The following is a 137,424-nucleotide window of genomic DNA, read 5'->3' as shown; positions in this document are numbered from 1 at the left end:
GATTGCAAACAAAGCTAAATAACATTGACACATTTTCAATGGTCAAACCAACAGGACATTGTGGAAGACGTTTGTTGCTGCCCTACATGCCAAGAGGCATAAAGGGAAATGATGATGAAACCAACAGGAAAGTCTAGAGCGGATTTTTCTTCTGTGTTTTGCCCGTTTCCACTTTGTAAGATGTCACCACCTCAATTAAAATGTCTGAACTCTGCACAGTAGCTGTTCATCGTCCGTGGCAGCAGTCAGACAGCTCAGTACCGATGGTGGGATGCAGAGCAGCATGCAGCTCACACGCGGAACGATTGACTACAGCAGCCTTGGGTGAGAATGTAGGGCGGGGGTGGCTAATCAACTTGCATGTTGTGTACGTCTGCATATGTGCTGTACATGTAGCTCCACTGTTCCAGGGCTGTCCTGGATGATTCATCCTCTAGGCTGCTGAGTTGCACTGAGGTTGCAGCTGCCCAATGTAGCATTCATCGCTCAGGATGCACCCCCAGCAACTCTCTCTCTCTCTCTCACACACACACACACACACACACACACACACACACACACACACACACACACACACACACACACTGCTCTCAACACAGATCTGACACACATTTGTGAGTTTGCACCACGGCCTTTTACAACGAGCTGACTTTAGATTGATTTACATGTTGTACATGTGTGATAATCAGCTTGCACTAAATGTTTAGTCACCTTTAGTTTTTTTTTCGTGTTGTATTCCCTGTTGGGTGCAGTTTCCAACCGGAGCTGTTTTTCCATTTATTCAATGTTGCATTCAAACACTTACAGCTGAGACGTAAGAAGCTACGTGTTGCACTTTGAGATGCTGTCAGAAAATTTTACCTTAAAACCCAAATGTAACTAAACCTGGACACTGTAAAATAATAGGTTTGCTATTGTATTTAAAAGCTTGCCGCTTTAATGCTGAAGTCGATTGTGGTGAACCTGAGACATGCAAATGCCTCAACAAGAAAATGTTACCACAATTTTCCAACACATGTCACGTGTCTCTCGCCTATCAGCCATCCTTTATTTCATTTCCTTTCTTTCCTGTCCTCTGTCTGATGCCCCATTAACTGTCCTTGAGCTCCCCTGGCACCCATTCTCCTTAAGAGCGATTTAACCAGCATCGTCCTTTTCTCTGGTCCTCATTCCATCTAATTAAGAGATACAGCTTCATCACTGCATCCTGTCTCGTATCTGAGAGCAAATAGCAGAAGCAATATGATGGCAGGCAACGGTAACTGTCTTACTCCGCCGAGTGGCAAAGAAAAAACAACTTTATGCATCAGATGTTTCCAGGTGGGCTTAATGCAACATGACGTCGTTCTTATATGATCTGAAGTTGAGCACTGGCCGTAAGAACTCTCTGATATGCCCGTGCACAGTCAGTCTTTTAGAAAGAGCATGTGCATGCATGTTTAAGCAAATGTGTTCTTTGTATTTTAGATGAACCAACCAGTCATCTTTGCGGTGAATGTTTTTTATGTGTTCCTGAACAATGCAATTCATTGTTTTTTCTCAAGCATATTATGACAAAAAGGTGGCGTAGCTTCTGTACCTTTTGCTGAGGATGCTTCAATAATAGATCTTTGAGGCTTTTGTTTGGGGATATTGCCTGACATTAAAATCACATTTTTCTTCTAAAGTTCATCCTCTTCATCTTTTCATAAAGCTACCCTTGTTATTGCAGCTCTAACAGTGGATCTAATATTGAGGAGCTTTTGTGTCTTCCTATTAAAGTCAGTGGGCAATATATCCTCATCTCATTTTCATATATCGCGCCGGTCCCATAAGATAAGACAGCGATACCAAATTTGGACATGTGTTATGAGGGAAGGAGATAGAGAAGTGTTGTCAGCGAGAAAGAGAGAGAGAGAGAGTTAGAGGGACTGACAGGCAGACAGACAGTACTTGTTTAGCATTGGAAATGAGTGGCAAAGCAGGCAGCAAATGTATGGAGGGTCAGGGGTGCCTGTTTAGCAGTAATGGGCAGTGAGAGTGCTCTAACCAGTCCCCTGTCTCACCCAAGCATGCACACACAGAGACCAGCAGGACGTGGCAGACGTGCTGGAACTCCCAGGCCCAACATTATCACAGAAACGTGGTCGCAGTACTTGCTGTGTCAGACACAGCTCTCTGTGTGTCTGCATGCGTCAGTGCTGATAAATACTCACTGTGGCCGGATCACACTCTGCGTAGTGGCACAGGCCGGTTACTCCAGGTCATGAAACAGACTCATCTTCCTCACATATTCACTACAGTTCCCTAATTGAACAATACTTCTTCCTTAAAGCCGTTCTGTCTCTGTCTGTCTCTCTGTCACTTTCAATTCCATCTTCAATTAAAGGTGGACTGTGTCGATTTTACACACCAAAGTCTGTTTACAAGCATCGTTGCCATAGGTCTTGTGAGTCGAAAAGGAGATGCACAGAATCGGATAAATGTCCTCGAGTGACATCACTTAGGCTCGTGGCTAAATGTCTGCCATGACAGGTGAACTCTATCTGCCCTGGATCAGTGCTCTTATAACTAGGAAGAGGAAACCTTGCCCTGTTTGCACTGCCACGAACCAGACCTGAGTTATTCTTTAAGGTTCATCAGTTTGATGGTGTCATGTGTTTGTTTAGTTCCATTTATATTTAATTCCACTGTTTAATGCTAAATCTGTGTATTCTGCTTTATTGATATGGCAGATAAAAACATATGTTGGGTTCAGTGTTAACCCTCTGAATTGTGATATTTCATCAAAATCATTATATAAAATGTATCATTTAAAATCTCGCCCTGAATAAAAGAAAAAGAAATTCAACGACAGCATTTCTTTTCTTTTTTATGATTTATGTCATACTGAACAAAAGACATTTTTGAATTTTCTCTGCTTCTAGCTTCATGGCTGTACTGTTTGCATAGAGGTGCAGGATTTATATATTGCAGTGAAAATCAAAGCCACAGAGAGAAAAATGTGACGGGAGCAAAAAATGCCAAAAGAGAAATCAAAATTCAAATGAACTTTTGGTGTGAAACTGAAGGCGGAGCCAAAGTTCATTGAGGGAGACCACTTCTTGGCTCCCATCCTTTAATCTATTTTAAATTCTTCAAGTAAACTCACATGAAGCCAACCTAACACTGTACTATTGCTTGCCAATCACTAATCGGCATGTTCTTCACCAACCCAATTAACTGCATGTCGAGTGCACTGCATGCTGTTTCTGCTGCTGATGCCATCTGACCATCCCATGAATCTCATGCATTAGCCACTTTCTAAGCATTTCAATCCCATTATCACCTCTCTTCCCCCCCCCCCCCCCTTTTCTCTAAATCAAATCCGCTGTCCACCCAAGACACCATCAGCAAGCCCACCCTAATTGCAGGCAGCAGATTCTTTATGAGAATGGCGATTCTGCTGAGAGGAGGAAAAACTATGGAAGCAAATGCTGTTTCTATTGATCAGCTACTCTCCCTCCAGCCGGCTGTGTTTACTGTTCCCGTTCAGAGGTCTAATATGTCATAAGATTTAGTGGCCTGGGTGCCCATAGTAGCCTCTACGGGAAGATATTTCAGTGCACGAGCAGAGATAATGGTGGCTGTAAATGCAAGCTCCTCTTCTTAACAGACGCACACGGCTTTGTCCGGAGGAGCTTCAAACATGGCCGTTAACTTCTGGCCCACAAGACAACCTCTGAGGAAAATACCACAGTATATCACATAGGAGAGAATTAAAGTGCGTAGTGACAAAGGACAGACAAACAAGTGGAATGGAAGAGGTATTTTGGCCAGAGTTCACAAGAAACAATAAAATGGCTCATTTCCAGTGAGTATACCATGACTAATGCATGTTTCCCCTTCGACCCATTCTTTTTCATGGGCCCTGTGGGACGACACTGTGTCAGATCGCCTCACCTCCAGTGAAAGCTGATCAATAGGAGTGAATCAGACTGGGGCTGCAGAAATGAATGTTAGCTTGTCAGAGGTTTGCATTTGCATTGTAGAAAGACTGCTGATCACTAAAAATAGAGGATATTCTGACTGATATCCAGCACACAGAGCCTTTGACCCAGCAGTGAAGGCAGATGGTATATAGTCTATACACAGTATATACGCCTTCTTTCCCTCTCTGCCTCTGAGTGCGTGTCCGCACACTACGGTTGGTTTTTCTCTCTCCTTCAGCATGACGGGCAGATGAGGTTGCGAATAAAGAGTTCCTTCGTCTCATCAACAGTCATCAAGGTCAGGGCCAGAGAGACAGACAGGTAGGGTGATTTATTACTCGAGGCAGAAGGTGGAGCGTGAATGAGGGAAAGTGGGCAAAGGTGAGGCCATACAAGGAGAAATGAAAAGTCTGAAGAGGAACAACGCGACAGATGCAAGGACAAAAAAAACCAGAGACACCTACACATGACGCAGTGCACTGGGAAGTGTTGAGAGCAGAAAGTCCCTCCATGCAATCCACTTCAGCTGTAAGTCAGATGGGTAGAGAGAGGTCACTTGTTGGTGATTTTGAGTCCACTAATCAAGTATGTTCAACATGTCCTCCCTTATCAGCAATCCCTACCCAACGAGTTCCTCATTGAGGATTAGTGATGTTCGATAATGTGAGGATTTGGGACTGCGATGCCCTGCGATACATCGCGGTTCAGCGCTGCTAATTAGCCCAAAGGTCTGTGTCTGTTCTAAAATGTATTGGTTGAAGATTTACTGTATGGAAACTTGCAACATAAGTCACATTGATATACTGTAACTTGTGTGTTCCTCAGCTGGCAGTGTTTCCTTGCAATCCCCTGTCAAATTTCACAAGTGCCAGGGTGAGATAGTTAATCCACCACACCGTTCTCAAGAGAGTCCTCCACGTGGCTTTTAAATGACTGCAATTATTCTTTGAAGCATCAAAGAATAATTGCAGTCATTTAAAAGCCACGCGTGAATGGCATTTGATAATATGAGCTCTTCTTCCCCACAGACTGCTATTTCCCTGTGACCCTCCACACCCTACTTCCTGCCAGTAACAAGGACTCTGCTCTGGAGTCTGCCGGTCTGATGATGAATTATGCTGCGATCCACTGTACTCAGAAAAAAGGGGAAAAAACGACCTCCGACAGGAAAAGGGGCAATGGGTCTTTCGAGTCAGAATTCGCCGACATAAACAAACCGGACGTGACAGCAACATGACGGTGAATCTCAAGCAGAATGAGCTTTTCCTCCATTCTTATTTGATGTCGTGTTTGTGTTGGGAAATGTGCTCTAGCGATGTTGAAGCTGCTGCTTTCTTAAAAACTCATCTCTAACCCATATTGTATTTGATTGCCGTCGATAGTGGCCCTATGGTGATGTAGCTCCTCTGTAGAGGCTTGTGAAGCTCAGAGGCTTGCCATATACCATAATACCAACTCAGAATTGTGCTCGCAATGGAATGTAGTACTTCTGTCCCCCTCTTGCTGTAAATAACTTGAAGGTAAAGCTAAATACCACTGGGTGCCAACCAACCGCAACAGGTACAGATGAGTCAGATACACACACGGAGGCGAACACAGTTCTTGGGAAGTTCTTTCAAACTCCAAGTATGAAACGGTCTGAAATACAGTGGAATGAATACATATAATTTGTAAAATAAGATTATTAATTCATCAGTTCTATGAAAGAACCATGAATGAATGGAATTGGCAATTCCATAATTACCATAGGACAAAAAATGATGAATGAATTATTTTGTCATTATTCATCTTATTCATTCCACTATTGCTTCATTTTTGAAAACGATCATAATTACATGTAAAATTACAATTTTCATTAGTTCGCTGTCATCACAAGCTCGGTCCAGTAATTGCTTTTTCCCTGCGCTGATGTGATGTCAGCTGCATTGAGCGAGTGGACTTGCCTCATGCAGGCTGGATGCAGAGCAGCAGTGGCGGTGATGCGATGCTGACCTGCAGATGTAATTTCCTGGCTGGTCGCTCTCTGTGTGGCTGTGGGAAACTGTACTCCACTCAGTGTCAGTGGGCAGCCATCGATCCATTGACAGAAAGGCTCAATGGGTCAATCACTCAGCACAGCTCAAAACCTGATATCTTCATTCGTAGAGGAGCAACTCTGCGTGGCATTTTTCCTTCACAGTGTCACATGGATCAGAGGAGATTGATCCTTGGCCTTTAATCCCAGGTAGAGGGATCGTATTGACTTATTGGCTTTCAAGTAGGGTTAAACAGGCCACATCGACTGCTGAGCACTGAGTGAGTGAGAGAAAGTAGTCAGTGTTGAAAAGAGGTGTGTGTGTGTGTGTGTGTGTGTGTAATACGGTGGACCAGCATATCTTGTTTAACAAAAAATGCAAATGACAAATTTGAAAGTGATGCATTGCAGCAGGAGGGCTGGTTGCCTCTCTGGCAAGGCTGATCCCTCATTCGTTATTAATATATTTACCATTTGTTTCATTCATTTATAGGGATGATCAATCACTTCAAATGTAGCCCGAATTAATCCTCTGGCGATGCTAAGCGTGTGGAGAAAATTTGAAACGGTGCATCATCAGTCAACTGGCTCCATCAGACTCTGTTATCGGAACTAAGAGTCCTCTCATCTTAATTTAATTCAGTCTCCCCTCCTCACGACCCCTCCCTTTCTCTCACTTGCTCTCTCTCTTGCTCCCCGAGAAGGAAGATGACACCGTGAGTAGCAGTACAAAATGATTTTGGCAGCCTGGTCCAACAAAACCCTTCAATCTCTGTTCACGTCGTCAGCGTGTTCAGACCTTTACAGCTTTACACTTCATTTCCAAAGCTGATATCAAATGGTCATCAGTCATTTTGCTTTCGGTTTTGAAGTAATAAATGTCCCCATGGCCCAGAATCACACCGAGCAGATACAAAGTATTTCTCCTCAAGGGTTGTTTACTACAGTTTGACATCCATTCATAATGAAAGCTGTTATGAATAACTAAGACCATGCATTTAATCACATCACACACCTTCTGGGGAGAGACAATAAATCCTCAGAATGCTCTCACCAAGGTCAGGGGTTGAGCTCACGTCTCATTAAAAACTAAGCTGAGCTGATGGACAGCCTCGAGGTACTGATCTGCTGTTACACACAAGGGGAACTGCACCCATAGTATACACGAAGCCTTTGTAGCACTACTGGGAACTGCGAAGGAACGGATACATCGCCTCAAGGGGTGTCCCTTGGGACTGGAGACAAAAGTTTGAAAATGAAAACAATCTGGAGGTGTGGAGTTTGAAAGGAATTATGGTTTACCTGACGTCTGTAGCCCGCCCCTCATCTCTGCTTTAGGATAGTGGCTCAAGGCAACAACAGCTGCCATTTGTGCCATTTGAGGAACTTCCACGATGGCTTCATCTCTCTACATTGGAGGTTGCCGTTTGAGTGCTGTGCTAAATCTGTGGAGTACTCTTTTAAAAACAATGGAAAACTATTTTTCACTCTTTGTTCTATATGTGTATAACTAAAATGGACTTCATCTGAAGATCTGTATATGCGGTGTGTATTGTCTGAAAGACATCTGTAAATGTCTGATTAATGCCGACTGTCATTAACAAATAAATGAAAAAACAATGGAAAAATATGGCCATTAGTGGACTTTACACACAATGTATTAAATGACACCTTCAATAACTACAATCAAACTGTTGTCAAACGGTCACGCACACACACACACACACACACACACACACACACACAAGCACGTGTACTAACGCACCACAGGGGAAGTGACATGGCTCTGAAGGTCACTGGCTACAAAACCGCTCTGATTCCCAGAGGTTCATGACTTTCAGACACCCTGTTGACTTTTCCACTTTCACTTTGTCATCAGAGCTGAACGGTTTGCTCAATTAATCTCTACAGATGATGTCATGCCTATTTGAGCTTCTACTGTAAATATAAGCGTTATTAAATTGTGTAAGCTTTATTTTGGTGAGATAGTGAGTCAGAAAGCTTGAATTATTGTGGGATATTTTCAGAAACTAATTTCCACTGCTGATAAAATGCCGCATATTGCTTTGAGCGCGGTCTGTCAGCGTGACAGAAATCACTTCATGTGATAGCTTTAACAGATACTGAATTAGAGAGGACCGTATGCTCCAAATGGAGCAATAAGTAAACGATGCTGCTGAAATCTCATCACAGACTTCTTCACCGTGACACTTTATAAGTGGAGGAAATTAAACCTTCAACCTTATGAAAAACCTCCAAACTGCTGCTGAAACACAACCAGGCAGATTAACTTGTTTTTAGACCTTTTGAGAAATTACAAGTATTTCTTCCAAAGAGAGAAAAAAGCTGTATTTGCTTACAACAACCGAACATGCAATGGCGTCTGTTCGGCTTTGTGTTGCCTCAAAAGGTTAATGAGGTGCGTGTTTGTTCAGAGGAGACAACGATGCTCTTTACGGAAGAGGAGGCGTTGAACGCCTGAGTGGCCACCAATGACACCCCTCAGATCTCATTATCAGGCTTATTGATTCGTCATGGCCATCTGCGCTTCCACTCACCCACACAAAAGCAGAAAAGATTCATTTTTCACTTACAGGAGTATTATGCACAGACACAATCATGCACATATGCCTTTCAGGTTATTAAGCCGGCGGATTTTAGTCAACATGTCAGTTGTGGGATCTGTAGCTCCACTCACAGCCTCCTACACACACACACACACACACACACACACACACACACACACACACACACACACACACACACACACACACACACACACACACACACATAGGTTTGAAACACACGCCTGGGAAAGTGACACACTCACTTTCATTACATCCATAATGTACTTGCCCACACCCACACACTCACTCCGCAGGGGATGAACACACACACACACACACACACACACACACACATACGTTTGAAAAACACGCCTGGGAAAGTGACACACTCACTTTCATTACATCCATAATGTACTTGCCCACACCCACACACTCACTCCGCAGGGGATGAACACACACACACACACACACACACACACACACACACTTATACACACTTGCATACACACATTTCCAGCCCCTAATGTGAAGCTGCCATTTTGTTCCAAGAGAAAATGGCTTTAACTAGACAGTGATAATAGAAGTGCGTCCAACCGTGTTCGCCCACACACTCTCGCCATTGTGAGATGAACCTGCGGGGAATATCTGACATTGTTCAGGAACATAACCTGCACTTTGTTGGCCTCCGCTCAGAGTTTTGGGAGATTACTGTAAACAGAGGAAATGTATATTGGAGGATTGAAAAAGTCATCAGACCTCAGCTTGGGTTGGTTTGCTTCTTCGCATCGTTTCCAACTGGACACATTACACAATGTCAGATTCTACCATTCTGCCAGATGTTGATGAACCTCAGTGGGAAAATCACATCAGTCATACAGTAGGTGCAGGGGTTTAGTAAGTGTTATTTCCACATGGAGCATCATCTCTTACTTCTTGGCAAAAATTTAAAATGTTCCAGGAAGCAGTTTAGCATCATTCCTTTATCAATTACATATCAACTGTGGAGGTGAGTCTGTGAGGACCAAAAGAATTACAGCAATTAAGGCCTCTCTCCACGTACGATCCTTCTGCCACTCTCTCTCTCTCTCTCTCTCTCTCTCTCTCTCTCTCTCTCTCTCTCTCTCTCTCTCTCTCTCTCTCCCGTTTACCACCTGCTCCAACACTCGAGGTCTGACCTGCTCTGCTCGAAACAAGGGTGAGGCGACTGGCAGCAGTAGCACCTGTGATGGAGGGATGGCAGCAGGTGGCAACAGATTGCACGGATGCCACTGTTGCCCCACATGAACTGCAAGAGCAGGAAGAGGACGGAGCATTGCAGGTGGATTGGGCAGTTTAAGAAATGGAGGGAGGAAGGAATGAGGTGTCGAGTTGGGAAAGAATGATCTGAGGAGAGAAACGAAGGGTCATTTGTGTGAAGTCACATTAACTGTGAGATGCACGGTGTTGGGCCATTCCTGCATTTCAAGCTTTGTATAACAGGATCATAAGGGTTTAATATGTATATTAATCTCACAGAGGCACCGGTACATGGCTGGGATATATAACAGACAGACATTTAATTGTCAGTTAATGGTACCCCAGGAGTACAAGTTTATATATCAGCATATGCACAGACAGTAATATTCCTCAGGGACGTTTGATTCTTTGGTTCCTTATTTGTCCATATAATAAAATAAAACAAAAAATAAGAGATATACAATAACACAAGACAATGCACAGGTGGGTTGAAAAAATATCAGAGGGCTTGCAAAAAAGAACCCACCTAACATTGAAATTAAAGACTTTATGTGCTTTCCCCCAATTGACTAAATACATTTTATAAAGAAAATAGAGAATACATGTAGTTTCCAAACAAGAACTGCTAGTTAGTTAATTGTGCAGTGACAAATCCTGCAAAATGTAGCAGAGGTACTTCCGTATTTGTTTCCCCACCAGAACATGTATTTTGTGTGTGATTTATTTCTGCATTCTTGTGATTGGCTGCGCGCTCTGGGGGCGGTGGAGTGGGTGGGGGAGCGTTAAGAGACTCGGGCTGCTTCCCGTCGCGTCTCCTCGCAAAGCAACGCTCAGCAGCAGCAGCAGCAGGAGGAAGAGCAAGAGGAAGAGGAGGAGGAGGAGAGACGAGCGCATCACAAAGTTTGAAGCTGTTCGGACACCGCGGTAACACGCCTGGTCAGGTTTGTGTAATATTCCAGCCTCTGTTTGCAATATGCAATGTTTATAACTGTATCTGAAAAAAACAACAAAAAAAAACAGCGCAGTTAAAGCAAGATCAGTCACTATCGGACATGGATCTGAGAGACTGAGATGCGAAACACCGTAGAAAATGACTTGCATGTGTTTTGAATTTTAGCTTTGCTGTGTCTTGTGCGTCGATTCCGCTATTATTTGTGTCAAAATAATAATTTGTGTCTTTTGAAGTTTTTGCATTTCTGCAATTCTCCTGCAGTCCGGTCTACTGTGTCTGTTTTTAACTTAAAACATGCTGTTTGCTGACACAATGTACCCGTGAAGGTTATATCATGGGGATATGTGTCCAGCCAGAAATACACAACATTACCTGACAGCTACTGGGAATCATCCAAACCTGCTGACTTCGCTTTATTTGAAATCACCGGGTTGCCACATCACAGACCAATGTGCCATGAAATTACTACAATGCTTGTAGTGGCAAGACAGGATTCCTTCTCCCCCTTTTAGCTCCAAGCAAGGTGCACCTTCATGGAATGTGGATTGAATTACCCTATACTGATTGAATTACCCTACACACCCTATACTGAGATAGGGTGTGTATCAACTCCCCGTAGGTCATTAGGAGAGCACAGTTGCAAACATCCAACAGATAGCACACACCAATATATATAATATATTCAATTTAAAACTGTCACTTAAAACTGTAAAAATCGAATTTCCCCACATAATGTGTATTTGAATTTCAGGTTTGCTATTGATGGTGGAGATGAAAAAACCCCTCTGTAAGCACTGCGTTGGCACTCTGATCGACTGCATTCGGTTATTGTCTAATGTGATCCACATACTGGCCATGGAGGTGTTGACTTTGGCCCACATACACCTCATCATTTACCCACCAGCACTGTGAAATCTGTGCTGGGCGTTGGATGCACCACGGCCTGCCTGGCTTCTTCCATCCACATCGTCTCGTGCAACAGTGACCGCTGCTGAATAATTAAGCACGTCTTTTTAACAGTAATGAGTAATCTGAGTTTTTGTTATCTATCGTCTGGACTGAGGTTGTTGAGCAGCGGGCAGCGTTCTGGTGTTCTTAGACTAGTTTGAGTTTCAGATTAAAATGTAAGCACATGACCCCTGGTGGAAAGCTGGTCAACTCTCTCTGTTTAATCAATACGTTATAGGAATGCTCAGCCATGGACAGTATGGTGCTGAAGGCTACATTTCAATAAGATAAGCTAATACATAATGTGAAAACAAAAAGGGGAACATTGTACATTAAGGGGTTGATAAATAATCTTCAAAATGAAATCATGCAAGTGGCGTCTGTGGCTACTTTACTTTATTGACCACTCTCCGTTTACCACTTGTGACAAATGGACAGCACGGTACGCTGACACTGATCGGCAGGAAGCTCATCATCAGTGTCATCGTGTAATGGCCTGTAATGAGAGGAGAGATGGAGCGGACAGAGAAAACCCTGGAGGGTTTACCCACAAAGCCCTCCGAACACCCCTGTCAGCATATACAGTATTATGGAGCACATTAGAGAATCAGGTTCTCCACCACACGGATGTCTCACTCGGTCTCTCGCTCTATTAGGTTCCATATCTTATATCATTTATTCTCTGTTGCTCACCAACGTGGTTGTTTTATCAAATTGTTCAGGCCTCATTTGAAAGCAGCTGAGAGACAAAGTGAAGTCACTCGAGTGTCTTTGCTGCGATGTTCCGAGTGCCATTATTTCAACTCCAATGCGGTCGCACGGTTCAGTTCTTAAATTACTTTTTCACGCTGAAGCACATGAACAAGAAATCACCCGCACACTGTGTGGCACTTCCAATGTGTTCACCCTGAAATAATAGCAATGTCACACTGAGCGTGATTCAATTTGGCTGTATGGAACGTGGCAACGTGGCACACGGGTTCATAATGCTCCTATTTGACTTCCTCCACTTCAGCGAGGTGATATATCTGTGTCTTTGTGTTGACTTTTCTTCGCGTGTTTAATCTGTGCTCAGGAGTCCAACTGGTGGCTTCAGTTGTCAGTGGGGATGAGAGCAGTCAGCAGCGCCCTGCTGAGCAAAGTTCTTTCAGCTTCACCGTTTGAATCAGCACTTTGCCACTGTGGAGTATTTAAAGCTCCGATTCTTTTCAAAAGGTGGACAGGATTTACTGGGCATTTCGCCCTGATATTGTATTTTCACATTCATGGGTGTGGTACAAGTGGTTTTTTTTCATCCCTGAGACTGAAAAGCATTGTTTTACATCCTGTGTGGACAGTGTTGTGTGGGCAGGGCATCTTCATTGTAGGCCGGCTGCTCAGTCCCACTGGACTTGACAGAGTGGCTGCTTGATGGAAGGAAAGGTCTTCTGACTTTTAGAGTGCTGACATTTCTATGGTTCCCCCTCTTCCTCTTACCTCCAGATGTATCTGATTGATGCCATATTCCCTGTGCTCCCCGGTTAGCTGCAGACCTCTGCTCTGTCTGAATGCAGATGTGAATCATAGGGATTACCATCCTGCTCTCCACCTTTCCTCCCTGCACTTATCCTTTCTCTCACTCTGTCTCCGCTTCCCTTCTGCCCGTTCACTGTATCTCACCTCATCTTTCATCTGACGTCCCTCTCACCTCACCGGCAGGTCTTTCCCGTTTGGTGTGTTGCGCTGTTAGCCATCGTGACAGCAGCAGGGGGTCTTTCAAGGTGAATTAGGGTTGGATGGGTCGTGTTAGCTGCTCTGATGCTCACTCACACCCTCCCTCTGTTCTCTCTATTGCCTTTTCTCCCTGAATTCATACAGAATAATCCTTGACATAAAACTTTTTCTTCTCTTTTTTAATACTTTCTGACTCATCGATCTCACATCCACACATTCAACCACACACTCCACCTGCCACCACTTCATCCTCATCATTGTATGTGAATATTTCATGCGTGTGATTTGTGAGTAGAATGTAGTTGGATATGATTGGGCTGACATTTGTTCACTCTGACTGGTGGTGGGACAGAGGGGATTCTTTTTAGAAAGGAGGGTGGGGAGACTATTTCAAAACAGGAATCCAGGGACGAGAGGCGGGCGAGTGTTAGGGATTGATGGAAATGATGGTCAGATATGACAGAGTTGATTATGGTGGTGGTGGTGGAGGTGAAGGAGAGGAAGGTGGTTTATTTTGCTGCCTGTCAGCATGCCAGCTTCAGTGAGTTAGATGGCTGGAAGCGACAAATGTGTTTCAGGACAGTCTTTCCCTCTGAGTCAGCCCCCGAGGTGCTTCACAACAGGAAGAAATAAAAATAAATAATTTAGAGCTTAGAGAGTTTGGTGAAATAAAATTCACAAATAGGTTCGCTCTGTGAGTGTATGCTTTTAGTCTTTTTTTATTAAATTTTTCTTGACAAGCCCGCTTTATTGCACAGGATGCACCAGCAGCTAGACCCAGCTAGATGTGATATTCTTAGTTCTCAAATAAAGCTCTGTTGAGCTCGTGAAAGGATGACCTGAAATCGTTTCTGTGGTTTTTATGCCATTTTTTTGTGAGCCTGTGAATCATGGACACATTCTGGGAAGGTGTATTTAGAATTAGACCACAAGTTATTTCAGCATTGAAGATAGCACAAAATAAATTAAGGAATCTATCTATCTGCACATATATATATATATATATATATACACACTAGAGACTAAATAGATGGGAGGTCACGGGCCACTTTTTCTCTTTAAAAAAACACCCCGCAGTGAGATCCATACTTCAAATCTGACGAGGAATGAGCAGTGACAAAGTGCATGTTTCTATGACAATGGACAGGTCCTTGAAGAATATATCAATATAAAGTGTATTGCCCTCTGTGTTCTGTTGCTGTACCCTTTGTTGTTTTGTTTTAAAAGGTCAGCAGTCCTGAGTGTTTTCCACACCCACAGTTTTTCATTTGCATGTACTCCGTGAAGGAACAAGTGTCTCTCTCTCTCTCTCTCTCTCTCTCTCTCTCTCTCTCGCTCGCTCGCTCGCTCGCTCGCTCGCTCGCTCGCTCGCAATGTGTCTTTACATCCGTCTCTCACACACAAATACACATACATAAGCAAGTGTGTACTCGGAGCCAAATGCCCGGCTGTGTCGAAACAGCAGAATATTTAATTGCCCAACTTTATCACCATTACTGAGCCTAATTATGACTATCTGAGGAGCTGCTAAAGAGAAACGACTCCGCAGACACTTTGTCTCTCTCAGGTGCTACAAAAACCTTAAAGACAGGGATGTTTTGGTTTGTGAATTTGTGTGTGTGCGAATCCCTTCTTTTAGAAGATGCTTTAACAACCTTAGCTTAAGTCAGATAAAGTCGGTTTGTTGTTGCTCCCTGAGGTGACGCATGAACCCTATTTTAAAATCAAGTACATTTCTCTGGCATTTATAGTTTTCTACTGTACCGAACCGTGGCTCCACTGTATCGTACCGAACCGTGGATTTTGTGAACCGTTACATCCCTAATGAACCCAGACACCCACAAATCACAGCAGAAATCAAACTTGTCTATCAGGCTTAATGATGGATGGTATCGATTCACTCTCACTAAGTCCACCCTTTTGTCAATATGTGTGCTGTCTATGTTTCTGTATGCCAGTTTTGTGAACAGCATGGCTTTGACGTGAAGGGGGATACCCACCTGAGCTTATGGACCTCATGCAGCTCTCTTTTGCCTTTTCTTCAGGCCCACTTTATCTTCGTAAGCAGCAAATTGGAACGGGTTAATTCCATTCCCAGCAGGCTGTGGCTGAGACTCGGAACATTTACCGTCTCTCTCACTTCTTATCTTGCTCTTTCCGCTTGTTCTCTCGGTTCTCTCTGTTCTCCCTTTCTCTTTGTTACTGAGGTCTAATTGCTTTCAGAGAGTGGCTTTACCCGGGCTATAAATAATGACAAATCAAGGCCGTCTCTGCACTGACCCCAGTGGTGGCTGGCTTGTTTTGGCTTTCTGTGTGCTTGAAGAGGAAGAATAGTGGTGGTCTGTGGTTTCCTCTCTGAAAAGAACATACTTTGTTTTAATGTGAAATGTGTGAGTCTGGCAGAATGTCTGTGTGGGTGCATGAGAGATCGGGGAGAGAGAGAGAGCCGACATCCAAAAAGAGCTCAACAGCTTTCAAAACAAGCAATGAGGCAAATACAATGTCCGTCTGATTTTTGTTGAAATGTCCCTGTTTTTTACCTTCTTGGCATTGCAACAGAAAACAAAACTTCCATCCCACTGAAGTGTCATGAAACCTCGCAGATTTGCCCTTTTCACCCAAATGCAGCTCAGATGTCAAATATGACCAGTACTCGAAAATATCTATGAGTCTAAATGGATGAACTTCACTTCAATCTCTCCATAGGAGAAGTTAGAATTGTTGACAAATATTGTTCATCAGTAAATGCTTAAAATATCTCAATTGGACTTGATTGTAAAGCACTAAAACTGTGCGTGTGCGTGAGTCAGTGGGAGGTGGATAGATGAGGGAAAAGGTGACACCGTGGTGTCACCTGAGAGGTAACACCATTATTTCCAGCTTCTCTTCATTGTGTGTGTGTGTGTGTGTGTGTGAGAATCTCGGTCCTCAACGTATGCAAGTTAGCAACTTTTAAGTGTGTGCTTTCATTCCATTGTGTGTTTTTGAATCCAAATGAGTTCCCTCTGGTGCACTTGTGTGTGTGTGTGTGTGTGTGTGTGTGTGTGTGTGTGTGTGTGTTATGCATGTGTGAGAGACGTGTCCATTTAAGGGCTTTTTGATGAAGACTGACGAGTGTTTGCTTCGCTTCTCTTCAACTCGGGGGTCTCGACGGTGCGTTGAAGAAGTGTCCTGGAGGAGAAATGGAGTGGGCGAAAGCTAATGCAAGACGATGGCTGATGGACGTGTGTGTGTGTGTGTGTGTGACTGATGGTGGGAGCGAGACTTCATGAGGTGGAACAAATGCTTTCACTCACAACCTTAACCCTCTTCCCTCCTTTTCTTCAGTCCATTTATCATCTACTCTCTCTCAGTGATGAGTTGGTGAGAGACAATGGAAAATGCTGCCACTAAATAATTACAGGGTGGCTAGGATCAGATGAGGAGGTTGTGTGTGTACCTTTTTTAGCCGCTACTCCCACATTCAAAATGGAAATGATCTGTTTGTGGGGTTTCGTCAGCAATGTTCTTTTTTGCCCACTTGTATTTCAAGAGTGTGTGTATTAATGCGTGTGTGTGTGTGAGTGGGTAGTTGATCGTCTCACGGCTGGATTAGACTGGTCTGTCTGCATCACTGCAGTGTTTACATGAGTTGTTCCTGTGCAGTGAGCATTCGTCCTGGGCAAGGTTTGGTATTTGATCATGTGGTGGTTTAAGGTCTTTAATTGCTTTTTTATACATGCAAAGGCTGCTTGTATGCGTAGCTACATGCTCTGAGAGGTGAAAGGAATAGAATACAAAAAAACTAAAAGAAGGGTGTGAAGAGTGACTGCCGAACAATATTTTACCTAATAAGCTAAACATGTTGTACAAGCCATAAGTGTGGTTTCAAAGCGAACAATAAAAAGAGTCTCACAGCAGATGATAACAGCTGGAGGGCCTTTCTGATCTGGAGCTGCAGATGTGTGACGGTGTCAGCCGTAACAATGTCCTTGACAACAGTTTCAAGGTTTCCTGGCCTATATTTGGACTCATGCAACTCGCATCAGCCACAGGCAGCGCTGAGCTGGAACACACACACACACACACACACACACACACACACACACACACACACACAGAAGTGCACACTCATTCACAGTGCAAGTGCCACCTCCCCGGTGTGTCATCCTGCTGCCAGCTTGAGTCTGTTGCACCAACCACCCTGGCCGATGAAGTAGACATACAACCTTTGAGAGGGAGAACATGACAATGCATTTGACCGTGGTCATGCAGAGGAGAGTGAGTCCGGGTTGTGCCAGCAAACCTCTTCTCTCTGTACTGCTGCCCATTCACCAAAGGAGCTTCTGCTCTATTCCTCCATCTTTACCTCCTCCTATCCATCTACATCAGCGGTTCCCAAACTTTTTAGGCCGCGCACCCCCTTCTACATCCCGACCGGGTTCGCGCACCCCCCCCCCCCCCCTTAATAAAAAAAAAAAAAAAAAGAAGCAACAGAGCCTTTTAAGCCTTCATAGCCGCATAAGAATCGGACCAATGAGAGAACAGTTTGCTCGCGCGTGGCATTTGTTTACAAGATTTAGTCCGCTGTTAAATGTTGCAGTGTGAACACGAACCGAACAAAGGAGCAACTGCAACAAAGCAAACGAACTGAAGGTGTGAAAACGCCCTGAAACACTGCAACAAAGTTTCAATAACTTTCAGTGACACAAGGCGTCACTTTTAAAGAGCAATACGGATGCGAGGACACACGCACAGGCTCAGAGGCAGATTATCACATTTAATTTACAATTAATGAGCGACTAATGTAGCCAGGATGTCTTCGGACAAAGCATCGATGCGGCGACACAGTGTTGTTGGACACCGGGATCATGTCCAACTTTTTTGCTTCTTTCTCCCCAATCATACATTCCACCATCTCTCTGGCAGCTGGCAAGCACACGCCTTCGGCGATTGTGTGCGGTAGCCCCTTTCTCGCTATTCTGTAACCAGATATTAAGCCCGTAGTGCGTCATTTATAGACCCAACACATGAATGAGACTCCAGTTGTTTTTGGCTGTTTTGTAACTCCGCCAATTTCGATATAAACAATGTAAGGGGCTTTTGACTTGCACTGGCATGCTTGGTGTTCAGGTGGCGACGTAAATAAGAGCTTCAGACTGTTAGCCAGAACCTCACTGCACACCACGCACTGTGGCTTTGGGGAATCTGCATTGCCAATCCAAGTGAAGCCCAGACACAGATACTTTTCATCATATTTCCTCTTTTTTTCCCAGTCTGCGCCGTCTCATCTTCCTCTGACTCTGGCTCGATTTCTTCTCCCCCCAACGCACCTCTCCGTTCCCCTCGCCTCCGATTCCTCTCTCTCTCTCTCTGTCCCTCTCCTCTTTTACGACTGATAGCTTCAGATGTCCCACCTGACAGTTTTTAAATTAAAATTACATTTTTTTTTATATTTAATATTATTACACCATCAGACCGCCATTACACTTTTCCTCTCGCGCACCCCCTAGAGGCAGCTCGCGCACCCCCAGGGGTGCGCGCACCCCACTTTGGGAATCCCTGATCTACATAATTAGCTTTTCATCTTCCTCTGTTTTCTTTCCATCCTACATTCCTATTTTTATCTCAATACATTGAGTCACTCCACTGTTTATTTATTAATCTCGCATTGTTCTATAATGCTCTCTCCATACAATAATGTGTTATGAATTCAAATCGAACCAAATCTCTGCACCTCAGTTCGTTTCCTCTGAAGTCCCTTCTCTCTTCCTGTTTCCAACTATCTCTCTGCCTCCTCTCACCTTCGTCTCTCCCAAACATCTCCCCCCCCCCCCCACACACACACACTCAGTGCTCTGCATATCTATTGCTATCACGTTTGTCAACGCAAACAGCCCAGTCACCACTCCATTCAGAGGTTTGAGCAGGTACAAAATGGTTTGCGTATTGCGTTTCCTTTTAATGATTTGAAATGTGATTTTTAGATTATTAATGAGGCTCCACAACACGTTGTCTTCCCCTCCATCACGTGAGAGAATGCATGAAGGGGGTCAACAATTGAACAAAAGGCCCAGTGTAACAGTGCACTGACAAATGAGGGTGATGTAATGTGGCATCACTGTTTCTTATCATGTATTCATTACTGCTAATGTGGCTGTAATGACCCCATAATCAGCTCACTAATTGATTGTCATTACAGAGGATGCTGGTGCTGTGTTCTCCCCTCAGATGGCTGATGTCACTGTTACTTATTGAGTAAAGGGTGACAATGATCACGTCATATGATGTAATGAGGAAGGAATTACTTAATCTTCGCCTTATGCTCCGCATTAGAAACAATCGGTCCCAAAGGAAAAGTTGTGCAGTGTTGTTTTGAAGGGATTTTACTGTGTAATGATGTTATATTGTGAAAATGAATCCTCATCAGAGCTTTATTAGTGTCAATTAATCGAAATGTTTTTCTAACCAGATGTCTCTTCTTCTCTCGTGCAGTCACTCCCTGGTTGCTCGGCTTAACGAGGAACATCTGGTGAGGCTACGTCCTGTTCACGACGCTCTGTCATGTCTGCCGAAGAGCCCCATAAACGGAATCTGCATTCAGCAGACTGAAGATCAAACTGGATGAAGCCACTTTTCATTTACGACTGACAATTAACAACCTTCTCAGAAGCTTCATTTTCTACCTCTTTTTGCTGCTCGACTTGTCGAGAGAGGCAGTTTCTGAGGACCTGTTTTAACACTTGCCAGCTGTGAACCGCTACAACAAGCCGGGCATAAAGGGACAACTTTGCATTTATCAGGCAACACCAGCACAGGTGATGCACTGTTTTATAGTCGGGGCCATTGATCCACTGACTTCTTGATTGAATTAGACACACACACACACACACACACACACACCTGGTGTTGCTGGCAGATGCTTGAAATAGCCTTGTGTCTGGCTCAGGTTCAGTGACACAACACCCAGACACACACTTACACAGTTATACCCAATTGGGTGTTCGAAGTCCATCTGAACACTATTAACTCCCATTGAGACCTTGACTGTGATCAGACACGTGTTGGTGTGTTTGCATTAGCAGTGTCAAGTCCTGCCGCCTCCGATTGAGAGTGAGAATGAGAGCTGATGTGGCAGAGTGGCCCTGATAAACACTCTAAAAACATTACCGCCTTAAGGTCGGTCACTCGAATAAGAAAGGAGCTTCATTACACTGTTTAGTCAGTTCCTCAAAATGTGTGACACTGAAAAGTAATTAATACTAATTGTGTGTGTGTGTGTGTGTGTGTGTGTGTGCCTGTCACACTGTCAGAGCACAGTAGGGCCTTTCTGGGTCACGTCACTTTAACTCTCCTTGATTTGACTCGACACACTGGCCAGCAGAGGAAGATGTGTGTGCAAGTCCGGCCGTGATCAGAATACACACATCTTATACACCTTCACTGTCTGACTCTGGAAAAAAGCTCTGCAGTCTCCTTACTTGTAAACTACCTGCTGACGACTACACTACTACTACATGCTCTTCACCCAACAAACAGGGAATACAATATACAACTTGTTAAGTTATTAAGCATTGTAATCAAACTCCAATCTCCAGTTTGGCCTTTCCTTCTGCGCCACCCCTCATGAACAACTTCTCACCCTTCGCCGCACCTCCTCCCAACACACCAACCATCCAGTCCGTCGCTGTGTGTGAGCCCTGCCTGCGGGCCTCTTGGAGGATGAACAATGTGCCCACACTCGACTACGAGTTGCTGCTGTCCCCGGCCAGCTCCTCTCTCCCCGGCAGTCCTGGCGGTGGCAGCAGCAGCCCCCCTCTGTCCTTGGTTGGCGCGGACAATGAGCAGCGCACCGCCTTGGCCTTCGTAGGCCTCCTCATGCTCTTCCTGGTCTTCCTGCTGGTCCGGTGCTTCCGGATCCTGCTGGACCCCTATAGCCGCATGCCTGCATCATCCTGGACTGACCACAAGGAGGGGCTGGAGAGGGGCCAGTTTGATTATGCACTGGTGTAGGTTGATGTGGAAAGGGGAATGTTTCATTGCACATAGACGGGATATTTAAAACCGATTTTAGATGTGGAAATGGTCTGTACCAATTCATAATATTGTGAATGCACTCTTTACAGGAGGGTGTGCCCAATGCTGGTGTATGCCTGGTTTTTATCACTGTATTGCAGCTTGTCTACTGATGTAAATATGAGGCTGTAGGAAGCTACGTAAGCATAACAAGTCTAGTTCAGTAACCGACACACGGACCACCGGAATCCCTGCAAACACCCGAATGTTGAACGATGAAGGACAGAACTAATGAGCTGCACAGCTGCCTTAACCTGACCGACTGTACCCATTGAACATGTCACGTCACGCTACAACATCACCTTAGGGCTAGGTTTTCCAAACTCCAGAGCTTGCCAGTATTAAAACACAATATGGTTTTGGGAAGATCACCTTTGCTCAACACATGGTTTGATTTCTGATGAGAACACTCGACATACAGAACACGAGCAGAACTTAAATGAAGGAGTTTACACTGAAGCAGATGCCCCTTTAACGAACCTAAAACCTTATTAAAGTGTTAAGTGCTGATCTAGGAGCACAAATCCACACTTTTCTTTTCTTTTTTTACTGTGGACACTGATCCTGGAGCAGAACTACAGTTTCAGATGCTTTTTAAGAAGCAGGTAGTTTGAGTCTCCATAAAACGTTATCCGTGTGTGTTGCTGTGTCTATAACTGAAAAGCCATATTGAAACTATAATCTTTACAGCAAGTAGAGTTTATGTTCACTGGTTGTGTATTTTGCTTTAGTCCGCCTGCCAAGTGTGGTGATGGAGCAAACGGCAACCTTTAGGCAAAAGAAAGCTTTATTTTTCTATTCTTGACTCAATTTTGGGAGTCTCCTTTTTGCCATCTTCCTACTTCCTGTATCGATCTTCAGACTGTGGATTTTCGAGGTAGTCTTGCAGCCACAGTATAGAGAGAGGCAAAGCAGGTTAGCTTTGCTATTCTTGTGTTTTGTAATTAAATATTTTTCTGACTATCTGCTTTGTTTTTTTTATACACAATTAAATCAAAGAAAATTTAAAAAAAAGGATGTTCTTTTTCCTAATTTCCACTGAGAGGTGGACTGTGTGGAAAGTCCATATTGTTCATGTTGTACATTAAATAAAATGAATACTACTTATGTGTCACTTTTGTTAGCCGTCGACATTTACACACAAGTCCAGGAGAAAAGAATTGAGGACACAAGACTTAAAAATATACCCCACAATACTTTATTGCCGTTAATGTCACTGGACAAAAGTTTACAATATTATGTGATTCACTCTAATTTTACAGACCATTTGGTGGTACAAATCTTTGGTTTTTGACTTTGCACAAAAATGATGATCATTCAGCATATTAAAAGATGTTCCATGATGGCTGATTGATTTATTGATCGTCAGCTGGTAGATATGGTGCGACTGGATGATTGTCATTTCAGCTTTCAGCTGGACTCTGGTATCAACAAGTGTCAGGCTTATGGTGGACATTTGAACTAAAACAGGCTCCTTATTTCTAAAGTGTAAAGCAGACATTTCAATGCAAGCAGACGACGACATTGTCGTTTCAAGTTTGACACTGACGCTGAGCACACGCAAAACACTGCCTTTTTTAAACACTGGCAAATAAAAGAAAAATGACAAACTGACAATAAAGATACAAAGTATACAAAGGTTCCCAGGTTAGAGAAATGGTTATGTATTATAAACATTGCTTAGGCTGTGGGGCAGTGCAGCAACCTTGACTGTTAAGAGAGAAGGATCATTGTTCAGCACCATAGATCCGAGCTGGAGATGGTCATTGATCCTCATGGCATTGTACAGACAGTGTAAGCTTGTATGAGATAATAGATGATGGGAATGGTAATTATCTTCAAGTCTGATGTGTTCTTATTTAATTAGCTGACAACTGATTTGAATGGTGACAGTGGTTTCAAACAATACAAACAAATACAATGTTGCGTTTACTTTTGCTTCTTTTTTCTTCTCAACAAAACAAAGTCAGCAGCACATAAAGGTCTTCAATATTGGGTTTTACTGTAAGCATTTGTTTCGGCAGCCTTGGCATTTAAAAAAAAAAAAAAATCTACATTTCACTTAAAAAATATACAATTTAATTTTCAAGAAGCAAGTTTGATAATATTGTTTTTTTTTTCAGCACAGACAATACAAAAGACAGACGTACACAATCAAAATAAATCCTAGCAAAAAAGAAAGCACATTCTGCAATCCCGATTCAAGACTGCACTTTCTTTGTACAGCGTATGAGATGGTATTATCTAGCACCGTATTTCTCTTTGAGAGAAAGAAAAATGACCTGATGGACATTTGTTCTTTTTTGTGAGGTTTCGTGTTCACCTGTGCGTGCCTACACTGTAAAGCACCGCCTTTAGGTACAGCTTCGGCTAACATCTCTTGTACCCTTTGAGACCGTTACTCAATTCAGCTGTGTGTCTCTTTGTGTTGTAAACGAGGCTCGGACCTCAGACATCAAGCTCAAGTCAAAGAAGTCAGATAAAGTCAGCTTATAGTCAAGTTCAGCCTCCCAACACGGGCTGTCAGCTACAGCTCTGTTACCCTGAAAGCATTTATGTCCAGAAATCTGTTTGAAAAATGCAAAACGCAGGAGAAGCAACAAGCCTCTGACAGCCAACAAGCGGAAAAAACTTTGGACTTAAGGAAAAAGCTGTCTCTCAGGTCGAGAATCAGTGCACCTGAAGTCTTAATCCCTACAAGGATAAATACAACGTGACCTGATCTATCTTCTTTTACGTCTAAAAGCTACTAGCAGGTGTATTTCCCTGCTCATGATGCATGCTGAGCGACACTAGCCCTCTCTTTTCTTTTAAAGTCAGCATCACAGCATGGTGTCCACTCTGTGAGAAGTACTGAGATAACCAAACATGACAGCACACACACGCAAACACGCTAATCCCTGCTTGCCGCTGCCCCGCAGGCAGGACAGACGTCAGTTACATCAGCGTAGAACCCAGCTTGCTGTTCTCTCGTCTAAAAATGAGTTGTCATCCAGCTATAAAACAGGCCGCTATGGACCAAAGAACCTGAAATGCTGTGTAAATGTTGCAGTCCTTCGTGTTAACATTTTTCAAACAGCACAAATACATTAAATGACACACTACAATACTGAGAGGGGCAGACGTGAGAAACGTTGTCCCCAGTGTTGTGATTTTTTACCAAGATCACAGAGAGGTGAGAAAGTCCTTGGACCACCACGATGGCATCTAACCCCTTATTTGAAGGCGTAATATCACGAAATAGAAAGACATCACTGACTATCCGGCATGTGATTTTAAAAACGACAACACAAGTTGCATCAAGACAGTTTTGGCCACTCTCAGCACTTCATTTCTGTTTCTGTGTAATTCCTGGTTTTGCATGTCTACAAAAGTGCTTCATGGACTTGTGAACCACCTGTCTGCCATTTTGTCTTTATTAGAGGACTGTGGTCCAAGCACTAGGGCACCTCTCGGCCATCTCCTCCGCTGGCTCTCTCAATGGAGAATGAGTGCTGGGTCGGACACAAGTGGAGGGGGAGTGTAAGGGGGTAAAAAAAAAAAAAAAAAAACATGAACATATAATAACATGAACAGTAACAAAGTGGTGGTAGAGTTGGGCCGATTGACTCAGTCTTTCATAGCCCTTGATTACCCCTGTTGGTGAGGATGGTCCTGCAGGGGAGGAGTTATTGGATAAAAGGGAAGGTTAAAACTCAAAGGCTTTAGGAATCAGTCCAGAACAGGATTGTGAGCGTGCCCTGAGCTCAGTGCAGGTGGATGAGGAGCTTGATGCGCAGGACGTCTCCCATTTCCCCTTGTAGGTAGTCACTGTCGTGCTGCTCCTCCAGCTGGTGTAGTCTCCGGGGCCCAAACAGCCGCAGGCTGGTGATCTCTAGCCGGTAGGATCCCGCTGGAGGCGGCCTCTTGCCAAGCCGCAGCACACTCTTTCCGTCGCGTCGTTCCAGCAGGCGGAAGTGTTCGTTCGTGTTGCCGTGAGTGATGACATAGCGTACATGGTGCTCCAGGGGCTGCAGGGCCGGCAGAAGCTCTAGCAGAGGCTCCTTGTTGTGCAGCGAGGACAGAGAAAGGTTCATGGGGATGGAGGCCCTGGTGTCTATGCTGGCCATGCTCACTGCTGGTTCCTATAGCGAGGAAAGGGACAGAAGGGATGAGATGAAACACGAGGTAGCAGAAGATACAGACCTCAACAACTGCGTTTCTATAAATCCGAGCACACTTATTGTGAATCGTCGTACCCAATGCGACAAGCACCGAGAAGCAGTTTGTCAACACAGTTACCTGGTTGAGCTCATTTTCGTCAGCATTGCGTTTGTGTCGTCCGTTCTTTCCTCCTCCGTTGATCTTACACTCATAGCAGGCCTCAGGAGACAGACTATCATCTTCATCGCCCTCCTCGAACAGGCCCGGGAAGCCTGAGCCTGTCATACAGTGACTGGATGGAAACGACAAGAGAGTTCAGCATGTTGATGAAGAGGGATGGAAGTTTCGTTGTTTGCAATGATCTGTTTGATCCCTGTTCCCTCACCCCTGTCCGGCTCTGTAGAAACCTCCAGGACAGCCACACAGGTAGCCTCCGTCGGTGTTGGAGCAGCCGTAGATACAGGGGTTGGCGCTCTTGCCACATTCATTCACATCTTGGCAGCCACCAGCGGCCCGCTCAAAGTCAAAGCCAGAGGGACACACACACTTGAAGCTGCCCAGCGTGTTGTAGCAGGAGGCAGAGCCACACACTGTTGATGCCTGACACTCGTTTTCATCTGTGGAGGAAAAGACAAAACAAAAGCGCAGAGAGCGTGTTAGGAGACGATGCAGTACATATCTGGTGACGCTTCTTTTGGATGCTGATGATGATAATTCAGCTTTACATGCCTGTATCGTCATGAGATGATCATCTTTAGAACATTCTTACTTCAAAATGTGAACAGAAACATGCTTTCAAATGACTTCTGAAACAAATGCTTTCGTATAATTCTGTCCGGTTTCATGTTGTTCTGCACAGTACGTCAGAGGATTCATTGATACAAATGATTGCAAATAGTATTATAGTAACAAGAAATGACCAGGAACGAATATAGAAATCTATAAAACAGTAGACATGTATGGATATTTTATTGTCAAAATGAAATCAATCAAGAAAGTATATGTATTATTGTATTTTCTTATATGTATTAAGAAAATACATGTATTATACTATAAATATTTTGATCTATAGCACAATAAATTACACTACAGATTAACAAATTGTTGCAGCCTTGAGATACTTCAAGCGTAATAAATCCCCCAGGTCCTCTTCACGACTGTGTGTTGGTGCCTTTGTTGTTCATTACTGTCAACATGACAAACTGGCAGACTGAGTGGATAACTCACCCACACACTGGTTCCACTGGTAGTGCTGCACGTAGCCCTGAGGACAGCCGCAACGGAAACCTCCCATCATGTTCTGACAGCCGTGCTGACAGCGATGGTTGCTGCCGCACTCGTCCACATCTGCGGGACACGAAAAATGATGAGTTTTAATTGCAAATTGCTTTCAAATCGGTGCAAGCACTATTTGCTGCCACCTTTGATCGCAAACGCGTCAGCAGAACTTCTTCCGTGTTCCCGTGAGTTTGGGATTGAAAAGGCCCCTGTGTGTGAGAGACCTTCTTCTCACTAAATGTAAAGGTTTCTTGTGTCTGCTCACCCTCACACTCCGCTCCTGTGTTGTCCAAGGAGAAACCTTTGGTGCATTCACAGTTGAAGCTACCAGGCGTGTTGACACAAGAGGCCCGGGAACCACACGCACTGTTCTGACCGGAGCACTCATTGTTGTCTACAAAGAGAGGAGAAATGGATTTGATTTGAATTAAAGATGCATTTTTTGTTTGTTTTTCTTGCTCTTCCTCGATAAAAAGTGTTTTGTCTGCGCGGGGTAGCACTGATGTCCTCCTGTCTTGTACTCACCGATGCAGGCAGTCTGGTGCTGTGTGAAGCCGGGGGGACACTTGCAGGTGAAGCCTCCAATGGTGTTGACACAGAGGAACTGGCAGTTATGCTGCTTGGACGAACATTCATCCAGATCTAAGAGGGAAAGAAGAAAACACTTAACGTCCACCAGATTACACAGAGGGATGGACACTCAAAGACATAAAGCTTGTTCATGTATAATTATATGAGAACAATATTTTATTTGTAACATAAATGAATTAAGAGTCCACCTACCTTTGCAAGTCTTTCCATCTGGCTGGAGGCTGTATCCTCTGGGGCAGGAGCAGAGGTAGCTGCCCTCTGTGTTTTTACACAGGAAGTTGCACGGCTTCGGAGACAGAGCGCACTCATCCATATCTGGAGTATGCAGAGAGGAAAATACCAGACAGCTGCTCAGCATAGATACAACTCAATGCCTTTCAAACCAAACTGTCTGGTAACAAGAGAGAGTATTAGCAGGTCAGAGATCAGCCATACCGACACAGGAGGTTCCGGTGAAGTCGGTTTTGTAGCCCACATTACAGTGACAGCGGAAGGATCCGATGGTGTTGATGCACTGACCGTTCCGACACAGATCTGGCATCACCTGGCACTCGTTGATGTCTGGAAGTAAGGAGGCATTTCAGAAAGTCATCTGGATGAGTCAGGTACTCTTGCTGCCAAACAAATAATTCAACAAAGTCAGCACAAGCCAGTCTCATGAAGTTTCTTCATGACAGTGTGACAGCATTGAACTTGATGTACCTCAACCTGCTTGGTTTCCTTCCCAGAATTTATATTTCGATGCTGTTTATTTTTTTTAACTTTAAAAGATGGTGGTAATTAAATTGAATCTAAATTCAGCGCGCTACTCACCTCTACCGTCTGTGGTGTAGCCAGGTCCAAGCGGGCACATCTTCTTGTACTGTACGGTGCCAGGCAGCGGGCAGAGCTCACACTGTGACCCCCAGCCTCGGCCCATGTTGCAGCAGCACTCAGACTTGGTCACACTGTTCCTGTTGGTGGATGACTGCTGGCACATAGTCTGCAGAACCTCTGTGTAACAGTAGCCCTGACGGTTGTCTGAAGGAAAGGATAACAGGACACGCGGAGTGTTGGCGGTTAGGGGTGGAAGAAAAAAAAAGGTATGTATCGGTTGCTAAACGTCACGATTGAGGTTGTGACACCTTCACCCTAACAGTGTTAGACAACATTGTTGTTCAGCAGTTCTGCTCTCACCAATACATTCCGTTCCAGTGGAGCTCGACTCGAAGCCGTCGTTGCACTCGCAGCGGTAGCTTCCCACTGTGTTGACACAGCGTCCGTTCTGGCAGATGCCTGGTTTGGCGCGGCACTCGTTCAAGTCTGCCAGTGTACAGAGCAAAAGGACGGGAGGATGAGGAGAGCGAAGAGGACTGAGGATAACCTCGCACATTGGGCAGAAACGTTTTTTACTCACCCATACATCCCTCTCCATCCGGTCTGTGCTGCATGCCAGGAGGGCAGATACACATGAAGGTACCGATCAGGTTCTTGCAGGTCATACCCTTGGAGTCGCAGTCATCCAGACCCCCAGAGCACTCGTCCTGGTCTGGTGAGGGACAATTACAAGGAAAACCACAACAGTCAGCTAAAATGAAAACTATATCCTGTTTCAGTGGTGTCAAAGGATTAAGGAGTCGGCAGGAGTCAAGCAGCTAAAAGTGACACATTGCAGAAATGAATTCTGCGGTTCTCTCTCACCTCGGCACATGCGTTGGTCATCTCGCAGCACATAGCCAGCAGGACACATGCACTCGTAGGCACCAAAGGTGTTAACGCACCGGAACGCACACAGCAGAGGATTCTGGGAGCACTCGTTGATGTCTGGAGTCAAGAAGAGAGACAGCTTCTTTTAATTCACTGTCGTTTTACCTGTGCCACTGTGCTGCTGAGTAAGTGACTGACCTTCACAGGTCATCATGGCCCCGGGTTCGAAGCCCTCCTGGCACAAACACTCGAAACCTCCCACCACATTGGTGCAGGTTCCATTTCCACATGGGTTTCCTATTGAGCACTCGTCAGTGTCTGGAGAAGAGCGGGGTATCGATAGAGCAGGCAATTAAAACCAATGACACATTTTGACTGTACCTGAGACTTTAAAAGCACTCGTTAGCAGCTTCAATGTTTGTCCAAAAATAGATCCGGCTCTAATGCAGGAAAAGGCTGCTACTGGTGATGAAGAATAACACCACGCTGATTTTAATTATGTATTCTGAGATGGGAAATAAAGTTCCTAAAAAAAAGTCCTGCAAGCGGCAGTCATTGATTTGATGTCTACTCCATTGTGGCTGTTTCAGTATGAATTCTCAAAACACTCAGTTTGTCTTCTATGATTCCAATGTTGCAGATTGTTAACTTTAATATCAGAAATCATCTCACCAACACAGTTGACTCCGGTGTAGTCCAGGTTGTATCCGAAGGGGCATTCACAGCGGAACGAACCATCTGTATTGATGCACATGCCATTCTGGCAGATTCCCGGGTTTTCCAGACATTCGTTCATATCTAAAGAAAGCAGAAGAAAATGTGCATATTTTTTTTAATATATAAAAGATGTCCACAATTGGCCACTAAATTTGAGAGAGTTGATGTACATTTCAGCACTCACCTTCACGAGCATCTCCCGGTCCAGGCAGGGCTCCGAGGCCGAAGGGACACAGAGTGTCAAAAGCAGCTGGAAACACAACAAAATAAAGATCAGCTTTATTGTTTTTTTACAAATGTCTTTGTGTGCATCTGATGTCTTCATTCAAGCTCTGTGTGCGTCTATGTTACACACCCTCGCTCTCCCGAGGGCACAGCTCACAGGGAAGTCCCCAGCCCTCTCCGGGCATCTTGCTGCAGCAGCACTTGGCCTTGGTGGTGTTCAAAGCTTTGGGGACGGAGCACTTTCCTGCCTCGAATTTGGTGAAACAGAAGCTCTCTCTGGTATCTGCCGTAGGAAAAAATGATGGACAGTAATTGGTCTGGTATTCATGGGACACACAAAGACAAAAAAAAAACCTCCTCCACCACCTTAGTAAAGGAGATCAAATATGTCACATTCGCATATTCATTCAAGATGTTAACGAACAGCTTCTCTCACCGTAGCAGCGCCGTTTGTTGTCAGAGAGTACGAAGCCCGCCTGGCAGGTGCACTGGAAGCTACCAGGGGTGTTGGTGCAGGTGCCAAACTGACAGATGTTCGGCTCCACCTCACACTCGTTGATATCTGGAACGTAAAAGAAGTCAGCGAGGTTGGGAAATTGAGGTGCTGTATTTGTGAGAGTGTGTTAGAGCAGATGGCTCAGTGTGTGTGTATTGAGTATGAGTGGAGAATTTAGTCTGGACTGAAGCGTGTCTGTATGTGTGTGTGTGTGTGTCTTACCTATACACTGGTCATTCTGCACCTCATAGCCAGGAGGGCAGATACATCTGAAAGATCCGTCCAGATTCTGACAAGTTCCCGGAGAGCAAGTGCCGGGCAGACTCAGGCACTCGTTGATATCTGGGAAAAATGGCACAACGTACAAATCAGAGAATGTGAGGTTTATGTCTGTGTATGTCAGGCAAACTGTAGTGTATGAAAGTCAATCAATGCCAGCGACTTACCAATGCAGTTTTTCCCATCCGGGGTATTCTCATAACCCTCATGGCAGAGACACTGGAAGGAGCCGAGTCCATTGATACACTGGCCGTTCCTGCACACCTGGCCCTGGAGGGCACTGCACTCGTCTACGTCTGTAAGAGGATAAGGACTCTCGAAACATTTCCTCTGATTTTTGATATCCATTGACAAACACAACCAGCAACATCAAGAGCTTCTGAAATAAGTGTATTGTGTGGGTTCTTTGGGTTTTATGTCATGCCCGAATGATATACTGCTACAGGAAAGGGCAGCATGTTCTCAATGGAATTTAGAGGTGTAATCTTTAACAATATGACACTTGCGTCGAGACTTTGACACTGACTACTGATAAATGATCCATACCCATGCAGTCGTTGTTGTGTGTGAGCTCGAAGCCGATGAAGCAGAGGCAGTTGTAGGATCCCACTGTGTTTTTACAGGTACCGTTACCGCACGGCTGTCTGTCGCACTCATCGATGTCTAAAATACACACAGAAGGAAACAACGTTTAGACTTACGGTGCAGGATTATATGCAACACGCCGCTGTGTTGTATTTTGTCGGTTGAGCTTCTCACCCATGCACATGGTCTGGTCAGCAGTGGCCTTGAAGCCGTTGTGGCAGAGACAGCGATAGCTTCCCTGTGTGTCAATACACTCTCCATGGCTACACACATTAGGGATTTCCTGGCACTCATTACGGTCTGAACAAGAAACAAATTATTATAAAGAGCACAATGTGATAAAAGATGATAAATCCAACAACAAATTCTAACATTTGAAAAACTGGTTCCATCATCTTTTCTTTCATTGATTTGGTATATTTTCTGTTCATCGACTATTTCTTGCAGCACCACGTTATATTTTGATTTCATGCATAACACCTTTCGTCTGTGTTGTATGTTATTTATAATGTGTTTTGTTTTGTTCTATTCCATTTGTGTCAGCATTGAACTTCTCGTTTTTTTTTTTGTTTTGTGAATATTCGGACACGTGTTATGTGTAAGTTGTTTGTGACAGAATAAAACCAAACCAGGCATAACCTGATGTGTGTAATCAAAAGCTGGTTTAACTTAACATTACTCAGCAGATTTTCCACTGCCCCGTAAATGCAAATCAAGGGATGTCCATGTTTTACATTTTCCTCACATCACCAACACAATCGACCCAACTCTCTGGCATCCTAAGACAGGAAACCTCAGTCAGGCCTGTCAGGCAGGCTGCACTCACCCAAACAGGCCCCACTAGGGGACAGTTTGAAGCCCGGTGAGCACTCGCAGCGGTAGCTGCCTGGAATGTTGATACAGTTGGCGTTTCGTTGGCACAGGTTGTCCCCGCTGTTACACTCGTCAATATCTATGCAGGGGGACGAAAAAGAGAAACAGCCAACATCAATCGCAGGCTCCATAACTGTCTGTTCAAAGCAGGCAGTCAGCTTGTGGACAAGCAGGAGAGAAAACACAACAGCTCCATTAAAGCTCTGGTGCCGTTCGGACGCTGGTTCGGTCACTGGCAGGCTCTGGTCTGGATGATTGAAGGTCCAGACAGGTGCTCTCTTTCAGAGCCACTATACTTGTCTTTACAAGGGCATAACTCTGTGGGGAAAGGCAGCATTAACTCCACTGAGTGGACTGCTTGTAAAAGTGATTGAGTGTAACCCGTATTTGTGTCGGGTGTGTCGGCGTGATTTTGTCCCAGAAGTAAGTATATACTCTATACTGTACAAGAAAGGCAATGATTCAGCAGCAGGGTCAAAAGAGGAGATACACCGTGGGGAGGTAAAAGTGTGTGTGCTTACTTTTACGTGTGTAAAGAGTCAACAAAATAAGCAAAAGAGCACAAAGTCTATGTAACACCACCATGTGCTCATCGTCTCATAATAGGCCGGCGTGGTTTTCCAATCACAGATAGTTGCCGTTATCTTCTCTTGCAACAAACACAGTAAGAGGAACAAAAAGGAAGAGTTTTACCTTCACAGATGAGCAGTATGTTGTTGTAACTGAAGCCCATAGGACATTCACAGCGGAAGCTCCCGATCTGATTGATACACACTCCACTGGCACAGATACCAAGGATCTCCCTGCACTCGTCAATATCTGTACAAAACAACACCACAGAATGTCATTATGCAAAGTGGCCCTTGTTACAGCAGCACTTTTGCACCGTGGCCCTTTTGACCTTACCGATCGGCTTGCCAGTGTGGATGTCGATGATGAAGCCAGGAGCCGGGTTACCGCACAGTAACTGGTACTCATCTGAAACAGACAGGACAGGAGACGCTCAGTGACAGGAATGAAAATGCACTCGTACGCCGACGTTTCGGGTTGTTTCAGAATATGCCTCTCTGGTGTTTCTTGAGACTCACTGGTAGCAGGAGTTGGACAGGCCTCACACGGCTTGTTCCAGGCTTTCCCCACGTTGTAGGCACAGCAGCACATCTTCTTGGTCATGTTGAAGGACAGCTCGTTCTCACACGTGTCATTGTAGCTCCGGTAACACACACTCTTCCTCATGTCTGCATTACAAAGAGGAAGACGTGGCCTTTAAATCCAAAAGCTGAGAGCCGGCATTTAGAAATGTGTTTCCTTTTCAAACGGTGAATGCTTTTTTTTAAGTTGAAGACATGATGACTATTTTCTTTGTCGGTCTTTCCCACTCACCCATACAGTTGTTTCCTCCATTGACCTGCATGTACTCAGGGGGACACACACAAGTGTAGTTGCCCAGAGTGTTGTAGCAGGTACCAGGTCCACAGATCCCGATGTGGGTTGTGCACTCATCGACATCTGTACGTAAAGATATGATAACGGATAATCAAAGAAAATGTGAGGGCAGAGCAGGTTGTTCATTTTCAATAAACTAATTCAGTGTGATTTCTCTTCCAGCTCTTACCCTCACAGATGCGAGTCTCCTCGTTGAGATAGTAGCCTGCTGGACACTCACACTGGAAGCTACCAAAGGTGTTAATACAGTTGCCACCCTGGCAGAGACCTGGCAGCTCCTGGCACTCATCAATATCTAGAGAATAATTTAAAGTGTTAGTTGATTCTAAAAATACAAGCCAACATTTAGTGTTTTGCAATGGCGGTTGCCATCGTTCATTCAAAAAAAGACTTAAAAAGCAGAGAAAGCTGGATGATTTACCTTCCAGGATAACAGTGATGGGGTTGGGTCTGAATCCCTCTCCTCCTGGACAAAGAGTCTTGTATTCCGCTACAGACAAGACACACAGCAAGTTCGTGTGACTCTCCATTTCAGAGTGAGTCAAAAGAAAGTCTGAATAACTAACTTCAGCTCAGACAAATGGGAGAAACAGTGGCATGTGAATTTGCAGTAAATAAAGGCGATTGATCCTGTGGTACGTACTGGAGTTGGGGGCAGGGCACAGTTCACAGGGGTTTCCCCAGGCTCCTCCCAGGGAGCAGCAACAGGAAGCTCGGGTCACGCCCACGCCGATCTCCGCACTGCAGGAGATTCCTCCATCACCGCGATCAAGAGTGTCCAGGAAGCAGTTGCCCACACGGGTATCTAAGAGAGACAAATATTTGCTTATCAATCCATGGGAGCCTCACTTTCATGTGTCAGGAATGTAATTGCTGTGCCTACGGTGTAGAACTGTGATAGAATCTGAATTGTAAGTCGCTTTGGATAAAAGCGTCTGCTAAATGTCTGTAATGTAATGTAATGTAACGTGATGTAATAAAGAGTGGTTAGGCCAGCTTTAAGGGTGACTCACCCACGCAGCCCACTCCTGTGGGGTTGAGCTCAAAGTCAGCTGGGCAGTTACACAGGTAGCTCCCCGGAGTGTTCACACACAGCCCGTTGATGCAGTTCACGGGGTCCGCACACTCGTTGATGTCTGCAGCACACACACACACAAGCTCAGCAACACACACCAGATAACAGACACCTTTCTGAAATGTATCAACCTGTACGTTTATATGCTGCAGTAAGTGGAGCAAACAAATACGACTTTTAAAGATTTAAAATCTTGCTTATGTCCCAAACTAACAGAGGGATGATTTAAAGGCGATCTGTACAAAGACTGAGAAATGAAGGGAATAAAAACTCTTTGGTCTTTGCATATGTCGGATATCTTTCATCAAAGATTCTTGGTGATGGAAATGGTAATACGATGCATGAATGAAGGCTGTTATTGTCAATGAAACTCGAAATTTGAGTCTGTATGTCTGAACGAAGTGATTTAAGGGCTAAAGTTACAGAAGTGCAACACTAACCAGTGCAGTTTCCTCCACTGCGGTCCAGTTCGTAACCATCATCACACACACAGCGGAACATCCCTGGAAGGTTCTGGCACGATCCAAACACACAGATGTTTTGGAAATTACACTCATCGATGTCTGTGGCAAAGGCAAAGACACAGAGAGAAGAAATGTTAAGTTACACTCCGTGAATGAAAAAAAAGAACAGCAAAGAGAACGAGAAAATGCATTTCCTGCTGAAAATGCGTTGGAATGCTGAAAGCTGAAATGAATCTCAAAAACATTGCTGAAAATAGATATCCAATTTTTTAAAAATTGCAAAAAGCTTAATAATTCTAAAAGTTGAAAGATTACAAATATGAAGTCATATCACCCTTCTCCTGAAAGAGCTGAACATTTTGATATTCGAACGGTTTCTGTAGCTTAAAAGAATTCCAGCGGTAGTGATATTGTTGGAATGCTTAACAGCATTCCAACAATAAAGAAACAGGATAACAATAGTTGGAATGCTTAACAGCATTCCAACAATAAAATGTGCCAGAATGAGTGCAGCACCTTGACAGGCCTTGCTGTCTTCTGTCGGAGTGAAGCCCATCTCGCACTCGCAGCGGTAGCCACCTGGAGCATTCAGACACTGTCCGTTCTCACACAGGTTCACATTGTCTGCGCACTCATCCATGTCTGAAACAGAGCGGACAAGTGCATATTCAACTTTGTGTGCGTGGAGCTCACTGGCCACACACGGTGGCAAGTATTCAATTATGATTAATGAAGAACGATTCAGCAGTCTTACCAGAGCAGGAAAATCCATCTCCATTGAAGCCCTCCTTGCATATACACCTGTAGGATCCCGGTGTGTTGACACAGTCTGCATTGGGGTTGCAGTTGTGGTCCTCTAGAGAGCACTCATCCTGATCTGCAGGAAGAGAGAGAAAAACGTGTGAGAAAAGTAAACGTGATAGCGGAACTCAATCAAAGCAATCAGAAGTATCTAATATTCTTGGGTACAGGAGATCATTTTGTTCCTTTATTTTGCCTTAAAAACGCATTTTGTAATATAAAACTATCTGGTCTGAATATGTACTCACCCACACACGTGATGCCGTCTCCCACCCAGCCGTCTCGACAGCGACATTTGAAGCTTCCAGGTATGTTGATGCAGGCAGCATGCATGTCGCAGTTATGAGCCCCGATCTCACATTCATCAACATCTGGAGAGGTACAGAGATCCATTCGCCAATACTTTTAGCAGGCAGTAACACACATTTAAACTTTAAACATGAACAAAATGACAAAAACTAATTTAGGTTTTTTGATTAGCAGAAAAAAATGTTTGTGTGTATGAGTGATTGTGTGTGTGTGTGTGTGTGTACCTGTGCAGCCAGTGGATCCCTTCTTGACAAAGTATCCCAGCTGACAGTGGCAGATGAAGGAGCCTTTGGTGTTCTCGCAGTCGCCGTGGAGACAGATGTTTGGGTTCAAGTCACACTCGTTCACATCTGGCCAGACAGGGATGGACAGACGCAGATAATATGTGAACGTTCCGGCCTTCAGAGATTAGAGTGACCGATAATGAGTCTGACAGAGGAAGTCCCATAGATCAGCTCAGAGGAACTGAATGCATAAATGAATGTGGCGGACAGAAAAGTTACAAGTTACATTCATATTCTAAGTGTTGCTTTTCCTCTCACCGATACACGTCCTCATGTCCATAGAGGCCATGAAGCCGTCGTAACACAGACAGCGGTATTCCCCGGGAATGTTGGTGCACTGGCCTCCGTCACAGATGTCTGGAGTTTCCTCACACTCATCAATATCTAATAGAAACAGCAGAAAATACATTTCAACGGGATACCCATGGGATACCCATGGGATACCTATGGGATGTGATGGAAACACATTATGGATGGATCACATTATGACATTGGTGCATCTCTTCATAGTTTTAGTTTCTGATAAAAAAAATAGTTTGTTTAAATACAGGTAAACCGAATATATCCTGTGTTTGATTACCTGCGCAGGTCCTTAGGTCAGGCATCAGAGCGTAGCCCTCACTACAGCTGCACTCGTAGCTGCCCTCTGAGTTGGTACAGTGCGTCTCACAGCCTCCGTTCATAATGGTGCATTCATCAATATCTGCAAAGAAGGTCCCCGGTTACCATTTGCATCTGGGTCTCATTAGATAAGAAGGTAAAGTACACAAACAGGAAATCCCCTTGTTAGTTGGTCCCACTCACCAACGCAGCCCTGTCGGTCTGGTGTGGCCTGGTAACCCGTGTCACAGGAGCACTGGTAGGTTCCCGGCATGTTGACACACTGGCCGTGCTTGCACAAGTTGACACTTAGCTGGCACTCGTTCACATCTGGCAGGACAAGCAAACAAAGTTAGGCAGTATATACAATCTTGTGTATTGTACTTTAGGGTAATAATGAATAATAGATATAACATAAGCTTATAGAAATGAAAAGATGCAGAGGAGAAAGGTTTGACTCTGTGAAGCACAGCAGTTTGTGACTGACTTCAAGCACGCTAGCTCTTAAAAATAGATTTGGCGTAAAGTATGATAAATAACACCATGTGAGCCTGTGTGTGTGTGTGTGTGTGTGTGTGTGTGTGTGTGTGTGTGTGTGTGTGTGCATTATGACGTATGATCCACCTTCGCAGGCAGATCCATCGCTGCTGAGCGAGTGTCCGGGGGGACATTCACACTCATAACTCCCTTCTGTGTTCAGGCAGGTTCCTCCACGACACAACAGGGGATTTCTCTCACACTCATCAATGTCTGTCAGCAGAGAGGAAGACAAGGAAGGTGGGATGAAGAGGGAAGAAGGAGATATGGAAGTAATGGAAAGATCAGGTGATCTGCCAAACTGGACTGTAATTTCAAACTGTGGACATGAATTCAAACAGAGTGTATCATTTGAAATTGAGTATTTATGAGTGTAAACTTGTTCCCAACTCACCCATGCAGTTCTTCATCATCATGAAGCCGCTCTCGTAGCCCTCGACACATTCGCACTCAAAGCTTCCAGGTGTGTTGACACAAGCACCGTGACCACACAAGTCCGGGGAGATGTGGCACTCGTCAATGTCTGAAACACAAAGACATTAAAAACAGAAACACTCACTAACTGCTCAAGCGTGACAGAAGTGTTTCATTTGGTTTGAATGCTTTTGACTGGTTTTCTCGTACCTGTGCAGTTCCTCTCTTCCGCTGTCAGAGCGAAGCCGTTGTTGCAGCGACACTTGAAACTGCCGATGGTGTTCCGGCACGTTCCATGAGTACACAAGCCCTGGAACACCTTACACTCATTTACATCTGGAGAGGAAGACATCACGTTAAAATGGCCACGCCTACAAAAAAACCAACTAATTTGGTCAAAATGATATGATTTAGTCGATCAATATTTAAGTACACAAGTATGAACATTACAGATTCGATTTTTCGGACATGTTTTCCACTTTGATTATTGGGTTCTACCAACAAATGTACACATTCATGGTGTCACAAAATCCTTTGGATGAGAGTTGAGAATTCTTGGTACCTTTGTAGAACGGCCTGCCGCTCAGAATTTCTCCTCTGTTGGCGAAGCCGGGCCCTCTGGGACAGATGGCTCTGTACTCTGTGGTGGCTGGTTTGGGACACTCCTCACAGTCGATGCCCCAGGCAGAACCCACTGAACAGCAGCACATGTCCACGCGGTATCTCCCTGGCAGCGACTCGCCACACTCATCCTCGTGCCACTTCATGTAGCACTGCTCACTACGTGTATCTGGAAAAGTTTGTGAGAACAATCAAAAATAAAGTCACCGCTCTTTCTAAGTTTTGTCCTAATAGTTCAGTGACATGATAAGTCTCTGGAAAGAAGGGTTTCATTGGAAGCCATGTCTTTGTTGTGCTGTGCAGTCCTCTTACCCACACATGTGCGTCCAGTACTGTCCAAGGTGAGACCCTCAGCGCACTCGCAGAGGAACGAGCCCTGGATGTTCACACAGCGGCCATTTGTGCACACTCCGGGGAACACCTCACACTCGTTAATGTCTAAAGGGAGCAGGACATTTTATGAACCGTAATTACAAGGTGGAACACAGACATTTCTTCTTTGTTTTTAAAGATATCTACAGGGAGAACATGAAGGCACATTACAAGGACAGATACATGATTTCATAGGCGCCGATGTTGGATGAAGGGAGCACTGCAGGTTTGTCACCATTCATCAAATGATCACATTTTCTTACCTTCACAGACGACACCCTTCATACGAGCAAACCCTCGAGAGCAGGCAGTGTCTGAGGGGACATGACAACATGAAGAGATGTAATAATGACATTATATATATGAGAGCATGTAGAGTATGCATACCTACATTGGTTTGCCACAATATTAAGGCGGTATTGGCCTTCAATTCAAATTTGGTACTTCCTTATTGACCAATGCAGCCAAAAAACGTGTAAAACCTTCAATATCTTATATTTGGGCTTTTATTCTTTTGATTATGTATTAATAATGTCCTTATTATAATGTGTACAATTGTAACCACTCTTCAATGTGAATTTGAAACAGTGATCTAAATGCCATTTTAGAGTTTGATCAACAAGTCTGAACTCTGGAGGACTGCAACCGTGTCAACTGAGCGGCATCCTTGTGTGAGAACTGACCGATCTCGCAGGGTTCACAGGGGCTGCCCCAGGCGGCTCCCAGTGTGGAGCAGCACTCAGACTTCAGCGTGGCTCCGTTGATGTTGACCTCGCAGCGGTTGTCTTGTATCGTCAGCCAGCATGTGCTCTTCATGCTGTCTGTGGAGCCCAAGTTACAACAGAGAAGACTTGATGATAGGAACCTTGTGGGGTTTCCTTGTGAACACAGTTAACAGTCCGCGTTAACCGTGTCCATTACACCCTTCAGGCCGGGCAGTTCCGTCTTCACAAAACATTTGCAAAGTATTTTCCACATGCGTGTGCTAGTAGAGCACGAGATACAAACAAAGCAGTTATGTGCTCATGAAAACATAACCAAACAGCAACACGAGTGGTCAGAATGTCAAGATCTCCACAGGGTACCTTTAACTATGGCAACAAAATACTCCACAAACACAATCAAAATGTCACCTTTAACTTTCCTCGCTGCCATAAAACTTTTGTCTTTGGCTACACACGCTGAGCTGAGTAAAATAAAGCCCATGCGTCATCACATTTAATCCTTTGCCTTTCCATTACTAATGAACTGGAAGAGGGTACAGTCATAAGAGTGACACCTTTTCCGAGACCACCCAAACACAAAACCACAATTTGCTCTCACTTTTCCCCCCCGCTGAGTAATGGGCTCTAAAACAGAAACAGAAATGAACCAAACCAGAGGAATGTGTCTTTGACGGAGCCAGCTCATGCAATATGCATTAGTGTATTTATTTCATGACCCTTCCGAAAACATCTGTATTCTGTATTTGCATGTAGCTTTCTCAGAATGATTTCCCAGAAGTAACAAACCTCCAAACAAGTGGAATATTTAACCTCAGCAGAGAGTCTTACACACCACATGTCATTTTGAGTCTGCGGCGGATCTCTGTGAGGTAAAGCAATCTCCATGCGAACCAAGGCCACGCATGCAAGTATTTTTCTAATAAATTACGCGTGTACAACATCTGAGGATGATACTGTACACGGATGGCTCCTGGAGACCTGAACAGCCTCAGTGTTTTGTTTCCAAAAGGGGAGAGTAAACCTCCATGCTGCTGTAATGTGCGTCGGCCACTTGGGAGGACGGATGTCTTACCCACGCAGATGGTGTTGGTGGAGTCCAGCTTGCTGCCGTGGGTGCACTCGCAGTTGAAGGACCCGGCCACGTTGCGACACGCTCCATTGATGCACGGGCTGGAATCGCATTCGTTGATGTCTGAAACATGTGCAAACACACACTTGAGGTCGAAGGCTGAGAGGCCGATTCGAATGGATCATTATCCTCATTTGGCAGGTACAAACAGTGTGTGTGTGCGTGACTTTTTTCCATGAGCCACATGTTTACTGGAAACTAAATGCAGCACATCTGGGAATAATGTCACCTCGTACTCACCGTGATTGTTGGTAAAAAAAAAAAATGACAAAAAGCACGTGTGGATGTGAGGCAGCACAAACACTTGAGTGTGTTTGTGAGTCAGACAGAATGTGTGCGTGCGAGAGCTCACCTTCGCAGGTCTCTGAGTCGGGTTTGAAGACATATCCTTTAGGACAGGAGCAGGTGTAGGAGCCGGGAGTGTTTCTGCAGAGGCCGTTGTCACAAAGCAGACGGTTCACTAGGCACTCGTTGATATCTGAAGGGAGGCAGGAGAAGGCAATGCTTTGAAAATAGAGGACTGAAAGAGAAGGTTTAAGACATTTCTAATTGAAGGGCTGTCATTCAAATCTACAGTAGTGTCCTCTTCTTTCCTTGTGCTGCAGTGTCTTAACAGTAATTACCTGTATAACTTGTGGCCACAGTGGCCTCTATAAAGAGAACAGCACATAGTTTTACTTCATAAAAAAAATCTTCTCCACTCTGACTCACCAACACAGTTTTTGCCACTGGTGTCAGACTCGTAACCGATATTACAGATGCAGCGGTAGCTTCCTCTCAGGTTCTCACATATGCCGTTCTGACAGATGTCTGGGTCCAGGGCACACTCGTTGATGTCTAAGAGAGGACAGATGTTATGTAGATTAGTACCGATTAGAGTGTTTCTAAAGAGCACGGTCGGAACGTTCACACTCATGAACAATATACTCACCTCTGCCATCAGCTGTAATGCCAATACCGCTGCTGCAAACAGCCTGGAACTCAGCTGAAAGAAACATCAGATGAGCCGGATTGCATTTTTCTCCTTTTTGTTTTACAAAACGAACTACATTTTTGAAGAATGGAAATGAACAGTATGAAGCAAATGAAAGCTTGTACCTGAGTTTCTTGAGGGGCATGGTTGGCAAGGCTCTCCAAAGCCATGTTCAGCATTGGCACAGCAGCACTCAGACTTGGTCACTGCACCAGGGAACGGCCGCGAACATGTGCCCATCTTTATGGCGCCGTAGCAAGTGGTCCTCATGTGCGTGTCCACACACACTCTCCCATCTACATCGATAGCCAGGCCTGGAGGGCACTCACAGCGGAAGTTGCCCTCAGAGTTGATGCAGCGTCCGTTCATACAAATGCCAGGAGTTAGACACTCATCGATGTCTGATGGAGAGAGAGAGCACATAATGTATCCATCACATGTCGGCTTCAGTTTATGAGCTACGGTGTGTACAGAATGGGCTATTTCTATAAGAAAACTGAAGGAGAAATCACCACTAAATATGCAAAGGACATGATCTATTGGTGATTTATTTGATCATTCTGGATACTTAACAAATAGTAACTAGAAGAAATTGTCTATAAAATTAAATTTCGGCCATCTTGGATTATGCAAGTCACTGTTTTTTTAGGAAAACATTTTCACTCATCTCATAGCTAATTTGTGAGCAACTAAATTAAGCAATTAAATCGTCCTATTAGTACAACTCTGCTCTGTCTACAATACGGAAACATGCAACATAAAAAACAAGCACAGAGAGCTTGATGAGGAATCAGGTCATGGAGAGTTAGCAATAACTGGATTGATACGTGTTGCATTTGAGATACTGTGCTGTTGGTGCTACGGTGTGACTTTGATACTTTCTACTCAAACGAGACTCATACCTTCATCCATCTATCTATTTGTGGACTTTCTGGATTGATTGAAAGAGTCAGATATGTCCACGAATTGGTTTAAAAAGGGATCTGAAGGATTTCAAAGAACACCACATCTGTCTACACAGCAGGCTGTTTTGGCCCAAGACTTGAGGTCTGTGTTTGTATGAATACATAATTCATACCGGTGCAGTAGCGTCCGTTAGGTGCTAAAGCAAAGCCGGGCTTGCAGATACACTTGAAGCTGCCATCTTCATTGATACACATGCCATTGTGACACATGTTGGTGGTGGCGCACTCGTCGTGATCTGGAGGGAAACAGGAGGACAAAGTCAGGTCAAGTGTGTAAAAAGTGAGAGTTCGTGTGAAGTTCGTGTGAAAACCTGTGTTGTCTCCTTACCGATGCAGTTCTTTCCATCACCAGTGACCTCGAAGCCAGCATTGCAAATACACTGAAAGCTTCCCTCTGTGTTGACACAGCGGCCGTTGCGACACATCACACCATTCATAATGCACTCATCAATATCTAAAGGGAGAGGAAGGATGTGGCTTAGTGTGTTACATCTTAACCACTAGTCATAAACATACTACAGCGATACATATGTCCAAAATATATTTTAAAGAGACATTGGGGAACACCAATATAGCTTGACAGCACAGTGAGACAAACCATTGCATGCTTGTTTGGTGGGGGTTCCGCTGTAGCCCTCATGGCACTTGCAGTGGTACCCTCCAGGTGTGTTGGCACAGTCTCCATTTCTACATGGATTACTGACGCACTCATCCACATCTGGGGAGAGAAAACAATATTCACATTTTAGCAGATTTCACCTGCACCTACACTTGTATTAAGTTCCTTAAATCGGCTGAAGATGGCAGTGTAGTGCATGGAATTGGTTTGGTCTTGCTCTAGTGGCACATATAGTCACTGTGTCTGCCTATATGGCTCCGGTAGGTTATTGAGAACTGACTGCATACATTGCATTGTGCACTTATACAGCGTAGAGCAGGGGTCTCAAACTCCCGGCCCGCGGGCCGAATTCGGCCAGCAAAAAAAAAAAAGTTAAAAAAAGAAAATCTTTTTTTTCTTTTAAATTAGACTAATAATAATAAAAATATCCCCATAGTCGAAATTATGAGATAGAAAGTAGAAGTTATTAGATAGAAAGTCATAACTATGATAGAAAGTCATAATTCTGAGATAGAAAGTCAAAATTATGAGATTGAAAGTCAAAATTATGAGATTGACAGTCAAAATTATTAGATTGAAAGTCAAAATTATGAAATAGAAAGTCAAAATTATGAGATACTTAAACACAGTCATAGAAGCAGCTCTTTGGCTTACTGTACATTTAACATGGAAATGTATTGTGAGCACATTGAAGACTACTTTAAACTACGACTGCAGAGAGTTATTTAACAATATGTTACGAGTAGTGACATTTACAACCGGCCCTTTGCGGGCGACCATGATGCTGATGTGGCCCGGAGTGACAATGAGTTTGAGACCCCTGGCGTAGAGCATGTATCTTACCGATACACTCCCCACGGACATCCTGTTTGTAGCCCATGTTGCATTCGCATCGGTAGCTCGTGGGTGTGGGAATGCAGCGACCGTTGAGACACAGGTTGGTGAAATGTCTGCACATGTCAATGGTGTCGTTCACAGAAACCGAGCCTGAGAATACACGACACATTAACAAAACAAAAATGCAACACAGAAATCCCTTTAATCTAGTACAGGTTTATGGAAATCCACAGAGTGACTTACCTATATGTCCTCCTCCGTTACCTCCAAAGCTCCCACCGTTCCCATTAAAGCCTCCTCCACCGTTCCCATTAAAGCCTCCTCCACCGTTCCCATTAAAGCCTCCTCCGCCGTTCCCATTAAAGCCTCCTCCACCGTTCCCATTAAAGCCTCCTCCGCCGTTGCCACCGATGCCACCGTTGCCACCGTTACCACCGTTACCATTACCATTTGGTGCACTGGGGAACTTGTATCCATAGTTGTACCCGTTACCGTTGGTGTTGGGGAAGTGTCCATTGGGGTAGATGTGAGGGAGTCCGTGCACTTGGGGAACCCCCACAATGCACAGACGCCTGAACTCATCTACAAGGGACACCAAGATCACAGGGAAGAAGTCGGTCTATGCATTCTACTGTCGGTTACGTTTCATTTGTTTCCGGCCAGGTGAAGCTGAGGAGGAACATATTCATAGGCTCTCAAGTTATGCCAACCAAGGAAAGTTCTTTGGATCACTCAAAGTCTCACAGTATAACACATTTGAAATGTACTCAATGTTTCCTGGAATTGCAGATTATACAAATGCCATTGCATTTGCTGTACATTTTGATGTTCTTTTGCTGAAGATTTCTGAATAAGTTGACTATCTAACTGGTTCAAATATGCTTTGACTGGAGCAAGGCCTGACCAAGGAATAAGAGAAAAATGTGCATTCTTAAGGATCAACTCTACTCTGCTTGGCATGCAGTTAAAGTAGGTCTAGTGTATTGTTAAAGTGTATGTTTGTATTCATGAATACATGTATGTATATACTGCAGGTACTTTATTTACGTATTTGTGTAGTCATATGTTTATATGTCTACGTGTGCGCAGTATACATGCACAGTACTGTATATTTTTATGTTCTTCAGTCTACAGTCACACTAAATCAAACACACACATCTGATTTAGGCGGTGCCAGAGAAAGCAGCAGAGCATTCTGTACTGGATCAGTTTTTAATCACAAGGAAACGTTTTGTTTCAGCTTGACTGAGGAGATGATGGGTCATTACCTTCACACAAATCTTTCCCATCTTTTTTCGTTTCGTTTGTGCTCATGACATCATGCTCATCAGTTTGAGGGGATGCTGTTCCCTCGCTGTCACACACGCACTCAAACTCAAAGCCCTCTCGGCGTCAGTGTTGTCTAGTTTAACGTCACTGTGTTCAACTAATTTGGTTTGTGAAACGTTTTCGCTGTCACGGCTTTATTTACCGCCTGTGCACATGCCAAGTCGTGGACAATCTATTGTGGAGACGGCCAGTTTTTCATCGGCAGTGGAAGAAGAAGGTGATGGTTGGATTCAAAGCACATTATCCGTCACTTTGTTTGGGAACAGCTAGCATATGAAACGTGTATCCTCTGTTCTGTGTGTCTTGTTTTCATGTGTACTCACCAGACCCCCTGACGGGGCACATCTCAGGGATCTGTCCCAAAGCCCAGCAGCGTCCTGTGTCACAGCAACACTGCATCTTGGTGTACTGACCGTTCAGCTCCGCAGCACAGCGGCCGTTAGCCAGAGCAGAGAAACAGGTGCCCACGCGCTGATCTGAAGGAAGAGGAGATGGATTAACAGAATGAGACGATCGAGCAGGCAGCAACACACGTTTAAGCTCGAAGTCATCAGAACTGAAGTCAAATTTTTTAAAAAATACACTTGGCTCGTTTGTTTTCGGCATATCATCATTTAAGATGTAAGCTTTCTACTGTATGGACATATGAAGGATCAAATTAATATGCAGACCTGGAAAAAAACACAATGTATTTTCTCTATGAGTTAACTATATTTTGGTACTTCGTTGAGTATTTTCATTTCAAGATTAAGATGAAAACAGTTTGTGACGTTTTCAGGAAAAAGTAATATATAACACAAAATATGTATCTAAAAGTGTTTAAACTTACAAACAGCAGTGTCATATAGTCGTTCGATGAAATAAAACATCTGACAGGTAATGTATTATTATTCAAAATTTTAAAGGAGAAAAAAAATCTTCGAATTGAACATTTTGCTCAGTTTTTACCTGAATAAAATGAAACACCGCTTTTCAGCCGGCTGTAAGTCACTCTTTAAATGCAGGGATTTCATGTAACAAATGAAGCCCCATTACCAACACTGACACAGCTTTTTATGTGGGAAAAGGTTTCAGGTAATCGCTGCTCTTAAATTAGCAGTTGTGTCAGTCAGAGGGCTGGCCTGGCCTTTCCTTGGTGGCTGGGGAGGAAGCTTCTTTATGGGCTGGCAGTAGGAAAGATTGCATGGGGTCTCAAATAACTGCAAGCATCAGAAGGGCCTCCAAAAGGGGGTCTTATTTGTTGCAGTTTTCCAGGTCAGGGTCAATGGGGCCGGGGTTCAAAGATCGTGTGTAAGGAGTAAATGGAGAGGAGGAAGACCGGAGGTTTCTGGGTATTTAAGGAAAATACCAGGGAAGGGGAAAAGGCAGAGTGAGAGGGAGAGAATGCACGAGTATTATTTTAGAAAGTGAGCAGCCTGCGTGAAAGAGAATTTAAAGTGTATCTACAGAAAAAAGGGAGAAAAGGGGAAGAGCAGAATGAAGGGGGGGAGTGGAGGGAGGGGCACAAGTCGATTAACGCACTAATGAGCCAGCAGTCTGGAATTAATCAGTTCCATGTGGAGCAATTCTTGCCAATTAGATAGAACATGAGGCACTGTGTCTGGGAGCACATATTGTACAGTACACACACATTTACACTATTACACACACACACACACACAGACACAGATATGCATTCCCATACATATCCACGGTCACATACACAAAACATGCAGAAATACGCACACATACGCTTGTACAAAATATGTACATACCGGTACACACGTCAATGTACACAAATACACACAAACGCAATCTGAAAAAAAAATACCGTAGGAATGACGGAGCTGGAGGCCGGTTGGGGGGTGAGGAGAAGGGGGGGGGGGGGGGGAGGAGTTGCTCATGAGGATGATGACTTAAATTGGATCCAGACCTTGGTTTGCCCGCTAGTGTTGCTCCACTACACAAGCACATGCTTTCATTTGATGAGGTGTTTTTACAGACTGACTGACTGGTCAGGTCCACCGTGTGACAGGGCAGGGCTGTCCCAGCTCCCGCTGCCTTACTTTACCATGGTACAGTGCATCCCACGAAACACAGGCAAACAGCCACATCGTATGGCACATCGTATACATCCTGCTTCTAAAAGCATGGGGGCGAGAGAGCAGCCCTATAAAAACAATTTACTCTCTTTAAGTCACTTTATGCTCTGACCACAAAAAAGGCAAAGAGATCAGACAGTAAGGGAAACTGCGTCAAAATGTGTCAGTCACGTTATAAGGAAACCAGCTGAGTTTCTAGGCCCAGGTTTGTTATTTAAGTGTGATCAGTGGTTTGGCCCGGTCTAGTTTTGTTTTGTTTGGGTTTACTTATCTCTACCTCTGTCTCCTACCAATCTAGTCTTGTCCATTTTGGATGCAGGACAGAGACGGAGGAAGGACATATTAAGGTTGTGTCTGGCACCTGTTTTATTTGCTCTCCCTTGTTTTCTCTCTCTCCCTTCAGCAGGCTGCAAGAGAGCAACTGAAAACCACAACTGAAGGAAACAAGGTGCAGGATCTAGATGTCAGAGGAAGGATGGAAAAGAAAGGTCCAGAGGAAACCGTTAGATAGATAAGGAGGATGAGAGCGCGAGAACGCTTAAGTTTTGGCGATTAGGAGTTAAAAAAACAACAACAAAAAAAGACAACAGCCAGAGGAGACGGAACAAGAGAAAATACCCTGACAGAGATGGAGACATGCACAGTTGAAGAGTAAACAGAGACTTTCTACTGTAATTCACTCAACCGTGAGCTGGGAGAAACATCTGTAGAGAGAGGGAGAGAGCAACATGTCTCTTCAGGACAAAGGAGAAAAAAAGGGGAAAGAGGGGCAAAAGAAATTTGGTCATGCATAACAGTCGACAGATGGAGAACTTTTGGGATTGGTTGATTGGAGCGCCGCTTTCCCTGACACAAACACAATGATCCAGGCACAGGCACACCAGGCTGCCAGATAGCACCATATTTGCAATGATCCTTCTCACACTATCTTTCACTCCTCTTTCCAATGCTTCACCTGTTTGTTGAGGAAAACACAACCCATCTTCCACCACCTCTTCATCCTCTTTTTCTTCTTCTTCTTCTTCTTCCATACATTGACTGTTATCTCTCCCATTACCAATTTGATTGATCTTGTTTTCCTCTTTTTCCTCCATATATACACCCTATACCTGTTACATTGAAGGTAAACAATCACATAGTACCTGTGAGATCAGCCCTACACTGTTTTCTGTTTATGTTCATGTGTGGGCACATGTGAGACTCTCACCAATTTCCTCTTTTTAAATTTAAAACTAGAAAATAACTGTGAGGAAACAATCAAGAGGTTTTGGTTTTCTCCAGGAGCTTTTATTGGAGGGGAGCTGAGCTGAGCCAGTGATGCAGATCGGGTGAAACAGACCCTGAGCTGTCAGTTTTGGGGTGAAATCTTCAAATACTGTATTAACACCTGGTTGTGTTTCACTGTGGCTGCCATGATTGGTGAGGATTGCAGGAATACATTAACACCTGGACATGTTTCATGGCACATGTCAGTTAAGTATGCACTGTATGGGCATGAGTGTGTGTGTGTGTGTGTGTGTGTGAATGAGGGGCACTAACATTAGAGTAGACTCATGCTGTCAAGGCCAAATAGTGCGTGCAAGTGTGTTTGTCTGCACATGGTGACCACAGGCCAGCTTGACTCATCAGGACTCACAGGAAGCAGTGATGGAGGGAGGGAAGTTAGGAGCCAGATGTGTAGCTTTTAGCTAGCCGGGGAGTGAGGAAATGCTCAGTGTTGGAAATCTGTTCATGTGTATGTCCGTGTGTGTGTGTGTGTGTGTGTGTGTGTGTGTGTGTGTGTGTGTGTGTGTGTGTGTGTGTGTGTGTGTGTGTGTGTGAGACTCACCCACACATCTGGAGCCATCTGTGCTGGAGATGTAGCCTCGTGGACAGGTGCAGACGTAGCTACCGGCAGTGTTGGTGCATTCTCCTCCATCACACACACCAGAGATGGTGCTGCATTCATCAATGTCTGAAACATAAGTCACATCAAAAATACACATCACATCAGGGGACACATCCGTCAAGTACGCCTCACGCCAGCTCAGAACTACATTTTTTTCAAAGTTCAAAAGGTTTTTGTTTGGAAAGATACAGTGCACGCTGCAGTACAAGTTGTATTGCCCTGGAGCAACCATTTCTCCCTGAGGAATAAGGAAGCAAATCAAATAGATCTGCATTCAACTAAAGTAGAATTGATGTACTTCTGGTGTGTTCTGTTCAGGCTGAAACTCAAGCTTGTGAGCCACAAACTGTAAATCTCAGTGAATGAAGAACAGAAGCAACGAATGGTTCCTACGAAGGATGCTAAAATAGCTCTGACGTATTATGTATCAGGTTAACCTCTCTCACAATATGATAACCAATCAAATTACATATAAAACAAACACAAGAGTCTCCTTCTACAAGTAGTTTGACCGATATGTGTACGTTGGAAGGAGTAAATAAGTGAAACCTGCCATTGAATGTCTTCGTAGTCTTCTTTACTTCTTTACTCTTCCAATTTCAATACCTTTGTGCCAATTTTAGACTGTGTTTTATTCAGACAAATGCTTTGATCTGCTGCTTGTGACATTTGGGAAGTTTGGCTTCTTTTATTCCTCAAAGTAAAATATTAAAAAAAGGTATCATGAAATTGAAAGATACCCAGCTCTATCAAAGGGCATAAGAGACAAATTGATGAAGCTATAAATACAACAATAAGTGATTGTTATACTGAAAACTACTTGTTGTATGTACAGCATGATAAGACAAACGAAGCAGTCTTATGAGGACCCCAAATGTGGACAGAAACCAAATACATGGGCAGGCATAGCAAGGAAACCTGCTATGCTGTAAGGCAAAACACATGTATAATACCACTCAGCATTTGGCTTAATTACATGTGAAACTGTGGTATCTACAAGTCTACAAATGGCCGTACTAAAAGCAAAAAAGCTTCCACGGTTACAGTGAATAAGCAGACTTTTTTTTAAACATGCCATGGTTAGACTCGTAAATGTGTACGATGGCTGAGAGTACCTGGGTCGGTGCTTGGCAGCGCCCACCTTTATGATGGCATTTAGCAGTGTTATTCAGTGGGAGGGGGCCTCATTGCTCCATGACGGGGGGAACCCAAAGTGGAATTGGGTTTTTATGATGTGTCACGCTTATTTATATGCATACGTAATTACTGCACCGCTGCGGGGCATAATTACAGCAATAGCGCAGACGTAGTGCGTGAGGTAATGTGTGTGTGTGTGTGTGTGTGTGTCTGACCTGCGCGTTTAGTCGTAAAAGTGAAGAGTGTGTTATTGTTTGTCTTTCTAGGAGTGTGTTGCCTGCTGGTCTTCCCCTGCTGACTCCTGTCTGACAGCAGTGGCAGAAGGTCTAGGTGAGGCAGTTCAAATCCCCTCCAAATAAACCTTGTGTCAGCAGCAACAACAACACGCCAGACATTACGCTCCCCACAGACGTAGCACTCTGGGACCGGCCGTGTGTTTGGAGGGAAATGTGTGTCACCTGGATAAACGTCTACAACCGAGTCATCAAGTCTGCCATGTTTAACTGTGTGTACCGATAATATATTCCCCAAAAAACAAAGATAAAGTATTTGTTTCATTGAAGTTTCCATTGTGTCATCTAATCGAGACTCTGATGTGTCAAACTGTTTGTTTGTGTGTGTGTTTGTACAGCACGAGTGCGTGAGAATCCACGAGTCAGAGGGAGGTGTAATGAGAAAGACTCCCAGATGTCATAAGTATTTCTTTGTTCAGCACTAACAGCTGGTTTTATAAGCCAAATGGCCATATTTATGGAAGGAAAATGGAAGGAGAAGCAGAAAAAAAAGAGGAGGAGGAGGGGACGAAGGAGAGACTGTGAAGCACAGTCTGAACTAAAAGCAGGCCGTTAAACTAGGTGCTTTGTGCCCGAAACGATCAGAAGCCCATGACATCTTAACTGCATTTTATCTTAACTGCTCCAAAACCTCAGTCATTTCACTGTGAATGCTCTAAGTGAGGCTTGTTTGTGCATTAGCTAGAAGAACATTTCAATAAAACTCCCCCAAAACACCAGGTCTGATTGTTTCCGAGATTTCACTCAACACGGGTTTCCTTCTGATCCATGACTTCAGATACACGTCACAACTGTTCTTCTGTATTTACGAGCTTTACAAACACTGAACTCTTTCTCTCCCTACATGTGTTGTTGTTGTTGTTGCATTCTTTGTTTCTCAGGCAACATTAGAATGGGAAACCGCAAAGAACATATTTCACATTTTCTTCTTCTTTTTTAGATTGCACACGTTCGACCAATCATTAGTTGCAGCTCGAGTCTTGCTCTGACCATGATCACCTTTGCTGAGGAAAATGAAGCTCACACTGTGCATAAAGTGGTGGAAAGAAGAAACCTTGTCTCAGAGCGTCCTTGTAGTATAACTGCTCAGCCCTCTCTGTGCTGTGCCAGCATCTTATTTTCTCCTGACTGTAAGTCCTGAACCGTTGATGGTGTTCACCCAAAACCACAACTGAAACAGGGACTGAACGTAATGAAGGCACCCTCCCCGTTTCCTCTGTTATTCCCTGTGACATAAATCACTTTTTGGTGTGTGATGATAATTGCTTCCCATGAATCTGAACTGGAGACACTAGTTTTCTTTCTGTATCTCGTGCATCCCTCAGTCATGCTAGAAGTTAATAAAACTAGAATTTATGATTTAATAATACATAGAATGACGCACTGCGATAGCCAGTTCAGCCTTCTTGTTCAGTAGAACAGATATCATCTGGCTGAAACTGTTTAAGAGCTTTCTGTAATCCTCCCTGAAGACTAAGAACACATCGGCTTCAGTCCAACAGACACAGCCCCTGCCTGGCGAACTATCACACTGTTTAGCCTGGGCATTGTTTAAATTCCATCCAATCAACACATTGTAATGTGAATGTGTGTGTGTGTGTGTGTGTGTGTGTGTGTTTGTGTGCACACATCCAGACTTCTTTAACTCTGATCATGTCGTCACTTTTTAAACAACCGTAGAGATCGCTCAACTGAACCCAGCAAACCCAAAGTTTCTGTCTCACCAGCAAGTCAACTAAATTTAAGTTCCACCGGCTTGTTTCGCATTCGTAACAGTAAAGTTGATATATTTTGCAATGCTTTGTCAATCATTCAATGAAAAACAAATGTTTTTAGTTGTTAGTCGTTATCTTATTTGATAATAATAAGCCAAAATGTCGTGAGGCCTGTGGGACATGTGAGACAGCTGCACTCACTGCTACATAGGATTATAACTTCTCACAGAGTGAACTTCTCTTTGTCATTCTCAATAAAAACGTGAGAGTATCAGCTACAGCTCAGCAACCATGAAGCCATCAGGGAATCAATGTCGAGCTCAAGGACACTTACTTCACGGCCTACTGCCTCTTTCTAGTGAAAACTGTGTTTTAGACCCAATTCACACTTCACAAACCGCTGCTTTATCTCCCGTAATAATATTTCCCCGAACTCAATTTACACAACAATGGTATCGCATCAAAGAGCGCTCGTCTTCATGGTTTCTTTATTAACCAGGCTGACGCTAATCTGATCCATTTTCTAATACCTCTTTAACGCCCTCGGCCCTCATTGTGCAGGTTTGTCCTCTAATCATTCAACATGTCTTTGTGTTAAATCCACTCACCTTCACACTTGTGGCTTGTTTCACTCTGCCGGTGGCCCGCGGGACATTTACACTCGTAGGATCCCACAGTGTTGATGCAGTTGCCTCCGGCACAAAGACCTGGCACCGCCTGGCACTCGTCCACATCTAAGAGAAGGACAGAAAGACATAGTCATGTGTGAGAAGAGGCCGAAGCAGAAAAAGGATAAAGGTTCTAATAATTACTGGCGTCTGCATATTATTGATTTGAGAGATGAAGCATCCTACAGTATGTTAGTTACACCCCAAAAACGACAGAAAAAGAGGACTCAGACTAGTATCAAGCTATTCTACAAACAATACATATATATTGTATATTATATGAGATTTTATGGCTCAAAGCACATTTTACAGCATGTTTCTGGCACACTTTCTGTCGCTAAAACACTGTTCTCCATTTGTCTTTAAAAGCGAGACGTAACTTGGCGCCGGCTCTGATGTCGAAGACCACTTCCAGAAAGACCCAGTCAAGCTCTTGTTTCAACAGGAAATGGCTTTTTAAATGTAAGTTTTTCCCAGCATTCAATGTGAGTCACTTTCCCCAGTATTGGGCATATGTCAGAGGGCGGGTTCCTGTAAGAAACTGTGGATACCTCTGATCCTCATCCACACTCACACATACACACACACACACACAGTGGGTTTATATTCACCACATTGCCAGTCACCAAGCATGACCCAGGCACTGTCAGTGTGTGCCATGGCCTGGAGATATCAACGTATGACGTATGACAGAGAGGAGAAAAGATCGAAACAGAGATTCAGAGACAGAAGGAAGTATAAACAGACTGAAAACGAGAGAAAGAGAGGAGATATGTTGGAGCCTCTACCTTACGTCCAAAAGACAGGAAGTCGTGGAGCTAAATACGAACCAGTTACTGATAAACAGACTGAATGGCCTTTTTGTTTCACTTCATTTGTGTTTTAATTATTTGAATCGCTGGATGAATGGAAAATGCGGGCGGGGCTTCAGATGCCTGGAACCAGGCTTTTAACAAACACCCGTTCAACATATCTGCCACTGAAGTCGAACAAGTATTGGTATAATCCCACCATGAGTAGCTTTCAATCGTAAACAACTCTTGAGTTTGCTATAATTCCCAACTTCCCAGCATAAATACATGAAGGTAATGTCCGTAGCTCTGATACTGTTGAAGTGTGGCCAGGTGCTATGAGCTTCAGAACAAAAACACAGTCTCCCTCTGTGGCGGCTCCAGCAATACGTCAACCATCACAATCTGCCCAGGGTGGTATTGGGTGTGTCAATGTGAGAGAAGCTGGATTGAGGCAACAAAGCGCTTGGCTGGGCTCAATTAACAAGGGACACGACCTCCACATGTGTCATATATTGATGCAGTCAGGGCCATAGGTTATTTGAGAGGCATGCAGAGAGAGTCTGGTCTGATCTGAGGGGGTTCTGGGACACCAGCGACAGGAATGTTGATGGAAGAAGGTTAAATCCAGTTCATATTTCCCTCAGTTTCTCTTTTATAACCTCCATATCTCACTCTCGTGGACCCCAGTGAATACGTACATACAATCAATGCTTTAAGTATCTTTGCTTTGCCTAATACATGCACATTCAAATTCTGTCATTTCGCTGATATCATTGGGTGACATGATGCACTGTGTATGGAACATACTGGTTTAAGCAAGCTCACATTTTGACTTAAAGACAGAAAGACTGATGATGCAGTGTTTTGAAAACAATTCAAAAAGCCTTCAATTCTGACATCTGCAATGACCCAAGTTCAGGCCAATCACGCCAATTCTGACAGATGCCAGGATGTTTTTTACACTCAATGATTTCGAGTGTTGATTTATTAACTGGTCACTTACAGACGTAACTGCACTTCATGAATCAATCAAAGGGCTGACAGCAGCATTGGCACCGGGGCCACCACTAGATGGGACTGTGAGATGCACCACATTTGGACAAACTGTGCTAAAAGATGCAATCGGGGAGTGCCCTACATATTCTACTTCTAAGATCCATCTCAAAGAATGGCTCAAGCCAAACCAGAACTGTGATCACCTTGAACATTGTTGCATCATGTATTTAATTGTTTCTACTTGTGAATTGTATATTTGCGTCTGTATATTATCCCTTGTAATGTTTGTTTTTGTTACTACGGCACAAAGGATGTCATCTTGTATTTTTATACTGATGTTCATCAATGTGCTCTGTCCCTATCAATTGAGCCAAAATAAGAGATGCTTGTGCACAGCTTCTGCTGAATAACACCGTAACAGGATAATACAAGCTAGTATTCGTCCTACATGTACTTGCATGTAAACACCAGCTGTGTTGTTAACACTACCAAGGGGATGTTGTGGGCAGGAATCGCAGTAGAGATGATGAAGGACAAAGTAATGGTTCCACTGACGATCGTAGTTAATTCTGGCTGTGTACGTGAGTCTGAGTGTGTGTGTGTGTGTGTGTGTGTCTTCCTTCATCACTGGTTAAAAGAAGATCTGCCAGGTGTTTGTACAAGAAAGAGAGAGAGAGACATATGTGCTTGTATGTGCTCTGATCTGACCTTGGCAGGCTCCGGTGCGGATGTTGGGGATGAAGCCTCTCCTGCAGGGGTGTGGCTGGGCGGGACACTGCTCACAGGGGTGGCCCCACGCTCGACCAATGGTAGCGCAGCAGAGGGTCTTGGTGCAGACGATTCCACTGAGCTGGCCCTGGCACATCTGGTTGTTCACCTGGGTGAAACATGGCCCAGTCCTGTAGTCTGTGGAGTGAAAGAGACACAAGTCCTTTGTTTGTTCGTGGCTTATTTAACTTTTGATTGATTAAATAGATCAGCGAATCAGCTTTTCAGTTCCTCGAACACATGTGGCACACCATTAAATGAAACCAGATTAAGTACATCGTTGAGAATTTTCTGCTTTTTCTTGGGAAGGCATATTTCCTGTAATGTGGAAGTCAGTGATCTGTTCTTTCATTGTTACTTTCACTCAAACAACAAATGGAGGAATGGATGTTGGAAAAAAAGAAACTGGCACAGCATTAGAGGATCATTTCATTTAGTTGAATTGAGTTCAGTCTTTGAATCAACAATTGGCTCACAAGGAACAGCATTTACAAGCAGCAGCTTTTACCAGGACTTAAGAAGAACAACACGAGAGTTGGTAGCAGCATAACGGCTCATGTCAGAGCATGTGATTTCACGCATTTTCCTATTAAACCTGCTCAGAAGAAACTGCAAAACACAGCCCGATTGTTTCTTTCCGCAGGAATTTAGAAATAGGATTTGAATGACTGCTATGCATTTAGACTCGGTGATAACAAGTTAAGCCATCGGATTGTCTGAAGCACATTACAGTACTTTAGGAGTTGGTGGTGGGCTAAACAGTGGTGGTTTCTGTTTGCATCTATGTGACAGTACAAGCAGCTAATGGCAGTGTGGTCGTCTATAACAATCACCCGGCCGTGACAATCATTCGCTCCCGAAATAATCATGACATTTTAACGCATCTGGATGTTATCTTCAGGACAATGCCCATTTGTGTGTCCAGAAACACATACGACGTCACGCAACATGTGTTGCCAATAACACAAATGCCTCATGGAAGTCGAGACAGATGTGTTGAAATTGAAGATGCGATCTTTTTAGAAAGGATGGTAACAACAGTGAAGATAAGTAAATACACACAGCAAACAGATGTTGCAAGTAAACATAAGACATGCAGTGTGTAAGACAACATAAGAAACTGTCCCTGTCTTCAGTGATCATCTCACACAGTGACCTCCTGCTGAAACCATTTCAGCAATACATATAGCCTAATGATGGCTTCCTTTGTGGGAGAAACCCTCTGCAGTGGCGCCAAACTTAATATAGCCTTCATTAAAAAAAAGTAGATCGTTAGATCACGAGGGAGACAAGCTGCACGGTTGTCTAGCCAAGGCCGTGACAATGAGATGTGGAGAAAGACAGCGGCTCAGAATGACATGGGAAGATCGGAATCAGTGGCGGTGTCTGGTGGGAGTCCTTCGTCAGACTTATTGGTTCCATGTGCTACATAAAAGGGGATGACGGAGAACGTGGGGGAAGAAGAGTAGGAGAGGCAGAGAGAAAGAAAAAAGAAGAGAACGAGAGGAAAGTAAAGTAGGTCAAACTGAGCATGCAGAGTGCAGGTTGGGGGCTCACGCCAGTTCTCCCTCATCTGTCTTTTCTTCGCCTGCTTTAGGTCTTCCTGTCTGTCTGCCTTCTACTCTCTCCTTGCCGGCCAATCAGGCACGATTTGATCTTCTGCTGCCTGGTTGGCACAGGGGAGTGGTGATTCATACACCACATGCATTTACTCATCTTCTGAGAAATCATAAAAACAAATGCATATTCTTCTTCGTTCCTTGTATTAAGCGCTCAAGTAGGAATACTGGTTCCAGTTTCCTGCCAGCTTTTGGACTTCCAAGCTGTAAGTAATTTATGATATTAACTTTATTATACTTTATTATCTGATAACTCCAACAATACATCTTCCTGCTGCCTCCTCATCAGTTTGTCTCATAGCAGGAAGGTGTATGGAAATATAAATGGACTGTACTTGTACAGCGACTCTCTTGTCTTCCGACCACTCAAAGTGCTTTAACACTGTCACTCACCCATTCACACCCACCCATTCACTGATGGCAGGGGCTACCATGCAGGTGCCACCTGCCCTATGTAATAATTCATACGCCTACGGGAGCAATTTGGGGTGAAGGACACATCGACGTGAACTAGCGGAGCCGGGGTTTGAACGTTGATCCTCTGATTGAAGGCGGACCCGCTCTATCACTCAGCCACAGTCGCCCAATGTGCAACTGACTAACAGAAGCAAGCTACATAAAGCTTTGGTTACTCACTTGTTGATCAGTTCGTTTTTGATTTGGGTATTTTCTTGGGATTTGTTGACAAATCAAATATAAGTGCTGCTAGCCTTATCCTTTAAAACCAAAGCTCTTAACTATTCCGACAGCAACTACTGGTACTGTTTCTTACACGTCTGCAATAAAGCAATTGACAATCTTGTTTTGGGGCCAGTTAAAATAATCAAACTGAAAACAGATTCAAAGGACATTAAAGAAGAAAGAAAAAAGACAAATAAATAAGAAAAGCAAAGGAATGGTGCTTCCAACCCTTCAGTTTTTGATTTATTAAGAAAAGAAAGAACTGTTTCCCTTCTTAGAGGAGACTAGACTCTCCCACACAGCAACAGTAGACAGTAGCACACAGCAGCCAAGTTCAGCAGACTATGCATGTGTGCTAAATTAAATATATATGCACTCCCCCACTCTTCTCTCTCTTACTCATGTCTCTACCTGAAAGAAAACACAAAACCTCCAAGCTGCAACGTGGAGCCAAACTAAAGACGGGAGCAGCGACACAGCTTTCTTTAAAAGCACAAAATAACAAAGAGTGAAGAAACGCAGCCTGTCTCGCAGTGTCCCAATCAACATGTTCAGGCTTTTGTTTGGTTTACACGTCTGTATGTTATGCATGTAACGTCAGCGGACACACGTGCGAGCAGTGGCTCGGGCAGGTTAGGACGAGCGAGCGATCCAACATTGTGACTCGGTCCTGCTGACGACATTCGGAAGTCATTTGTTCGAATTCGTGTTCAAATTGCTCAATAGATGAAGAACATTCACCAGATCCTCTCTTCTATCCGCGGTCCGCTCTTTACTCCGAAATCCACTGTTAGCAACCTCTGTCCCTCATCCAGATGTCTCCGGTTTGGTTCATAGCCAACACACATCACCATGAATTAAGTCATTTTCCTTCAATGAGAACTTGTCCACTTTGTGCTAGACTTACTGGAGTCTTCTCATTCTAACAAGTTTGAAGTTCTTTCCAAGGAAAGTTTCAAGGAATTGCTGTAAATCAGCCCCGAGTTTGCTTCAAGCACTTGTAACCTTTCACCTAGATCAGTCCACACAAATCATATCAGAGGAGGTTAACGACGTCTGGCCCTTCACATTTTTTGTGGTGAAGCCAACCCCATATTAATCTAATATTGTAAAAAAGAAATATGATCAGACATCAAAGCCCATTCCTCTTTGCTCTAATGAAAGTTGGATAAAAGGAATATACAATACTTAAGGGTGAGAAAATATTTAATCCTGTTTGGAACGCAAGATAAGAAAGATGTGTATTACAGAGTGTGTGTGTGTGTGTGTGTGTGTGTGTGTGTGTGTGTGTGTGTGTGTGTGTGTGTGTGTGTGTGTGTGTGTGTGTGTGTGTGTGTGTGTGTGTGTGTGTGTGTGCGCGTGTTTGGGAGGTTTGGAGGTTTATCCTCATTGTAGCCGGCCATATAGTCTCTGTGAGTCTTATCAGCGCCATTATCAACAAGCTTGAAATCACTCTTTTCCTTTTTCCCTCATCATTCCTCGAGGAGTCTGCTTCTTTTCATTTCGTCCACACCAATTGCAGTCGCTCGAACGTGACTAAATGTTTAACACACACACACACACACACACACAGGGTATAACAACTGTGGGAGAATGGAAATGGGAGCGATAAGCGCTCAGCAATCTACAGAGATCTGAAAGTCTGAAGCCTGTAGATAACTGCTGTGTGTGACATGACGACATGGAAAAATCTACACAAAATAGTTGTTAAAACCAGTAATTATCAGGCGTTTTGTAACAATAAATAAATAAATAGAATATAATTGTGTGACGTCGTATGCTGTGGCATCAAGTCGTTCCTCAGTCATGGATTCTATATCTCACCCTGTGACCTGCTGTGACCTCTATCTTGACCTCTACAGCTCATTTGGTGTGTTTTGGGAAACTTCCCATCACAATAATGTCGAGCAGTGGAACAATCATTCAGACTCCATTGAATGCAGACACCGCCAGGCAAAAACACAGTCGAGCAAGTGGGCTCCAGGCTCCATCAACAACTACCACTCACGGGACATGAGTTCCGTGCTCGGAGGGAGCGGTCTAGTGCTTTCTTCAGTGCAGCGAGAGTACATCGGCCCATTTTTTTATCAGGCCAGATCAAAGACGGCCTTCATCGCCATCCCGTGAGGCTACTCAAGTGTTGATTGGAACAAACCAGAGCCTCAAAATTTGGCCTGGGCACTGGTGAATAATTTCCACCTGTTTATGAGATGGATCATCAAAATTGAGTACCCTCATGAAAAGCAGACACTAAAAAACAGCTTGTTAAATGTGACGTTCCTAATTACACTTAATGCATAACATGGTGATTTAATGCTGAGCACATAGTCACACATAGTATCTGGATGAAGCGCAAGCCTCATTATGTTAGCCCAGTGAGACACATTTCCAGACATGGATTAAAACATCATTTCGGAGAATTCTAACACTCTCAGCCAGTTCTTGAAATAGTATTTGCTCTTTTGCGTGTGTCTTGCAGCAGAAATTCCTATGATATTGAAGATATGGAAAACACACAACATATGGGGTCTACATTAAGAGGTTGCTGTAAATCAAATTTAGAAGCTGTGAGAAGGGTGAGACACATATATATATATATATATATATATATATATATATATATATATAGCTGCTGAATAATGACAGAGGGCTGATGGTGGGAATTATTTTTAAATGAAGGAGGAAGGACTAAATCTAACTCTGTCTCTTGTAAACCAAAGTCAATGAACCTCAGGCACACACAAACTACACACACACACACACAGCTGCACGTGCACACACACCACAAACACGCGTACACGGAGGAGTTTCCCATGACTCCATCCCGCGCATCCAGCTCGCCCACACTGGTTGGCTTTCGCTGCCTTCATTGAACAGTTCATCGGCAGTCCTCTCGCTGAATCACACACTAAATCTACTGACTCATGGACTCAAGTGCACAAACTTTCAAACCACAAAACACAACAGAACACTAAAGGTTCACACCAGGGACACCAGCATCCAGTTCAGGCCAAACCTAATAATAAAAATAATACACTGGTCGTTTATCAAAATGATTGAATATCTCAGAGGATAGTTCACTGAATTTGAGAGTCAGTGCGCTGACAATTCTCAGCTCTTTTCTGGCAAACTGAAGGACAAATGTTTAAATGTCTTTCGTGACCTATTTGCTAAAGACATGGGGACAACTTTCAATTTCCACATCCAACACACCGTCGTTAGGCTCAATTATGCTGTTCATTTGACAAATTTAGACCAACTCCACTGAAGCATATACTTGCATCCAAAAGCGCACACACAAAGATTTCTCAGTGTTCCCCTGTGACTATACCTGCAGGTCCAGCAGACTCCCCATTCCTGCAACATGGAGAGTGTTTGTACTCCATTCCACCAGGCTTTGTGTACACAGCTGGGGAGTCCATTTTCATTTTCACCCTTTTCCTCCCCTCATTCTCTCTCTCTCTCTCTCTCTCTCTCTCTCTCTCTCTCTCTCTCTCTCTCTCTCTCTCTCTCTCTCTCTCTCTCGCTCTCTCTCTCTCTGTGTGTCTGCTTCCCTCATACCTTGCTCCGCTCCTCATCAGGAAATGTCCACGATCACTCTACAAAGAAAGTCTATTCTGTCAGTCCTGTGGGGATGTCGGGGGGGGGGGGGGGGGGGGGGGGTATTTATTGCCAGATGTCTTTCAGGCTCCGTCTTACAAACTCAATCCCCAAAATGTTGTATTTTCCCAGAAAACAAGCCCCAGAGTTCCAGGGAGAACAGATTTGAGGGATGGAGAGTAAGACGAAGGCTAGAAAAGTTATAGACTTGAATGTGGTAACCTCAGTTAAAAACATAGGGAAGAAAACAAGTCAATATTCACTGCAAAAGAAGACTGGAGAAAGGCTGAGTGGGGAGGATAGTATTTAAAGAAAAACAGAAGGCCATTTTTTTACATACAGTAAAACTACGGTACATAGCTCGGAAGAGGAATGCAGAAGAAATGCTAAAAGGCATGAGGTGAGTGAAATTACAGGACAAGAACTTTCCTCGAAGTGTTACTGAACAGCAGGAGGAAGATGATGGAATTGGGAGGTGAGTGTCACAGAAAGTTGAATTTGGTGGAGAATATCTGAAGGTGTAAAGGTTTTCTCCTCCGAAAAAAGGTGAACTGAGGTGAGAGCCCAGCCGTCATCTCAGGTCTTTTTTCCTACTGCAATCACGGGTCTGTGCCACCGACTCCCACACCCTTCCATCACTTCCCACCACACACATACTTCAGGCTTCTGTTCAAAGCTCAGGAGACGAACACCCACTGTCTGAGCTAACTGTATGAAGTCATCCACGTTAAAGGAGGCCGAACGCTCACCGAGCACTGACAAAATGAACTGACAGAGTATGTCTGTGCTGATAGGAGCAACAGCCATGACTGCATGACCACATCAAAGCCTCCCTGGTTTGATATCTTCCTCAACCCTCGAGTATGTGTGTGGTAGTGGGGAGTCTTGATAAAAGCAGGGCCGCTGTCTCCCACGCTTGATAAAGGCTATTTTAGTCAAGTCGCACGATGGGGTTTCATTTAAAGAAAAACTTCAGCTCTTTCACAACCCCAGTTTTAATTTCATCTTCGTAGTATTATTCATCAGGTAGGATAACGTTTTACACACCAAATGAATTGCTGACAATAACAGGACAAGAAAGGCAAGCAGTCACACAAGCTATACACAACCGTTCATATTTAGAGGTGAAGACAGTAAGCTCAATGAAAATGGCCGTTGTAACCCCTGATTGAAGAGTTGTGTAGGCTCATCTATGTTAAGAATAGTAGGTGAAAGTCAAAAGTAAATTGATCTCCGAAATCAAAGCAATTGACAGTTTATTTGCAATACTATTTCTTTGTTTTTATCTCCATAAAGGGTGTATAAACTGTGGGCTCTTTTACAAAGCGGCTGATCGCCTGACCGGTCATATCCCTTGCTCGACATTCTCAGATCTCAAATACCAAAAAACAAATACCCAGGTTGTAAAATAAATTCAATACATTGTTTCATCGCCCTTTGATTTCCCCACTAAAATACCAAGCAAGGTTTTGTTTTTAACCAGCAGGCCTCTTTCAAGTCTAAACAAACTGAGCCGAAGGGAAAAGTGGAGAACCACAACTGTACGAACACAGAAACGAGGATGAGCACTCACCTCTCTCGCACTGCGGGCCAGTGAAACCGTAGACACAGGCGCATCTGTTGGGCCCGATGCAGCGCCCACCATTCTGGCAGCCATTCTCACAGACCGCTACAGGAGACGGAGAAAAACAGAGGGATTCATGAAGAATCACACACTTCAGCACATACTCACTCTCACAGAAACGCCAACACATTTATTCCATGAAGCTTCAAATGACTTCACCTTTTCATCAATTGCATCACCAACAAATCAACACATATACTGTGTTGTATTTTTGACGTATATTAGGTCATCTCTTATGTATGTTGACGAATATGACACCGACTCTCTTCTCCGAGTGCACTGGGTTTCTGATTGGTCATGCAGCAAGTAAAGGCCGGACCAATAGTCTTAAAAAGTGTTAAACCAAAAGCGTTGTGCAGCAACAGCATACTTATGAGATCCAAATATAAAGATATAAATGAGTATCGTCTGCATGGATAGTACGTCTTTCAAAGTGAGGACAATTTGCCGAATTTCTATCATCTCACTCCGCACACACACACACACACACGCACATTCCCACCCAGGTGTGCAGCAGGTTACACTCACGCTGTCCACAGTGGTTGCCTGTGAAGCCCTTCGTGCAGGAGCACGAGTCCTCTGCACAGCTTCCTCCATTCATACACCTGACGTTACAGGACTGAACTGTAGGAGAGAGGCAGAGAGAGAGAGAGAGAGAGAGAGCGAGAGAGAGAGAGAGAGAGAGAGAGAGAGAGTTGGGGGTGATGGGGAGGAATGATGAGTGGGAATGGCACAAAGAAAGACAAGTGTAAACAAGATGCAATTCAAAAATGATGAGGCATTCACATCCCCTGTTCTATCGAATAACACGAGCTGCAGATTTATCACAAAATAGACAAGTACAGTACATGTGCTTTGAGTCAGTGACAGCATTATTTGATAGGTTTTATTCGAAAGCTTTTACAGGTATTATCAACCAAACCTCAACTTTTAGGAAATGAAATGGGGAAATGAATCGATTGAGTGGTCAGATTCCTTCATCATATTATGACCTCATTGAAAAACGCATTGAGAGTTGTTTCCAAACTCTCGTGAGACTTCAACAAATGAAGAGGCTTTTTCCACTTTCGTCGGGTTTGCACAAGTCCGGTGTTTCTTTGGCAGCTTTAGATGAACAGACAAGACTCAAAGACCCCAAGGCCACAAAAACTAATTTAATCAAGCAGTATGCTACAGTCAGTTAGTCAGTCAGGAATTTTTCTGAGAGGAGATGGAAACTGGGTGAGGGGGGGAAAGCAGTACGGTACAATGGCAAAAAAAAAAAAAAATCCAAACAGGAGGCACAGGGGAGCAGATTTATTCGAAAGAAAAGGAGTAACTTGGAACAGGAGGTAAACAAATCAGGAGTGCTGTGCTGAGGTGGCACAGGAGGTAGTATGATGTGAAATAGGAGACTACTGGCTGGCAGACTGCCACACAGACTGTGAGAGGACCAATAGGACTCAAACACGTAGCTGCAGCTTTCATAAGGGAAACTCATTGATCTTTCTGGCAGACAGCCTGTTAGTGAACACAAGAGGGGAGAAGACATCTACAGTTCTGGATGCTAAAGAACTGTATTCACTCAATGTGTCCTTTCATCCTTCGTTTATTGTACTTTAGTCTCCCTGTGCCTTCCTTTTACTTCTTTCCTCCACTATTCCCTCAGCGCCTTTCATGCTCTTCAGTCTATATCTTAATCGCAAGTTCAACATTAATTTCCTCTCTTTCTCTCTTTCTCCATCTGCCTGTTTATGTATCCTTCGCTCTTTAAAATCTCTGGCATGCAGCGCTGTGCAGCAGAAGGGAAATGACTGAGCTTCCTCAGAGCTGAGGTTGTCTAATGAGACTTTCTGAGTTTGCACATTTGCCAAACAGGAGGTACTTCAGCCACTATAATGCAGCCACTTATTCTGACTGTACCCAAACACACTAAATATGACTTGAGTCAAAGCACAATAGCACAACTCTTGGATGTAAATGTGAGGCAGAGGTATAATTTACTAAAATGCATTCCAGTTAACTTTCATGTGCAACACTTGGCAGACTCCACTTCCAGATTTGGCAGAAACAACTTTTTGTCTGGATTGTGTCTCATGGCGACATATGGTGATAAATGAAAGCTTAATTCTTTGGGACTCTGGGGCAGGCTGGGTTTATCTGTCAGTGAACTAGTGTGCTGTCTCTCTCTTTCTCACCCTTAATCTCAGTCACTTTCACATGTGGCAGGTCTTCCTCCTGAGACCAAGACGTGAGGTTAACGCTGTACACTCGAATGACTCTTTTTCTTCATTTTAGGCCAACAATAGGAGCAGTGATGTGAAACCTGAATGATGATGATTGCACTGAGTGATTTCAGCTTTCCTCTCCTTGAAACAAACTGTAGAGAAAACTTCCAAAGCTGAGGACATCTTGGATTAACTCTTCCATTTTCCAAACGAGCCCCCCGCCCCACAAACAGTGTTTCTAAATTGGTCAAGAAGATCCGGTCTTAAAGTCAATGAACTCTCTGCCCTCAGAAACAGAGGCGAATGGGACAGGTGCTGGAAAGGTACCACGTCTGGAGGAGAAGGATGCAAACATTTGGAGACAGAAGGAGATGATCTCACTGGTTAACCTCGCCTCTTGCTCCCCCTCCTCCTGGCACTTCATCCCCCGCAGGTGGAGAGAGATGGTTTACTCCAATGACCCGTGCCTGGAAAGCTGCACGTGTAAAGCAATAGCGTAGGGGGATGTGCATATGTCTGTGTGTGTCTTCCAGACATTGAGCAAAAGGAGTTGGGTGCTGCACCACAATGCACCTCTGTACTCTGGTAGTGTCGCGAGTGAGCTGCTCACATCTGGGTGTTTTTTACGAGAGGCCGCGAAACACAGGAAGTCCAGGCTTGTGTGTCGAGCGGGTACATTTGTGTGTGTCTGATGGAAAACTGAGGAGCTTTATAGCTGTGTTTTGTCCTGGTTTACAAACCCCAGGGATCAGTGACAAGTCAGCCTCAGTTTGAGCGTGGATAGGCGATGAAGTGAAACAGAGGGCGGCATGAGATGCTGTCAAAGCTGGTTGAGAGTCACATACAAAGATTTCTTTCCATTCTAGGAAACTCACAGCCCTCCAACTTAGTTAGCACTGTACCTCACACACATCATCAATTGTCTGGGTATATTAGACCCATTTATTTGCTTACAGACCTCAGGATGAAGCATTACTTTGTGGAAGTAGTGGCATGGCTTCTAATTAAAAAGGCCTCTCTCTCTGCATTCCCAGGACTCACTCTGCTCCTAGTCAATAGCCAATGGAAGCCTGTCAGTACAGAGACAGCTGTGTCTCAGCATTAGGGCAAGAACATCTGTGGTAATGATTTCCTAATTATGGTTATGGGAGGACAAGGTTATTAAGATGAACCTGTGTGATCTTCAGCACAGCTGATCTGCCATAAACTGTCACTGTATTTATTACAAGGGTAACGTGTAACTCCAGGTTATCAGTGCAGTTCGAAAGCCACTTTGGCTGTGCTTTTTTACTTTTCTATTTCAGGAAATTAAAGAAGAAGTTTGAAAGGTCTGCCAGGCTATCCACAGAAACACAAGCTAATATTGTTCATCGGCAAAAAGCAAAGATTCCAGGAAGAGTCAAAAAAAAGAATTCGTGGAAAACCATGTGTGTGGACAAAACAATAGTCGCAGACACTTGGATTAAATGTAGAAGAGCACAAATGTGTTGCTGATTTATTTGAACCTCTGCATTCCACAGGCAAGATGTGAGACATAAAGATGCTATCTATAACTCAGCGAACCAGGGTGCTAGAATCAGGCTGTATAATTAAGGCAGAGGAAATTGGCATTTCCAAACGGATCTCGATGGAACTGCAATTTGCTTCCAACTGCACTGAATTATCCTGTTAAATGGTGGACTCTGTCCAAAAGCTGAATTTCGGAATCTGCACGTTTAGGCAGAAAAGAGCTACGATGACGAGGGTTTGCCTTCTCCTGGACTGAAGCATCCGACACAGATAACGTTGTGAAAACACTTTTTAACTCAATAATTCGTTAATGCCTAAAAAAAAAGAGTATCTCTGTGAGAATTCAAATCAAAACAAAGCTTGATAACTTAACACAAGCCAATTGCAGGCACCTCCCAAATATAACATTGATTTAGACACACTGGAGTTGTGAGTAGTTATACTTGCAGAACAGTGATGAAATGACTTTTCATAATTACTAGAATTATAGAATTATAGTAGGACGATCGGTTCGGTCCAGCTCTGCTAAGCTCTCACTCGAATGTATTACTTCACTTTCTAGCACCACTCCTGTCCCGAAGGAACATGACTTCATAGCTCTTGCCAAAGCCCTGACTCTGCAGGAGATCTGCGCGTATCCTGCCATTCAGGTCAGAGGCTGATTTTCCTCCACCCCACCCTCAATGCCCTTCCTCGAAGGGTCGTCATTACTTGTGGCCGGACTCAATCCTGTTTTACACATCTGGGTCACAACCATCTGATGCTCACTGTTAGTTTGCGTGTGCCAGTTCATTTTTTTATAAGTATAAAAGTACGAGTGTCTGTGTATCTGTCAGTGTGTGCAGCTGCGTGACTGAAAATGTGCGTTAGCGGACTTCATGGAATGTGAGCATGTGTAAAGGGTCTGGCGGGGGCCAGGCGTGACTGACGAGCCGAATAAAGCAGAGAAGCCGAACACATTGCACGCCACTTGATACACACGTCGACACACACTTTGCATGCTCCCAAAGTGGTGCTTCACGACCATCTTTTCTGAATGTCCGCTACATATTAACTTCATATCTAAACCCTACACACACGACACTAATCTCGCTAAGACAAACGGGATTTCACACAGTCGGCATGTGCAGTAAAACAGGCACACACACACACACACATCCTGAGTGGTCTGTAACTAAAGCCCAGCAGACTGAGCTGGGGCAGCCAGACTCTCTACTCTAATCCTGACAAACCCTGTGACCTGCAGGCTGTAGAGCAGGCCCGGGACTCTATGCGCTGGCTACGCTACTATTCTGGCTCCCGTGAGAGAAGGTTTGAATCACTAGATTTGGAAAAGCTGAGCAACTGGATGAGTAGGAACTGAAACTGCTCAGTGTAGCATCCAATATCGTTTCATCAGTTGTTTGGGCCACTCAGCAGGATGACACAGTAAAGTCAGGCGTAAGGTCAATGAGAAGAACAAGACCATAGGACTACTATTTGTATACTTTCCATTACAACAAAGATATATTTGTTTATCCTAACAATCCTCGTGGAAAGTAAATAATCAGATAAAGTGACTCATAAACCAAATGCTCTCCAGCAAGATGCTTCAATCTGGGAACACAGTTGAAGAAGCCTCTCTAAACACTCTACACTTCCGCTGCTTCAGTTGTCTACACTCCTTAGTTTTGTATCATCTGTCTGAATTGTGCAAGGCTGATATTGGGTATCTGCTGAAGCTAAGGCTAATGTTCAATGGACAGACGTGAGAGTGGTCTTGATCTTCTAATCTGAGGCTCCAACAGAAAGTCAATAAGCGTATTTCCCAAGCTTCCCTAATATCATCAAGTGTCTTGTTTTTTCCAACAAACACACAAGCAGCACTGTTTGCTTGCTTGCACGATGAATCGAGTCTCTAAATGTAGCTGCAGTCAATCAACTAATTGTATAATCGACGAATTGTTTTCGCTCTTAAAGAGTTGGTGGTTGGTTCCCCAGAAATCAAAATGTCCTCAAGCAAGACACTGAACCCAAAATTGTATCTGATGAGTGTGTGGGGGAAGAGATGTAAGTGGCTTTTGCTTCGACTGTCAGATGAATGTCATGTCATCTCTTACCCGCCGATGATGGGGTTTGTTTGATGAAGTTTCAGTTACTGTATGTGTGTGATGAGTGGCGCTGTTACTGACCTCCTCCTCCTGCTCCACAGCTGGGAGAGAGCTGGCCACTCGAGCAGGTGCACATGTTTGGTCTGGAACAGAAGCCATCGCCACACGAATTCCTGCAAATTGCTGGAGAGAGGAAGAGGAAGAGGAAGAGGAGGAAGAGACGAGGACAGGAGAGGAGAGTGAATTCAATTGATTCATTCATATGACATGTCTTCTGCTGTACTCAGTGACACAAACAGAACTATCCCACGTCTTCTGTATCTGTCGTCTTCTCAACTGAGAGGATTTAAGGATCGGCGAACTTACGAACAATACACTGGTTCCCTCCTGGCAGAGTCTTCCAGCCCGGACAGCAGTATGAATGGAAGCGAGAGCCACACACATTGGGCCTGACGGAGACAAAAAAAGAAAAAACAAACAAACTCACTACTCACCCAGACCTCCCAAACTTCAGTAAAACCCCTCAACAAATACACACATGCGTTATTTTCTGACCTGCATGGCCTCGGCTTTTAGAGTAAACAAAACTAACTTTGATAAAAAGCCTCCTCGAGTGATGGATGGAGGTATTTTCAGGGAGGGTAGGAGGGGAAGGAAATGTAAGGGGCAATATTTTGTTTTCGTTCAAGGCTGAATTTAAACTTGGAGGGACCGGATGTATAAAGTCCTCCTTTCTCCCAATTTCCAGGCCTGGATGTCCCGTTCTTTGGCAAATACCCAGCGCTGCTTCCCATCGCTGCCCGCGCCTCTCACTCAGCTGGGATTCTGACTGGTGGAGAGCCTGCAGGGAACTTTGACCCTGTCTGACAGACGCAAGAGTCATCACAGCTTATAGAGCACTTGATCTGCCTGACAGGTTAGCCACAAATATTTTCTCTGAGGAGAGGGCTTAACCACATCTAGAGATGACTGGCTTCTGCTCACACACGCACAAACACACTTAAACATGCAGCGGGACTGAGGTCCGCCAGCTGCCTGACAAACTAATGTGAAGAACACTTCCGGGAATAATTACACACACTTTTAACTCGGTTTATGTAGAAACGGAGTCAAATTCCCAACATGCATCAGTCCCAAAACCAAAATCCAATAAGAAAACGCGAGTCAGTGTGTGCACTCAAGTGAAATACCCAGAGGCGCTGCATAAAGCTATTTAACAAGCTGAAGGGATGATTCCAGCTATGTGGTGGTACTAATGATATCCTTAGTGACCTTTCAAAGCGTATAATGACGGGTATATCTGCGGCCATCTATGTTGGTGGTCAGTTGTTTGCATTTGCCAATGGCATGACCAAGGACTGAGGGACCACAACTTGGTAAATTGGGATAAAGCCTGATCTAGAAGCTCATGGTCAAGTCATTTGCCACAGGGAGTGTGATGCAGTTCCCATGATGCAACTCAATGGCCTCCTTCATTGGACATTCCCTGCCTGTTAAATGTCCTCATCTTTCTAACAACATGTCCCCATTTTATAACACAGCTTGTCCGTCAAGCATTTGAAGTCTCAAGCCTCACTCAAGATAACCCTGCTGATGACATCATCGGGGTTTTTTTTTTCCAGACTTTGCAAATTTGAGCGATACGTCTCATCATAACGAGTAAACTGAACTTTGTGCATATCAAGAAATATGCAGCTTTCTCTTGGGTATGCAGTCCAAAGCAGTAGATTAGAGGACTGGAGCTAAAGTGTTAGCCCTGATGAACTTCTCAAGTTCCTCCTGCGTGGAACAGATGACCTCCCTCTCCTCCTCACCAGACAGTATCCGTAGTAACCCTGGGGCTGTCACCATGGAGATGACAGCTGGAGTTTGAATTTCTGATGGTTGGAGAGCAAAGAACACCTCCAACCACATTACCAGACGTGGTAAAGATGGGCAAGCAGACGAGAGATATTCACGTCGGAAGAAATAGTGGTCAGACAAAGACGCAAGATAAAAATAAAACAGGAAGCGGAGAAAAGGATTCACAGAAACTGAAACGGTTAGATATAGAGGGGGAGAAAGTGGGAGCAAGTGTGAAGAGAGTGAGCAGAATGGTGGTTATGGTGGAGGCCCAGGACGGTGGGAAAGGAACGGGATCAGCGGGAGGGAAAGCAAAACAAGTTAATGTTGAGAAGAGGAGGAAGCAGGAGGAGGAGTGGGGAGCGGAAAACAGAGATATGGAAACGAAGGCGAGAGCAGCATGAGCAAGAAGAGGCCAGACCCTTGCCGGGGGTTGAATTTCTGGGGCAAACACACAAACCAAACTCTGAAAAAGAAAACTTCAGAAATGCATGGAGCGAGACATTAGCATTCCAACACTTAATGAGCAGAGAAGCCAACGTCTTGCCTGATCTATTCCTCCACAAAGCGCTGAAGATTTTCCACTGTTACAGACCACAGGGATGTCAATATATGAAGGATTATAGGGGTTTGACCCCGAGGTGCTCTAGTTTGTTATTCTTCCTCCCTAACTTTCTTTCTCTCTCTGTCTCTGTCTTTTCTCCAGTCCAATGCCTCTCCTATCACAGAGAGGAGGCTTTTAGAGGATGAACTGAAGTAAAACAGAATGAAAGACCATAAAACAGGAGTTTAATCCCCGGGGGTTTTCCTCAACATTGAAATGTCCTGCTGTTCTCAGGGCTCAATCTAAAGGAGATTAACTCTTCTGTGCCCAAGTCGCTGCCTTTGAAGTTGCCTCCCGGCCTGTGGATCGCTCATTAACTGCCATTAGTAGTAATAAAAGGAAAATGGCTGCCACCTCATCCAGGGGGAAATATGAACAATGAAAGCTAAAGCCAGACTTGGTCGGCCAAATAACTATGTACGGTATCACAATGTGCATTTATTCTAACTTCAAGATATGAGATAGATTAGATAGTTGAAACGACGAGTCGAGTAATCCATCTATGGAAAATGAATCGTAAAAAAACTATTTTGATGATTAATGGTTTCAGTCATATTTTAAATAATTATTGCAATTAATCTCTGATTTAAGCTTTTAAACTGCGAGACGTTGCTGCTTTTCTTTGTCATATATAACATAGTAAACTAAATATCTTTGGGTTTTGGTCTATTCGTGAGATAAAACCAGCAATATTAATAAATCATGTTGGCCTCTGGGAGATTCTAATAGTGGCTATCTTCTGTCATTTGACAGAAAAAACAATTGATCCACCAACGTGAAAATTAAATAAAAGTTCATCTTAATTCCAATTAATTTTCTTGTTCTTCTCCTAAAGTTTTGAGTGTATATGTTGTTTCTTTGAGGGTTTTTTTCCAAAGAGTTATAAAATTAGAAACATGGTATGCAGCTGTAGCCTGGGGGTCCTCTTGCCAAGCAGGAATCCAGCGGGTCAAAGGTGAAAGCAGTTCACAGCACTGACCTACAAGGAAGGGCAGCACCGGGCAGGCATGGAAAATGACTTCTGATGGTCTCTTTCCATAAAGACCGAGAGCAGAAGTTACTTGCTAGGGCTCCAAGTCAGGTGTCTGTGTCTGTGTGGGTCACTGGTCAAAGGACATCTGCCTGGTATCTGACCCGCTTCAGGAAAACTCTTACGTATTGCTGCCTCTAGCAACACCTGGCACTGCTGCTCGTACATCAGATTTAGGAGTGGGGCTGTTTCTTCTTCTATCCTCAAATGTCCTGTGACATCCGTTCTCTTTTAAATTGGGCATACGCCAAGGCAGACTGCATGGAGAGGACCCCATCCAGGCCATCGGCGTGCTATTGACATTAACCTGGAATGGACTGGAGCGGCTAAAAGTAATTCTCCTGCTTTGGGACTGACTGTCTGCCAAGTTAGCCAGCATCCAAGTCTCTCCTCAGCAGGTCTGGGTAAAGCTGGGCCAAACTGGGCCAAGTTAATAAGATATGTGGCTGCAAAAAAAAAAAAAAAGAACTTTGTAGTGTGCGGTGGGAGCCAATAAATCAGAGTCAGTCGGCATCAGACCCAGCACTACCAGAGACAGACCAGGGGATATGGAGTTCTAGCCAGTAAATAAACACTGCGCCCGAGCACAAGGCCAACGTAATGACCATCATTAACCTAACCTCCCTCTTTCTCCCACACAGAGAATCTGTGAAACCCATACCGAGTTACTGACAGCCCACTGTGACTGCTGCAGCTCTCGCATGAAAGCAGTAATACACAAGCCTGAGTTATAGTTCGCCGGGGTGAATGAGTTAAAGTCAAATTCAACAACTCCTGTGCAGGAAACATTTGTCTGTCGCAACACAAAGCATCGTGTGATGTCTTCGCCCCATTACGGCTTCTGTCCAGAGGTTAGATGAAACACGCACATGTGTAGATGACTAATTCTACCCGATTACAGATAAACTCGGATCATTTTCAGCCAACGACGCTGAAACAGAAACTGACAATATATTCAACACATTACATCTGTTTGCTTTGGCCGGCCTGCCGCAGCGCATGGGAGGCGCTTAAAGGTTTCTGAATGGTTCGGGTGACATTTACCAGGCGACGCCTAGAAAAACAATAAAAATAATCACAAAGACGTCAACATTTTGTCAAATAACTGTGGAACGTATACTGGCCCTGATCCCAGCATGCAAACTGGTCTTTTTTAGCCTTAACAGATTTTTAAGTTCCATAGATGTCGTGTAATCTCATCACCTATTTACTTCAATGAACAAAACGACCACTACATGAGCATTTCATTCCTAACGCAGCAGTGTTTCCAGAACTTAACAATGGAATGGAAAAAGTCTGCAGGCTTCTGTTACATGTTCTCGTGAAATCACACACAACTCGATGGGAATAATTTGCTGTTGTGCAAGGTCTCCTGGTTCCCTCGCTCTCTCTCCTGGCCGCTCAATGTCTGTAAGACAAACTGTGAATGTGAATTATTGTTGAGTCGGATCATATATTTCATGTTTTGGGTTCAATGCCAATGACCTCATTTGTGGCTGAAGGAACACTGGGTCTGACAGAATAACTGCACTGGTGACTGTAAACAGTACAATGGACTACAAATGTCAAAGGACCACCATGGTGTAAAACGTCTCCTTTAGAATAAATGCAGAGGGGTAATTTTCTTTTTTTTTCTTATTTAACATGGACAAACTCCTTCCATATTAACCAAAATGAGTGACAAGGCAGGCAAATCTATTTCTATTAAGCAGTTGGGGCTGTCACAGAATATGTTTTTAGAGAAAACACCAGTTCTAGGACTCAACGTGAGCTTTAACCTGCACTATTAATAAGCCACAACTGCATAGAATTCACTAGTTATTTCTTTCTATCTCGTTCACAATCGCTGCCAATTTCTTCCTCATCTCATCCCTCATTTCCTCACGCGTTCTCTTTCTTTCATACTTTTTTCTGCTCTCTGTTACTCTCTCTGGCTGCTTTGTCACCTACAGCAGTGAAACAAATGCCCCTTTTCATACCCCCCTCGGGTGATACGAAAACCTCATTTCCTGTGGCTTGGCACCGGGGGAACCATAAACTGGGACAGATGGGAGTCTGATTGGAATAACTGATGCATACACTGAACACGGGCCCCAACAAAACATCCTTTGTTTTTTGAGAAAGTGGCAACATTGACAGTGAAGTCTTTTCTGCACGGACATACGTCCCACACCCGGATTCATGGAGTTCAGGTGACAAAGTGAAAGCGCTGGTCTGCAGGAGAGAGAAGCGGCAGAGGGAGGCAGAGGAGGGTGGGGGTGAGAGGTGATCCCTGTAGCTCATTTCACTGGATACAATCAAATGAACAACACCTTAAAAAACACGTACATGTATGTTCACATGTACCCCCCCCCCCCCCCCCCCCCCACACACACACACACACACACACATGATTTTCCGGGCCCCACCCTAAAACACCGGGGCCAGCAATCTCCTGGCTGCAGTCCTGAACTACTTTCTCCAGCTTAACGAATACACTCGGTGGAATTTGGGTCATGCATTTCACTCATCAGCCCCTCATGGGATGTATAGAAAGCGGCTTTTTCCTCCCTTTCCCATGAAAATGTCAATTTGCTGTAAATGCGCTGGGTGATTTCAGTAGGGCAAGCAGCCTGTTAAGGTCCAACATGTGCTGTTTTTGGGAAAACAATGTGGTAGTATTCAGCAGCATAATTTGGTATAAGGCGAGCTTGGCCTCAGCCCAGAAAGCACAGCAGTTGAAAGAGAGCTGCCAGGAAAGTGAGAGGGGAAAGCCATTTATGTTTTAAACCTTCTCCAGATACAGCTACGAATGCTCAAACTTGAGCATGCAAAATCAAACTTCAAGCACTCTTCTTTTCACCACTCTTCGTATAAATGCTTGTACAGTAACATATGAATGAAATCAATACCAAACTGGATTAAGCTGCTCATTTGGGATTTGCCAAAGTCGGTGACACACACGAACACACACACAGATTGTCATTCCTACCCTCTCAATGTCTCCTGGCCACGGCGTCGAACCCGCTGCACCTCTCTTTGGTTCACACTGCCGGTGAAGCGGCTGGCTTGGAGCGGTGCATTCCCGATTTCACCACAAGCCACATGGAATGCCGCCCATCCCAGCAGCACCTGGGCCAGCTTCCCTGATCCCATTTGACGATCTGGCTTATCCCTCCAAACGTAGTATCTCCGGGTCACCTCTCTCTCTTACTGACTCACTGTATGGACCCAGGCTGAGCAGAGGGATCTATACCTGGATCCAGATCAAAAGTCCTGGTGTGCACTCCAGAGCAGGGGCTACACAGGGGAGGGAAGAAGATGAAAGCTAAGAAACACTTTGAAACACAGAGGTACTTATCAGACTTACACCGAGGGTTTGATTAGGAAATCAAAGAGATACTTAAAGTCTGACTTCCAGCAATCTGTTTTCACTGTACTGCACTTCAAAGCAGTCTCATAAGTGGTGTATCACTCCACAGACACCAAATACTGTATGTAGTGACTACACACTGCAGAGAGAGAATCATCAACTGATTAGAGAGACATGTCCAGTGCCAAAGATAGAATAGCAAATGATTTTACTGTCATTAAAAGGGACGTTAATAAGGATTCTAATCATATAAACTCAAAGTAGCTGTTAATGTTTGAAAACCCTTTAGGCCTCTGAAAAACGCTTAACGTAGAAGAAAGAGGGGAACATCTCAGTCATGTCACATATGCAAACTGTGTCAAGTGGTCATTAAGAGACATTGCCTCAATTTAAAGGGTCAGAAGCCAAAAAGGTTGGGAATTAGAGCTACAACTGCATCCTTGTGCCTAGGGGGAGCCAGAGAGAGAGTTAAGTGGTGAGGTAAAGATCAATCAACTCAAAATGTTCTCTCTCAATAACACATACCATGATCGGAGAAAACAATGACTCACCCATCCAAAGGCAGAGAATTAAATTACTACCATTGTTGTTCCTTATGGAGTCTGGCTTTTCTAAATCAGATTATTTTGGATTTGCCAACCCCATGCACAGCTTATAAACTGAAAACCATCCAGAGTCCAACTGAACTGGACAGCCATGAGGTTTATTTGCTCTTCTCCACCTCATTAGACCACAGGTTTAAGAGCGAACTGGAGTAACCCTGCTGATATATAAACTCAGCAGACCCAGCCATGGGTCCAACCACATTATACATCTGGGCAGGACAAAGAAAAGAAATACGGCCCCGCGTCCCACTGACTGATTCATTTTTAAGGAAGATGAGAGATAGATGAGCAGTGAACTCACTCGAGCATGCAGAGGAAGACAAAATATGATGACAAGACAGGGACAGGAAGACATGGAGATTAAGACATACTGTCAACATAATTATATGTAATTATTGCATTCACAATTTTCTTTCTTGAAGAAAAGACAAATGCAAGTATTTAAATGTCTGGCACAACTTTTTGTGGTGGCCTATTACAACTGCAATGGTTGAATGCACTCCATAGATGGGCATATGAAGCTTCTGATGGCACGAGTTAGAAGAAAACAGTCGATTTTTCCACTCGAACAAGACCAAAAAAAAGTGAGCTGCCTGCAGTAAGAGAAGTGAATGGAGGCGGGATCAATGGCGAACAAAAGAAATGCCTGATCAATGAGCGAGTATAGGAGCGCTGCTGAGCACTTCTCCTACCGCGCTGCTGTCAAAGCAACGCAGGTAAAGCATCCGGTCTGCATCACCAATGAACCCATTTGCAATCGAGTCCTTTAGATATGACTGACATGCGATTGATTGCAATCACACAGTGATATGAGAAGTAAAACCACAGAATATCATTTCATTGGTAAAGAGATGCAAAAACAACTTTGTGGTCTGTGGTGTAGGCCTCATTTCTATTGAGAAACACACTTCATCAAGTATATAGACCCACAAAAAGCTCCATTTGCCGCACTTGAAAAGTAGTTATTAAAACAACCATTTGACGCAGTCGCAAGATGACAGAGAGACACATTCGGTTTTTCACTGTTTGCAGCAGTTAAACGAGCTCTGCGTGTCACCGCGACTTTATGAATGGAGAAAAGCGCAACGTCAGCGCCTTCTTGCAGCAATCAAACTGTAGATCGTGACTACCCTGTCGGGGTTTTTTTTTTTCTCCTCATGCAGTTTCTCAAAACGTCGTGAGGGGAAAGTGCAACTTCACCCGCTTAGAAACAAACGCCAAAACTTATTTTAACCTCCCTGCAGCTTAATCATGTGATTTGAGCTCCATCTATCTAACAGGCATGCATTAGGAGGTTATCCCCCGCGCAACAACGGGCTTCCTAGACAATAGTCACAATCAAAGCCATTGATAACTCCATTGAGCTGCAGTCAACGGATCCCCAATGCACACAATACCTTGAGACAATTGGAGCGCCTTGGCGTCGAGGAGCCCAGAGTCGGAATCTGAGACAGGATATGTGCCCCAGAATGGAATATTGAACTATAGCCTTGTGAGAGAAAGAGAAAAGTTAGGGAAAAGCCCTGTTTGGGAGAGGGGAGGGGACACAAGAGAGAGAGAGAGAGAGAGAGAGAGAGAGAGAGAGAGAGGGGGGGGGGGGGGGTAGTAGCGGACTGCAGGACAAACCCACATTCCTCAAGACTCATAGAGTTGTAATAACAGGGGCCAAGCAGCTAAACCTTCACACTGTGGACAGGCTTTACTATCATCACTCTGCGAAAACACTCTCCTTCAGGCTGCACCTCGGTGACGAGATAAGAGTCTCACCAGAGTGGCTGATCTTTGATCATTGCTCAGCAGAATTTGCATTAACTTGAGCCAACAATGACAAATCAATGGGATAACTGACATTTGGGGGTCAGGGTTGGCTCCTAAGTGAAAGTATAGAAACAATTAAATACTTAAGATATCAACAACGCACCTCTGTTATACAGATCACAGTCCATTTATAAATCAAGTCAACCGCAAAGCCTATTATAGAGTATGTTACTCTGTCACAGCGTGTCACATTTATGCTGGTTATTCAAATAGTCCCGCTATTTACTGCCTCAGCCCACTGGTGCTTGTGATTGACGCATCCTTGTGCTTTGTTGCCACAAGTGCTGATAGGAAGTTAACGTTGAGAGAGCGGCCATCTGGGTGGTATGTTGTTGAGGACAGCTGAGCACACCTCAAATGTTTCTCCCCACTGCACTGATGTCACCGCTCTCAACAAAAACAGCTCAGTGTAGCTCTAGAAAGGAGACTCGTTGGGCTTGAGTAAGGATGCCATGCTCTCCATGCAAATGCATTGTTAAAGTTACAAAAGTATGTATGGGAGTAATGGTTAGAAGTTGCTCTACTTTGATGAGAGATTGTCAAGAGGAACTTCTGACAAACAGATTACCAAGACCTTATTTGACTTGGCAACATCTGTCCTGTTGCAGTGTGAAACATCGGTCCAGTTCCTTTTGCTCACTGCACAAATCAGAAACCTCTCCATGTATCCAATGTGAAAAACCTTTATTAAACCCCGTTGTGCTTTCAAGAAGTTGTTTTAATTCTTGTTGGTCATCACTGCTATTACAATGAAGACTCAGAAAGTTGACACAGGCGGAATATGGTCTTCGAAAGGCCGTGTTTTAAAGCGTTTCACATGTCAAAAACACATGTTTTGTAAGGGTCATTAATAGTTATTTACACAACAGGTTATATGTAGACCTGAGGGCTACCTGTAAATATTCTTATTTATTTTCTCCAGCACCCTCTGATGAGCCTTAAAGGTCATCGTGTTTTGTTGTAATGTCTTCGGCAACTTTTCAGGACAAGGATTGAGATAGTTGGGTAATTACAACCATGTGCATTGTCTCTGCAGGACTTGGCATGATGATCCCAAAGTGAATGTGGGGGACTAGAATTTCCGGAGAAGAGATGATGTAAAACCGCTTTTAATCATCAGTGGATGCATTTAAATTTGACTTGGAAACCTGAACATGTCCACATTGTGTTTATTGATGAATAAATATTCCGCTTTGTTTCCACCACATGATTTAAACAGCAGTCAAACTAACGAGGGGAAATTCCAATTCAATCAGACTTTAGCATTGCTGCATTCTTGTCTGTGTGCGTGGACGCAGACATGCCCGCTTCTATACACAAACACACGTCAAAACATATCCGACTGCTAATTCGTATGCCCTCTCACGTCTTCTTGTTGAACACGACCATTCATTCTAATGAGGAACATGCAGCGTGCTGTAGGACCAGCCTTCAACATGCAGCAGAGTCCTGCAGGATGATTTGTGGTGGGCTGCAGAATCTCACTGTCTCTTACGGACACCACGAAAGACTGGGATAGATGGAAACAAAGGATTAAACCCTTAAGGAGTTCCGAGCTCATTTATGTGTGTGTGTGTGTGTGTGTCCCCCGTGTCTTTCCTCCCTCTCTCTCCCAGCAGTCCCACCCTCGCCCCTCTAAATACAACCACATTTCACCAAGCAGTGATCTGGCTACAGTGAAAACACACCACTGTCTGTGCGTATTGTACTTTTCAGAGCCCGGGGAAATACTTTTACCGGCCCTCCCTTCCCCTCTTTCTCCTCACTCACTTGTCTCCCATCTCTTTCTTTCCAGCGCACACATTTGTACACACATATGTAAACTCTTACACACACAGACAGGACCTAAGGTAAGTACAGTGCATGTGGTTTGAGGAGCAGGATAAACGACCCAGGAGCAGAAAATGATCCTATGTGAGACTTGTATCGAGCGCTGTGGTGACGGCATGGGCTCACGTTGATAAAAGCAAGTAATTCGTCTTTCACGGACCGGACTGCAGCATTATTACATGTGCCCGGCCCAGTCGGAGCAGGAATGCGGGGGCTCGGTCGGGGTGGGGGTCCCTCTTGTAGCTCACATGGTATAAAAGATGACAAGCCAGTACAGAAAAACAGATGAGGATTGCATTGTCCTCGCATGAACACACACGATTTTTCATTTATACACACACACACACACACACACACACACACACACACAAAACCCACCTACCCTTTAAATCCCACCCCTAACTCAGATTCTATATGTAAGCTTTGATTATCAGTATAATCCATTGATCGGAGGATAATGTCGTGATGCAACTGAGTCTCCTTGTCTTTGATGATGTGTACTTTTTTTTGTGCACTGCTCTGTACTGCAGTTGAATTCTTGAAGCGGTGCCGGATCTCTCCCAGCGCTGACAGAAAGAACCAGGAGAGACCACCAGAGCCTGATGGGGGCTTTCAGACTGTCTTTATCCCATCCAGAAGAGCCTTCACTGAGCCAAATCACTTCCATGACAGCCTCTCAGCAGGGAGAGATTCATGGGCAGAATTAGTCATACTGTGCTGCTGTCCTCCAGGGTAAACCGGTGCGTATGGGGGGGTTACGCTAAAAGCTTTAATTTGTTTCCATAACTTGTTTTTTCTATATGTATAGCTCTGGTTGCCCCAAAGGGGGGAACAAGCATGAATTACATACACACTGCCATATTCTCCCTCGTGATATTAAATATAACACAACGTACGATCGTTATTCATTCTGTATACAGGTTCCCACAGGCATATTTAAAAGAAAACATGAGCAATTTGTCTTGAGAAAGGGTTCTGATAAACACATAAAAAGATACTTTGACCACAAGGTTGACCACTCTAAAAGAAGATGTCATATGATATGAATGCTCAGAAAAGGTGTGCTTTCATAAGGTGTTCAAATGTACGGTTACTCTAAAATAGCTTGCCTCAGATCTGATGCAAGATATTCCATACAGGCGTTTTTTTGGAAGTCTCATGTCTTTTCACACAAGCGGAGAAGCTGGATGTCCTCCAAAGAAATGAAGCTTCAGCTTGGCTAGTGCTAGCTCGTGGTTTTACTTGATTGTGGGAAATCAGCCGTCAATGGACCTTTGAGATCTCCAGTGGTGATGCAATGATGTGTTAACGAGAAGTACTATGAGCTGTGAAACGTTCCAAAGTTTAGGTTTCTTTGAATTTGGAGAGTTAAAGAAAAAGACAGCCAGGATTGGGAGGGGATAGTTTTGAGGATTTCTTTTTTATTATTTGTATGCTCAGCAAGTCAAATGAGGCAACGATGATGAGGCTGGACTGGAGCTTGAAAGCCCTCAAATATTGGAACATTTGAGGCCCCGAAATCCTCTTGTTTGTGTAATGACTGTCACGGTTCCCATTTTCCACACTGACTTTATTCACTGTTTGTCTCTCAAGTTTGGCAGAGGGTAACCTGTGAGAGCGTGGAGGTGTGTGTGTGTGTCCATACAAAGTGTGTGTGGTGAGGTGGGGCTGAGAGATGAGAGGTTGGTTTTTGTAGTGTCATCGTGGTCTTGGGGTTTCGTGGTTGGAGCATGTGGGGTCAGAGTGGAGTGCGACTGGGTCTAGAGACGATGCAGCTGGGAATCCTGTGGTCCACTGGCGGTTTTTCCCTGGGTGGATGAAAATATGATCTCTGTAAAACACATACAAAAACAAACACACAAGACCACATAAAGTGGGAAACTGAAAACATACTGTAGGATAGATAGATAGACCTGAACATCTCCTTGCGTGTGGAGCGCAGGAACAACCAATATCCTCCTCCTGTTTCTCAGCCTCCTTCTCCAATGTTTGCTGAGCCTAACCCCTTTCCCTCTCTCATGCCTGTTCCACCTTCTACCTCTTCTTCCATCTTTCTTTCCATCACCAGGCAGGCATTTCTTGCATCATTTTACCCGAAGAGCTCTTCTGCTCGGCTCTGTAAAGACCTGGCCTTGTGCAGCTGTGCTGCGCCGGTGATGCAGTGGGAGAGGAATGTAGAACTTCAAAGTATAATACGAGCGGAGACAAAGAATGGCAGTGTTCAAGGAAGGATGAGAATATGTGATCTCATAAAACAGCACACAAACACATTGGTCCATTTATGCGAGGTTAGGCTGCAGAGGATGAGGAGGAGGAGGGCCTGCCTGCTTTCTGGGAACCAGAAGAGGAAGAGGCGGGTATACACGTGAGGTTGTTCCCCAGAGATGGAGCACATTGTAAGGCTCCAAAGCTCGTTCGGCCGCGGTTAAATGACTGTTAAAACACACAGCGTGGACAGGGATGGAGAGAGAGGTTGATGTGTATGACTTTGGTTTTCGCGGGCCATGGAGTAAGACTGTCTGGATAAGAGTTCCATTACCTCTGTATCTGCAAAATATGGAGGTTGAGGTCCCTGGAAGAAAGAAATGAAAAGAGAAAAGACGCAAAGAGAGAAATGTAGCAAGATTCCAAGAGAGCGGAAAGAATCCTCAGACTGCTTGCTAACAGTTTGAGGGGCTAATGGCTTTCAGATGTGCGCGACGTCTTTTGTATTTTCAAAGGAGCATAAAACATTCCCTCTCAGAGGAATCCAAACAACGGCTGGAATTCACGGACTGAAAATTCACAACAGCGGTCAAAACTAAATATTTATGTCACGTTGGCTCATTATGAACAAGTATTGTGTGTTTTATATCCACAGACAGGCCTTTATGTTTTTCAAATCGCCTTTCATTTTCGGGTTGTTTTCTTTAATGTCGGTGTTTTCTCTTTGGGACTGCTGAAGTGGATGCAGGGACTGGGCGGGGGTGGTGTTTTCCCTATTTCCTGTTCAAACCTTAGGGGAGCTGGGACTTGGTTGAGGTGAGGTCATTTCTCACTCCAACTGTAAAGTTGACTGTGGGTCCGGGGGGGGGGGGGCAGTTTCCCCATTCCCCTCTTAGTCACATGTATGTTACGGCTGATCCGTGTTGGACCAGGGGCTCCATTTATCAGTTTATAAGCACAATTATATTGTCATTTCAGTCAAAAACATGTCCTGTAAAAAATGAGAGGTTTGAATCTCGTTTACAGCTGCAGCCAGCAGACGGTTAAAGAGGTTAACTTAGCTTCGTAAGACTGGGAACAGGTGGAAACGGCTCGCCTTGTTATTCTCCAAAGGTGACGATATCCACCTGCATCTAATTTGTATCGTCCGTACAACAAACTGATAACGGAAAACCAACAATTAACCATTTTATGTGCAGGATTATATAAGGTCTTATATAAGGCCTAAGGACCAGTAGGTCCTGGAATCTCTGCTGGTTGCCAGGCAACTATAGCGACTAACAACGAAGAAATTAGCTCACCTCCTCAAAGTCCCAGTTCCCCCCGAGCCCCGTTCAGGACTGTCTCATGCCCTGTGTGGAAGACAGTCCTGGAAACTCCCATAGAAAAGAGCTGGGAAGCAGCTGTGCATTGCTCTTTCACACAGGTGGGGCGGTGAACCAGACGCCGTTTGCTAAACCAAACGATTAGTCTTCATCCTCTTCATTTCTCTTGCAAAACTGAAAAATATTATTTTAAGACACTTCCAATAAAGCATATCTCATCTTTGTGTTGCTTGTCGGCAGTGTGAAACCTACTTTACTATTTTTCAATAAGAATATGTTTTTGCCATTTCTGATAAAACCCTCCACGAATGTTCCTCAAAGCCAGCTTCTGTGGTGAGTATGAGGCAGTCCATACTGAGGTGTGGTCCACTTAAAATGATTTACGTCGCTGAGTTAAAAAGGAATAGGTTGAAAAATGAGGCCTATTCCTCCTTTTTCCCCTGCCGTTGACTGTATACTTTACAACAATATGGGCAGCAGCGCCATGGTAAATGCCGTCTGGATTTTGAAACAATCCCTCAAGCAGAACCTGAATATAAGAACTTTGATATCTCCTTCTTCCCCTTCTCTTAGTATGTTTGCACTTTAGCACTTTGCCATAAAGTTGTCATCTCCATTCCAGCGGAGCTATAATTTGCCCAATGCTGACTCTACGTTTATACCTGTATGCATTGAAATGTCCTGTGGCCTCATGTTTTAAAAGGCTTAAATTTATGTTAACGGTTAAAAAGTCAAGATTTACTCATTGAATCCATAAGGATTGGGGACAACCCTTATAAACCTATACCATTAAACATCCTCAACCAATTATGCTACTTTGTGATGAAATCTTGTAACCCTTTAAATGCTGTGAACTTTGCTACTCATTTACTCTTTTAAGTGCTGATTCCCTAAATGTTTTTAAAATGCCTTGTTGACAATCCCCAGAGAGTGAGACAACTGCAAATGATTGCACACCAACAACAACAATAATAATAGCAACAATAATAGTTCGACAAACGTTGCAAGATTTCCTAGTTTCCTAGAAAAAGTGAGGCATGCCTTGCTGTCAAAATGCAGCATGGCAAGTGGTGATTTTGCATCCCAGCTGTGTTATTGTTGAGGATCCCAGCGCAACTTTGGTGGACTGTGATGACCTAACAAACAGATGTATGCCATTTGATCCTCAATTTCTTCCATAAACACATCTGATCGTCATCCTGCTGCACCCCCTGAACATACATTTGACCAAAAGTTTGAGTGAAAATTCTGCACTTATCATCGTAACTATATTTATTTCACCAAATAGTCAACATTTGATATTTGATTTCAAATTGAATGAATCCATCCAAATCTTTGGTTGAAGAAGTGTTCAGATGCCTGACTGAAGCAAAACAACAATGTCAAAATGTTCTGTTGAAAGTGAAAATCCTGCATGAAGTTCTACTTGAGTATAAGTACATATAAGTATCTGACATCATCACATTCATGTGTTTCCTTTTTGTGTACATCGTGGTTTGTTGGGCTGAAATATTTTGTCTTCTCTCTGTCTTTGAACTGGAACTGAGCTACCATGTTGTACCAAAACAATAACCTCCATCACTGTTGCGTGGCAATAATACAATATTGTATCATGTGTATTGTGAAAGCACTCATCGATGGACATAGAACGACCTGTTTCTGCAGTGACTATCGAGGTCCCACGAGTTGATATTTTGGACTTTACAACAAAGAGAATAAGTTGTGAGCAAGTTATTTTCCTATCATTTTATTATTATAGTTGATAAAAAAGGAAAAAAAAACATTTTCTGGACTTCACGTTATCTCTAGTTATTGTTGTTGCTTCAGCTCGAGCAGCAACTGAAAACACCTGTGTTGGTTGTGTGCAGGGCCTTCATTCTTTAATAAAGCATTATATCTTATAAGTTGATCACACTTGTTGTATGGGAAATCAAAGCAAAGTGTAACTGCAGCTGTTGAATACATGTAGTGGAGTAAAACGTGCTATATTTTCCTTGTGGCATAAACTGTAAAGTGATTGAGCAAATGTACTTTATACTTTATTTATCTTTACACAAATAGTAAATACCAAGGAACAACTCAAAAATGAGTAATTAGAAGAAGCAGTAAAAGCTGCTGACTATAGAAATGCATATGGTAAACAAATAAAATCCCTTCTCTTTTATCCAGATTTGTTGATAACAAAATGCCAGCAGTGGCAATTGATCCGCAGCACAATCAAAGCTTGAACTGGCAGCTCTTGGACGTCTCCAGAAGTTTGCAATCCAAAAACACTGAAAACACTCAATCAAAGTAATATTTCTGTCTAAACACCCTTAGAAGACGTGCAGGCGAGATTGGCCAATTCCCTCCATCTGTATACTCGACGTCTCCCGTGACAAACACGTCTCCATCTCTGTCAGCTGAGAATAAATGTTTACCCATCAATGTTCGCTCGCCGTCTGCAGAACAGGTGAAGATAGCGGCGGGGGAATCCGATCACCAAAGCCAAAGGATTGAACATAATATGATGTCCTTGAAGCTGTTTCAACCATGTTCTCATATTTAGTATCATTCCAGGCCACTAAGCCACTCATTTATAATCAGGTTAAATAGCATGCAAGTCCCGGTTCACCTCACTTTGCCAGAGCACAATAAGACACCGCCGGGCATCTGTACATCCACTTGTGTGTGTTTGTTCATTAGCTTAGTATGTGCCCATGTTTTTGCACATACATGTAGAAATGCAAGTGTGTCCTTGTGTTGTCGGTGTGTGACTGGGGTTGGAAAAGCCACAAAAATACTTTTATGAGTGTGAAACTCCAGTAAAGCAGGTGTACTTGAGACAAATGTCAGAACAGGACGTCCAGCTGTAGCAGCCAGCTCTGCTGCTGCACTGTGATCATTAGAGGTTTGGGCAACAGATGCTAAGATACTTGGAACATCCTCTTAACCTACCTGCCTGTCAGCATTCCTTCCACCTTTTATCCATCCCTCCGGTCCTTCCTGCCGTTGTCTCACGCTCGCTGCTTGTTCGGCTGCAGCTGTTTGTTTTGCTCCAAGTGTGTGCGGAGAAAGAGGGTGACGGATTCTTCGCCACTTCATGCTGCAATACAACAAAAACAGAATATACTCTGTGTATGATCCAACAAAACAAATCAAGAAATATTCCTCTCTTATCCTCCTTATGGGAAACTGAACTCATGTCCCTCTAGCAACACAAACAGACCCCGTTGTTCCCCGCGTTGTTCTGTGACACATTTGTTTAGGGTCAAACCTCTATTGCTGTAAGACACGCATATGCGCCGAGGCCTATTAAAGCCATGTATCAATGGACCACCCAAGAGTTTTACACAAACCAAAAAAGGGGGCGGTGGGTTAGCCTAGAAACACAGAGCAGAACATACGTTGTGACAAGAGGGAAGATCTAAAGAGATGATGAGTCAATTTGCACACTCTAAATATATACAAATGGTCCCAACACATATGCATGCACACACACACGTACGCAATAAAAGGCTGCATGGTCACAAGTGGGTTTTGCTGAGGGTCAGTTTGGGTTGAAAGCATCAGGTGGCCAGCTGTTTCTTGTCCTGCTTCCACTCTTTATGCTAAGCTAACTGTATCCTGGCTAGATATTTAACAGACAGGTAAGAGACTAGAGAGGAAGAAAGAGAATAAGCATATTTCCCAGGATGTTGAACTACTTCCTTTAAGAATGCTTTCAATAGTTTTGTCAAATAGCAACCAAATCATTTGAATATTTCTTTCTATTTTATTTGGATATTAAGATAACACTTCCAGTGCCAAACATCTGGAGTAAATCTGCATTCAGTTTCCTGCTACTTTCCTTTTTCACACAATGGGATTAAGAATGAGATAACAGCTGGATTTCCACAGGCAAAACCTTATTATTCGGCAAACTAAGTTATAGGTTTATTAAGTGCGCACGTGCGCTTGGAGAAACCTCAGAATGGGGAAGTAACGTTACGCTAAAGGAATGCAATATAGCATTTTCTTCTTGTAATAATCAATTGAACAACGCAAAGGAGGATTTGAAAGATAGCTGATGATGATGGAAGATGATTTTGTGGAGGGGTTTGACAAATACAATAAATCGATGCAGTTCCTGCCTCAACCTGATTAATCACAGTAATCTGTATTTGTATATGCATGGGTCTCACTCACTCACTCACTCACTCCCTCACTCACTCAAAACTAGAAGTCCCTCACACCCAGCCTCCAACATGTGTTTGCTGGTCATTGCAAGTGCGATCCTGCTCAGCTGGGCTGTGCTGGGTTGTGGCTGCTTGTCACCCCACTGGAGCTCCCACTGGAGCTCCCACACGGGGCGCTTTGAAGTGTCGAGGGCCCCCCCACACGAAGAAAGCAGTACTGTAGTTGAACGAGCAGACAGAGGCCTGGGGGTGGGAGGGGGGTTTTCTCAGGATGAAGGGCGGTGCCGCAGCAGTCCAGCTGTTTGCTCTGCCAGCCCCACACCGAGGAAAGACATAGGATCTGTTAGAGTCAATATTTGTTGCTTTGAGTGTCTGGTCACAGACTCACTGTGATAAACTCGGTGAACTCTCGAGAGAGAGAGCCTGTGAGGTCGCTGAACTGACAATTCATCATCATATTTGTGGTTCTTTGAATTGTTGCCTCTCCAAAGTTGTGAAAAACGTTTAAAACGGATCCTTAACACGGAGTAAACTTGGCCATCAATTTCCCGAGACTTCCTGTAATGTTACTTGGAAGTGAAAAGTGCCGAGACGTGACTGTGGAGGTGTGTGGTCTCGCGTAGGAAGTGTGTGTAAGCCTTTCTATAACGTGGTCTCCCGCATCTGGTACGAGTTGAAGGCTGGTGGTTTGAATGTGCTCTTGATTAGCATACTTCAGTCTATTTTTCGTCTCCAAATGAAATCAAGACTCCGCATGTGGGCAGAGATGCTGTAGAGCTATGTCGCAGACGATGAGCGTCAGTTTGTCAACAGCAGTCACCTTTTGAGTTTTCAAGAAGACACTTCAGAGAGAAACAACGACGTCTTACTTTCCCCTCTTCCTAATGTTCATGATGAGCACACACTCAGCACACTTAAGCGTGTGTGTGTGTCTTGTGATAGGTAAGATTGGAAAAGGTTTGTGACCTCAATTTAGGGCCCTCATTATGGTCGAAATATTTCATATTAAGGTTATATTAGGCTATGTTAAGGTAGTGGTTTGAAATGACTTTGTAGCAATATAAGTGTGTGTGTGTGTGTGTGTGTGTGGGTGTGGGTGATCACCCTAATCAGAGGACTAAGCTGAGGAATGCAGTCAGCTCTGTCAGCTCTCGCTCCAGTCCGTCCATCTTCATTATGGCTGTTCCCACATACTGGTCATGTGATTTACAGCTACGGGCCCCAACTCTGGCGATATAGGGCAAATTCCTGAGCGGGATCAGTCAAGTTTCATACACACAGCAGGGGTCAGGAGCCAAGAAGCCAGAAGAAATGGAGCAAGGGAAGGGGAGAGGAGATGAGGAGATATATGAAGGTTGAAACAAAGGAAAGGAAAAATAATGACCGAATGCATCGTTGAGGAACAAATGAATGCAGGGATAGATTTTTATGACAACAATCAAAGCTAAGTATTGGGGAAGAAGGAGTAAAAACTAAAGGGATATAAACAGGATGAGTCAGAACAAGTGAAAAAAAAAACCCAGAAAGAGTCATTTCCAAGTGAGGGTTTTCTCTCAGAGGTGTGAAGTTTTACATTGTTTAAAATCTCCAACGTCTTGTTGACATAAGACCTCAGCAGAGATCGCAGGCCAGTTCATGGAAACATTGCGTTGCGCACCTCTGCTGTATACTGCCGTGGAAGTGATGAGATTGAAATGTAACACATGCCACTGACATTCATGTTTGGCTTTGATTCCCAACATTACATTTTCACCCTGGGATGCAATTGTCGAAGCCAAACTCCATTCAAAATACACATTTTGAAGACACATGGAGCTCGTTTTTATTCAAAACATTTGGTGAATCAAATCATTCTTTGTCATGTGCAGCCCTGCCCTCTTGCCTAAAGCAGGGTTGTGAAAACAAAGTTTGTTACTGCTGTAACACATTCCCGACTGTCATTACTGATGTTAGATAAGAGCGCTGCTGTGGGGGTGACCATTCCTATCATTGTGAGTGGTCAGCGCAGCCCAATGTGAAAACAACACAGTCATTACCTACTTGAACTGAGGCTGCGAATCTGAGATAATGTAAATGACGTGGTATGAAATTGCCTTAAACCACTTCAAAACCAAAAAGGACAAATAAGTGAGGTGGTGGAAAGAGGAATGAAGACAGCACCTGGAGGAGATATGTCTGACAGCAGTGATATGTGACAACAGAATGATAACAAGATGATCATAACAGATTATCAAAGTGATCTATTTCATGGTAATGATTAGGGAAAGGACAATATGTGCTCACAGTCTTCAGGAGGCAGATTCTGTCACAGCCTTTCCTTAGAGGATCAGAGTAAGTACAAGCAGCGGTTGGCTACAAGGGTTTTCCATTAGACTCCAAAATAGGCTCCTCCAACCCCACCAGCCTTCGATCTTCCTCCACATGCCTCATCACCCAAACCCAGTCTATCCTCCTATACTACCTGGAAGGAAGTTAACCAAATACGATGCAGTCGCAGGGACCTCAATGGGGGTATGATAATGACAATCATTGCTGAAATGATGATGAAAGATGTGTTGCTGTGAGTAATTCAATGATGTCACCGGAAGACAATGAGAAGCGGTGGGGAGGGGCAGCTGTGCAAGTTCCGACATGTAAAGCGAAGGGACGAGGCTGAAGGCAGCTGGGATAGAGACGGACTCAGAGGGGTTCATTGAAGTCCGGGAGAAGCGAAATCTGAAATTTGTCAGAAATGTTGGAAAAATAATTGCCGAAAACAAATAAAAAGACTGTAAACTGTATGGTACTGAATAATGGAGTTAAACCGTTCAACAGTTTTTCACCAATTTCGTGTCCACGATTTTTTAGGTAGGCCTTGATTTTGGCTCATTGACGTACTGGAGCCATCCTTAGCCGAACTCCTGCCCTAACACCCTCATCCACGTGATATACATACACAGCACTGCTTATTGTTTAACAATTTTGAAACCTAATTTGATTACTTGCAGATTTTTTTATTCATTCAAATTTCACCGAGTGGTTAATAACTCATTTCTCTGTGGTTTGACAAACTCAAAACACATTCATTTTTTGCTAAATCTAGACTTTAAAGACTTTAAAGGGGGTGTCTTTGCCAGTCTTCACGAAATGTGTCCAGACTTGAATGTTGTTAGTAAGAGGTCTGGAGCCTTGCCGACAGTTGAAGGACAAGTTAGAGAATGATTGAGTGAAAAGGTAAAGGTTGCTGGGAGAGCAGGGAACATTTTCTCTGGATGAGGGCACATTTATGTTTTAAACTACGACAAAATTAAGCTCATCTGGAAATTAAAGGTAAAAGGAACAATATGTGCAAACTCAACATGACAAGCGGCGATGGTTTCCATTTTATTTTGGCATCTTAGTTCTCTGGATTTCAGGGGGATTTTCTTGTTTCCAAATAATAGTGTGATTGCCCAACAATATGAACAACACACCAACACTCAAGAAATGTTAAAGGATAAGGCAATCAACAAAACCCATGAAAAGACCAACGGCAATAAAGAACACATCCAACTGAAAGGTATGTCCTCGTTGTCAACGCCTCAGGAAGCTTATTCAAGGTCCCGTATACCATCGTTGTCCAAAGATTATTCAAAACACATCAGTGAGCCACAACTTGGCAATGAACGTGGGCCCTGCGGAGCATTTTGAGTCAAGGGCTCATGCATCACCCTGCTGACCGAAATACTATAGTGCGAGTGTGTATTAATCCACATCTGAAAATAGTCCTCAACAAATTCACTGTTTATTCCTGCCTCCGAGGAACTGTTTTCCAACAGCCCAGCTTAGTTTTTAAAGACGTTTTCAGAAGGAACGCATTGGTTTGTGTCTGAGAGCCACAGAGAGGGTTGGGCAGTAAAAACGACATGAGAAATATAGGACAGCATTCACTGCTGAGGAATGCAACGAGACAGACCTATACATGTGAATACCTGTCACCTTTACCCCGAACAAAAGTAGCTGAACAGCAGCTGGACATAATAGCAGGTCATTAGCTGGGGAAGGAGGCAATGGCTGATCGCAAAGATTTTACCGCTCAGCTTCACCTGGTTTCTCTTCACAGACGTTTCAGAGGTGTTGGGTGGAAGACGCAGGTACAAGTTAAGCATGAACGTGAGAGTCAGGACTCCCCCGTTACCTCCCCAGAGTGGCTCTCCGGTATCCAAATGTCAAAAATACAAACCTGGGTCAGGTAATATTGTCTGAGCACACATTGATCTGAATGGGACACATTTACCACAAAGAAACTCGCATGAAACAACAAAACGTTGATAGAATCACAAGAAAGTATTCATAATTCAGGCTGTGAAGTTTCAGTCTTTTGGATTTGTTCAACTTGTCTCACACTGGTGTTTTTTTTAAACCTCACATCTGTGTTTCATGTTCCTTGAAATAAACAACACCAAGTATTTAGAAATGCAAGACGTGACTCAAGTTTGTTATTTTCTGTTGCTATTATTGAAATATAGTTCTGTTTTCAAAACATTTCCTTTCCCTTGATGTTCTGTTTTGTCCCTTTTCAAATATGGTTCAGATTATACAGAGCATTTTGCTAAAGTTGATCTTTTGTTGTTCGTTTTTCTCAACCACTTACTTTCCAGTGTTTATTGTTTCAGACAAAGCTTATATTCAGTCTGACATGAAGGACACACCTGCACATACAATTAAAACGAGCAATTTCACCTTCATGAAACTCGAATTAAATTAAAATAAATTAAACTTGTATGTTGTGTTTCTTTTTTTGTTGTTTACCGCCTCTATTTTACAGTTTATAAGAGTAACAACCTCTGAAAATGTGTCCTCTTATTGTCAAACTATGACGCCAACACTCAGCGTTGGTTAGCTCTCTGCAGGTTATTTCTTATGACCTCAGGGTCTCTTAAATACTTCCAGAGTGAAGCTGTAAGAGACTGACCCCCTGCCCGACACAGACGATGGCATAGCCTCCATCTGACTTGAAGCTTGCCTGTTAATTAAGGCTGTAAACAGGTGGGTGAGAGGCTTTGTAGCTGACTTTATACTTGACAATCAAACTTGCTCACTTGAAGTTGAATGATGTTTACCTCCTCAGGATGGAAATGTACCTTTCACAAAGCACACAAGCACATGAACACACAAACACACGTCTGTACGCAGACACACAAAAACATGCAATGTGAGGAACACACAGCTGGTTGTAGTGTGTTACATCTTCTTGCTTCCACAGCAGAAACTCGTTTTCAAAAAGTCAAGTACATTTTGACATGAAAGCACACGGGGATAGCTGTGATGAAAGAAGTACTCAGATCCTTTACTCAATTAAAAGTACTGATAACACAATGTAAAAATATTGAATTCCAAGTAAAGTATTATGAGCTAAATTTACAGTTTTAAAAGTAAAGTACTTGTATTCAGAAAATCCCTGTTGTAAGATAAATGGCATTATTCATACTGATGCTTAAGGCTACTTTATATACAGCCATCCATGAACTGCAGACTGGAGATATCTGCAGATCCTGTAATGGCTGGCACCCCCTGCTGGAATAAAGTGGTATGCCTTGTTAGTCCAGTGAAGGAATGAGGTCACAAATTGTTCATTAGAGAGACTTCCAATTACCCCTGGACCACCATCATTTTTTACTGTATGCCTCCAGTTGTTGTGTTAGCCTGGTCTCACATAGAGTTTGTGTTTCAGTGATGGCCTTGCACTGTTGTCTTTGGAGCTTAGAGCTGGAGAGTTAACTGGCTTCACTCTGGGGGTCCGAGGGAGAACTGATGCCAAAGTCAACAGACAAAAGAATGAGAGACAACAGTGGAGAGCTCGAGGTAAGAGGGGAAACGCAGAAAGAGAGCATGCATTCTTCCACCGGGAGCAGAGAACAGAGGCCCTGCTGTGTTGGCGGCCACAGGGTGCCGACAAAACAACCTCAGCTTCTTTGCAAAGGGGGAAAGGTCTGTCATTTAACAGACAATATCAGGAGTCTGATTAAATATCACGAGTAATTCTGACGTGCCAAGCCCGCTCTGCAGAACATGTGACGACAGGAAGGTCAGCTGCTGGAGATTGGTGCAAAAAAAAGGTTGGGGACCACTGCTCTAGAACTTAAAGAAGACCCTGATGATTTCAGATCTTCACACTCAAAACACGAACTGAGGAGGATCCTGACGCCTCATGAACAGGAGGCCAAACACCAACAACTCTTTACAGGGACATTCGTACATGTGCAACATTCAATGCAACACCACTGTGTGTGTTGCAGAAAGTCCCTATTACAGTTTCCTACGGTCTCTGAAATGTGCAAGTGTCAAACAGTCTGGTTATCTTACAATTCTTGACAAAAATGTATTCACCGCAACTAGCACAATACATATTCAATGTACTTCTCTTCAGTCTTCCACGATATGCAACATTACGTACATTGAATCAGAATCAGCTTCATTGGCCATGTGTGCTTACGCATACATGGAATGTGTCTCCGGTTTCCACTCTGCTCTCAATGTACAAACACAAATTTACAATAAACAAGAAATATATGTATAAAGAATCAAAAAGGGCAGCAAAAAAAGTAGAACGGATGTAGGTATAAACATTTAATTATAATACAAGTATAAATATATATCCAAGAGAAAAGAAGTGTGTATATGTATATATATATCTACATACATGTGAACATCAACCTATAGACAATGGCATGAGTTGTAAGTGGTGGTAATAGTAGTATAACCTATTTATTGTTCATGAGAGTGACGGCCAGTGGAAAGAAGCTGTTCCTGTGTCTGGTGGTCTTGGCGTACAGAGCCCTGTAGCGCCTACCAGAGGGGAGGAGGTGGAACAGCTTGTGTCCAGGGTGTGAAGGGTCTGCAGTGATCTTTCCAGCCCGTTTCCTGACTCTGGAGGTGTACAAGTCCAGGATGGAGGGCAGGCTGGAACCAATGATCCTCTCCGCAGACCTGACAACCCGTTGCAGTCTGTTTCTGTCCTGTTTGGTGGCCGATCCAAACCACACAGTGATGGAAGAACAGAGAACAGACTGGATGATGGCTGAGTAGAAAATAATCGAGAGACAGCGAGATCCTTCTTGTGGCACTGGCACCTCTGCGTCACTCAGCGTCAGTCTGTGGCACGCAGCGTCACACAGCGTCCCTCTCTGTCTCTCAGCGTCCCTCTCTGTCACTCAGCGTCCCTCTCTGTCACTCAGCGTCCCTCTCTGTCAGTTCAGCGGAAAGATTCAGCTGTGGCACGCGAGCATAGTTCGGCAATTGTCAAGAAGCTGCGGAGCTGAGGGGGCGGAGCCACATTTCCTGAGACATTTCCTGAGAACACCCGTTGTTGTTACGACAGATCAGCTTCCATAAATCATTTTTATGATTTTAGTTGAGTCACAGGAGCCCCCTGTTCTCTGTATGCATCCTTAGAGTAAGTACGTTGTACTTTTTTGTTTCTCATTCATTTTATTTCAGTATGATTTAGCTGGTTTTGCAACAAAATGGAACATAATACACTTTCTAAATTATTACTTTTATAGTCACTTACAACAATCGGCTACAATAATGAAAATAAATCATCCGTTTTAGAATCATTTAAAAGTATATATTAAAATTAAGACATAAAATGTCCAATCCAAAAATACAGGTTTGAAAATATCTTCACTCTTCCTCTGCTTATATGTATATGTATGTCAGTAGGACATATGTTAACTGTTAACAGTTTACAGCATACTTAAATAAATATAAATAAATACAAAACACACGCACACTTTGTACACACACTGCAGCAATTCTTTTGCAGGAATATGAGCATATTTTCCCCCTCTGGCGAAATACAACACGTCTCATGCCTTATTTTATTTTACCAGTTGGTGGCGGTAATGCGCCAATTCGTTTGCCAACCGCCAGTACACCAAAAGGGAGGAGAAGAAGAAGCTTTCCCGTGCCTGTGTTGTTGTGCTCATGAGCGACAGCGCTACGTACCCCGTTGTAATAATACTATGAGTGAGGAGCGGAGGACCCAGTCCTGCTGCCAGGACGGAGTCATCAGGGTAGTGTAAAAAAAGTATTTCAATCTGCACAGGAAGACAGAGGGTTACGCAGAGTAACAGAGCGTGAAGCAGTGTGACGGAGCTTGAAGCAAGGTGACGGAGCGGGACGCTGGGTGACCGAGCGGGACGCAGGGTGACCGAGCGGGACGCAGGGTGACCGAGCGGGACGCAGGGTGACCGAGCGGGACTCAGGGTGACCGAGCGGGACGCAGGGTGACCGAGCGGGACGCAGGGTGACCGAGCGGGACTCAGGGTGACCGAGCGGGACTCAGGGTGACAGATATTTGATGTTGATGGTTAATTTGCAACCAAGTTGTATACATCATGTATTTACTTGTTATTTGTATGTAATAGAAAAGTGAGCATGTGTACTTCATGAAGCAATAAATAATGACAATTGAAAAATATAGAGAGATGTTTGGTTCATTCTTTTCAAACACTAAGCCTAATTTACCTGAGTCATTGATTTAATTGTCACACTTAAATCCTGAATTGACTGGTGAAACAGAAGAAGTTAAAGGCCAAGATGAGAAGATATAATGTTGGTCAAATACTGTGGTCCAAATTCAATTTATTCAGTTGTATTGGCATTGAGATATAGAAAGTTTGACTCTAGAATATTCAAACAATTCCGAATCTCACAAGACAAGAGCAAAAACAAGATGAATGTGTTCTCCTTTCTTCGTTGCTGTCATGTTAACTGTCTTGTGACTGCTAAGATTGATCTCTGGAGCTGTAGGTGGAGGCAGACTGTCAGAAGTCTTACTATTTTGAAAATGTATCACTGATTGTGTTACTATGGTAACTGAAGCAAGGTCTACTGGAGGCTGTTTAATAATAGAGTGCAGTGATGAGATTAACGTGTTATACATTCATAATATCAGCAATTTCCTGCCACGTTTTTAATATTTTGTGATCCTATATTGAACGTAATTTTCTTTTCTTTCTCGGAACTGAATCACGCCGCTCGTAGATGAAAAGCAATACGTGTTTGGGATCGTGTTATAAAACGTGTTAAAGGGAACGATCTACGTGGATAACCTGTGGATACGTATAGTAGGTCGAAGTAATCAGCATACTTTTAGGAGAAAGGAAGTTGATTGACTGACTTGTACGAAGGAAATGGATCAATAAAACACGTATTGCTTCTTCTTCTCCTCCCTTTTGGTGTACTGGCGGTTGGCAAACGAATTGGCGCATTACCGCCACCAACTGGTAAAATAAAATAAGGCATGAGACGTGTTGTATTTCGCCAGAGGGGGAAAATATGCTCATATTCCTGCAAAAGAATTGCTGCAGTGTGTGTACAAAGTGTGCGTGTGTTTTGTATTTATTTATATTTATTTAAGTATGCTGTAAACTGTTAACAGTTAACATATGTCCTACTGACATACATATACATATAAGCAGAGGAAGAGTGAAGATATTTTCAAACCTGTATTTTTGGATTGGACATTTTATGTCTTAATTTTAATATATACTTTTAAATGATTCTAAAACGGATGATTTATTTTCATTATTGTAGCCGATTGTTGTAAGTGACTATAAAAGTAATAATTTAGAAAGTGTATTATGTTCCATTTTGTTGCAAAACCAGCTAAATCATACTGAAATAAAATGAATGAGAAACAAAAAAGTACAACGTACTTACTCTAAGGATGCATACAGAGAACAGGGGGCTCCTGTGACTCAACTAAAATCATAAAAATGATTTATGGAAGCTGATCTGTCGTAACAACAACGGGTGTTCTCAGGAAATGTCTCAGGAAATGTGGCTCCGCCCCCTCAGCTCCGCAGCTTCTTGACAATTGCCGAACTATGCTCGCGTGCCACAGCTGAATCTTTCCGCTGAACTGACAGAGAGGGACGCTGAGTGACAGAGAGGGACGCTGAGTGACAGAGAGGGACGCTGAGAGACAGAGAGGGACGCTGTGTGACGCTGCGTGCCACAGACTGACGCTGAGTGACGCAGAGGTGCCAGTGCCACAAGAAGGATCTCGCTGTCTCTCCAGCAGGGCCGAGATCCTTCTTGTGGCACGCGTCAGTCTGTGGCACGCAGCGTCACACAGCGTCCCTCTCTGTCTCTCAGCGTCCCTCTCTGTCACTCAGCGTCCCTCTCTGTCACTCAGCGTCCCTCTCTGTCAGTTCAGCGGAAAGATTCAGCTGTGGCACGCGAGCATAGTTCGGCAATTGTCAAGAAGCTGCGGAGCTGAGGGGGCGGAGCCACATTTCCTGAGACATTTCCTGAGAACACCCGTTGTTGTTACGACAGATCAGCTTCCATAAATCATTTTTATGATTTTAGTTGAGTCACAGGAGCCCCCTGTTCTCTGTATGCATCCTTAGAGTAAGTACGTTGTACTTTTTTGTTTCTCATTCATTTTATTTCAGTATGATTTAGCTGGTTTTGCAACAAAATGGAACATAATACACTTTCTAAATTATTACTTTTATAGTCACTTACAACAATCGGCTACAATAATGAAAATAAATCATCCGTTTTAGAATCATTTAAAAGTATATATTAAAATTAAGACATAAAATGTCCAATCCAAAAATACAGGTTTGAAAATATCTTCACTCTTCCTCTGCTTATATGTATATGTATGTCAGTAGGACATATGTTAACTGTTAACAGTTTACAGCATACTTAAATAAATATAAATAAATACAAAACACACGCACACTTTGTACACACACTGCAGCAATTCTTTTGCAGGAATATGAGCATATTTTCCCCCTCTGGCGAAATACAACACGTCTCATGCCTTATTTTATTTTACCAGTTGGTGGCGGTAATGCGCCAATTCGTTTGCCAACCGCCAGTACACCAAAAGGGAGGAGAAGAAGAAGCTTTCCCGTGCCTGTGTTGTTGTGCTCATGAGCGACAGCGCTACGTACCCCGTTGTAATAATACTATGAGTGAGGAGCGGAGGACCCAGTCCTGCTGCCAGGACGGAGTCATCAGGGTAGTGTAAAAAAAGTATTTCAATCTGCACAGGAAGACAGAGGGTTACGCAGAGTAACAGAGCGTGAAGCAGTGTGACGGAGCTTGAAGCAAGGTGACGGAGCGGGACGCTGGGTGACCGAGCGGGACGCAGGGTGACCGAGCGGGACGCAGGGTGACCGAGCGGGACGCAGGGTGACCGAGCGGGACTCAGGGTGACCGAGCGGGACGCAGGGTGACCGAGCGGGACGCAGGGTGACCGAGCGGGACTCAGGGTGACCGAGCGGGACTCAGGGTGACAGATATTTGATGTTGATGGTTAATTTGCAACCAAGTTGTATACATCATGTATTTACTTGTTATTTGTATGTAATAGAAAAGTGAGCATGTGTACTTCATGAAGCAATAAATAATGACAATTGAAAAATATAGAGAGATGTTTGGTTCATTCTTTTCAAACACTAAGCCTAATTTACCTGAGTCATTGATTTAATTGTCACACTTAAATCCTGAATTGACTGGTGAAACAGAAGAAGTTAAAGGCCAAGATGAGAAGATATAATGTTGGTCAAATACTGTGGTCCAAATTCAATTTATTCAGTTGTATTGGCATTGAGATATAGAAAGTTTGACTCTAGAATATTCAAACAATTCCGAATCTCACAAGACAAGAGCAAAAACAAGATGAATGTGTTCTCCTTTCTTCGTTGCTGTCATGTTAACTGTCTTGTGACTGCTAAGATTGATCTCTGGAGCTGTAGGTGGAGGCAGACTGTCAGAAGTCTTACTATTTTGAAAATGTATCACTGATTGTGTTACTATGGTAACTGAAGCAAGGTCTACTGGAGGCTGTTTAATAATAGAGTGCAGTGATGAGATTAACGTGTTATACATTCATAATATCAGCAATTTCCTGCCACGTTTTTAATATTTTGTGATCCTATATTGAACGTAATTTTCTTTTCTTTCTCGGAACTGAATCACGCCGCTCGTAGATGAAAAGCAATACGTGTTTGGGATCGTGTTATAAAACGTGTTAAAGGGAACGATCTACGTGGATAACCTGTGGATACGTATAGTAGGTCGAAGTAATCAGCATACTTTTAGGAGAAAGGAAGTTGATTGACTGACTTGTACGAAGGAAATGGATCAATAAAACACGTATTGCTTCTTCTTCTCCTCCCTTTTGGTGTACTGGCGGTTGGCAAACGAATTGGCGCATTACCGCCACCAACTGGTAAAATAAAATAAGGCATGAGACGTGTTGTATTTCGCCAGAGGGGGAAAATATGCTCATATTCCTGCAAAAGAATTGCTGCAGTGTGTGTACAAAGTGTGCGTGTGTTTTGTATTTATTTATATTTATTTAAGTATGCTGTAAACTGTTAACAGTTAACATATGTCCTACTGACATACATATACATATAAGCAGAGGAAGAGTGAAGATATTTTCAAACCTGTATTTTTGGATTGGACATTTTATGTCTTAATTTTAATATATACTTTTAAATGATTCTAAAACGGATGATTTATTTTCATTATTGTAGCCGATTGTTGTAAGTGACTATAAAAGTAATAATTTAGAAAGTGTATTATGTTCCATTTTGTTGCAAAACCAGCTAAATCATACTGAAATAAAATGAATGAGAAACAAAAAAGTACAACGTACTTACTCTAAGGATGCATACAGAGAACAGGGGGCTCCTGTGACTCAACTAAAATCATAAAAATGATTTATGGAAGCTGATCTGTCGTAACAACAACGGGTGTTCTCAGGAAATGTCTCAGGAAATGTGGCTCCGCCCCCTCAGCTCCGCAGCTTCTTGACAATTGCCGAACTATGCTCGCGTGCCACAGCTGAATCTTTCCGCTGAACTGACAGAGAGGGACGCTGAGTGACAGAGAGGGACGCTGAGTGACAGAGAGGGACGCTGAGAGACAGAGAGGGACGCTGTGTGACGCTGCGTGCCACAGACTGACGCGTGCCACAAGAAGGATCTCGGCCCTGCTGAAATAATCAGCAGTTCCTGAGGCAGGTTGAACTTCCTGAGCTGGCGCAGAAAGTACAACCTCTGCTGGGCCTTTTTCCTGATGGAGTCGATGTTGGGAGCCCACTTCAGGTCCCGGGAGATTGTGGATCCCAGAAACTTGAAGGTCTCCACAGCAGACACAGTGTTGTTGAGTATGGTGAGGGGGGGCAGTGTTGGGGGGCTCCTCCTGAAGTCCACTGTCATCTCCACAGTCTTGCGCTTGTTCAGCTCCAGGTTGTTCTGACCACACCAGAGGACCAGCCGTTCAACCTCACGTCTGTACGCAGACTCATCACCGTCCCTGATGAGGCCGATGACCGTTGTGTCGTCTGCGAACTTCAGGAGTTTGACCGTTGGGTCCTCTGAGGTGCAGTCGTTGGAGTAGAGGGAGAAGAGCAGTGGGGAGAGCACACATCCCTGGGGGGCGCCAGTGTCAATCACCTGTAACAAGTAATTTAGGGCAACTGTAAAGATACAGTAATTTACAGCAATTCTCAACTGTATTTACAACAAGTTATGTTAACTGTCTGAACATAGATTTGACCTTGACACTTATGATGGACCTGAATATCACAGAGATACAAAACAAGTTCACCAACAAACGTTTAAACAGCAGCATGTACCGCTTTAAACTCTATAAACTGACATTAGCCCTTAACTAATGTGTATTCAACCCCGTATTCAAAAACAGAACTGATCTTATGTTAAACACTGAAGCACATTCACGCACATTCAGTTTCTTAATGATCTTAACATGCTTACATTTGTGATTGTATCGGTGGTACACTCAAAACATTTGAGGCTTCAGACCTGGCGACATGATATTGCTACGCCGGTGGTCGACGCAGGAAATACCGTTCAACTCGTGCACGCAGTGTATGATGGTCACCGAAATGCATGGCCGCGTCATCCAGAGTCCTGCCAGTACCCTCGACGTGTTTGAAGTTGCGAGGGCCCGATCAATGCCGCTTTAATTCATATTTCCAACCTTATCCGCTGTCACGACCTGGCTCTGACAGCCATGACACTGCAAACACTGCTAAACATATTGTTCCTCAATAAGGCCTTTGAAATCCTTCATTTTTATGAAAACCAAAATGAAATGTTTACTCGTTTTTGTGGATATGGCAACTGCATTAAAACAAACAGGATATCGTAAGCAGAAGATCGCTGAATATACTGGACCGCTTTTTTGGAGCTTTGTTTGAAGTAAATGACGAGGAGGATTATCACAACAGACAATGACAACATGAACTAAAACACAACATCACAAGAAAGAAATGACAACCATTATGCTTATCTCATGCAGGGTGACACAAAACTCAATGAAATGACGTCAATGACAGCGCGTGTCTCTCTCCTCCCTCCGCAGGAGCAGGTTGCGTCAAACAAGCTCCTCCTCCACCATTTGCTGCTGTGCGCTTCCCATCTCCATCGCTGGAGAGCGGACAGGTAACCGCAATTTATATTTTCTTCTGGAGCAATGCTCGGTCGGTTTTACGGAGTTTCTGGAAAATGAAATCGATAATTGTGAGTCAATAGATTGGCTGTTTGTTGATGGGGCTTCTAGCTCGAGGCTGTTTGGTTGCAGCGGAATGTGAGAGGTGGGCAGACCCATGTTTTCAGCATATAACCTGATTTATGTGTCTCTGTAGGTATGGAGCTCGTCTGTTGTGTCTGTGCTTGCGCCTCGCTGTTACGCGCAGGGGGCTTTGGTTTGTACTGCCAGCAGCCCGCATGGAGGCTTTAACAGACGCGATCATGCTGAACCGCCTAAATCAATGTGACTCCGTGAAAACGGCTTTTGAACTCAAATCGATCAGATGTGAACATGTGGTTACACAATTGCATAATTGTGTTTGTGTCTATGAATGTGTTTAGGTGTACGTGCGTGCGTATAGTGTGTTTTCGAGAGTATTGAAGCCATTCATGCATCAAGGCTGCGTTGTTCAGGCCTTGTTGGGATGCATGCAGAGACTCACGTGGATCAAGGACCACAAATGGGATAGACTTGTTTTGCTATGTATGCAAATTGTTCTGTAATGTAGCCCACAGTTCTTGTCGTGATTTCCTGGTCAAACCAATTAAGGTGTTGTGTAGAGCAAAATCAATGAATCGATCAGTCAACTGACAGAACGTTAAACTGCAGATATTGTAAAAATCATCATTGTTTTTCAGTCAAACATGCCAAAGATTCTATGTTGCAGCTTCTCAAATGTGATGCGTTGCTGCTTTTCTTGTATGATTGTAACGGAATATCTTTGGGTTTTGGACTGTTTGTTGGATACAACGAGGAATTAGAAAATGCATTTTGCCCTAGTTACTGGTATTTTCTTTCTTTTTTTTAGACCAGCAATTAATCAATTAAGAACATCTAGAAAACAAACTGTAGATGAAGTAGTTCATTTTGATAAATGTGAAGTGTGAACATGCTGATTTGTTCCCTGTGCCCTTTCAGGACTAATCTTGAGGGTCTTGGCTGCTGTTTTTAGCATAAATATGAATAAGGCATCAATGTTTTAGAAGGTCAGGTCTGCTCGGAAGCTCGACAAATACTCTCATAAAACACTGCTGTCCCTCTCTCCTCAGGATGGAGGCCCTTTTAAATGAGTGGCTGTGGCAGCAGGAGTACTGGCTTCCCCCTGGCATCAGCTGGCAGGACATTGAGATGAAGGAAGACGAAGGCCGCTTTCCTCTACCCAGGGATCTCATCTACACCTTGCCACTGGCCTTCACCTTTATAGCCCTCAGATACGTCTTTGAGAGGTGAGACGCACCTGCCTCCATCCACAACTGGACCATGAAATCACAGTCGCAAGATCTACCTTTTCATTGTTGTCAGTGACTTGGGAGTCAGTGTGTACATGACTTGCTGGAGCAGCAAGTTTTCAATATTTATAGTGGATATTTGGGGTGATCTTGAATTTTATTTTTCTTTGAGCCTATCTCCAAGCAAATGTTGAAACACATTGTGTGTGTCTTATTTCCTCTTGGCAGTGGTCATGGTGGCTGGTTTTCTGCCTGCTATAAGCTGCTTGTCTCAGCATAATGTGCTCCTGTACCCTTCATTAGTGCTCCCGGCAGGTGGAGGGAACAGACCAGACATGCAGTGAAACACACGCATCATGACTGGACAGTTTTAGCTGCTGACTGTGCGAAAGACTGACTGCATCTTGAGAAGTTAACAGGGTTGCTGTAAAAGGCAAGTTGCCTGTACACTTAACTAGTTGTACTGGTAACAGGAGAAGGGTTGAGCATGACCGAGACATGTGATGGGTGAACAGGAGGCTTGTGTTTGCATGCTTTCCCTCATCAGCTACTGTATTTCCTGTCCTAATTGATAAACAACGTGAGCTGGCTTGGCGTGAGCTGTGTAAGATCAGTACCATTGTTTGGCTTATAGCCTCATTTGTACCTTCATCAGGTATTTATTAGCAGAGCAGTAACATTAGATGTATTCGTAGCACAAGAGGGTTCAGTGAATTGTAGCATTATGCTAAATACCAGCATGCACCAGTGTGTGCTAGTGCTGGGCGCCTGTGGTCCAACTGTTGTTCGTTGTGGTGGACAGTGAAGTATGAAGGTGTTGCTTGCGTCTTAGCGTCTATCAGTCAGCTGGAAGGTTCCAAGGTGTGTCTTCATTTGATCTTCCCGGGTCGCAGCTGTTTCCTGTATTGAGGTATAGGGTCTGTGTGTGTCTGAGGTTCCTGTAACCAGAGACAATGTTTGTCTCTGTGTGAAGCTGGCCTGACCTTCTCATTATCTCTGATCTCTCCCTCCCTGTTCACTTTAGGATGATTATCTCAGAGATAGAGTTACATGTGATTACACACACACATCCCGGTACTTCTATCTTTGCGAGGACACTCATTGACGTTATGCATTGCCTAACATTGCCCTAACCTTAACCATCACAACTAAATGCCTAACCCCAACCCTAACCATAAACTAACCATAATTCTATCCTGAACCTTAAAACCATGTCTGACCCTCAAACAGGCCGCTGAAGACGTGAGACCGGTGAGGAGCATACGGAGTGGTCGGATCATATTGGACCGTTGTTAATGGAATCCACAATAATCTCTCAAGAATTATAATCCAGCCTGTTGTGCTATCAAGACTGAAGTTGTTATGAAGAGAAAGATGCTTTCTATTCTCTCCTCTCTCTGTCCTCTCAGGCTCATCGCTGTCCCATTCAGCAAACATTTCGGTGTGAAGGACCGGATTCAGATTCGAGCCGCTTCTCTCCCAAAGCTGGAGACCTTCTACAAACAGAAAAATCGGCAACCATCTCAAGTTCGTATTTCCGTTCTGCCTCCCCTTTGTTCCGCCAGAAGATCTCCTAAGAACTAAATCCTATTTCAGGTCTCCGTACTTTTATGCCTTCAATTTGATTTACTCACTAAAATCTCTTCAGCTTTCAATTGTTACGTTTTATATTTTGTGGACTTCTTTTGCCCCAAGTTTCACTCTCGTGCTTCATAACGCCCAAAACTAATCTGCAGACAATTACTGACTCCTCAGTTTAAAGAAAGCATTTAATACATACTTTGATCTACAGTCCAGGTCAATTCATCTTTATTCTATTGTTGTAGTTTAGTTTTTTGCCCGAACTAGATGTCATTAAAGTCAATTGAGTTTCTTCTAGCAAAAGACATTTTCAACAGAACCACAACCTGTATCAGCATGCAGAACGAGAGAGCAGAGAACAGTCTTGTTCAATCAAATGGTTTGATTAAGCACATTCATCAGATCTCCATTTTGACAGCTCAAAGCTTTTGTAATCGGCATTTTCCTGTAATGAAGTCGTAACACAACTCACAGGGTGAGCTCTGGCTTTTGACTGGCAATGTCTTATATGTGACATATTGCTTCTCAACGAGTGAGACAGCAGCTTTGTGCAAAAATGAAGTCTAACCCTGTATGCGTGCACCCATACTGTATATGTGTAACTATGTATTTGTGTTTTTCTGTGTACAGATTGAGGTGGTGAGTTTGGGGAAGCAGTGTGGAGTCTCTCAGAGAAATATACAGACCTGGTTCAGACACAGAAGGAACCAGGACCGACCCAGCAACACCAAAAAGTTCTGCGAAGCCTCGTGAGTTTTTATTTTCCTAAACACACATACGTTTACATATTGTTACTAACAGCCATGTTAAGCCTGAGCCGTCTATGTTTTTAACACAATTTGTTTTCCAAATGGGAATTCTATCAGTAAAATCCAACGTGTTGAAATTCAGCCTTTCATATTTCTGTGAATACATTCCTGCTTCTCAACATGCCTCTTTTATATTTCTTAAATTTCTTCCTAATTTAGCTAATTCACCAATTGAATTTATTCTGCAGCCTCTAACAAATGATGGTGTTTATTTGTATCTGTGCAGCTGGCGTTTTGTCTTTTACCTCATATCCTTCACTGCGGGGCTCGGCTCTTTAATTAATGTGAGTCTGTTCGCGGCTTTTATTTCTTTTTAAAATAACACATTTCAGGTACTTATACAATGTGTGGGAATGAAACTGTATTGGATTTGTCATTGTATATGAGCAATAATACAAGTGAGCAGTAATGTGTACACATTTCACAATATCATATGATGTCATACTCACACACTGTATAACTGTATTTACTTCCATGGCTTGTGGCATGTGAGGACTCTGCTGATGATTCTTTGTTCTTACAGACTCCGTGGTTCTGGGATCACAGAGAGTGTTGGAGGGGTTATCCCAAACAGGTGAGCAAGAAACAGCTTGATTTGAAGTTCAAGTTTTGATGTTGTTTGTATAAACTGTCAAACATTGTCAGGCAGGATTTCAAGAGACAGTGTAGCCTCATAAATCAGGTACCTTGTTTGTCTTTTCTTTCATTCCATAAAAGCCAGTAAGCTTAAAATGATTTTAAAGTCTTGATATCTTGGTGTCATTTGATTTAGATACAACAGAATAGGGTTGGATCAACAGTTTTGATAATGTGTTAATTGGTTGTTAATTGCAGAAATGCCAAATAGTCGCCCGTTCTAGCTTGTGATGTGATGTCACCTTTTCTTAATTGTACGTGGTTGTAAATTAAATATCTTTGGCTTTGGACTGTTGGTCGGACCAAACACACATATTGAAAGTGTCACCTTGCAATGGGCATTTATTTTGCTATTTCCTGATGATTTATAGGCTAAATAATCAATTAGAAAAGTAAATGGCAGATGTATCACTGGATGTCTATATGCAGCCCTACAAAATATCAACCAAGTACAACTGGGCCGAACACCAACACCTTTTAAAGAAAAGTGATTCGGAAAAACAACAGCTGGGAGGGACCCAACAAAACAAAGTCTTTTGTCCGTGTAAAAGGATGTAGTCCGGGAAGACTTTTTGTTCATCGTACAGTTTTGTCAGTACACTCCACCCACTGAATGTTTTTACTCTGCGTTTGTAAAGCTAATACCTCTGCTGTGTAGACGACAGTTGGGTATGCCTGCAGGTCGGCATTGCTCTGCAGAAGCCAGCCTTTACTTGTGGGGTCATGACCGCGAACAGAAAACAGGAGAAAGAAATGCAAAGCTCCATCTCTCTGTCTGCAGTCTGACTGATAACAGCTCCTGCAGGCATCACGGCCGCTGACCTTTTTCCTTTTTCCTGAGGTCTTGTGGCCTCTGACCGAAAGAAAGAATGTGTATTTAAGAGTTAAAGGCCTCAGTCAACCTCCTACCATTGTGTCGCTGCAAACTTTGAATGTTGAGTGTTCTGCAAGAGGTGTTTTGACTGTGAGGGAGTAATCATATGACATCACCACTGTACATTCCCCCAAAAACCTTCAGATCTTTCCCAACACACACATCCTGCAGGCTCCAAAGTTACTCTGAAATATCAGTTCATTCTACTTGTTAAACAATATATATTTTTACAGAAACTGAAGAGTTTCACAGAATGTTTTTGGATTGTTTTGCTTTGCCTGTAAATACCTCTGTTGCATCCACTTCATTGTGACTTATTGTTTCTCTCTTCCTCTCATTCTGCAGCCCGTGGCCGAGGCTCATTACTGGTATTACATCTTGGAAATGGGCTTCTATTTGTCGCTGCTTCTGAGCGTCTCTGTGGACGTCAAGCGAAAAGTGAGCGTGAGCTTGATTTTCAAGGGTTTAAACTGAAAACATCAGAGCAACACCTTGCCGGTTTTCACATGGTTTCCTCTGCATTTCCTCTCATTTTGTGCCTGACTTTTTTTACTTTTAGTCAAATGGTCAACACCAAACAGCTAAACGTCATCACTCAAACACTTTGCACAGTGTAATCCCAATGTTGCACGATTATACTTAATACGGATTATGCACTGGATTATCTCCGATAACATCGTAACTTTGTGTACTTTGCGTTTGCGCTAATTTTAGAGTGTTACAGCATTTAAAATCTTAATAGCACACACTGTAAAATCAATGTATTTACCCAGGAGGACCTATGTGAAGGAACACTAACTTTAAAAATCTGCTCTAAAATACTCAGTTAGACTTTGCTATATTGCTAAAATGCTAGAAATTACATGAAATAATGAATGTAATTCATTTGTCATGTTTCTGTGTCTTAAGGAAACCATCTGAGATGCTTACTGCTGCTGCTGCAGCTTTCTTAGGAAATGTCCTTATTTCAGTGAGAAAAAGACGATGCTGGTTTTGTGTGATTCAGGCTCCAAGCTGCTGATCAAAGATATTTGAGCTTGAAACACAACAACAAATCACTCCAGACAACATGTTCATCTGCCTTTTCAATAATTGGACACAACTCATGACCAACTCAAGACCGCAGACCAAAGGCGTGGTAATGACGCTATACATCCTCTTCATACTGTGTGGTCTGTGTGTGTGTGTGTGTGTTCGTGTGTGCCTTCCAGGACTTCAAGGAGCAGGTAATTCATCACATCGCCACCATATTCCTCATCGGTTTCTCCTACTGCGCCAACTATGTGAGGGTTGGCACTCTGGTGATGCTGGTGCACGACTCCTCTGACTTCCTTCTCGAGGTAAACCACCACACAGTCTCTGTGAATTGATTGTTTATATATATATATACACAAGCACAGAAAATGCATCATTAAAATGTATTTCAACTCACAGGCAATGTGTTGAAATGCCAAAAACGGTCAGAGGGGACTTGAATACAGCCATTGTGTGTTTATTGCGGAAGTTTTCCTTTCCTGACACCGAACACATAATAAACCCACGTCCGGTATGAACTGAACTGCAAAGAGAAGAGCATTGTAGTATGGTAAAAACACAAATACCGGTACCCGTTGTTTGTTTGTTTCCTGCAAGTCCCTCAGCGAGATATCCCTGGTTTTGTGAGGCTGATTTTCCTGGGTGTAACCTTTCACTGATAGCGTCTGAAAATAACGAGTGTTACTTTCATCTCAGAGCTGAGGAACTATGTGGAGCTAGTCATGTGACCTCAGGCACGACTGGGTGTCGTCTGGCCTCTGATAAAAGTCATGAAGGGGATGATGTGAGTTTCATATTCAGCCAGCAACTCGTGTACAGCCAGGCATGTGTTTCTGAGTAAGGGAACCGGTTTGGTGTATTAGAAATGAAGTTATATTGTGAACTTCATTGTCTGAATTCATTCCTCTCTGTCCGGCCACTCATGTGATAATATGTATATTTGAATATACAAATTTACATTTAGAATATTCATCTTTTGTGCTAATTTCTTCTTTGAGTAAATGATAGTGATATTTTCTGTGTCCCAACAAACCAAAATTCATGAAATGAGGTCAGGTAGGTTCGGGATACTGTATTGCAGCTAAAAGGCTTTGAGTCTGATGCACTGAACCTCTTTTTGGCTGCTAACTGTAAGTCATTCTAGAAACAATAGGAGAGAAACGCCTGGGATTGTATGCAGAGATTAATCATAAATGTAAAATAGTTTGGTTTGGATAACTGACAGGCACTTTTCTTCTGACAGTCTGCCAAGATGTTACACTATGCTGGCTGGACGAGGACGTGCGACTCGCTGTTTGTCGTCTTCTCTCTGGTGTTCCTGGTGACGAGGCTGGTGGTGTTTCCTGGCAGGTAAAAATGTCACGGTGGAATAGAAAACTTCTCCCAGATGTTGAAATTCCCTCGCCACAAACACATGGCATCGCACTTCGCCTCAAACTTGGGAATCAACAAGTTGTTTTTTTTGCAGTGGTCATATGGTTTGCAACTCCGTATCCTAACAAAAGGTCAACTTTCACACCGATTTTTATATTGCATCATGCACTGCCACGTTTCTGTAGGTGTGTTTACTTATGTTGAACTGTCGAGGATCTGTGTCCATGTTGTCATGTATGTTCTCTTTGCCCTATTCTCTCTCTCCCACCAACCTGACACCACTGGTGTCTTAACCTGAGAGCAGAAGGTTTACAGTTCCAAACAAAGAGTTGAGAAACAGGATTTGAGTGGTCAAAATGATGGTAACCTTTGAAGAGTTGGTTCTGGACCAACACTAAAACTGTGTCTCACTGTTTGTTCTCCAGAGTGGTCCACACAACCTTGGTGGTGTCTCTAGAATTCTTCCAGCCCTTCTTTGGTTATTATTTCTTCAACGCCCTTCTGTTAGTGCTGCAAGCACTGCACATCTTCTGGGCTTATCTCATCCTGCGTATGGTCTCCAAGTTTGTGTTCCTGGGCAAGGTGAGAAGATTGCAAATGAAAAGGGAACGGGGGAATGAGTCGGCACCAGGATTTGTATATTTAAATGTATGTCTTTCGACATAGGTGGAGCGTGATGAACGTAGCGATGAGGAGAGTGAGGTTGACGATGAAGAGGAGGAGCCTGAGGGAGAAGGGGACGAGTGCAGCTGGCAGCAAGGAAAAGGCGCAATCAACTCTAAACTGGCATCGCTGGCTAACAACTGTGTCCTGAACAACCTGACCAACCAGAGGAATATTAACAGCAGACTACCCAAAGCTAGATAGTGGAGCAGCCTCCTTCCACGTTGACTGATCCTTGCAAGAAAATATAAATATTTGTCCTTCTGCCTGTTGAAGAATAACTAGTAATTTCCTAGATATGCTGCGTACACACGGCTTGTGTACATCCAACACGGTTCATTGACGATTTCTGAACAGGATATGCCTGCATCCTGCTCATTTAAAAAACACAGAGGGCACAGAAGCACCGATGATTGTAAACCTGCTCACCCAGTGTGCGGTAAGGAGGAAATGCCATCATTACTGTCACCCATACCACTGCATACTGTAACGATATATTTGGCAAAACAAGGAGACAAATCATTTTGTTTTTGCAGATTTTGTATTCATGCTGTTTCTTTTTATTGTATTAATAACTTGTTTGTAAATACATAAGGATCCAAGTGCCTGGACCTCAGTATAATGCATTTATCCTTTCTTGGGTCAACAAGGAATACCACATATTTCCCCCAAAATCAAACTGCTCTTATCTAATACATGGTATGTATTCTTCTCTAATACATGTATTAGATACATAATGAGAGCAACCGAACACTAGAATTTAATAGTAATTCACTCCCACAGCTTTGTATCCACATACACGGTATGGTTGATTGTACATAGACTATCCAGAATATTGATTGTAGTAAATCTGTTGATAAACCACTTTATATATCTATTTTTTATGAACCATTTATTCAACAGGTAGTTCTTATGTTGTAATCTGTGGCAGAATCTAAAAGGCTACTGCAGAAGTCCCTTAGGGGTGATAAAGTTATATTTTTCTGCGATAGGATTTGATTTTGCCAGTAAGGTTTAAACTCTCTTCTTAAAAGAGGTATGGCGCCTCCTGGTGTACAAAGAAGAACATATCCTGTAGAGAAGGCACTCCCCATGTCTGCTACAACGATGCCCTTCCAAAGAAATGTACTGCTCATAGAATTATGGATTTAAACCGCATGTGTGTTTATTTTTCTACTTTGAATATTATGGTGACAGGGAGCATGATTTCTCAACAAGGTTTTTGTTAAAGTTTGCTCCACTGGACTTTAGTTTTGTGCCTTGGCTGCTGTTTTTACACTATTCTGTGACAAACACTTAGTATGACTGGTTTTAATCTTTAGCTTGAAATGTTGGTGAGGTGAATTAGCCATGAAAGGTATGCACACACAGATGAGTATTCGTGAAATGTGATATGTTTATTAGAGGAGTTATTTACGAAGGTCCAATGCTTTATGGCTGACATGAAATGTAAACATTTAAAGGGCCAGTGTGTACCATTTAGGGGATTTATTGGCAGAAAATGCCACCAAAATCCAAAAGAGGTCATTTGGATTGAACATGTGTTCAAACACAGTGAAAGACATGGCTCAGTGTCTTTAAACTGGCTCCAGGTTTCATAATCAACCGTATACACAGAAGTTCATTCGCTCCCAATAACAATGTTACATTTCCACAGGCTAGCTTTAGGATTAGTGAGTATAACAACTGGATTGTGTCTGCCTCTGAATAGCTGCAGCCCACAACACTAGTGGAGAACACTGAAAGGGCTGATCCACTGAATAACACACTCATGACCCCCACTCAAATATTGGTTGTCTTATTAATAGATATAAAACCAGTAGTAATGTCACGTTGGAAAGTTTTACTAAATTACTATTAAATGAATTAGCACTGCCGTCTTATTTTAAGTGGAAGACTTAAATAGTATTGAGTATGTGTTCATTCAATCCATTTGTTGTAGTTTTTTATGAAACAGCTTTTGATTTATTTTACACTAGTCTTGTTCTAGTGACTGTGATTGATCCTGTCATTGGCCGCCTATTTGAGACGACATTCTCCTCCCGCAGCTATCTGTTTTGCAATTGCACCCGATACCAGAACGATAACGTGTGGCACCAGATCTCTCTTTGGCGCTGACACAGTGTTGTGGAGATAGGTCTGGGTATGCAAGACTAACGTCACCCAAATCATGACCCCTTACATCACAAAATCTATTTGGGAAGTTCTCTGAATGACATTTCTAATCTACACAACTGCAATTGATGTTATTAGACTATAGATATTACAATAGATTCGAGTAAATTGCCTTTTCATCAGTCACATCATGTGACCATTCTCATGGTGACACACCCTCTAAGCGGCACAGGGCAGGGTATGGCATCATCCACCTCAATGCAAGTGTCTATGTAAGGGTCCATAAGCACCATGTTTGGGAATGCTTTGTTACTCCTCCTCTCGCTGACCAGGTATATCTGTCCGCTGACTGTTGCGCAGCCACAGAAGAACTTCTTGTCCAGACATTCCTCCTCCAGCACAGTCCACTCGTCCGTCTCCACGTCAAAACGCATGGCTTCGCCTCCAAACAGGTAGAGGGCACCGTTAAGCTCTGAGGCAACCAGGTCATATCTGGGGTTACAAGAAGGTTTCATTTTCACATAATTACCAGGCCAACCAAGGCTCGAAGGAGAAGCTGTATTGAAAACAACAATATTCTCATTAAGAAATGTCAGTTTGTGTCAGAATCTGTCAGAAAGCAAAGCTGTAGAGAGTGCGCTCTTGAAAATTCACTCACCGTGGAAATGGAGAATAGGAGACCACATCCCACTGATCGTTCGGCACCATGTACCTCTGAATTCCACCGTACACGTCCCCGTTTTCATCCAGGCCACACGCCACATAGATACACGACCCCAGAGCAGCAGTGGCTGCTCTCTCCACAGCCCTAACCATGGGGCTGACCTCCTCCCAACCCTCCTCTGACCCCAGCACTAGCCTTTCTACGTCGGCCACAGGCCCTTCATCCGTGCAACCCGCTAGGACATACAGTGAGGAGTCCAGCCCTATGGAGCAGTGGCTGTGCCTGGACATCTGCAGGGCTGGCCCGTCCACCCAGCGCCGGTTCCCACATTCATATATCCTGACCCAGTCCGCACAGAACCACAGCACGTCCCGGAAGTAGCCGCCAGTCACAACCACATTGTCTCCTACATAATGAGAGAATGAGAAAATAAAGAAAATGTAATCAAATAAAGAAAATGTCCAATACACGTATGTTATGTTAATTGGAATTTAATGTAACAACAACGACAGATGATTGAGATGCATCATCATGTACACACACCATGAGGAATAAATTAATTTCTACCCTCATCTTCATCATTCACATGCAACATTACCTACTGCAGCTACCGAGTACTGTGTGAGGTTCTTCCTCTGCAGAGGGGGACAGCTCTGCCATCTACCACTGAGTGGGTGAAATTGGTAAAGTGACTGCTTTTCCTGGTCGTGAGGTCCACCCAGGATAAACAGGGTCTCTCTGGCCCTGGTTCTCGTCATTGACCTGCCCATTGCCCAAGATGCCGGGAAATGTTCATTCAGCGTGCCGATGAGCTTGGCTCTGGGGTCAGAACTTTGCATTTTGGTCAAAAGTTCAGTGATAAATGGTACAGAGAGCGACTCAGGCCTCACCAGCTGAATGAGCTCCAGAAAATATTCCTCTCGTTTTGAATCAAATGACACCCAGCGAAGGGTGGCCTCCACGGCCAGATCATCTTTATGGATGGCGAGGTCATCACAGGCAAGAAGGTCTGCAACAGTCTCCTTAGACAGAGATAGGAAGTCCTCTTCAGCGACAACAGCAGAGAAGTGTGTGAGCGCCACCTGTCGTGCTGCAGTGTACAGCTGAGTGCAGCCCCGCTGCCAGGCGATGGCCATCATTCCCAGACAGTTACTGAGGTGCAGCTCCCGCTCCAGGAACTTGCAGCACAGAAGCCTGGCTCGCTCCAGTTGTAAAAAGTCTGCGGTCTCAAGAATCCCCAGAATGTTTTCTCTGTCCAGAGCTAGGTTGGATGTCTTGCTGTATTCCATCAAAACCCTGAAATGCTGCAGACTCAAACCTTTGATCTCAATTTTCCTTTTGCTGCTCTCTAGGCCACAGCCAAAAAACAGAGCCCTGAAGTAGGGACTCTGGAGGGCCAGTTGTTGACGGTTGACATAAAAACTCTCTCCTTCTACTCGTAGAACAGCGTCAGGAATAACATTACATGCAGAGTTAGAGTCTGTCACATGCAAAGCAGATTCGTCCTCCTCAAGTTTGTGTATCTGTTCAGAGAGAACTGTGAATTTAAAGCTCTGAGGTTTCAGCTCAGTGTCGGCTAAGCAGGCCATTTCACAGGCACACCAACCGTCTTTTGCTCAGTGCCTCCTCCTCGTTCTAGTTTACACACCAACTGGTGGTATATATTAATAGACTTTCCCCCTGACTGACTGCTGGCTAAAACAACAAGGAAAAGGAGGTCAGCATGAGAAACAGATGCTAATTATAACACAGGGACTCATAATCAAACACTAATTGTTTGATTATTAAACTGTGATAATTGTCTCCTATTAGTAAATTAATAATAGAGTCAGCAAACTACTACAAACTAATGACGTCAGCTACAGGCGCTCAACGATTTGATTGGTGGAATACTTCTGAGGTCACAGTTTCACTTCCGTGTCACACAGCGAACATGGCGGTGAGTTCATATGGTTTTAGCTTTCACTCAAACATATTTTTACTTTTGCACCCATACGCATTCGGTGCAAACGTAGGAAGGTGGTTTCCTTTAGCCAGTTGTTTATTCTCAACACGACGTCCGAGAAGTACTCTAAAGTAACGTGGCGTTTTTTCTCACGTTCGCTATCTTGGCTAGCCAAGTAAAGCTAACCTCAGGCTGAGTCCGTGTTTGTTTGCGGCTAGCTTTCGTCTGACTTACAGAAGCATCTTCCTTTTGTTCTGTGCAGGATAAAGAAAAGAAGAAGAAGGAGAGCATCTTCGACTTGTCGAAGTACATCGACAAGCCAATTCGTGTGAAGTTTCAAGGAGGACGAGAGGGTAGGTGGATTAGTGCTGAAGATAACAAGCTAACGTGAATGCTAACACATGTAGCCGTTGGAAAGTGTACATATTTGGGAGTCCCTGGCTAATGCAAGCTTCACTGTGTGTCGGTCCCTCTCAGCCAGCGGTGTCCTGAAGGGGTTTGATCCCCTGTTGAACCTGGTGTTGGACGGCACAATCGAGTACATGCGTGGTAAGTAATAAAAAAACTGCCAACATGACAGTGTGGAACTTGTTCTTCTCCAATGGGCAAATTACACTTTCACATCCATGAAGCGTTCTGGAGAGATGTCGAGGACTGGGAGAAAACAAAGGTTCATGCACAGTTCTAGACTTCACCAACGTGTATATCCTGCCAAAGCTTATTACCCGATTCAATTTAGTTTTGAGGACTAGAAGTATGGATTATAGATGGCTCTTTTCCCTATCTATAGAGCAAAATCTACCTAGACAAATAAATCATTTTAAAAAGGGGTAACTTAAATTTATCTTTTTGTCTGTGACATGTAAACGTGGATTATTGTGTCTTTAACCTTAATCCGTCCATGTCTGTCCAGATCCAGATGACCAGCTGAAGCTGACAGAAGACACCAGGCAGCTGGGTCTGGTGGTCTGTAGAGGAACCTCCGTCGTGCTGATCTGTCCTCAGGACGGCATGGAGGCCATTCCAAACCCATTCGTACAGCAACAGGATGGTTAATACACCGTCTGTCACTCGCTTCATTCAGAGCAAATTTCTGTTAAATATCTTACGTTTTACAGCAGAAGGGGCACTTGAAAGCACTTCAGCTTTGTTTCTGTCTGTGGTGTGCAAGTTTGCAAAGATTTGAGTTGTATAGAGCCCACAAGTTTGGGAAGAGTTAACTATCATTTTCTTATCACAATAAGAAACTTTTTACTATTCTTTGTTTTTGATAAGAAAATAAAATGTATGTTGAGTACAATTTGTTCTCCCTTGTTCTTGAACTAGATGGCATAATTTAATTCATTGATTTATTTATTTTTTATTTTTTTGAAAGTTGACGCAATGTAATGAACATCGAGCTGATGTTTTCTTCCGCTCAGCCATCCGACACTTTTTAGCAGAGTTACTGTCACTTGTGTTCTTTATGCAGCTCGGTGTCATTGTTGCCTACGAAATACATTTCCTGGTTAAATAAAGGCTAAATTATAAAAATTTTAGTTAATTTTCACATGCAGTCCTTTTAATAATCTCACATACTAATAGTCATATCTTTTATAAAACTGACCAACTAGTTAAGACCAGTTGGGGTACTTATAAAACATTTAGGTTGTGGACAAACTGCTGGATTGGCCACAGCTCCATCCTCTTTTTTTTTTCCTTTGCAGTAACAAGTAATCGATTGTTATCTGTGACACTGTTTAAAGGAGTTAAGGGAGTGTGTGTTGTGTTTGTGAAGATGAGCCACTCAAGCCTGTCGGCACACAAACAAAGGGGTGTTTGTGGTAATAATGGCTCTAACTCTGTTCTGCTTTAAGCAGGGTGGGGGGATAATGTAAGTATATAATTTGCCGTTAAAAATAGCAAGGCAATGCATTTTTGCTAAAATAGTCCATTTTAAATAAGGGACGACTGTTACTGATATTTGTGCCACTTATAATTGATGGAGGGGTTTTCTTACATCCTGAATTGGGGCTCCAAATCTCACAGCATTTAGATTTGAGTATAAAACTATATCATAGATTCATGAATTAAAACCTCCTGAACATACCTTTATCTAACTTCACTTCCTCCCTCGTTGTCAAACTAAGTGTAGGTTAAACAACTCAGTTAAGGCACCTTAAGAGAAACTTTAATCCCTGTAAAAGGAGCCTAATACTTGGCCAGCTGTTGTGAACCCGGGACATGCAGCCAGATCTCCAGGAGGCTTCGCTCCTCTGCTGCTCAGTTACTGAGTCAATGGCGCACCGACGGGCAGCGACTAGAGGGAGCACTGGGCTCCACTGAGGAGAAATGTATGCCCGTTTTTTTGTTTGTTTTTTTTAACTTTCCTTCAATTTGCTTTAATTTGCGTAAACGAGTAATACTTATTATGTAGCTGGAGATAATGGGAGCTCTGAGGTGACAGGATAAATGCCTGTGTACATCGGGGTGGAACCGAAGGGATCAATACCGATGGGAGGAGGGTCGGCCGGGGATCTGTGAAGCCGAGCCGACTTTCTAAAGTAAACTGAAAAAGGTGAGCTACCTGCGGCACGCCCCGTGGCAGGTGTTACAAAAAGCGGACCTCTCCGTCCTCTCGTTTGTGTTCCTCCATCCATGTATCTTTTCTTGTGTGCGCCAAGTCCTACATCGAGAACTGCGGGAGATCGTGAATGTCAGCGTTCAGAGGAAAGAAGTGAGTGAGTTTACTTCAGAACATAGAGCCTCTATTGTGTAATGCTTCACGCTGTAATAAACCTGGACTCACCGTGCGTAATTTGCTGGCGCAGTGAAAATTCTCACCGAGTCCATTTATTCGTTGAAATACTTCTATCTACTAAGACTTAAAAGGGATGTTTTAAGTGTTACCGTTTTGCACATCTGAATTGTGGTCGCATGCAACATGGCCTCCCTGGTCTGTTTTACGCACGTCCTATAATCTCAGCCAGCTCTCCCGGACAGAGTCGCTGCTTTCATTTTCTGTGTCGTCATAACGACTTTATAATGAGTATTTTCTGATAGCAACACCTGGGCTTTTAATTAAACAATTTGTTTTCCCAGTATTAGTGTGACCATAGTCCCTCATTGTTTTGGGTACCATCGTGTTAATGATTGTATAATTTGTTTTGTGATGTCATTCAGTATTTGTCGACTATCCCTGTGACTTTATTCTTTTCTTTGTTTTGTAACCTGCTGATTTTTTTCTGTTTCAATGCAAAGCTGTGGACCACAAAACATTTCATATTGTGATATATGGTCAAAATAAAAAATGTGTTCTTATTTATCTCGGGATATTGACATCCACCCTGTTGTACAGCCGTACCCATTGCATTAGTACACAATGCCTCACTGACAATAACATCTCAGTCTGTTATTTCCAATTTCCAACTATTGCCACTGTCTTTTACCAGGACTGGATCATTTTGTCTGTAGGGCATTATGATACTGGATACAGTGCAATGTGAGTTGTGAGGTTGGTGCTGTGAATACAACATGGAGGTGAAGAAGGATGGAGGAGGAGGCCCGTGGTCTTCTTCAGGAGACTCCTCTGCTTCCTCCAACCCTGCCTCCTCCTGCAGGAGCACCCTCATAGCCTTCCTCGTCCTCTTCCTCCTCATTATCGGGGTCTTTGTAGGCCTGCTTATTGGTGAGTATCACATTCACCACATAATCACATACTTAAACATATATAGTTGCAACAGCTATTCCGACTGGTCTGTTGAACACAATATTCTAACCGTAATTGTTCTGTAAGAATGAACCACTCCTACTCTGTCGTTGCCAGCCTACCTGGTGCAGGAGCAGCATGATTTTATGGAGACAGTGGAGCTGAAAGGTCTGAAGTATGATCCAGTTCTGCAGGATCAAAACTCTGGTTTCTCCATAGTACTGACCTCAGTTTTAAAGTCCAAGGTTAGTGCAGACTGTCGCCATGTTGAGAGCCCAATATTTCATTTTAAGAGGTTTCAAGTTTTACATTTTCCCTTCTTACAGATCAAAAATATCTTCACTGCCTCGTCGATATCACATCACTACATTGATTGCAGTGTTGTTGCCTATGGGTGAGTCAAAGCTGAACTGAAGTAGATGACTTAATCCAAGCGAAAAAAAGCGTCTAAAAGATTAAACAAACAGCGGTGTCGGTTTCTTCCCAGTAACATTAATAGTGACGTGATGGCAACATTCAGACTGGTCTTCAGGGTGTCCAAGGTCCAGCAGTATTCAGACAACTTTGTCCAGGACCTGCTGAGAGCAGGACTCGGCTCAGTAATGCACGGGAAACCACTGGAGGTGCCAGAATTCGGAGAGATCAACGCTATCGTCTTACTTGGTAGTAAAACTATACTGTCATCAGTCTGTGGTGGATGTGGGAGTAACAGAAACAGGCCACAGCTGTGTGATGTTGTGTGTCAGGGCTACCAAAGTCCTCACTTTGTCTTTCTCCTCATTCCTAGGAGCCAGTGGGAAGTCATTTTATTCTATTGGAGATGAGATGATAGGTGAGTGACTACGTTGACCCATGTTTCCCTTCATTACGTAATTCCAAGATGTGATGTGGGGGACGGACTTCACAGTCCTCGTTCTGTGCAAAAATGCATTCTCAATTTTATCTGAAGACAAAATGAGTCTTCAACAGTCAGCCAAATCAGGCAGCTGTCGTCCAAAGTTAGTTTTTAGTAGAAAGTTCCCTCTTTGTGTTGCTGTCCATCCACTGGCGGTACAAAGCAGGGACACTAGAAGGGGAATTTTGCACTGAAGAACTAAAACTTTGAAATATGCGATTTGACTGACTCAGACTGCAAAAAGCCTCTCAGTAACTTTGGTGGAAATTTGGGGTATTTGTTTGTATGTAATGAGGAATGTGGATTTTATTCTCAATCTCACAAGATGGAGTTACGTTAGGAATGGATCTCTTCATGCAGAACGAACAGGAGGAATGAATACAGGGACCAATAAAGCTCTGTACTATTTTACTTCAGCATCGCCATCCTTCTTGATGTTATGTGAAAACAAATGATACTTTATCTAAATTCCAAATACAAATATTAATACAAATTATACTTATACTATTTTCATATTTTACCTTATCCTCTAACTCTCATCTTGACATTTTTCTTTCACCTGGGCTGTCCAGCCAGGTGTCCTGACAACACCTTCACTTGTGACGACGGAGAATGTGTCACAAAATTGAATCCAGAGTGTGACTTCGTCCCCGACTGTGCAGACGAGTCTGACGAAGCTCGTTGTGGTAAATTACTTGACACCGCTACTGTCCTTTTCAGCCTCGTTGTTCAATTTTCTTTCCTCAGTTGTTATTGGTCAACAACAATAAACTATCCCTGACTGTTATATGTTAGCTTAACCTGTCGAAAAAATAAAAACATCACCGCTTTATCTCCATCTTGAATCATCAAACTTATATTCTCAGCCTGTGGTACACGTCCCGCTATGGGGAGTCGTGTAGTGGGTGGCGAGGATGCCCGGAAAGGCGAGCTGCCGTGGCAGGTCAGTCTGAGACTCTACGGACGCCACACATGTGGAGCCTCCATCGTCAACGAACGCTGGCTGGTCAGTGCGGCACATTGCTTTGCAGGGTAGGCATCATTTCCAAGTCACTGAGGAGTTATTTATGAATCTCCCAATCAGTGAGATGAACTAAACTTGCCACATCAGCATTGAAAATGTAAGGGACAACCACATTTTAATCTTTTTTTATCATCTGTTTTCTAGGAACAAGGACCCCAAAGATTGGACGGCCCTTGTAGGGGCCAGACTAGTGAGCGGGGATGAGTCAGATTCCACAACAATTAACATCAAGTCGCTGGTTGTGTCTCCAGACTACAACTCTTTGTCCACTGACAGCGATGTTACTGTGCTGGAGCTGGATAGCCCTCTCACCTTCAACTCTTACATCCAGCCTGTCTGCCTGCCCTCCTCGTCTTATGTGTTTTCCCCCGGACAACGCTGCGTGGTCTCAGGGTGGGGTGCACTACACCAGTATAATCGTGAGTCCGCCTGCAGGAGTATACCTCCACACATCAACAAATGAGGGATAAGCAGATGACAGTGAGAAACAAATCCTTTATAATGTGGACACACTACCTAAACAGGGCAACTATGGCATTTGACGTCAGTCAGTTGAGGAAATGATTGCATGTTGAAGTGTGATCAGTGTGAGTGATTCTGTCGTCTTGTGCTCTCCTGCCATTCAGCCAAGGTGCCTCCCACACTGCAGAAGGCGGTAGTGAAAATCATTGACTCCAAGGTGTGCAACAAGTCATCTGTGTACAGAGGAGCTGTTTCTCACAACATGATGTGTGCCGGATTCCTGCAGGGCAAGGTGGACTCGTGTCAGGTTAGTGCTGCTTCACGAGCGATCAAATTACATTTTACTACAATACTTTCTTTTCTCAGGACAAAGTTTGCATACAGACACTGATGATGTTGAAACTATAAGTAGGGTCAATCCTGGGAATTACAGTGCGCATCCTAATCAACGAACACTGATCACCTGACATTAAACTGAACACAAGTTGAAACAGGAATGTCACAAAAATGACACAAACAAGTTTAACGGTTCTCACATCACAGAATCAGAGGTCTTGTTTTCTTTCCCTGCAGGGTGACTCCGGGGGGCCTCTGGTGTGTCAAGGGGCCCCAGGGAGGTTCTTCCTGGCTGGGGTGGTGAGTTGGGGTGTCGGCTGTGCCCAGATCAACAAGCCTGGGGTTTATTCCCGCATCACCAGGCTCCGCAACTGGATTTTAAGCCACACAGATCCCAGCTTGGTCCATGATTACTATCAGCATGTTCCCACTGTGCCTGTTACTGTGCCAGGAGAAAGCTTTTATAATCCGCCAGTACCCAGGACCATAGCCATGGATGTGTCATCTGCACCAACACTGACTGGTAATGTCATGCTGAGAGCAGTAGAACTGGTATTTTTTTTGCAGCGTACTCCCTCAATACTGAACCAATTTCAAAAAAAGGTTACACTTTGATTGATTGATCACCCATTCATGTGTTACCAAGAGAAACAAAATGATGTCAGTCATAAATGTAGTATCACAAATACTTGTGTACACTCAATCTGTCCATCATGTCCTCCAGCCTTGAACTGCAGCGGACACTTCCAGTGCAGCGCCGCCTCCTGCATCAGCAAGGTCAACCCAGAGTGTGACAGCGTCCCAGATTGCCCCAACCAGGCTGACGAAAGAAACTGCGGTGAGTTCATATGTGTAAAGGAATGCACATCCTGGATTTAAAGGACATATTTCTGATGCATGTTGTTGTTGCAGACTGCGGCATGCGTCCTGCGATGGGCTCCCACAGGATCGTGGGTGGAGTAACATCTCGAAGGGGGGAGTGGCCATGGATTGGTAGTCTCCAGTTCCAGAGACTGCACCGTTGCGGCGCCACACTCATTCACAGCAAATGGTTACTCACAGCGGCACACTGCTTCAAAAGGTACTGCTGAGCCTCAATGATATTTATATCAATAATAATGGATGAGCCTAGATGGTACTGAGCATGTCTTCATTTATAACCCCCAGTGACCCTAGCCCCACTAACTGGGCAGTGAGCCTGGGATCTGTGCTGCGCTCTGGGGTAGGAGCCTTGGTCATCCCCATCCAGAGAGTCATCATCCACCCAGCCTTCAATGGCACCAACATGCACCATGACGTGGCTCTGTTGGAGCTGGCAGTCCCAGCCCCCATGTCCTACACCATCCAGTCAGTCTGTCTCCCCTCACCGGTGCACCGCTTCCTCAAGAAAACAGAGTGCTACATCACAGGCTGGGGATCCATGAGGGAAGGAGGTGATGGATTTAATATTACACCGGCACCGGGCTCAGCTTCCAAGAAAACATTAGACAATTGCGTAATGATGTTACAATTTACAACAAATTTGACAATTTGATATCATTGTCCATAAGGAATTTTAACAAGTGTCGAGTAAAAGCAAGAAAACATCGGAGGACTTCTTCATCCTCTTGATGCTAAAGACTGAATAAAACCAACTTGAGTCTAAAAACTTGTTTTATTAAATAAGGGATTTTTGTACTGAGGCAAGTCCTTCCAGCCCCATTATCCCTCCACCCTTACAATATGATAAGATATAATATTAAACACTAGCAAATGGCCTGCTCACACAGTATTTGTCACTTACCCTTTTGGTATGTAGCCATGCAGATAGCTTCACTTTCATCAGCTGAGGTTCAGACTTATCTACCACTGGAACCCCTGCTGCTACACCAGAACAATGGAGGTTTGATTTGTGGCGCTCACAGTAGTGAGAAAAAAAAAATGGCATTTCAAGAATGCAACTTGTCTTTCTGGAAAAAGGCGTTCTAATCAGACTTGATCTTTGTGAAAATGCATTACCCACTAATATATATTTTTGGCAACAGGTTCGTTGACCAACCTGCTGCAGAAAGCTGCAGTGAACATCATTGACCAGGCAGACTGCCAGCAGTCTTATGGAAACGTGCTGACTCCTAACATGATGTGTGCTGGTTCCATTGAGGGAGGGAGGGACACCTGTTTGGTAAGTTGCAGGACATTCTACCATGTTACCCAAATACCTGTTACACAGCCTGGAACTGGGCCGGACATCTGGGCGGTACTGTCCTGGCCTCACCTGAGCAGTAAGATTGTGGACCAAGATAACATAAGTGCTCTGGGAAATAGGGCCATGGCACCGACACATCGTTTTACAGTGGATGGTTAACCAGGTCAGAGCAAAGTGCCCTTTATTCTTTAGAAGTTTCAAGGACTTGTCTTTGGAGAAAAAGAAAAGGCATTTGAATAATTCACGGTTTTGAAAATATTTGTCAGATATTATGACGAAGAAAGCCGAAGTGCTACTTGTTGAGGAACATTGCAACACTTAAGTGAGAGATACTCTTCTGATGGGAGAGAGCAGACTTTCTTTCCTAAAAATACAGAGCCCCCCTTTCCACCCGCTTCCTCTCTGTAATCTCCTTATGTAAGGAAACCCACATGCATTCCTGTCTCGGTCAAAGCACCTGGCATCTCAGCAGCGATCCAAGTGACATTCTCTTTATACTTCACTCTTCTGATCCCTCACTCATCCTTAATTTGTTTTACTCTCTTTACATGCTGGAGACCGCCTTGCGTTGAGGTTATTTTCATTTCTTACAAGTTATTAAAAGCCAATCTTTTTGTTCTTTCTTCCCGCTCATCCAGGGAGACTCTGGAGGGCCGCTGACCTGCCGCGAGCCCTCTGGCCAGTGGTTTACTGCTGGAGTGACCAGCTGGGGACATGGATGTGGGCGAATTGGTTTTCCGGGGGTTTACACTCGTATTACGGCCGTCAGGAAATGGATATCTACATACCTGCCTTTCTGAAGAGACCAAAAAAAGAAGAAGCTGAAACCACAAAAAGATGACAAAGGACGTGGATTTTCTTGATACATCTTCTCCAGAAAACTGTACTGTAAAAGGACCAAAGTCATGCTAAAAGCCACACATACATAGTTCCCACAGGATTGATCTTAGGTGCTGTTTGTAATACTGTGCAGTTATCTGAACTGGGACCATCCTCTTTCATAATGTACTGAAGAAATAAGGAGAATACTGAAGTGGATTGTGGACGTTTTGATCACACATGCATGATTTAAAGTATTTATTTCAGGTATTTATTTTCCTGACCGGTAAACTTACTGGTCATGGTGTATTTTTTTTTTCTTCATTTTGTGTGGGGTTCTGAATATACGTGGTACATTTATGGGTACATTTCCTTGTCTTTTAAAAAAATATATATTCTAAGAAAATAAGACCGATGCGGTGTAATAAGTGTTACTGAAGGGTGGGTTTTCTGGGAAATATATAGTTCTGTATGAAGAAAGTGGTACTGGAATTAGCTTTAATATAATTCTGACTTGAGTTTGATAAACCTATGGTGATGTTTCATTGGCATACACTCTTTTTGATGAGACACAAGAGAGGACTCTGATAAACAAGATTTATTGATCATGAAAACCTTTCCGTTTGCTCACACACTGCAAATAATGTTCACAAGCTTTTGTGGCTCTTACTTCCCTACATAATTTCAGCAGGATAGGGGGGGGTGGGGGGGGAATTAGTGCCAGACAGCTGACAAGGTGTGTGCACATACAGATGAGAAAGGTTCAGTACCCCGTGTACAGCAAGGCAGACCCTGCTGAAACAAGCCCACTACTGTGGAGGGCGGCAGATAGAATGACAACTAGAAAACAGATCAGACAAAACCGTTTTGTTCTCCAGGCGTACTTTGATACGGGACTGTTTGGAGGCTTGTGAATGTCAGGTTCACGGTTATGAAAACACCAAGTTCGTCCTCAAGTCCTTTTGATTTTAAGTAGGTTTTTTAGTGTAAAAGCACGTAAAGTAAAGCATGTGTTGTCCCGTAAGGGCTCCAGTTCTGCAGCTTATTATCTATGGCAAAAATGTCACGTCTTTCTCTGAGCATGAACACAATGAAAAGAATTGGCAACAAACATGCCGATAGTATTTTATGAGAAATTGTGGTTACAGAGACACTAGCCCTGTTTACAGTTGTGTCCCAATTATACAGGCTCTTAAACACAAGAAACATTCAACCTTAATTTAAAGGCAAGGTTTCAGTGTTTCTATTGAAGCCACATTAAGTAAACAGATACTGCAATAATTACTCCAAATTTCTTTGGAAACATCGCCAGTCTATCACAGGGCAACAAGGACTGAATCACACTTATGTTCATTCCAACAGGCATTTAGAGTTTCCAAATCTCGTGACCTATATGTCTTTATTCATAACATAAAAACACAAATAATCAAACTTTGTGTCTTAACTGTTCCTCAGAGCAAAATGAAAATGTCCGCAGAGACTTTTGTTATGGCTAGGGTCCACAGGCTCTCTCTGTCTGTCTGTGAGGTATTTGTATGACGACGGTGTGCTGCTGCCACGACACACCTGTGCACGGCCTCCAGTGGAAAAACTGTACTCCTCCTCACGATAAGCAGCAGCCCGACGAAGGGAACGTTAGGATGAAGAGAGGGACGTTCACATACGAGCTCTTTCCTTCTGTAATCTGGAGTTGTATGTTCGGGACACGGTGTTCCAGGCATCCATATACCGGTCCATACACATGGCAATACATTTCTGTGAGAACAAAGGCAGTTATAGTGACACAATTCATGGCCTTTTCTAAAGGCTGCAACTAAGAATTATTTTCATTATAAATCATTCTGCTAATTACTTTGTCAATTAATCATTTGGTCTATGATTTATTAAAAGCTGGTGAAAAATCCCCAGTGCAGGACTGTCAGTCCAGACAGTCCCTTCACATTCATAGAAATCCCAGAAAGGTAGCAAATCTTCACATGAGATTATCTGCCAATTGATAAGTCTTTTCAACTTGAATCTGTGTGCATCTTAAACTGCTCATTGTGGCCCAGCGCATACCTGCTCAGAGTTGTCCAGCGTGCTCCCAGGTTTACCGATGCACTTCTTGAAGCATTTGTCTGTCATTCTCTGAAACAGAAAGACAAAAACGTTGTTCACGTCATTACTAACAGCTGAACTGATGTTACAACAGCAGTCCCCAACATCATCCGCTGTGCATCTGGTAACGTTAGGTGAAAACACTTAATTAATCTGGTTTAAAGTCACATCTGGTTAAAGAGTCACGGTTTTGGGACGTTAACGTTACAAGACAACATAATTTCAATGACTACTGTTTCTATAAGTCATATTTCATTGTTGTGGTGAGGACATCTTCATACAGCAGTGTGTGAGAGGATTAACAAAGGTGCTTCCCCGAATTGATTTACTATATTTAACGTTACTCTGCCACTTAACTTAGTAAGTTAGACAAGTTTGAGGTTAGCCTTGCTAGCTTAGCAGCTGTGTCCATTGATTTACCTGCAGCAGCTCCTGAGCGTTAGCCACTGCGATCTGGACCTTAACCTGCTCCATGATCGTACCGGTGTCCACTTTACCACCCGATCCACCTGCTGGGAAGTCTGACCCGAACCCGTCCATTTCCACCGGAGTCGCTACCGAACCTGTAGCTGTAACGGTCTCCTGTAAATGCACGTGTGGACAGCTACTGCTAGGTTCGGCTAACGATAGTTTTCGATGCCCTTGACAGCAACGGAAGGCTGCATACGTCACTTCCGTAAAGGTGATTCCGAGTCCGACATGGGAAATGTTGTTTTTTTTCGGTGAGCCGACAAGATCGAGTTACGGTGGAATAAATCTACCGCTACCAACCACGTTTTGTGTGAAATACAAAACGGTTATACAGTACATGTTAACAACACTGTACTTAGGAAACACAGACGGCTTGTCAGAACACGCATATTCGCATCCCATCCCTCCCAACGACACACGTGCACGCACACACGCGTGTTTGCCGCGCGGTGGCGGTATAGGCCTACTCACGTGAATCACACGGTCTAAAACTTTAAGGGAGAGAATTACGCTCTTGGAATTTACATTTTTTGCTTTTAATGCAAAATCAGCCCTCTGTTTATTGGTCAAGTGTAGATTGATCACTGATTGTAACAGTTAAATATACACAAAATACTTCTTTACCAAAAAATATGCAATGCCAAGATATGAAATGCTCTTGTTTTGTTTTCAGGTTTCAAGTTATTAGTTGTCATTGGCAATGATATTGTTAGATCTCAGGCTCCCTCCAACAATACTATTACAAAATGTTTAGAAAGAAAATCAAGCAAGTAAAAATGAGAATCCAAGATAGTTCAGATGTTAAATAAAGGGATCCAAATACAACATTTATTAAAAAAAAAGATATAAAATAATATAATATATTAGTGGTAAATGGTAATAAAAAGCATATATATATGTACAGAGATGTATACAGAGATGTAAACAGGTATACAAAACAGTGAGTATATAAAGGTAATGTGATACATGTTCTTGTTTGTTTTGGCTAAAACTAAATTTGGGAATCAATTGTGAGACGAAATTTTCATTTAGAAAACATCACAACAGCTATTTATCTTACCCTGATCCTCCACAGCAGGCTGTATTGGAAATTAAATTATAATAAAAAATGAATAATATATGCTGCTTACGGTATGTGATTACATTCAGGATATTCGATTTTCTTGTGTTTATCCATTGCATCATTTTATTGCATTAATGTTCAGTCAATCATTCCAAGTTATTGTAATATTTCTGGGCTAACTTGCCCAGGGTAAATAGATGTACTTCAAACTAAAACTATGTGGAAAGCAGGAGGCAACCGCATAAATAGAAAGTCATTAGAACCTCTGCATTGTTTGGTGTTGAGGCCCGGGCATGAGGATGACCCCGTCTACGAGGACCCCTCTCCTTATGTTTCAGACGGGATGACCTCACTGAGAAGACCACCTGCCTTGAGTGAACAAACATGTGGTACAGTGAGTCTGCAGGCAACAATGGAGTGACGGTTACTGTCACTGTCAACAGACACTGTGTGAGTGGCTTGTTGCAATGCTGGGGGCATTGAGGAATAATTGCGGGGGGTCTGATTAGTGGCGTGCCTGCCTAAGAGTAATTAATGACCAGTTACACAATGCTAACCAAGCACATGCAAAAACACACACACACACACACACACACACACACACACACACACACACACACACACACACACACATACACATATGTCCTGAGACCAGTTTGGCGTCGAGCCACACTGGGCTCAATGGGGGGAAGGGAGGGTTGGGTTAAAGTGCAGCAAAATGAATTAACCCTAGATTAAAATCATGAGTTCATTAATCTAATCTTCTTAAATTCTTAATCCCCTTTAGGCACACTTGTGTCTATGAAAGCATTTGGCCCAGCCAGCTACAAGGGAGGCTTCAACAAGCACTGGCAACAATGGTTATGAGAGTGTTTACAGTGTCAAACTTTGAGGTTACACAAGACTGTAGGTTGTTATTACGCTTTCAAGTGTATGAAAAAAAAGGTGATTTGGTGAGATCAGTAGCAGACAAATTTGAGTCCCTTGTGAGGAAACAATAGGAAATAGCGGATGAAAGGAAAGCTGACTAAAAACCCACACACATATGCACACAAACACAGACAGTCGAGAAACAGCAACAGCTTTTAATCTTCAAAAGCAGCTGTTGACTGACATTCAGAGGGAGCGAGAGGAAGAGAAACCTGAGCAGTGTGGCATTGACTCTGGCTGAGGTGTTGGAGATCAGTCAGCTCGGTGCACGAACAGTCTTCACTCGTCAGTCAGTTTTGAGAGGGAGTAACTGTCCCCAGAGCCTCTTAAAAAAAAAAAAATGAGATCCCTAATATTAAAACTACCACGGATCTGTTTGAAGTCTGTCTGTGGTGTCTGTCTGTGGTATCCATTTTTTTAAAATTCATGAGTATCATCCTTTTTTTTCTTTGTTGACTTCCACGCAGCTTTTTTCACAGCCGGCCTGTCAAAGCATGAAAAGCACAGGTGCAGCTAATACCATAAATTCTGTTCCATTTAAGTGTCCCAGTAAGACAAAAGGCCCAGCATTCACAACAGCACGGCCCTGGACCTGGCACAGCTAAATGGAATCCAGTCATTATTACCGTAATGTCATTAATTATATCTGCAGACATGTTGGGCCATATAGCAACAACAAGTCTAGCACAAGAAAAGACACTTACATCTTGAATCTATTCTGTACTTAGTTACTAGCCACTTTTAACATTTATATAAATACATAGAAAATACAGAAAGAGAGAGAGAGAGAGAGATAGAGAGAGAGAGAGAGAGAGAGAGAGAGAGAGAGAGAGAGAGACTACTCTTTTCCCAAACCTATATACTTCAAGATCATCATCATTCAAACCATTGCTTCAGGGTTGTTCCATGTTTTAAGCAGCCCATGAAATGCCTTGTATGTGCATGCTGACGTGGCTCATTCTTGACTGGCCCGATTCTTGTCCCGAATAGCTCATGAGTACTTCAATCCTTCAGAAAACGCAAGGAATTCAGCTGGAGAAACGATCTCATGGCTTTAACCTGCCATATGATCATTAAGACTGTTGGTTATGTGGAACTGGCAAACAGGGCAGGGACTGTGCTTTTAATGGTCCTCGTGACTGTATTTTCAGTATCTAATGGAAATACTGTAAGAAAACTCTCAGTTTCAGCTCAGTTAAGCAAAAAATGACATGCATGGTGGTTATTTTTAAACGGATCCTGTTCTTTTTACATGTTCAAATTTGATTACTTTTAGGCCAACACAATTATCAATACATCAAGGCTTTTGGAGAAGCCATTTAGGCCTTCATTGTTTGGCAATCACAGGTTACAGAAATAATGAATACATAATCAAATCATTCAAAAATAATTGAGACAGATTCCTTTATTATATTATTTATACTTATTTCGTGTATGTGGTGTCTTGATGTTGTTGAAAGGTACAGTGCAAATACATGTGCTTTTGGTAGTAGAGGCAAACGTAGAGCTTCTCCCCTGAGTACTTCTGAGTCAAAGTGAGAAACATAGCAGGTAGGTGAAACACACTGGCAGGTGTTTCTTGTGTTCTTTAAGACAACGCTGTTCTGCAATAATGCTGTGCATTGACCCTGAAGTTGGATGGAGAATAAAGACGCCTCAGCCCATTGGACAATGTGAGGAGGAGTAGGAGGAGCCAGACTGAACACCACGGCGGCGCTGCGCTTTCTCTCCGCTTTGCTCGTTGCTCTCCTGCAAGGCTGCGTGGCTTCCCGAGAACAATCCTAAACTGCGAACTTTTTAACGTTGTCTATTTTGCGTGTTTACACTCGAAAGCTTGCGACGCAGACAAATGGCTCAACCGTTCCCGAACCCTTTAGGATACGATACAGTTTTAAACTCGGAATGCGGGGTTGTCTAAATTGTGCCACAACTTCAAACAAATCAACGACGGGACAAGTTTGAACCGACATAAAGGAATCCCGGATCAGCTTTGCGCCCATCAAGGTGAGCATCAGACGGCTAATTTCCCCTAAAGCATGGATCACCAACAAACAGTGCGTCTTTGATATGTCTGCAACTTCCGACATGCGAGTAGTTTAGTCACAGTGTGTAGCGGCGGCTCCTTTGATGTTGGCTGATTGTAGCAGCCGGTGTTTGCAGGCTAACTCGGGAGGAAAGTTGAGCGCATGCTGAAGCGCTGACCGCAGTTTCACATTTACTGCACAAAACGAATTGGATTCCCTCCGCGGAAGTCCACAGTTCCCCTTTCAGTGGGAGTGAACAGCCGACTTAAATGTATCTGCTGTGAAACAATGGAGGCTTCAAAGCGGAAGATATTTATTTGGTCGTTTTTCAAGTTATGTCTTGAAAAACGACTTTATTAACCTACTGTTCCATAATTATTACAAAGTGGTTATTATACAATTCTATTAATTAGAAATAAAACTCCTGGCATGCAATTAAGTTAATTTCTTAAATTCAGCATAAACTTGATGTCATGGCTGCAGGCCTGTCTGAATCCACCTTCATCTTTCGCACTGCGGTTGCATAATTTCATCCTCAAGGAGCTGGACTGAGGTGTCACATCTTATGTGGGCTTGGAAGCTTCGGCACCATCTGATGTGTGAAACAGCTGGAGAATAGAACAAGCTGGAAGGGATTGATTGGCTGTCCCTTTTGTTTGGAGGTGACTCACCAACCTCACATGTTTACATGGGTGGAAAGATGTGCTGTGATCTCGGGCAACACGCCCAGGTTTCGTTGAGTATCATAAATTATAGAAGGAAGGTTAAATTAAAAGCCAGTTAATGTGGCCAATTTGTTTGAGAGTTGAGTATTGACACTGCTGTGTGTCTTACAGAGTACATATCGTATCACACACTGGATTTGTGTGGGAGTGCTCCTTATCCGATTTTATTTCATACTTGAAGGCTGAAGTTTATTTCCGTGCCGCGCACTGATATGAGTATTTTATTTCTGAACAACCCATTCACCCGCTGTTTGCACAGTGAGTTTTGTTTGATCATAGAATTGGGGGGGGGGGAGAGTGTTTATGGTAGTGTTCACATCAAAAGGAGGGCCTGATAAGACCTGATACAATCTCTTCTTCCTGTCCAACTGTTCGAAACGTTTGAATTAAACAAACATTAAAGGAATGGATGTTGCCACTTGTACTTATATTTTTTCCTACTCTATTTCCTCTCTAGGTCCAAGTCAAGATGTCTGTCAGTAACCACGAAAACAGAAAGTCGCGCTCTAGTTCCGGCTCCATGAATATCCAACTCTTCCACAAGACGACCCACGCCGACAGCCTGTTGACGCAGCTCAACCTGTTACGCAAACGAAAAGTCTTCACAGACGTCGTCCTAAAGGCCGGAAACCGGTCCTTCCCTTGCCACCGTGCCGTCCTGGCCTCCTGTAGCCGATACTTTGAGGCCATGTTCAGCGGCGGGCTCAGGGAGAGTCGCGACGCCGAAGTCAACTTCCACGACTCCCTCCATCCAGAGGTGCTGGAGCTCTTGCTCGACTACGCCTACTCGGCCCGAATCATCATCAACGAGGAAAATGCGGAGTCGCTCCTGGAAGCCGGCGACATGCTTCAGTTTCACGACATCAGGGACGCCGCGGCAGAGTTTCTGGAGAAGAACCTCGACCAGTCAAACTGCCTGGGGATGATGCTGCTGTCAGACGCCCATCAGTGCCAGAGACTGTACGAGCTGTCGTGGAGGATGTGCCTGGCAGACTTTGCCACTCTCTTCAGGACTGAGGACTTCCTCAGCCTGCCCAGAGACAAAGTCCAGGAGCTGATCCTCAGCGAGGAACTGGAGGTGGAGGACGAGAGCCTGGTGTACGAGGCTGTTATCGACTGGGTCAAGGCCGACATGGAGCACAGGCACAGCGAGCTGCCCGAGCTGCTGCGTTGTGTCCGTCTGGCGCTGCTCCCTGAAACATACCTGCTGAAGAACGTTGCTTCAGAGGAGCTGGTGATGTGCCATAAGGTGGGACGGGAGATCGTCGAAGACGCGGTACGGTGCAAAATGAGGATCCTCCAGAATGACGGTATCGTAACGGGCTTCTGCGCCAGGCCGAGGAAAGTCAGCCAGGCCCTGCTGCTGCTGGGAGGACAGACCTTCATGTGTGATAAAGTCTACATGATCGACAACAAGACTAAGGAGATCACCCCCAAGACAGACATCCCCAGCCCCAGGAAAGAATGCAGCGCATGTGCTATTGGTTGCAAGGTATGTATATGATCTATACTTGATTACGTGCGTTTTAATGTAATGCTGTGTAGAAGTACACAAAAACATGACTTCTCTCCATGTGTCTCAGGTTTATGTTACCGGTGGACGTGGCTCTGAAAACGGGGCCTCCAAAGATGTCTGGGTCTACGACACGCTACACGACGAGTGGTCCAAAGCGTCACCTATGCTGGTAGCCAGGTTCGGACACGGGTCGGCGGAGCTCGACCACATGCTGTACGTTGTGGGAGGACACACTTCTCTTGCAGGATCGTTCCCCGCGTCCCCGTCTGTGTCCCTCAAACAGGTGGAACAGTACGACCCTCAGGCCAATAAATGGACGCTGGTGGCTCCGCTCAGAGAGGGGGTGAGCAACGCTGCCGTCGTCGGTGCCAAAAACAAACTCTTTGCCTTCGGGGGCACCAGCGTGAACAGAGACAAATACCCCAAGGTGCAGTGCTTTGACCCTTGCCAGAACCGGTGGTCTGTGCCGGCCACCTGTCCGCAGCTGTGGCGCTACACGGCGGCGGCCGTGGTCGGCAACCATGTCGTGGTGATCGGTGGCGACACCGAATTCTCTGCCAGCTCCGCTTACCGGTTCAACAGCGAGACGTACCAGTGGTCAAAGTTTGGCGACGTGACGGCCAAGCGGATCAGCTGTCACGCGGTGGCGTCAGGAAACAGGCTGTATGTGGTTGGGGGTTACTTTGGGGCTCAGAGGTGTAAAACACTCGACTGTTACGATCCCTCGTCGGACTCTTGGGACAGCGTGACCAGTGTGCCCTACTCACTCATTCCCACTGCCTTCGTCAGCACATGGAAGTACCTCTCAGCATAGAGAGGAACGCACTCTTTGAGGTGAGTAATTGTAGTTTCCTTAAACTGACACAAACAAACAAACACAATGTCAATTATACGTGCTGTTCATAGTGTCCCTTTTGCTGTCTGATGAGAAAGTGGAACTCAATTTGTGGAAGCAAAACTATCTTCAGATAATTCCCACAACATGCTTACGCAACGGAGGTAAATGTCGGTTTGAACTGGACCAGGCCGGTTTAAAAGCCCTTCGCTGTTTCCAGGGTTGCCAGTGGTTACAGTTACACATTATCTCGCTGCTGCGACGGCCGGGTGTTGGATAAACACGGTGCAGTCCTGGTTTGGAGAGCAGAAGGAATGTCAGCAGTGCTGGTAATTACAGAGCGAGAGCTGCAGCACAAGACGTCTGTCACTGACGGGGAGCCGGGTGGAGAGGCAGGGATCAGGTCCGTGCCCAGTGGGCCGAGCAGGAGTCGGTACCTGAGCAGCTGTAACTTATAAAAGGTGATGAGACACGTGGTGTTTGACATATGGAGGGCTAAGAGCCAGAGGAGCACAAGGAGCATTCGCTGAGCTTTAGATGCATACCGTATGTGTGATACACCACTCTTTTACATCATTGAAAAACCTCAAATAAATAAGTTTCCCCCCAAAAGTCCATTGAACACATAGCGATACAAGCCTACCTTTTTTTCCTACATTATTCATATAGCACCTTTCTCAAAGTGCTTTAAAGGACAAAAAGGAAGTAGCACATGTGCCGACAGACGCCGGGGCAATCTGCTCTGCTTAAAAGTAATAAAAAAAAAAGTCTGAGGAATTCAGGAGGGGCTCGTGGGGATAAGAAGGAAAGGATACGTCTCAAGGTTATACAAATATGATTGACTCAGATGTAACGTACCGCATCAGTGGAGAATCGCTCGGCCTCATCTGCCTGAAGGGATGACAGGTGGCAGTTTTCACAGCTTCGTGTGAGATAAGAGATGATGCATTTTTCCCTCGAGGTGCTTTTGAGTTTTTCATACAGAATGGAGGGATGGAGGGGCCGGCAGATGAAACGAGAAGCGGCTGTGCAGTGATGCTTAGAAGGTGTTGCAGGTGGTTTTCATGTGCCTGGTGGTGGTACAGCTAGTTTTAAGTTTCATGGCGGGAGGCCTGTCCTGTGATCTTATTTTGCTTTTTACTACCCAGACTACGGGGTTTTGTGGTTTTATTTTTATTGGAGGCTTTATTACGCTGACTACATTCACAGAGCTTTTAAGGTATTATTTTGTACTGTAGGTTAAATTGTTTGATGCAGCCCCTTTGTCATAAAGCTCCCGTTTGTCATCAAAGCAACACTATGCAATGTTTACATTTATTCACTTTTTTTTTTTGCAGAAGATTGATACTATCCTTTCATTTGTCTGTTCAATAGAAGGCGGTTTGCCAGTAAGCTGGACTGGAAACAGGGGGAGCTGTTAGACTGGCTCTGTCCGAATGAAACAAAATCCACCAGCCTAGTTGTTGTTTTCAGTCTTTTAGTATGCATATGTACTAATCTGATATACCAGACTGGTAAAGTTTTTATTTCAATGCCTCCTCAACAGTTGGAGGTTAAGTTTAAAGTCTTTCTAGTTGTCAAGAAAGAGATTCTGTCCTTGACGTAGATAGGAATGCTGAAGTAAATCGTGTGCACAGTGAGGCGGATTGCTGCTTTTCTGTGTCTAAAGTTTGGATAAATCATACTCCTCTGTACTGCGAAGTACGGGAAGTGACTCTGGACAAGCTCCTTTTCTGCTGCCAAGAACTTTTGAAAGTAAAGCTGAGCGGAAGCAGAGAGCTTATGTGTGACTTGTGTCTACAGTAAACAGCTGGATATGATGGAGCTGGGGGCTTAGCCTTATGAGGCTGCTGGTATGGACCGCTAGCCAAGGTTTTTTTGGCCGGGATGGAGACAGACAGGCTGGCTATGAGAGATCAAGGCACAGCATCTTTATGAACTCTTGCAGTTACGGTAGCTACCATCCCGCTGCCGGCTGCCTCTCTGTTTTAATTACAGCAGACATGGAAAAAGCTCAGATTTCCAGCCTGTGAAGACGGCGTCCTACCCTGACGCTGGTCCCCTCCCTCTCACCCGAGACACGGGGGGCTTGTGAGGAGAAGTGAAGTGGAAAAAGAAATGTAGGGAGTGACACAGAGCAGGACGCATACACAAACACACACATAGAAAGAGGAAGTGGAGAGCGAGTAAGACCAGGAGGAGCAAAGCTATATTTTGCACCATTTGGCAGCCGAGACTAACGCCTGCCTAAAAATAATAGCACCCGAGGTTGTCAACTTTGAGCTGGGTCAGAGAGAAAAATGATTGTGTGTGTGTGTTCTTTTCATGTTTACAATGGGACCCGAAATCCGCCAGTCAGCTGTTCAAGTATTCACTTATCGTATTGTGAGTTTTTACACAGTTGTGAAACCACTGGTTTTCCACTCGTAGTACTCTGTCTCTCTCTCTCTCTCTCTCACACACACACACACACACACACACACACACACACACACAGGCACACAGGCAGTCACATTGCTGGCATTGCCCGTCCTTTAAAAAGCCAGCCATCCTTACTCTAATTTGGGAGGAATGAAGGCGTGGCCTGCGTTGCCATTAGTAAAGATTTGTTAATGTTGCCTTGTGGTCGA

At 43.8% G+C, this 137,424-nt stretch overlaps 8 protein-coding genes across 8 annotated transcripts in view; 5 read left to right on the top strand and 3 right to left on the bottom strand.

Annotated features, from left to right (window-relative positions):
- The first annotated feature begins 20,828 nt into the window (after positions 1-20,828).
- Positions 20,829-22,064, top strand: ctxn1 (cortexin 1). The gene has a single exon (XM_079267344.1). The coding sequence runs from the start codon at positions 20,986-20,988 to the stop codon at positions 21,370-21,372; it is 387 nt and encodes a 128-aa protein (XP_079123470.1). The 5' UTR covers positions 20,829-20,985; the 3' UTR covers positions 21,373-22,064.
- A 546-nt stretch (positions 22,065-22,610) lies between these two features.
- On the bottom strand, positions 22,611-78,404 carry fbn2b (fibrillin 2b). Its single transcript, XM_079267336.1, has 65 exons — positions 78,309-78,404; positions 75,926-76,233; positions 69,845-69,927; positions 69,560-69,661; positions 64,201-64,296; positions 63,622-63,717; positions 56,089-56,286; positions 53,531-53,656; positions 49,718-49,843; positions 46,132-46,284; positions 44,723-45,061; positions 44,486-44,629; positions 43,622-43,741; positions 43,352-43,477; positions 43,137-43,259; positions 42,184-42,459; positions 42,017-42,070; positions 41,797-41,922; positions 41,438-41,563; positions 41,029-41,148; positions 39,915-40,052; positions 39,495-39,545; positions 39,172-39,297; positions 38,801-39,028; positions 38,449-38,574; positions 38,219-38,347; positions 37,912-38,037; positions 37,492-37,617; positions 37,268-37,390; positions 36,946-37,071; positions 36,628-36,753; positions 36,343-36,465; positions 36,048-36,170; positions 35,810-35,935; positions 35,270-35,392; positions 34,768-34,890; positions 34,398-34,559; positions 34,176-34,244; positions 33,924-34,049; positions 33,692-33,817; positions 33,397-33,546; positions 33,215-33,286; positions 33,002-33,127; positions 32,262-32,387; positions 31,610-31,735; positions 31,397-31,513; positions 31,018-31,146; positions 30,794-30,913; positions 30,512-30,637; positions 30,206-30,358; positions 30,035-30,100; positions 29,806-29,931; positions 29,332-29,451; positions 29,128-29,250; positions 28,844-28,975; positions 28,624-28,749; positions 28,261-28,467; positions 27,883-28,008; positions 27,640-27,762; positions 27,382-27,498; positions 27,122-27,250; positions 26,806-26,925; positions 25,964-26,195; positions 25,717-25,870; positions 22,611-25,559 (listed from the first exon to the last, which is right to left on the bottom strand). Exons 2-65 carry the CDS (start codon positions 76,087-76,089, stop codon positions 25,182-25,184), a joined length of 8,748 nt encoding a protein of 2,915 aa, XP_079123462.1. The 5' UTR covers positions 76,090-76,233; positions 78,309-78,404; the 3' UTR covers positions 22,611-25,181.
- A 2,795-nt stretch (positions 78,405-81,199) lies between these two features.
- On the top strand, positions 81,200-111,679 carry cers4a (ceramide synthase 4a). Its single transcript, XM_079267687.1, has 11 exons — positions 81,200-81,299; positions 103,849-104,025; positions 105,438-105,555; positions 106,240-106,358; positions 106,645-106,702; positions 106,942-106,992; positions 108,274-108,366; positions 109,140-109,268; positions 110,207-110,313; positions 110,763-110,919; positions 111,004-111,679. Exons 1-11 carry the CDS (start codon positions 81,253-81,255, stop codon positions 111,202-111,204), a joined length of 1,257 nt encoding a protein of 418 aa, XP_079123813.1. The 5' UTR covers positions 81,200-81,252; the 3' UTR covers positions 111,205-111,679.
- A 799-nt stretch (positions 111,680-112,478) lies between these two features.
- Positions 112,479-115,368, bottom strand: LOC306776300 (kelch-like protein 23; the record flags this gene model as incomplete). The annotated part of the gene is made up of 3 exons (XM_079266945.1): positions 112,479-113,607; positions 113,774-114,185; positions 114,378-115,368. 3 exons carry the CDS (start codon positions 115,366-115,368, stop codon positions 113,304-113,306), a joined length of 1,707 nt encoding a protein of 568 aa, XP_079123071.1. The 3' UTR covers positions 112,479-113,303.
- A 321-nt stretch (positions 115,369-115,689) lies between these two features.
- Positions 115,690-117,024, top strand: lsm7 (LSM7 homolog, U6 small nuclear RNA and mRNA degradation associated). The gene is made up of 4 exons (XM_079267224.1): positions 115,690-115,718; positions 115,987-116,077; positions 116,202-116,273; positions 116,638-117,024. The coding sequence occupies exons 1-4, from the start codon at positions 115,713-115,715 to the stop codon at positions 116,778-116,780; spliced, it is 312 nt and encodes a 103-aa protein (XP_079123350.1). The 5' UTR covers positions 115,690-115,712; the 3' UTR covers positions 116,781-117,024.
- Positions 117,025-119,237: 2,213 nt separating this feature from the next.
- On the top strand, positions 119,238-125,114 carry tmprss9 (transmembrane serine protease 9; the record flags this gene model as incomplete). The annotated part of the gene is made up of 15 exons (XM_079267195.1): positions 119,238-119,391; positions 119,530-119,657; positions 119,739-119,806; positions 119,900-120,075; positions 120,200-120,244; positions 120,880-120,993; positions 121,174-121,339; positions 121,476-121,750; positions 121,958-122,100; positions 122,367-122,652; positions 122,854-122,967; positions 123,042-123,210; positions 123,297-123,562; positions 124,154-124,290; positions 124,953-125,114. 15 exons carry the CDS (start codon positions 119,238-119,240, stop codon positions 125,112-125,114), a joined length of 2,403 nt encoding a protein of 800 aa, XP_079123321.1.
- A 629-nt stretch (positions 125,115-125,743) lies between these two features.
- timm13 (translocase of inner mitochondrial membrane 13 homolog (yeast)) lies at positions 125,744-127,869 on the bottom strand. The gene is made up of 3 exons (XM_079266936.1): positions 127,651-127,869; positions 127,192-127,260; positions 125,744-126,888 (listed from the first exon to the last, which is right to left on the bottom strand). The coding sequence occupies exons 1-3, from the start codon at positions 127,768-127,770 to the stop codon at positions 126,790-126,792; spliced, it is 288 nt and encodes a 95-aa protein (XP_079123062.1). The 5' UTR covers positions 127,771-127,869; the 3' UTR covers positions 125,744-126,789.
- A 3,623-nt stretch (positions 127,870-131,492) lies between these two features.
- Positions 131,493-137,424, top strand: part of enc3 (ectodermal-neural cortex 3) — a 10,697-nt gene continuing 4,765 nt past the window's right edge. The window contains exons 1-3 of the mRNA XM_079267514.1: positions 131,493-131,698; positions 132,901-133,935; positions 134,027-134,793. Of these exons, the coding sequence (XP_079123640.1) occupies positions 132,913-133,935; positions 134,027-134,773 (1,770 nt within the window). The 5' untranslated portion in view covers positions 131,493-131,698; positions 132,901-132,912 and the 3' untranslated portion in view covers positions 134,774-134,793. The remainder of the gene's footprint in view (positions 131,699-132,900; positions 133,936-134,026; positions 134,794-137,424) is intronic.

The sequence above is a fragment of the Melanostigma gelatinosum genome, assembly GCF_949748355.1.
Source record: "Melanostigma gelatinosum genome assembly, chromosome: 4".
In the NCBI taxonomy this organism is placed as follows: Eukaryota; Metazoa; Chordata; class Actinopteri; order Perciformes; family Zoarcidae; genus Melanostigma; species Melanostigma gelatinosum.
The sequence above is the reverse complement of the archived record's forward strand: the minus strand, read 5'-3'. Positions and strand labels throughout refer to the sequence as shown.

Excerpts from the sequence above, each read along its gene's own strand:
- ctxn1 (XM_079267344.1), top strand. The coding sequence starts at position 20,986 with ATGAACAACTTCTCACCCTTCGCCGCACCTCCTCCCAACACACCAACC.
- fbn2b (XM_079267336.1), bottom strand. The coding sequence starts at position 76,089 with ATGGGATCAGGGAAGCTGGCCCAGGTGCTGCTGGGATGGGCGGCATTC. Across the intron at positions 37,618-37,911 it reads CGATGGATCTGCCTGCGAAG|ATGTGAACGAGTGCCAGCTA; the intron begins GTGGATCATACG and ends TTGTCCTGCCAG. Across the intron at positions 31,514-31,609 it reads TGACCAGACCATGTGCATGG|ACATCGATGAGTGCGACAGA; the intron begins GTGAGAAGCTCA and ends TGTGTATTTTAG.
- cers4a (XM_079267687.1), top strand. The coding sequence starts at position 81,253 with ATGGGCAGAATTAGTCATACTGTGCTGCTGTCCTCCAGGGTAAACCG. Across the intron at positions 104,026-105,437 it reads CTCAGATACGTCTTTGAGAG|GCTCATCGCTGTCCCATTCA; the intron begins GTGAGACGCACC and ends CTGTCCTCTCAG. Across the intron at positions 106,359-106,644 it reads AAAAAGTTCTGCGAAGCCTC|CTGGCGTTTTGTCTTTTACC; the intron begins GTGAGTTTTTAT and ends GTATCTGTGCAG.
- lsm7 (XM_079267224.1), top strand. Across the intron at positions 116,078-116,201 it reads GTTTCAAGGAGGACGAGAGG|CCAGCGGTGTCCTGAAGGGG; the intron begins GTAGGTGGATTA and ends GGTCCCTCTCAG. Across the intron at positions 116,274-116,637 it reads CACAATCGAGTACATGCGTG|ATCCAGATGACCAGCTGAAG; the intron begins GTAAGTAATAAA and ends ATGTCTGTCCAG.
- timm13 (XM_079266936.1), bottom strand. The coding sequence starts at position 127,770 with ATGGACGGGTTCGGGTCAGACTTCCCAGCAGGTGGATCGGGTGGTAAA. Across the intron at positions 127,261-127,650 it reads ACGCTCAGGAGCTGCTGCAG|AGAATGACAGACAAATGCTT; the intron begins GTAAATCAATGG and ends TTTCTGTTTCAG. Across the intron at positions 126,889-127,191 it reads CGCTGGACAACTCTGAGCAG|AAATGTATTGCCATGTGTAT; the intron begins GTATGCGCTGGG and ends TTGTTCTCACAG.